The sequence below is a fragment of the Bos grunniens genome, chromosome 29, assembly GCF_055505025.1.
Source record: "Bos grunniens cultivar Pamir isolate PY7600 chromosome 29, Bosgru_T2T1.0, whole genome shotgun sequence".
Taxonomy (NCBI): domain Eukaryota; kingdom Metazoa; phylum Chordata; class Mammalia; order Artiodactyla; family Bovidae; genus Bos; species Bos grunniens.
Genome location: NC_141193.1, coordinates 21,826,794 through 21,969,275, shown reverse-complemented (window position 1 = coordinate 21,969,275; position 142,482 = coordinate 21,826,794). Strand labels below are relative to the sequence as shown.

At 43.2% G+C, this 142,482-nt stretch overlaps 7 protein-coding genes and 1 long non-coding RNA gene across 14 annotated transcripts; 5 read left to right on the top strand and 3 right to left on the bottom strand.

Annotated features, from left to right (window-relative positions):
- Positions 1 to 1,382: 1,382 nt before the first annotated feature.
- On the top strand, positions 1,383 to 4,360 carry PATE1 (prostate and testis expressed 1). Of its 2 annotated transcripts, XM_086385482.1 has the most exons (5): positions 1,573 to 1,630; positions 1,739 to 1,774; positions 2,711 to 2,746; positions 3,021 to 3,137; positions 4,131 to 4,360. In XM_086385482.1, exons 1-5 carry the CDS (start codon positions 1,573 to 1,575, stop codon positions 4,262 to 4,264), a joined length of 381 nt encoding a protein of 126 aa, XP_086241608.1. In that variant the 3' UTR covers positions 4,265 to 4,360. The 2 variants fall into 2 exon arrangements, with proteins under 2 accessions (XP_086241609.1, XP_086241608.1); XM_086385483.1 differs by lacking the exons at positions 1,573 to 1,630; positions 1,739 to 1,774; positions 2,711 to 2,746 and adding an exon at positions 1,383 to 1,434 and having other exon boundaries at positions 2,946 to 3,137.
- Positions 4,361 to 39,264: 34,904 nt separating this feature from the next.
- On the bottom strand, positions 39,265 to 41,708 carry PATE2 (prostate and testis expressed 2). The gene is made up of 4 exons (XM_086385480.1): positions 41,601 to 41,708; positions 41,435 to 41,458; positions 40,840 to 40,968; positions 39,265 to 40,494 (listed from the first exon to the last, which is right to left on the bottom strand). Exons 1-4 carry the CDS (start codon positions 41,704 to 41,706, stop codon positions 40,358 to 40,360), a joined length of 396 nt encoding a protein of 131 aa, XP_086241606.1. The 5' UTR covers positions 41,707 to 41,708; the 3' UTR covers positions 39,265 to 40,357.
- Positions 41,709 to 47,493: 5,785 nt separating this feature from the next.
- PATE3 (prostate and testis expressed 3) lies at positions 47,494 to 49,982 on the top strand. The gene is made up of 3 exons (XM_086385721.1): positions 47,494 to 47,542; positions 49,161 to 49,283; positions 49,701 to 49,982. Exons 1-3 carry the CDS (start codon positions 47,494 to 47,496, stop codon positions 49,841 to 49,843), a joined length of 315 nt encoding a protein of 104 aa, XP_086241847.1. The 3' UTR covers positions 49,844 to 49,982.
- A 20,318-nt stretch (positions 49,983 to 70,300) lies between these two features.
- On the bottom strand, positions 70,301 to 71,637 carry LOC147342250 (prostate and testis expressed protein 13-like). Its single transcript, XM_086385479.1, has 4 exons — positions 71,457 to 71,637; positions 71,300 to 71,326; positions 70,817 to 70,957; positions 70,301 to 70,500 (listed from the first exon to the last, which is right to left on the bottom strand). The coding sequence occupies exons 1-4, from the start codon at positions 71,518 to 71,520 to the stop codon at positions 70,334 to 70,336; spliced, it is 399 nt and encodes a 132-aa protein (XP_086241605.1). The 5' UTR covers positions 71,521 to 71,637; the 3' UTR covers positions 70,301 to 70,333.
- A 19,069-nt stretch (positions 71,638 to 90,706) lies between these two features.
- Positions 90,707 to 103,977, top strand: HYLS1 (HYLS1 centriolar and ciliogenesis associated). The gene is made up of 3 exons (XM_086385478.1): positions 90,707 to 90,792; positions 97,735 to 97,852; positions 102,655 to 103,977. The coding sequence occupies exons 2-3, from the start codon at positions 97,839 to 97,841 to the stop codon at positions 103,583 to 103,585; spliced, it is 945 nt and encodes a 314-aa protein (XP_086241604.1). The 5' UTR covers positions 90,707 to 90,792; positions 97,735 to 97,838; the 3' UTR covers positions 103,586 to 103,977.
- On the bottom strand, positions 94,437 to 105,896 carry PUS3 (pseudouridine synthase 3). Of its 5 annotated transcripts, none has more exons than XR_015158050.1 (6): positions 105,862 to 105,896; positions 103,954 to 104,077; positions 96,488 to 96,908; positions 95,810 to 96,375; positions 95,077 to 95,331; positions 94,437 to 94,960 (listed from the first exon to the last, which is right to left on the bottom strand). XR_015158050.1 is itself a non-coding variant. In XM_086385476.1 (6 exons), the coding sequence occupies exons 3-6, from the start codon at positions 96,863 to 96,865 to the stop codon at positions 94,650 to 94,652; spliced, it is 1,446 nt and encodes a 481-aa protein (XP_086241602.1). In that variant the 5' UTR covers positions 96,866 to 96,908; positions 103,954 to 104,077; positions 105,862 to 105,896; the 3' UTR covers positions 94,437 to 94,649. The 5 variants fall into 5 exon arrangements, 3 of the variants coding, with proteins under 3 accessions (XP_086241602.1, XP_086241601.1, XP_086241603.1); XM_086385476.1 differs by having other exon boundaries at positions 95,077 to 95,267; XR_015158049.1 differs by lacking the exon at positions 103,954 to 104,077.
- Positions 105,897 to 107,197: 1,301 nt separating this feature from the next.
- DDX25 (DEAD-box helicase 25) lies at positions 107,198 to 127,020 on the top strand. 2 transcript variants are annotated; one of them, XM_086385472.1, is made up of 12 exons: positions 107,198 to 107,285; positions 107,913 to 107,979; positions 108,228 to 108,272; positions 108,988 to 109,123; positions 110,531 to 110,623; positions 110,709 to 110,811; positions 111,833 to 111,947; positions 113,350 to 113,527; positions 120,645 to 120,882; positions 122,318 to 122,480; positions 125,480 to 125,668; positions 126,746 to 127,020. In XM_086385472.1, exons 1-12 carry the CDS (start codon positions 107,223 to 107,225, stop codon positions 126,805 to 126,807), a joined length of 1,452 nt encoding a protein of 483 aa, XP_086241598.1. In that variant the 5' UTR covers positions 107,198 to 107,222; the 3' UTR covers positions 126,808 to 127,020. The 2 variants fall into 2 exon arrangements, with proteins under 2 accessions (XP_086241598.1, XP_086241599.1); XM_086385473.1 differs by having other exon boundaries at positions 107,198 to 107,317.
- An 11,722-nt stretch (positions 127,021 to 138,742) lies between these two features.
- LOC147342246 (uncharacterized) lies at positions 138,743 to 141,312 on the top strand. The gene is made up of 2 exons (XR_015157730.1): positions 138,743 to 138,837; positions 140,954 to 141,312. It is a non-coding gene; the product is annotated as an uncharacterized LOC147342246 (long non-coding RNA).
- The last annotated feature ends 1,170 nt before the right edge of the window (positions 141,313 to 142,482 follow it).

Genomic DNA, 142,482 nt, shown 5'->3' with positions numbered 1-142,482 from the left:
TCAAATATAAACACGGAGTTCAGCTGGATTGGTAAAGCTGAGAAGGGAACATTTCTGCTTTAGGAGAAGGGGTATAATAATATCAACAGAGTATAATGAAGTGAGGAGACAGTTTCTGGTGGGGCAGAGGAAGAAAACCTTCCCTTCTTTTGTGTGGGCTGCCATTAGCCAAAGAATTAAATACAGGATTCCTAGAAGGAAAGGAGGGGAGATCTCAAAGGTCAAAGAAAGGAATGTGAGGAGGTAAGAGACGATGCTAAGTTTCCCGGCTTGAGAGCAGGAGAGAGACAGGTCTGCCAGTGGGAACACAGGGCTTCCCAAGTGGCTCGGAGGTAAACATCCTGCCTGTCCATGGCGCAGACTCAAGAGACGCGGGTTCGACCCCTGGGTCAGGAAGATCCCCTGGAGGAGGAAGTGGCAGCCCACTCCAGCATTCTTGCCTGGAGAATCCCATGGATTTTCTTACACAGTCTCAATCTCCTCCACAGGAATTCTACATTCAGTCACTGCCCCAGTTGGTTAACTTGTCACTCTCAGAGCTGAGGAAACTGCCCCTCCTCATACCTGGCTCGCTCGGCATCAAGTGGGAGGGACCAGCTGACCTCCCTCCAGGAGGAGTAATCTGATCTGTTTGTTTCATTCCAGTATGACGGAAAATGGGAAACTATTTCCCTCCCGAGTACCCTGTCACCTCATCTGCACTGAACCTCTCCATCTCTCGTCCCCATTTCCTATAGTACTGCCTTTTAAAGGCTCTTTGGTTACCCCTCTTTTGGACTTCCTACAGTCCAATTATTTACACTCATATTCTCTCAGATTTTTTTTTTGAAAATTTTTTTTTGATATGGGCCATTTGAAAGTCTTATTGAATTTGTCACAATATTGTTTCTGTTTTATGTTTGGGTTTTTTTGGCTGTGAGGCATGTAGGATCTTAGCTTCCTAACCAGGAATTGAACCTTCACCCCCCTGCCTTGGAAGGCAAAGTCTTAACCACTGGACAGGCAGGGAAGTCCCTTCTCTCAGCTTCAATGAGTGTCTCAGTGTAAATGTCTCCGAATCTAACTCCCCGTGCCCTGATTTATCCTGGTCTTCTCCCACAGTGTGCTCTAGTGAAGAGACCGCAGGACATGGCATCAAAGCTTCCTGAATGCTAGGACTGAAATGAATCAGACCCAGGACTTACCTAGGCAGTCCCTCTTCCTCACAATTTGCCAAAAAGAAACATTTTAGAGTTCTTGGCTTCCCTTGAAGCAGGAAACACCTTTGAAGGACTTCTGTAATGTCCCCACCCCTAGCCCTTCCTGGGGAGGCCCAACCTGGTAGATATATAAAGAGGCACCTTGCAGCTTCCTGCTCCAACCTGCTCTTTCCTCCCTCTGAGATGGACAAGTCCCTCCTGCTAGGGCTCCCTGTCCTCCTCTGCTGCTTTCGAGGTGAGAGTCCCTGTGGTTGACAGTTGGAGAGATGTGTCCAGGATGTTAGAATGGGTTGGGGTTCCCATGACAGAGGTTCTTTTATGAGAGTCATAGGTAACAGCAGCTGTCATTCTAACGCCATGACTTTCACACACGATGCATCCCATCCCTGGAACCTTCAGCAAAATCTTAGTCTGCTTGCAGAAGAAAATAGGTAGATTATAAGGGAACTGACAAGATTTTCATAAAAGCTGTGAGGTGAGTTTGTAAAATGAGATCTGCAGAGAGTATATCTTTTTGTATTTTTTTTTTTCCTTAACAGTACTGTGCGGGTCATTTGCAGACCAAGAACATGAAAGTGAGTAGAGACAGATGAGTCGTGTGGGAAGGCCAATTTGAGGGGAGGGGGAGATGAGAGGGAATGCATGAGCATTGAGGGTTGAAAGGAATCCGGAGACTAACCTTGGATTCCAGCACTCGGCCACTTCTTCCAGCAGGATGGGGCTGGGGTGGGAACTGACTTTGAGCCTGATGGAAAAACACAAGCAGCAGTTGCCAAGGCAAAGGATCCGTGTGTTAAAAGATGAGGGAACGGGAAAGGGGGAAGTGGAATGTTGATTTTTCAGGTGCTAGCTGGCTAAATCCACAGAGTAGCAATTTCATGAATTTCAGAGGCTTTGTCACCTTGCAGCTTTCAGCTACTTGTGGGTAAGAAAGTCAGAGAGGTCAGTTAAAGTGAAGGGAATGTGGGACTTTCTTGGGGGTCCAGTGGTTAAGAATCTGCCTGCCAAAGCAGGGGACACTGGCTAGATCCCTGGTCTGGGAAGATCCTACACACCCCAGGGCAATTACTGAGTCCGAGTTCTCTATCTAGCCCGTGAGCAGCAACAAGAGAAGCCGCTGCAATCAGAAGGCCGGGCCTTGCCACTAGAGAGTAACCCCGACTCGTTGCAACTAGAGAATGTTGGTGCGTAGCAAGGGAGACACACAGTTCAGCCAAAAATAAAGTAATTTAAAAAAAGAAGGCAATGAGGCACTCACACACACACAAAATGCTCATTTATCTTTCTCCTTCGAGTCCCTCTAGAGGTGAAGAGAGTTGAAATGAGGGAGAGATACAGAGATGCCCTGAGATGGGAACTAGGCTTTGGAGGGACAGAAGGGCCCAGAGTGGCTCCAGGTAAAGAGTTCAGAATGGACCTTGTGTATTTACACAAGGATTACAGCGATGTGCAGGCAAGAGCAAATCTTAGAGAAAATTGCTACTAAGTCTTATTTCTCTTTGCCAGCACAGTCAATGAACTATCTGTTAATGATCGCCATTTTCCTGGTGAGTATGGAGAGGATACGGTCTGATGCGCTCAACCTTGATTTTGTTCCTCTTTTCCTTATCTTCCCACCTGTTCTATGAGCTAAACTCCAGAGACCAGAAACTCTAGCCCTTCTCTCGGCTCAGCCTGTTTGATAGAGGTGGATGCCCTCCCTTTACGGGTCTTGGGAAAGCCCTCAGGGCTCCCAGAGGACTTCAGGTTTGAAAGGGCAGATGGGTCCTTTGGCAGCAGTGCTTTCACATCTACTTCCCTACTCTCTGGCCCAAATTATAGAAATTATTCAGTGTAGGATGTGCCACATCCAGTTTCCAAGACAGAAGTGTTCCAGAGGCAGAGGACTATGTATTGCAGTGAAAGAAGAGGCTTGCACGACTGGGAGGATTTTCAAATGTAAGTTGTGGGTGGGGGGCGGGAGGACGGGGTGGTGGAAGCAGACAGGGACACGCCGGCCACAGGAGAAAGGAGGGACCCTGCTTCAGACCAATCCTAGCGTCCCTAGTGTGAGTCACTCGGTTGTGTAGGACTCTGTAGGACCGCATGGATTGCAGCCCGCCAGACTCCTCTGTTTATGGACTTCTCCAGGCAAGAATACTGGAGTGGGTTGCTGTTTCCTACTCCAGGGGATCTTCCCAACCCAGGGATCAAACCGGAAGTCTCTTGCATTGCAGGCAGATTCTTTACTGTCTGAGCCACCAGGGAAGCCCTAGGATGACTGAATATTTCTACCCCATCACATGCCATGATGAAAAATAGATACAGGTGGTCTCTACGGAGTGGGGATCTATAGCTATGGAATCAGTATTTTGAGAAGCCTGAACAAAACAGAGGAGACTAAGTTGACGGAAAAGGAAGGGCCAGTGGAGAACAGAGCTAAGTGTTGAAGTGAGGCGGGCACTTTGTTTTTTCCCGGCCTGGCCGTTCCCTGTGGGAAGTTTTAAACCGTGAAAATAGAGGGGCCAGGGTCAGCAATAGATACAGGCTAAGTGGCCCTTCATAGGTAAGTCTGAACAGCATGATTTCTCGGTTTTCCTATCCTTTGTACTGAGCGATACCTTAGTATTTCTAACCCTTACTTATACCAGCGTCAAAATGCTCAGTGGAGACGCCCAGCTCTGGCAATCCTTGCGTTTCTGCTCTCATTACAGCCCCACATTCAGGGATTTTTTTTTTTTTTTTTTAATTTTTTTGCTTTAAACTGCTCTGCTATTGTCTCTCTTTTGGGAAGTACCCAGACTGCCACATCTTCCAGTTCTTCACGTTTAAACAACCGAGACTTGAATGACACGAGGTTGTGTTTTGTTCACTGGTGCAGGCTGGGAAGTTTTTTGTTTGGGTTTTGGTTTTAGAAACCTCTGTGCTGATAAGTTTCTCCTACTTCTGCAGATGATGGCACTCTCTGGTTAACCTTCAGGGGTTGCCTAAAGAACTGCGCCAATGTGAACAACATAAAGTGGAGTGTCTACCTGGTGAACTTCAGGTGTTGCAGGAGCCACGACTTGTGCAATGAAGACATCTAGAAATCACTGGTTCTTTTCTGGCTCCAGTCTCTGGGTAGGTGACATCTTTGGCTCCACCTCATCACAGTAATCTAAAAAATACATTTCAGATTGGAAATACACAACTCTGCCTTCTGCACATGTAAGAAGAAAGCCCTCTCTCTTTCCAGATTTTCTGCCATGGCCCCTGGGAGGGGGTGTATGGGGAACATCTTGAACACAAGATCAATACATCCTGCATGTTGGTATAGAATCCAGTGCATTCACTGAACACCCAAGCTGCTTCAGAAAGGAAGAAGGGGGGATGGAGAGGGTAGGATGAATTGAGAAAGTGGCATTGACGTATACACACTGCCAGGTGTGAAACAGATAGCTAGCTGTGTTAGTCACTCAGTCGTGTCTGACTCTTTGTGACCCCATGGACTGTAGCCTGCAAGGCTATTCTGTCCATGGGATTCTCCAGGCAAGAATACTGGAGTGGGTTGTCATGCCCTCCTCCAGGGGATCTTCCTAACCAAGGGATCAAACCTGTCTCCCATATTGCAGGCGGATTCTTTACCATCTGAGCCACCAGGGAAGCCCAGATAACTAGGGTAGCCACAGGGAACCCAGCCTAGTGCTGTGATGACCTAGAGGGGTGGGATGGGGGAGGTGAGAGGGAGGCTCAAGAGAGGATATATATATATACATACACACATAATTATGTCTGATTTGTGTTGTTGTATGGCAGAAACCAACACAGACTTGTAAAGCAATTATCCTCCAATTACAAAATCAATTTAGGAAAAGAAAAGGCAGAAGAGGATAAGTCAATTTTTTGTTCCTGCTCCTTCCCTTCTTTCTGAGGCAGAATATGTTCATTTTTTTCTCTTGGGATTTTTCTTCTTGTCTCACTCCAGTTAAAGCGCACAACCCTGGCCTCATGAGGAAGGAGGGGGTGACATGAAAAGATATGACTTGAGTTTTCTTGAATTTTGTTCGTGAATGTTATTCCCAGAGTGAGGAGAAGGGCAGAATGGAGAAAGAAATTCGTGCCTGAACCATGAAGAGTGAAAGATTTTCTGCCGTATAGAATGAGACTCTCTGGGGTTTGGGGTTGGAGAAGAAAGGAGGGTGTGTTTGGAATTCTAGAGATAGTTGGGGAGGAGTGGGATGCAGGCTCAAGAGGGACGAAATATGTGTATACATACAGCTGTTTGACCTTGTACGTCGGAATCTAACACAACATTGTAAAGCAATTATCCTCCAATAAATAAATATAGCATAAAAAGCATAAACAAATAAGGAATAAATGCCAGAGTCTTAACAAAGAGACTTAAAAGAGTGTATAAATTCAGAAAAAGTCATGTCTAAGTGTTGTTTCTGGCATAGCAGATGGCTAATTAAGATAGGTATTTTCATGGAAGACTCCAACATTCTTTGAAGTCAAAGTTCTTTAAAAAATCTTTTGGTAAGGGAAAAAACATTAACCAAAAAATGTTTTATAACTTCCTCCCCATGGATAAGAGAATAAGAATGATACTTTGTGGATGTTTTCAGTGTACTTCATCAGAACTTGCTTTATGACCAAAAATATTTTGTTTTATGCAACTATAGACTATTTTCTCATTCTTTCTTGGACTCTTTGGACTCTTTGGGATTAATCTAGTATTTGTCATTTTATCTTCTCTATTACCTTATGCATTCTTTAAAAATTCTTTTAATAGATATGCCTACCTGACTGTTTACATGCTACGTTAAGTTGGTACATTTGCCAATTTACTAGCAACTCAATAATATTATTGAATATAAGAATTTGATTCCACTTTCTCGTTTCTGCTGCTTATGCTACTATTGCCAGTGTGTTGGTGTTTATTGTAGTGAACTACACTTAACACAAAATTTGCCATTTTAATTATTTTAAATATACAGTTCAGTGGCATTAACTAATTCCACATTGTTATACAACCATCATCGCCATCCATCTCCACGTGGATCTTACATCCATCATTTTTTCATCCTACAAAACTGAAACTCTGTATCCATCAAACAATACTCCCAATCCCCTGGCAGTCACATTGTACTTTCTAAGTTTCGCTATATTAGATACTTCATATAAATGCAATTATCCAGTGTTTGTCCTTTTGTGACTAATTTCACTTGGCATAATGTCCTCAAAGTTCATCCATGTTGTAGAATGTGCCAGCATTTCTTTCATTTTTAATGCTAAATAATATCCCATAGTATGTACTTACGGCATTTTGTTTATCCAGTCATCCACGGATGGACATTTAGGTTACTTCTACCTTTCGGCTATTGCAAATAACATTGCAATGAACACAGGTATACACATGTCCATTCGAGACCCTGCTTTCAATTCCTTTGGATATATACATCCCGTCCAGTTCAGTTCAGTCGCTCAGTCGTGTGTGAAATGATTAAATTGGGTGGTGGTTCTGTGTTTAAACTTTTCAGGAACTGTCATGCGCTTGTCCACAGCGGCCGTGCTGGCTCACATTCCCACCAAGAGTGTCCTGGGCTCTAATTTCTCCACATGCTTACCTACACTTGTCATTTTGTTTTTGTTAGTAGCCATCGTTTTGAGTGTGAAGTGTTATTCATTATGGTTTTTATTTGCTTTTCCCTAATGATTAGTGATATTGAGCATCTTTCCACGTGCTTATTGGCCATTTGCATATCTTCTTTGGAAAAATTCGAGTCCTTTTGTCCACATTTTCATCAGATGACTGTTTTTTAGTTACTGTGTTGTAGGAGGGTTTTTTTTTTATACATTCCAAATATGACCGCTTATCAGGTGTACAATTTCCCATTCCATAAGCAGCCTTTTCACTGTGTTGATTCTTTCCTTTGATGCACAGAATTTTTAATTTTGATGTATTCCAATTTATTTTCTCTTTTGCCTCCTATACCTTTTAAAATATTGAAGTATAGTTGATGTACAATATTATATAAGTTACAGGTGTACAATATAATGGTTCACAATTTTTAAAGGTTATACTCCACTTATAGCTATTATAAAATATTGGCTATATTCCCTTTGATGTACAGTATATCCTTGTAGCTTATTTTATACATAATAGTTTGTACCTGTTAATCCTCTACCCCTATATTGCCCTTCCAACTTTTCCCCTCTCCACTGGTAACCATTAGATTGTCCTCTATATCTGTGAGCCTGCTTATTTTCTCATTATATTCACCAATTTGTTGTATTTTTTGAATTCCGCATGTAAGTAACGTCATACAGTTTATGTTTCTCTGTCTGACTTATTTCACTCAGCATAATACCCTCCAAGTTCATACATGTTGCTGCAAATGGCAAAATTTCATTCTTTTTTATGGCCAAGGAATATCACATTCTTTGGGTGTATATACACACACCAGATTTGAGCAGTTTGTAATGGCTCAGATGCTAAAGAATCTGCTCGCAATGCAGGAGACCCGGGTTCAATCCCTGGGTCAGGAAGATCCCCTGAAGAAGAAAAAGGCTACCCACTCCAGTATTCTAGCCTGGAGAATTCCATAGACAGAAGAGCCTGATGGGCTATACTCCATGGGGTCATAAACAGTTGACTGACTAACACTACTACTTTCACTATATACACCAGATTTTCTTTATCCATTCATCTGCTGATGGACCCTTCGGTTGTTTCCATATCTTGACTACTGTACATAATGTTTCTATGAATATTCGGCTGCATATCAATATCAGTATCAGTTCAGTCCCTCAGTCGTGTCCAACTCTTTGTGACCCCATGAACTGCAGCACCCCAGGCCTCCCTGTCCATCACCAACTCCCGGAGTCCACCCAAACCCATGTCCATCGAGTCAGTGATACCATCCAACCATCTCATCCTCTGTCGTCCCCTTCTCCTCCTGCCCTCAATCTTTCCCAGCATCAGGGTCTTTTCAAATGAGTTAGCTCTCTGCATCAGGTGGCCAAAGTATTGGAGTTTCAGCTTCAACATCAGTCCCTCCAATGAACACCCAGGACTAATCTCCTTCAGGATGGACTGGTTGGATCTCCTTGCAGTCCAAGGGACTCCCAAGAGTCTTCTCCAACATCACAGTTCAAAAGCATCAATTCTTCTGCGCTCAGCTTTCTTTATAGTCCAACTCTCACATCTATACATGACTACTGGAAAAACCATAGCCTTGACTAGATGAACCTTTGTTGGCAAAGTAATGTCTCTGCTTTTGAATATGCTGTCCAGGTTGGTCATAACTTTCCTTCCAAGGAGCAAGCGTCTTTTAATTTCATGGCTGCAACCACCATCCACAGTGATTTTGGATACCAGAAAAATAAAGTCAGCCACTGTTTCCACTGTTTCCCCATCTATTTCCCATGAAGTGATGGGACCAGATGCCATGATCTTCGTTTTCTGAATGTTGAGCTTTAAGCCAACTTTTTCACTCTCCACTTTCACGTTCATCAAGAGGCTCTTTAGTTCTTCTTCACTTTCTGCCATAATGGTGGTATCATCTGCATATCTGAGGTGATTGATATTTCTCCTGGCAATCTTGATTCCAGCTTGTGCTTCCTCCACCCCAACGTTTCTCATGATGTACTCTGCATATATGTTAAATAAGCAGGGTGACAATATACAGCCTTGATGTACTCCTTTTCCTATTTGGAACCAGTCTGTTGTTCCATGTCCAGTTCTAACTGTTGCTTCCTGATCTGTACACAGGTTTCTCAAGAGGCAAGTCAGGTGGTCTGGTATTTCCATCTCTTTCAGAATTTTCCACAGTTTATTGTGATCCACATGGTCAAAGGCTTTGGCATAGTCAATAAAGCAGAAATAGATGTTTTTCTGGAACTTTCTTGCTTTTTCCATGATCCAGCGGATGTTGGCAATTTGATCTCTGGTTCCTCTGCCTTTTGTAAAACCAGCTTGAACATCTGGAAGTTCACGGTTCATGTATTGCGAAAGCCTGGCTTGGAGAATTTTGAGCATTACTTTACTAGCGTGTGAGATGAGTGCAATTGTGTGGTAGTTTGGGCATTCTTTGGCATTACCTTTCTTAGGGATTGGAATGAAAACTGACTTTTTCCAGCCCTGTGGCCACTGCTGAGTTTTCCAAATTTGCTGACATATTGAGTGCAGCACTTTCACAACATTTGGGCTGCATGTATCTTTATAAATCAGTGTTTTTGCTTTTTTCAGATATGTACTCAGGAACGGAATTGCTGGGTCATATGGTAGTTCTGTGCTTCCCAGGTGGCGCTAGTGGTAAAGAACCTGCCTGCCAATGCAGGAAACACAGGAGACCTGGGTTGGGAAGATCCTTTGGAAGAGGGCATGGCAACTCACTCCAGTATTCTTGTCTGGAGAATCCCATGCACAGAAGAGCCGAGTGGGCTACAGTCCATAGGGTCTCACAGAGTCAGACATGACTGAAGTGAAGCAACAGCAGCGTAGTTCTGGTTCTAGTCTTCTGAGAAACCTCCATCGTGTTTTCCACGGTGGCTGCACCAATGTACATTCCCACCAGCAGTGGATGTGGGTTTCTCTACATCTCACCAGCATTTGTTATTTGTGCTCTTTTTGACAATAGCCGTTCTGACATGTGTGAGGTGATATCTCACTGTGGTTTTTTAATTTGCATTCTCTGATGGTTAATAATGTCGAGAATCTTTTCATGTGTCTGTTAGCTTAATCTGTATGTTTCTTCTTTGGAAAAATGCGTATTTAGGTCTTCTGCCCATTTTCAATCAGGTTGTTTGTTTTTTGATATTGAGTTGAATGAGCTGTTAGTATATTTTGAATATTAACCCACTGTCAGTCATGTCATTTGCAAATATATTTTCCCATTCCATAAATTGTCTTTTGCTTTGTCAACGGTTTCCTTTGCCTTGCAGAAGTGTTTTAGTTAAATTAGGTCCCATTTGTTTATTTTTGCTTTTATCTCTTTTAAGAGACAAAATTTTATTTTATTATTTATTTTATATTTACTTTATTCAAAATAATTGCATTACCATTTCTATTAGGATGTGTTCTGCCTATGTTCTCTTCTAGGAGCTTTATAGCTTCATGTCTTACACTTAGATTTTGAAACCATTTTATTTTTATATATGATATGAAAGAATGGTCTATCATTTGTGGCTGTCCAGTTTTTCCAGCACCCAGTGTTGAAGAGACTGTCTTTTCTCTGTTGTATGTTTTTGCCTCCTTTGTTGTAGGTAACTGATCATCAGTGCATGGGTTTATTTCTGGGCTCTATTCTGTTCCATTTATCTGTGTCTGTTTCTGCGCCAATACCACCTGTTTTGATTATTATGGCTTTGCAGTATAGTATGAAGTCTGGGAGGATTATATGTCCAGCTTTATTCTTTTTATTCAGGATCACATCTACATTCAAGTCTTTTGTGGTTCTATATAAATTTTAAATTATTTGTTCTAGTTCTGTGAAAAATGTCCTGGGTATAGACAGAGACTGCCTTAAATCTATTGATTGCTTTGGCCAGTATGGTCATTTTAATAATATTGATGCTTCTAATTCAAGAGCACAGGATATCTTTGCATTTATCTGTATCGTCTTCAACTTCCTCAATATTTTATAGTTTTCAGAGTAGAGGGTTTTTACCTCTTTCCTTAAGTTTGTTCCTAGGTATTTTATTCTCTTTGATGCAATTTTAAATGAGATTGTTTCTTTATTTTCTCATTTTGATATTTCATTATTAATGTATAGAAATGCAACAGATTCCTATTTATTAATCTTGTGTCCTGCAGTGCTGCTGAATTTATTTATTAGTTCTAATCATTTCCAGGTGGAGACTTTAGGATTCTTTATATGAAGTTATCATGTTGTTTGCAAATAGTGACACTTTTAAGTCTTCTCTTCCAATTTGGGTATCTCTTCTTTCATTTTCTTTTTGTCTGATTTCTCTGGCTAGGACTATCACTGCTACATTAAAAAGAAGTGGCAAAACTGGGCATCCTTGTCTTGTTTTTGGTATCCTTGTCTTGTTTCTGAATTTAGCTAGAAGTCCCAGCTTTTCACCATTGCGATATTGGCTGTGAGTTTGTCATAAGTGGCCTTTATTATGTTGAGATATGTTCCCTCTATACCAACTTTTAAAAGTTATTTCTTTACTTACGGCTTCACTGGGTCTTCGCTGCTGTGTGTGGGCTTTCTCAAGTCGTGGTGAGCAGGGACTCCTCTCTAGCTGCAGTGCTGGCTTCTCATGGTGGTGGTTTATCTTGCTGTGGAGCATGGGCCTTAGGGCGTGTCAGCTTAATAGTTGTGGCACACAGGCTTAGTTGCTCTTTGACACGTGGACTCTTCCCAGACCAGGGATTGAATTGGTGTCCCGAAGCCCTATACTAACTGTGATGGGAGTTATTATTATTATTTTTTTATCTTAAATGGATGCTGAACTTTGTCAGAAGCTTTTTCTGCATCTATTGAGATGACCGTATGGTTTTTATCCTTCCTTTCACTAATGTCATGTATCACATTGATTGATTTCTGAAAGTTGAATCATCCTTGTGACTGGAATAAATCCAACTTGGTCACAGTATATGACCCTTTTTATATATGGTTGGATTTGGTTTGCAAATATTTTGCTGAGAATTTTTGCATCTACAATCATCAAATACATTGGACTGTCATTTTCCTTTTTGATGTGTCTTTGCCTAGTTTTGCTATCAGGATAATGGCGGTATCATAAAATGAATTTGGCAGTGTCCCCTCCTCTTCAGTTTTTCTGGAATAGTTTGAGATGGGTAAGTAGAGTTCCCCTTTGAAGCCTCCTAGCCCTAGACTTTCATTTCCTTGCAGGTTTTTTATTATTATTATTATTATAAATTCAATTTCACTTCTAGTGATCTGACTGTTCAAATTGCCTCCTTCTCCTTGATTCTATCATGGCAGGCTGTGTATTTCTAGAAATTTATTCGTTTTTTTCTTGATTGTCCAATTTGTTGGCATGTAAATGTTCTTATGATCTCTTGTATTTCTATGGCATCGAGTATTATTTCACCTCTTTGGGTTTTTGTTGTTGTTGTTGTTCATTTGGGCCTTCTCTCTTATCTTCTTGGTGAGCCTGGATAAAGCTTTGTCAATTCTCTTAATCTTAAAAAAAAAACAAACACCACTTGGTTTCATTGACTTTGTTTTTGTCTCTTATTTAGAAACCCTGTTTCCTAATATTACTAAACCCTTCAGCTTGAAAGTTCCACACAATTGGTTTGTCTTATTTGATCCGTTTTGCCAGCTTAGGTTCACCACCCACCAAGGCACCATTGGCTGGAAGAGAACACTGGACCTGAATCTAGAGTAACTGCACTTGCTCAGGGACTGGCCTCCCTCCCTGTTCCCTCTACTTCCCATTTGTTTCTGTAAAATGTAAGGAGTGAGGCGGTACCACAACTGGACCCAGAAAATTAGGGGGGGGGGGCTGTAACATGGGGCAGTATGGGAGTCAGAATCTCATGGAAACCCAAGACAGGAAGCAGACAGGACAGACTCGGGAAGCCTGGACCTGGAGTCTTCCGGATGCGATGAGGAAAGCCGAGGGGCGTGGCCTCGGCGCTCCGCAGAATCCTGGCTTCCGCCTTGCTGTCGCCGTGGCGGAGGTCTCCATTTGTCACTCAGTGTGTGCCTGCTGCCCTCCCTGCGCCAGCTACTGTCCTCACGCTGCAGCTCGACTTGAGTGTGAAGCTGCCTCTTGGACCATTCTAGAAACTAATCACACGCCACAGTGAGTCCCCCGTGAATCATTTCATAATAGGAGCCTGCTGCTACTATCTCCATTCTGCTCTTATAAACCAATGGAAGACTCTACTGTATTTTCTACTTTGCAAGATGTTAAAGTATAATATTCATTCTGCTAAGTCCCTTCAGTCGTGTCTGACTCTGTACGACCCAGTAGACGGCAGCCCAAGAGGCTCCCCCGTCCCTGGGATTCTCCAGGCAAGAACACTGGAGTGGGTTGCCATTTCCTTCTCCAATGCATGAAAGAGAAAAGTGAAAGTGAAGTCGCTCAGTCCTGTCCGACTCTTCGCGACCCCATGGACCGCAGCCCACCAGGCTCCTCCGTCCATGGGATTTTCCAGGCAAAAGTACTGGAGTGGGGTGCCATCGCCTTCTCCAAATATTCGTTCTAACATAATACAATTTGGGGGAAATTCCACCAGACATAACTTGGAAATATTTTAAAATTAATTTCTGTATTAAAATTTTTTATTTGGGCAAATAAAATATGGTAGAAACTAATAGCTAATCAGAGGTCTGCATATGAGGAGGAATACGACAACATCTAGACTAATATATATGTGTATGTAAATACATAGCTAAAAAATATAATAGTAACATGTGTAGATTTTAGCATATAGAAAGGTTAATATGATAAAAGAAATTTTTTCACCAAAGGTGAGTGAATGATAACTTGGGAATTCATTATTTTCATTTCACAACTAATTGTTTGTAAAGAAAACTACAGTGAAGATCTGAAACTCTTATCTCTCTTTGACATTTTCTGTTGAGGGGCTGTGCTAAGAGCCAAAAATACCTCAGTCTTCTATCCATGAGCACACTGAATGCAAGGTAGTATTTAAATATTTTTGAGGACTGGGTGGTCGAGTACTGCTCACATGCCAGGAGACAGGGTAACTGACTACCATTCAGCTAAGTGCCCATCTGGATATACTTGGCTTTGAACATGAAAATTAGATAACATGATTAGAAACATAGTGACCCAGTGCTACACGGTCAGGAGTAGCCATGGTTGGTACGGTTTCCCCAAAATGATGGCTGGTGCATGAGTCTAGTATACTGACTATTCCTTTCATGGAAGTTAGTGTTTTCTAATTTCTCACTGACTTTCCCGAGCCCCTGTAGAATACCAGCCCTTTCTAGCCCTCACCAAATACCTCTTCTATGCTCATCCCAAATATTCCCACAATCTCTTGTGATTTCTTGTCCTTAATTTTATTCCCTCTGCTTTCTCCTGACCTTCTCTCAGAAGCTCTTTCAGAAAAATACTTTGCTCCTTTTTGCCAGAAACTTTAGAACTCTGAATTTAGCACCAAACCTAAGGGCAAGTAAAGATTGCCTGGAGATGTCAAGTAGTTAATAGATGAGAAATCCAACCAGAAGGCAGCATTGACTTTGGGGGAGTCTATGGCTTTGCACTTTCCTGTTAATGGATGCAATATGAGAGGAAAGACAGAGCTGCCATAGTAGATCTATTGGAATACAGTGGTGGGGTCTGGCTTCTGAGAAAATGTGAGATGATGGGAAAGACAGGACCAATGTGGAGGTGAATCCAGAGGCATGCCAATGGGTCTCCAGTTCTCTGACATGGAGGTAATGTAGAAACCATAATGTGTGGTTGACCGTAGGTATATGACCTGCTCCTGCTGCTGCTGCTAAGTCGTTTCAGTCGTGTCCGACTCTGTGCGACCCCATGGACGGAAGCCCACCAGGTTCCACTGTCCCTGGGATTCTCCAGGCAAGAACACTGGAGGGGGTTGCTATTTCCTTCTCCAATGCATGAAAGTAAAAAGTGAAAGGGAAGTCGCTTAGTCGTGTCCGACTCCTAGCGACCCCATGGACTACAGCCTACCAGGCTCCTCCATCCATGGGATTTTCCAGGCAAGAGTACTGGAGTGGGGTGCCATTGCCTTCTCCGGTACATGACCTGGAAGAGCTTGAATGAGAATCTAATACCAAGAGAAGTCAACTTTTAATTCAACAGCTTCTTTTCTGCAAGATCCTTTGCAGTAATGGGGGGAATTAAAGAGGAAATAAGCTGGCAAGAATGAATTCAACATTTCCAAGCAAGATTGCTCTTTTTCCTTCTTTTGTTTATTTTATCCAGATTCTAGCTGAAAAGATTCATTTCAAAGAATTTATATTCTTGGAGATGTTGGAAAAAGATTCTTAGGTCTTGGGAGATAATTGCCAGAAACATGCAATGGAGGAATAAAATTGAAGGATAGTTTTCTTAGAGAACACTATTGGATTTATAAACAATTCAAAGATTTATGTAATAAGCTAAAGGTAATCCTTTGTACCAATTCAACATGCATGAATATCAGTTTTCATAGTGTAGTTAAGCAACATCTGTCCCCCGACGAGGCTGGACTTTTAGCTGTCACAATATTAACCGTGAGCAATTGCATTAGTTTTGCTACTAGCCTTTATTTAAAAATCATTATGCAGATAAAAGATATGCATCATGAACAATTACATAACATTACATAACTTCTTTCAAAGTCTTAATGATTGGTCACTGAAGAGCTATTAGTTATACATAGATAGAGAAGTATGTAGTTGTGTTTCCTCCTTGTCTCCCAGTGATTAACTGATGTGGTGTTTTACAAAAATCGATAATCAAAAGAGGGAACTAGTCAACAAATATGACAGAACAAAGAAATGAAAAATGATGTACTGGAAGTGAAATTAGACTGGATTAGAAGATTGGAAAATGGCCACAGGAAAGCAAAGATAGAATGAGACCTAGGCCCACATGAAGCTGCAGTACAAGCCATATTTTGAAAATCTGATGAATATATAAGCAGGATAAAGTTGCTTCAACATCTTTTCATTTACTTAGCACTGGGAATAGAAAGTCACTTATGGTTGAAATGGAGCATTTACTTCTACTTTGGATTGAGGAGTGGAGTCAAAACCAAATCCCCAACCCTTTTGTTATTGAAGTTAGTTACTGTGCTGAAGGAAAATGGTAATTACAAGGACATCTATTTACTGCTGATAAAGGCTGGTTTCATTGTTTCAAAGTTGACATGAATTATGTTAAGCTATTCAGTGAAACTACAAGCGCAGATAAGGATGTTACTGTGAAATTTGCACCCAGATTTGCATTTGGTACAAATTTGCATTTGGGTGTACCCAAATTTGCACCAAGAATTACAGGTAGCCCTTGTTTTGCACAGCAGTGAGAGACTGTACTGTGTGAAAAACTATACAATTTGAATAGAATATAAATGGAGTTAGAAGATAAGGATGACTGGGTGAATGTGGACACTGTGGCCAGTCAAGAATAAGCTCTAGATGTGCAAGAGGAAGAACTTGGTGAAAGCGAACATAAAGTTTTACCTGAGGAAGACAGTTGTAAAGGATGAACCAGTCTCAGAGGAAGTGATGCTGTTGATCAATTTCACATTGAAGGAACTCCCAGAGGTGTTGCAATACATTGACAGCACAAAGGATAAAATTTTGGAAGCTGATTCAAACTTAAAAGGAATGTGACAATTTGCTAAAGTAGAGCTAAGATGCTTACTCCATATTATAAGTTATACAATGAGAAGAAAGCAAGCACTTTTCAGACTGCTCTTGATATATTTTTAAATGAAGAAATAAAACATTCTTAACAAGAAGAAAATGTAAGATGGTATTACCACTGGGTAAGGGAAGGGCAAAAATTACTGGGGGGGGATGGTTTCAAAATGTTAATCATTTTACTTGTAGACAACTGGTTCAAGATCATATATACTTTCCCTTCCCTCTAGTCCAAACTTTGACTTCTCTGGGAGGTTACCTCCATCATTGCACCTGTCATCATTTATACAGCAGTACGTTTCTCTTAGTAAGTCATGATGTAGGAGTTGCACTCCTTCACCATCCTTACAAGACAGTACTGAGTAATGGTAGAGCTGTCTGCCTAAAGAGAAGAGAAAAAAAGTTAGTCCCTCAGTCCTGTCCAACTCTTTGTGACCCCATGGACCATAGACCCCCGGGTTCCTCTGTCCATGGGATTTTCCAGGCAAGAACACTGGAGTGGGTTGCCATTTCCTTCTCCAATGCATGAAAGTGAAAATTGAAAGGGAAGTCACTCGGTCGTATCCGACTCTTAGCGATCCCAGGGACTGCAGCCTTCCAGGCTCCTCTGTCCATGGGATTTTCCAGGCAAGAATACTGGAGTGGGTTGCCATTTCCTTCTCTAGGAGACCTTTCCGACCTAGGAGTCAAACCGTGTCTTCTGCATTGCAGGCGCATTCTTTACCAGCAGAACCAAAAAGAAGAGAAGAGAAAAGCAAGTATGATCACCTTGCTTGATCTCACCATGTTCCAAGCAATGACATCTCCCCAGAACCTCAAAAGTCTCTTATACACAGGAAACTTGCCCCAAGGCTATGTCTGCATCTCATCTATGTCTTTCTCAACAGGACCAGGCAAAAGACATCTGCCTCCTAGACAGCCTCCATCCCAGGTCTGTGTACGGAGAATCCCACTTTCCCACCCGCCTATGGTCCCAGTCTCCCTACACATGTTGAATCCAGGGATCATGGCCACCACTGATAGTATCTTTTGTCTCTTTCTATTCCCGCTTACAGAGAAGGCAATGGCACCCCTCTCCTGTACTCTTGCCTGGAAAATCCCATGGACGGAGGAGCCTGGAAGGCTGCAGTCCCTGGGGTTGCTAAGAGTTGGACACGACCGAGTGACTTCCCTTTCAATTTTCACTTTCATGCATCGGAGAAGGGAATGGCAACCCACTCCAGTGTTCTTGCCTGGAGAATCCCAGGGATGGGGGAGCCTGGTGGGCTGCCGTCTATGGGGTCGCACAGAGTCGGACACGACTTAGCAGCAGCAGCATTCCCGCTTATCCATAACACAATTGTATAAGTGTTCTGTGGCACAATCCTGTTAGTGATCGGTATATTCAACTTCCAACAGTCTTTCTTAGGCTTGAGACACTGCAGTCCATTAAAATAGTCACAAGAATGGCAAAGTCGAAACCCTAAAGGAAAAGAGGAAGCTTTGATGCAGAATTCTAGGGACAGGGATTCTGTTCAGAAGCCCACCCCCACCTGGAAACCTTTACACTCGAGTGGTGTAACACACACAGGAGGGATGCGGACACCCTCCCAGCTTCTGTCAGGGGGTCGTTACTCCCCTCAAGAAGTTAAAGACCTCCCCCTCTCACCCAAGGCTGGGGGCTGAAAGAAGACACTAGAACAGTCAGTGGGGAAAGGGGAGTGTAGCCAGGGAGGGTAGAGAGATAATATGAAAAGAACTCAAAAATGTTCCCTCCCTTTGTGGCGTTATTTATCCAAGAACTGAAAATGAACTGCACCATACATTTGTTTGCACCCAGGACTCTGTCTCCTGTGAGAAGAAGAAAAATTCTCCTTGAACCACTTCACACCAGTCAAGTCACCAAGTCCCTCTCTTCCTCCCCATACATTCTCTGCCCGCCCATTTGCCCACCAAGTACCACCCTCACCAGGCTTACTCTCATTCATGAAGAGCACCGTGAACATGCTCATCAGAAGCAACCTGAACACCCGGGGGCCCATTCCTGCAGAGGTCCCAGGAGGAGGCCCCAGCCTCTTTTATCCCCACCACCTGCCCTCAGGCGTCCCACTAGAAGCGCAAAGGCATAAATTTCAGGTCAGTCGACTTGAATTCTCTCTCTCCAGTGTTCCCAGGAGACAGTACATCCTGTCTATTTCCACCTACTTAGAACTCAGGCCGAGCAGATGTCCTGTTTCACTTTATTAGATCTATCATAAAATGCTAATTAATGCTGATATCGAATCTCTCTCCCTAGTACCTCTTCACATGATTGTATTTCTGCCTGCTGGTCTACACAACAGGTGTTGTCCACATCCACGTGATGTCCACTCAGCTACAACAGGGCTGGGGCCCTGACCATCTGGGAGTGAGTTTCTCAGGTCCCTTAAGGTGCCACAACCCTCCCGGACACTCACCTCAGCCGATTCCCCAGATACAGTCTGACTGCCCGGTGGAGCATCCCTCTCTGAGATGGATGGGACAGCCCAGGAAAACAGGCGACGAGGTGAAAGTGATCCCCGCTTCCCTCCAGCTTTATTCATTAAAATTTTGAGTGGGGACAAAGACCAAGAATGATTACAATGGAGAGACAAACGCTCGGAGTGATGGGGAGAAAGAGGAAGAGATGCTTTGATTACTTGCTCGGAAGGGATGTGGCGGGATTAGAAAGTTAGAGCTAAGGATACACATGTGTACATGCGCACACCCCAAACTCCCTCACCACACTTCACAGGCGCCTTCCTATTTGGCATCTTCTCCAGAGTACTTGGGCTTCCCTGGTGGCTTAGATGGTAAAGCGTCTGCCTACAATGCGGGAGACCCGGATTCGATCCCTGGGTCAGGAAGATCCCCTGGAGAAGGAAGTGGCAACCCACTCCAGTACTTCCCTGGAAAATCCCATGGACGGAGGAGCCGGGTGGGCTACAGTCCATGGGGTCGCAAAGAATCGGACACGACTGAGCGACTTCACTTCACTTCCAGAGTACTTACCCACTTTGTCCTTCTCTAGCCTCTCCTTCCTTATTCTGTCTCTCTCCCCTCACAAGAACAGGAGTTCCACAAACACAAGAGTTTCGTGTGTTGCGCTGCTTTCTTCTCAGCAGCTAGAGTGATGCCTTGCACAGATCAGATAACCTGGATGGCACGATGAGTGCGGTTCACCGGAGAGGCACAGGGAATGGGGCCTCTGCTGTGACAGCCTGATTTCGAGTTCTGGCCTTCCCCTTGCGGTTAGCAGTCACAGCACAGAAGACAGGCAGTGGTGATGGCAGATCGCCCCTCTGGGGGAGGGAGCGGGTGGGGGCTGATTACCTGAACGAGCTCATCCCCAGAGCCACACACACAGTCTACCCAAGGGAGATCCCTCACGTAATCTTCATTCAGAGAGGACCCCATGCACACCTGGGGTGGGAGCCCAAGCGTGTTACCTGTCTGCTGTGTGACCTCAAACAGTTACTGAACGTCTCTGTGCCCCTGTGACTGCATAGTTGAGACAGGACCTCTCAGAGCTATATCTGATACCTTTGTTAGGACTTAATAGACTCACTCCTGGGTGATGGCAAAGGGGAGGAGCCAAACATGAAGACCTGCTGGGCGTCTCAAACAGTCTTTGGGCATGAGACCCACTTCATCTTTTGAATTCTCCGAACAACTTCGTAGGTTGGGAATAATTGACTCCATCTCACCACTGACCCAGGAGCACTGAGAGCTGCAGCATCTTTCTCTAGGTATCACAAGGTGCACATGCCTGATTCAGTGGGCTGTTATCCATCCACTCCATCATGGCATCTCCTTCTGTCTAGAATCTGGAGAATGGCTCCCAGGGCTCTAGCTCTAGAGTGACCTGCACCCTGAATCATCACATGGCAGTGAGAGATGGGGAGAATGGCTAAGAAAAATACCGTCTCATAAAAATATAAAATCTCTCTCTTGCTCACAGAGAAAACATTATTTATGGGCAAACTTTAACTGAAACACCTCCTTTCAAACACCTCTCAGCCCAGGATCTCAGTGTGGGCCACAGATGGACACGGGACAGCTAGGGAACCTCTCCCTGCCACTGATAGATGAGGACATGCTTTCCAACCTCTCTTTTCACCCTGCCTTTAAATGAGTCCCAAGAACTAGATTCGCAGCACCCCCCAGCTTCCTGACGCCCAGGGCCTGCTCCTGCTCCCTGAACCCCTGGCCTCCACTCAAGGGCGGACACTTGCTGCTCTTCCCTGGACGTGGGTGGAGGCGGTGCTGTGGGACATGGCGTCCTGCACTGTCCTCCTCAGAGCAGAAGCTGTACCCATCCGCTGGGACTACAGAAGGAGGGGAAAGGAATGACTTTGAGGCCAAATCAGGCTCCTTTGTAGTCAGCCCAAAGCTGGGTTTACTTTGCCCCTGTAGGAGGACAGTGAAAGGACATGGAGGGCAAAGGAAAATAACAATTCTCAGGGATTTCCCTGGTGGTTAAGACTTCGTGCTTTCAATGTAGAGGGTGTGGGTTCGATCCTTGGTTGGGAAAGGAAGATCTCTCGTGCTGCCAGGTGCAGCATAAAAGTAAAAAAAAAAAAAAAAAATCTGAAGTATTTCCTGCATTCAGCAATATCTTCAACTACTTCAGCAACCTCAAACAAGCACCGCTGCTGGCCTTGCTCAGCAGAGAGGAGGGCTGAGAGTGGATCACTTTGTCCCTGAGGAGTCAGAGGAGACAGACTTATTTTACTACTGGGTTCCATGAGAGCCCCTGGCCAAGCAGGAGAAGGAAAGCGTGGGTTAGGGAAACAGTTACGTTTCTTCCCTCTCTCCTGCCTCACTACCAGACCAGCTGATCTCCTGATGCTGAGACCCACCTCCAATCCCTGCTCCCTCAAGCTGCCTGGATCAACCTCAGGACATTGCCCTGCACGTCTGGATCTCACCCCAGAAACCACTGACCCACCCGCTCTTCCTCTATAGTCAACCCAAATCAGCCTCCTGACCTGGCCCCACTTACTCTCCTTTAACTGTCTTCTCAACTTTCTAGGCTTGGACAGTCTCGAAGGTTCGCTTTTACCAAACAGGTAAAATAGAGGAGCTGGGCATGGAAGCATCATTGCCCAACGCCTTGACTTTACACCTATGAAACAGGACTGGATTCAGATTTCAAGGCAGTGTAAAGGCAGAGGGAGATGCTGATTCATGTCCTCTCAGTCAGCAGGGCAGAGATCATGTCTGACTGGTAACAGAAGCAAGGAACGTGAACTTGGAGTCAGATATGGGTTTTGAGTCACCACTTTTCATCAGTTCAGCTCTTCTCCATGCTGGGTTTAGGAGATTAACTCCTGGAACACATGAAAAGGGAGGGGATCAGTTGTGGTAAGACCAGGAATAATAACTAGCTGCTTCACAAGGACTCCTCTGAAACGTTTCTCCATGACCCCCTCCTGAGACATTGCCAGGAATGAATTATCAGGGTCTCAGTCTCGAAGGTAGAGAAGGCTTTCCCTTGAGGCCATTCCCTCAAGCCCCACCCCTTCACCCAGTTGTCACCTTCCAGTCCCGTGCTCTGAGAGTAACCCACCAACTTTAGGAGTGATGAGTACAGATGGGAGGCTCCTGTAAGCCGCCCCAAACAACAGTCCCCAACCTATTGTCTAGGACTGCAGTCACAACAGATGCTCACCCAGTCCTTCCTACTGCACAGGCTTCTGGGACATTGACTTGCCAGGCTGGAGAAGAGGGAGTGGAGGTTATACTGCTCCCTAGTGGTGCATTTCTGCCAGTTCTTGCTTACCCCCTCTCCCGGAGCCCGCCCTGCTAAACCCAAGTACAATGTCCGCCAGGGTAATAACACTGACTTTGACGTCAAGGGTTCCTTGGGAAGTGGCTGGCAAACATGACACTGTGGGGTCCAATATCTCTATTTCCCCAAGCCAGGAGTGAATCAAGTGTGTGTTCACCAAGACTACCCAAATAAAAACCTGCATGATTGGGCTCTGGTAAGAACATGGATGCGGAGAAGGCAATGGCACCCCACTCCAGTACTCTTGCCTGGAAAATGCCATGGACAGAGGAGCCTGGTAGGCTGAAGTCCATGGGGTCGCTGAGTCGGACACGACTGAAGTGACTTAGCATAGCATAGCATAAGAATATGGATGAAAGTGAAAGAGGAGAGTGAAAAAGTTGGCTTAAAGCTCAACATTCAGAAAACGAATATCATGGCATCTGGTCCCATCACTTCATGGGAAATAGATGGGGAAACAGTTGAAACAGTGTCAGACTTTATTTTTTGGGCTCCAAGATCACGGCAGATGGTGACTGCAGCCATGAAATTAAAAGACACTTACTCCTTGGAAGGAAAGTTATGACCAACCTAGATAGCATATTCAAAAGCAGGGACATTACTTTGCCAACAAAGGTCCGTCTAGTCAAGGCTATGGTTTTTCCTGTGGTCATGTATGGATGTGAGAGTTGGACTGTGAAGAAAGCTGAGTACCAAAGAATTGATGCTTTTGAACTGTGGTGTTGGAGAAGACTCTTGAGAGTCCCATGAACTGCAAGGAGATCCAACCAGTCCATTCTAAAGGAGATCAGTCCTGGGTGTTCTTTGGAAGGAATGATGCTAAAGCTGAAACTCCAGTACTTTGGCCACCTCATGCGAAGAGTTGACTCCTTGGAAAAGACTCTGATGCTGGGAGGGATTGGGGGCAGGAGAAGAAGGGGACAACAGAGGATGAGATGGCTGGATGGCATCACCGACTCGATGGACATGAGTCTGAGTGAACTCTGGGAGTTGGTGATGGACAGGGAGGCCTGGCGTGCTGCAATTTATGGGGTGGCAAAGAGTCGGATACGACTGAGCGACTGAACTGAACTGAAGAACATGGAATGCTTTTAATAGTTTTCCATAGTAGTCTTGGGGGTTTCCCAGGAGGCATTAGTGGTAAAGAACACGCCTGTCAATGCAGGAGACATAAGAGATGCAGGTTCGATCCCTGAGTGGGGAAGATCCCCTGGAGGAGGGCACAGCAACTCACTCCAGTATTCTTGCCTGGAGAATCCCATGGACAGAGGAGCCTGGTGGGCTGCAGTCCATGAGGTTGCTAAGAGTCGGGCATGACTGAAGTGACTTAGCACGCACATATGCATCATAGCGTTGACCTCCTAGCCAGGACAGGTGTCAGAAACCTTAACCAGCAGGAACCACTCTCTGAAAAATGTCGTCTGCCCAGACAGTACAGTGGGCTAGGGGCCTGCAGCTAAAGCTCTGGCTTGGGATGAGGAAGAGCTTGGCAGTGGGGGTGGCTGCAAGAGTGGTCTGTTAAATTTTAACTGCCACCAAGGCTTAGATCTGACTTGCTTGTTCTGAGTGAACAGGAAGGTCAGGAACAGTTTCTTCTACAATGACCTTTGAAGATGGAGGCTCAGGTTCAGAGCAGACTGTCTGGTTTTCCTTGGTGGGTGGACATCAAAGATGTTCACTGAGCTCTGCTAGTGTATCTGGGCGAGACTGGACCCCACCTGACAATTCTGGATGGTCACAGTCTAGGAAACAGCCAGAGGATGCATAGAGGTCCCAAGAAGCTTGTGTTAAATGTCTAGAAAGCCTCTCTCTGTGTCTCCTCTTCATTTCTAGGGTTTCCAACTCCCGGAGAATACTGGCAACCCACCAGAGCCCTTCTAGATGTTCCAAACTTCTGGAAATTGGCAGTATTCCCTACGTTGCTTGGGAGGAGAAGAGGGGGTCGTTGGGTAAAAGGAAGGAGAGAGCCTGCAGGGAGGGTCAGGATTCTTGGGAGACAATCTATTTCCCAGCTAATTTTAGGTCAGGCAAAATTTCCCAAGCCTTAACACATCAGAGCAGGAACCTTATCAATTACTCAATGATTTTCTGATGGCTTCACAGATCCTGTGAACTCACATATTACCCTCAAGTAGATAGGAAGATCAAAAACTCCCTCACTCATACTACCATTCATGGCGAGAACCAAGAACTCAGCACGAGAGTAGTGGAGAGCTTCTGTCTCAGAGGCAGTGAAGAGCAGGCTGCTGCCCTCTAATCAGGAAGTTCTCTGATTTGTTATTGTTGTTCAGTAGCTCAGTCATGTCCAACTCTTTGACACCCCATGGACTGCAGCATGCCAGGCTTCCCTGTCCTTCACTGTCTTCTGAAGTTTGCTCAAACTCATGTCTGTTGAGTCGGTGGTGCCATCCAACCGTCTCATACTCTATTCCCCGACACTGCTCATAAGTCGCCATCAGACTCCCGCTGCTGGACTTTCCAGATTCTCACATGTGTGTGCCTTTGCTGTGACTGGCAGTCCCTCTACCTCCCTTCCTACTTACCCTATCTTCTTGGAAGGCCCTTTGCTTTCTCATTCAGTGACGTCACTCTTCCCAGCCAATTTGGGTAAGGGGAGTTCCTTTATCTCTGCATTGTAGCCCAGTGTGAAGGCTCCTATTTCTGCAAACAACATGTTTGTCCTGGATTAACTGGCTTCTCTCTTCACTCGCATAAAAGCCACTTAAGATCCACACAAGCATCTTATAATTTTGATAATATTTGTTATATGAATTTAAAGCAAAGACTTCTTGGGAAGTTTTGAATGCATCAAATTAAGAAATGACAGAGAAACTATTACACTGTTTCACAAAATTTATGCATCTAGATGAGCAACCTATTCTGATACCCCATCTCGCTGCACATATGCTAACACCTACACAACCACCTCTCTGACTCCTGATTCATTTGGGGATATAACACTATTTAATTCTCTTGCTATCTCTCTTCACACATAGAGAGCAATATAGTAATCCCCTGCCTACAACAGTGTTATTCCCAAAGTAGTAGATTCAAAACTTCAGCTCCGGGACTTCCTTGATGGTCCAGCAGTTAAGAGTCCATCTTTCAATGCAGGGGACATGAGTTCAGTCCCTGGTGAGGGAACTAAGGTCCCACGTGCTGCAGAGCAACTGCTAAGGCCCTGTGCCCTGGAGCCGGTACCACCTAGAGAGAAGCTCACGTGTTGCAGTGAAGACCCCATGTGTCACAGCTAAGACCCAATGCAGCCAAATGGATAAATAAAATATTTTAAAAAAAGAAAACCAGCTCAGACTTTTGCAGCCAGTCATGGGCTTTCAAATCACAGAATATTTGTTAAAAAGATAATGGTATTGGGCTTCCCTGGTGGTCCAATGGTTAAGACTTCCCACTTCCACTGTGGGGGCACGTGTTCAATTCCTGGTCCCCTGGTCAGGGAAGTTCCACATGCTGCAAGGTGTGGCCAAAAACAAACCAAAAAAGACAATGGTATTGATATCAGCATCATGGTGGATTGAGATGCACCCTTTGTCTCTCCCCCTCAATCAACAACCAGTTAAACATCCACAACTCAACAGAGCAGCTCTGCCCAACACACTCAGGACGCCGGAAAATCCACATATCGGTATATCTAAAGGTAGGTGGGCTGGAACACAAAGAAGAGCTGGAACCAGGACCACAGCACAGGTGGTGCCCACAGTCCCGGCCCCCAGCCACTCTGGTTGAGCCTGCAGCCCCAGAGAACCCAGTGGCAGCTGAAGAGATGGCCATATGCCCTGGGGCTCCCGCTGCTGCGGTGCCCACACACACAGGCCAGTGGGTATCAGCGACAGAGGAGCCTGGGACCCTGCCCTCCAGCCACAGAGGCATCCACAGTGCTGGTCTCCACCCACCACCCTTAGCAGCGGCTCCCACCAACCCAACGGTACCGCAGATGGCAGAGGTACCCTGATGTCAGCTCCCGCTCTTCCCCTAAGCAGCAGAGAGTGACATTCAGGAGACCGTAGCTGCTGTGGAAGTGCCTGCCGTCTCTGTGCCCCAGGAGGTGAGGCCAGAGACACAGCAGCGTTCAGGAGCACAGTGGGCTCCACCTGTGGCACAGTGCAGACTCACAGCCAGAGGCAGTGCCGGTATAAGAAACTGAAAACTTACCATAGTGCCACTCATTGGAAAAAGAGAGAGAAGCCTCTAATGTCTAACCTGCTGTATCATTGGAATCAAATTTAAAAAAATCTTTAAGGAAAAAAGGTGATTGCTACTTCAAATGTGCTGGCAAAGGAACCATCAAGCAGTATGAAGAACCACATAATACATAAAAAGTAAATGAAAACTTTCCAGAAATTAAAAAAGTCAACTGATAGAGACTAACTGATAGAGAATTCAAAATAGCTGTCATGAAATTCAATGCGCTACAGGCTAAGAAGGCAATTCAATGAGCTCAGGAATGAAAGTAATGAGCAGAAGGAGGACCTTACCAAAGAGATTGAAATTCTAAGGGAGAAGCAAGCAGAAATCATTCTGGAGCTGAGGAACTCAATTAATGAGATGGACAATGCGTTGGAATCCATTGGCAATAAAGCAGATCATATGAAAAAGAGGATTAGCAAGCTAGACAATGGAAATCCAGAAGTGGTACAGGTAAAAAAGGAATGAGAATTACGATCTAAAAAAAAAAAAAAATGAGGAAAATTTATGAGAGTTAACTAAATCTTTTAGGAAGGGCAACATTAGGGTAACAGTTATCCCAAAAGGAGAAGAGGAGAAGGAGAAGAGAGGAGACAGTTTACTTAAAGAAATAATATCTGAAACTTCCTGAACCTGACAAGGAACTGGACACACAAGTCTGTGAAACTAAGAGAACATCTAATTGCTTCAATGCAAAAAGACCATCTTCAAGACAGACGGTCAAAAGTCGAAGACAAAGAAAGAATGTGAAACACAGCCAAGGGAAAAAAAAGGATGGTAATCTGACGAATGGGAGAAGATATTTGTAAATAATACATTCAGTACAGTGTTAATATCCAAAATATAAAGAATTATACAACTCAGCAACTCATACAACTTAACAAAACTCAATTAAAAAATGGGCAGAGGATCTGAATAGACAGATTTGTTTATCTGAATAGACTTTTATTTCTTCAAAGACATACAGATGGCCAACAGGCACATGAAAAGATGTTCAGCATCACTCATCACTGCTGCTGCTGCTGAGTCGCTTCAGTCGTGTCCGACTCTGCTCGACCCTATAGACGTCAGCCCACCAGGCTCCCCCGTCCCTGGGATTCTCCAGGCAAGAACACTGGAGTGGGTTGCCATTTCCTTCTCCAATGCATGAAAGTGAAAAGTGAAAGTGAAGTCCCTCAGTCGTGTCCGACTCAGCGACCCCATGGACTGCAGCCCACCAGGCTCCTCCGTCCATGGGATTTTCCAGGCAAGAGTACTGGAGTGGGGTGCCATTGCCTTCTCCGCACTCATCACTAGGGAAATGCAAATCAAAACCACAGTGAGATATTATCTCACACCCATGGATGTGCTATTATCAAAATAGAATGATTATTACCAAAAAGGCAAGAAATCACAAGTGTTGGCAAGTACGTGGAGGAAACAGGACCCTCATAAAGTGTTGGAACATAAATTGGTGTAGCCGCAATGGAAAACAGTATGGATATTCCTCAGAAAGTTAAGAACTACCATATGATTCACTTATCCCACTTTCCCAGAACCCACTTCTGGGTATTTATCCAAAACATACAAAAACACTACTTTGAAAAGATATATGCACCCCAGCATTTATCTTAGTGTTGTTTATGTTAGCCAAGATATGGAAACAGCCTAAGTGCCCATCAATGAATGAGTAGATAAAGAAAATTCTTTATTCTATTATAAAGAATAGATAAAGAAAACTTTTGATTTGAGTTGCACGCGTGGTCAGTCGTGTCAGACTCTTTGTGACCCAATAGACTGCAGCCCGCTAGGCTCCTCTTCCCATGAGATTATCCAGGCAAGAATACTGGAGTGGGTTGCCATTTCCTACTACAGGGAATCTTCCTGACCCAGTGATATAACCCACGTGTCCTGCATTGCAGGCAGATTCTTTACAGTCTGAGCCACCATGGAAGCCCATTTATATATATGGACACTACACACACACACACACACACACATACATACATTATATATATTAATATATGTACAATGATATACTACTCAGCCTTTCAAAAAGATGAAATCTTGACATTTGTAACAACATGGATAGATCTTGAGAGTATTACACTGAGAGAAATATATGATAGAAAAAAACAAATACTGTATGATTTCACTCATAGATGGAATATAAAACAAAACAAAAATCAATGACAAACCTAACCAGAAACAAACACACAGATACAGAAAACAGAGTACAGTTGACCCTTGAACAACACAAGTTTGAATTGCGTGGGTCCACTTATTCCTAGATTTTTAAAATTAAATACATACCACAGCACTACACAGTCCTCTTTTGGCTGAATCTCTGGGTGTGGAATCTTCTATAAGGAAGCCTGACTGTAAAGTTATATGTGGATTTTTGACTGGTGGAGGGTTGACACCCCAATCCTGACATTGTTCAAGGGTCACCCCAGAGAGGAAGGGGTGGCTAGAAGATGAAATGAGTATAGGAACCAAGTGTGTGATGATGAATGGAAACTAAATTTTTGGTGTTGAGCATGCTTTAATGTATATAGAAGTAGAAATATAATGTTGTATACATGAAAATTATATAATTTAAAGCAACTAAGCACAAGCTTTGTTGCTGCATAGCACATGGAATCTTCCCGAACCAGGAATGAAACCCATGTCCCCTGCACTGGCAGAAATATTCTCAACTGCTGGACTGCCAGAGAAGTCCTAAATTCACCATGATTGAGGGGGTTTAGCCTCCCCTGGTATTGCTGGAAAGATCTCAAAGGCAATAGGGTTTGGGAAGCTGAAACTATTCATTGCACTTTGGGCTCAATTTGGAGACCGTCCTGAAATATACATGATCAAGCCCACAGCAATACGGTCCAATTCAGTGTTTTAGATTCAAAATTCTGTGGGTTGTCAAGTATTGCCATCAGACTGCTGGGGAGGGAGCAGGTCTAATAGAGTAATAATTAATAGTCGATTACTCAACCATCAACAAATATTAGTGGATGTTTGCCATCTGATAGATACTGGGAATTGTTTGAGGTGCTGGAGACACTACTATGAACAAAAGAGACAAGGAGAGGGGGAAACAGTGCTTTGAAGAAGGATTCAGAGGACTAGTTCAGTTCAGTCGCTCAGTCACATCCGACTTTTGCGACCCCATGAACTGCAGCACACCAGGCCTCCCTGTCCATCACCAACTCCCGGAGTCCACCCAAACCCATGTCCATTGAGTCGGTGATGCCATCCAACCATCTCATCCTCTGTCATCTCCTTCTCCTCCTGCCCTCAATCTTTCCCAGCATCAGGGTCTTTTCAAATGAGTTGAGGAAGGGATTTTGATCTAAAATGGAACCAGTTCTCCAAAGAAAACATACAGATAGCTAACAAACACATGAAAAGATGCTCAACATCGCTCATTATTAGAGAAATGCAAATCAAAACTACAATGAGGTATCACCTCACATCGGTCAAATGGCCGTCATCAAAAAACCTACAGACAATAAATTCTGGAAAGGATGTGGAGAAAAGGGAACCCTCTTGCACTGTTGGTGGGAACGCAAACTGATCCAGTCACTATGGAGAACAGTATGAAGATTCCTTTATAAAGTAGGAATAAAACTACCACTGCTGCTGCTGCTGCTAAGTCACTTCAGTCGTGTCCGACTCTGTGCGACCCCAGAGACAGCAGCCCACTAGGCTCCCCCGTCCCTGGGATTATCCAGGCAAGAACACTGGGGTAGATTGCCATTTCCTTCTCCAATGCATGAAAGTGAAAAGTGAAAGTGAAATCGCTCAGTCGTGTCCAACTCTTCGCGACCCCATGGACTGCAGCCTACCAGGCTCCTCCGTCCATGGGATTTTCCAGGCAAGAGTACTGGAATGGGGTGTCATCACCTTCTCTGAAAACTACCACATAACCCAACAATTCCACTCAGGTGTATAACCTGAATAGATCATAATTCAAAGAGACACCTGCACCCCAATGTTCATCACAGCACTATTTACAATAGCTAGAGCATGGAAGCCGCCTAGATGTCCATTGACAGATGAATGGATAAAGAAGTTGTGGTACACGTATACAATGGAATATTACTCAGCCATAAAAGGAACACATTTGAGTCAGTTCTAATAAGGTGGATGAACCTAGAGCCTATTATACAGAATGAAGTGAGTCAGAAAGAGAAAGACAAATATCATATATTAATGCCTATATTTGGAATCTAGAAAGATGGTGCTGAAGAACCCATATGCAGGGCAGCAATGGAGACGCAGGCAGAGGGAACAGAGTTGCGGGCACAGGGAGGGACGTGGGGCAGACTAGGAGAGTAGCCTTGAAGCATGCATTACCATATGGAAAATTAGATAGCCAGTGGAGACTCATTGTATGACTAAGGGAGCTTAAATCCAGGGCTCTGTGACAACCTAGAAGGGTGGGATTGTGAGAGAGGTGGGAGGAAGGTTGAAGAGCGAGGGAGGAGATATATGTATACCTACAGCTGATTCATGCTGATATATGGCAGAAACCAACACAATATTGTAAAGCAATTGTGCTAAGTCACTTCAGTCATTTTCGATTCTTTGTGACCCCATGGACTGCAGAGTGCCAGGCTCCTCTGTCCATGGGATTCCCCAGGCAAGAATACTGGAGTGGGGTGCCATTTCCTTCTCCAGGAGATCTTCCTGACCCAGGGATTGAACCCAGGTGTGCTGCAATGCAGGCAGATTCTTTACCCTCTGACCCACTAGGGAAGCCAATTGTAAAGCAATTATCCTCCAATTAAAAATAAACAAATTTTAAAGAATGGAACCAGAGGATATGTAACAAAGAATCTCATGTGTGCTCCCTGAGAAGTATAGAACTTAATAACTGAGAGATTGATTTTGCATACATGCCTGATTTACAGGAGATTGAGAATTATCTCCTGATCGATGAACATTCAGCAGAAATCTCTCCCCATCCTCAAGCCAATGAACTTACTGCTCAAACTCTGGCTGGACTTATCCCTCTTTGCACTTGTTGCCTGTAAATACAGCCCACCCCAAGCCCTCAACAGATACGTTTGTGTCTTGCGACAGCATGCCTTTCCCGAATTGCAATTCCCCTGCTATTCCTGAATAACCTCAAATTCTGGTCATTGAAACTTGCCCCGGTTTCCATCTTTATTTAGGTTGACAGAACAAAGCTAGGACCTGGGTCCTGTGTGTAGGAGGGCCTAGGATAAATTTCACTTTCCTTTTCTTTCTATTGGACTATGGAGATAGCTGGGCTTCCCTGGTGGCTCAGTGGTAAAGAATTCACCTGCAATGCAGGAGATGTGGGTAGGAGACGTGAGTCAGAAAGATCCCCTAGAGGAGGAAATGGTAACCCATTCCAGTATTTTTGTCTGGAATACCCCAATCCCTAGGGTCACAGAGGAGTTGGACGACTAAAGAACAACAAAATTCCACACTATGGATGTACCATAGATATGGAGATAGCCGTATTTAGCTTATATTGGGTTGGCCCAAAAGTTTGTTTGGGTTTTTCTGTAAGCTCATATGGAAAACCTGAATGAACTTTTTGACCAAACCAATAGTTTGCTTTTTTGTTCCACCTAGGCCAGTCACTCTATAAAGTCTGATATATTCATTCAGCCCTGCAAGATGGTATTGTTGAAATAAAGGAACTGAGCATTCATACATTAACTCCTTTATTGAGGTCCACTTTATGGAAGAAGTGTCATATCAGCTTAAAACAATGCTGGACTGGAAGAAACACAAGCTGGAATCAAGATTGCTGGAAGAAATATCAATAACCTCAGATATGCAGATGACACCACCCTTATGGCAGAAAGTGAAGAGGAACTAAAAAGCCTCTTGATGAAAGTGAAAGTGGAGAGTGAAAAAGTTGGCTTAAAGCTCAACATTTGGAAAACGAAGATCATGGCATCTGGTCCCATCACTTCATGGGAAATAGGTGGGGAAACAGTGGAAACAGTGTCAGACTTTATTTTTGGGGGCTCCAAAATCACTGCAGATGGTGACTGTAGCCATGAGATTAAAAGACGCTCACTCCTTGGAAGGAAAGTTATGACAGACCTAGATAGCATATTCAAAAGCAGAGACATTACTTTGCCAACAAAGGTCCGTCTAGTCAAAACTATGGTTTTTCCTGTGGTCATGTATGGATGTGAGAGTTGGACTGTGAAGAAGGCTGAGCGCAGAAGAATTGATGCTTTTGAAGTGTGGTGTTGGAGAAGACTGTTGAGAGTCCCTTGGACTGCAAGGAGATCCAACCAGTCCATTCTGAAGGAGATCAGCCCTGGGATTTCTTTGGAAGGAATGATGCTAAAGCTGAAACTTCAGTACTTTGGCCACCTCATGCAAAGAGCTGACTCATTGGAAAAGACTCTGACGCTGGGAGGGATTGGGGGCAGGAGGAGAAGGGGACGCCAGAGGATGAGATGGCTGGATGGCATCACTGACTCGATGGACATGAGTCTGAGTGAATCCAGGAGTTGGTGATGGACAGGGAGGCCTGGCGTGCTGCAATTCATGGGGTCGCAAAGAGTCGGACACGACTGAGCGACTGAACTGACTGACTGAATTGATAAATTGTGCCTTCAAATGGCAGCTCTGACTACACATGTAACCTTACCAAAGCATCTTAAATTCTGGTACTTCATAAGGTTGCAGTGAGAATAAAATGAGGTACTGTGTGTCAAGGGCTTAGAGCAACAATTGGCATGAGAAAATGCTCATTATATGCTGAATGCTAAAATTAAGCTTATAGTAAATTGTTACTATATCAAGAAGGATGGTGATGAAGGAGTCCCAGAGGGTGAACAGTATTCAGTGAACCGGGGCCTATTGTGGAAACAAGATTGCATTGAGAAGCAGTTATAGGATTAAACTAAATTAGGAGAGAGGATAAGACTAACTCTCCTTTGTTTTTGTTGTTTAGTCACTAAGTTGTGTCCTGCTCTTGTGACCCCATGGACTGTGGCCCACCAGGGCCCTCTGTCTATGGGACTTCCCAAACAAGAATACTGGATTGAGTTGCTACTTCCTTCTCCAGGGAATCTTCCCGACCCAGGGATCAAACCCTTGTCTCCTGCACTGGCAGGCAGATTCTTGATCACTGAGCCACCAGGGAAACCCCAAGTCTCCTTTATTCTCAAATATGTTTGCAAGAGGAGCCCTGTGAATACAGAGTTTGCAGAAAGTTCAGAAACAGAACTTGAAGAGGAGTACTTTGAATTGCTGCTGGATCAAACTGTTCAAATGTGGGAGCATGTCCTCTCTTGAGCTGGGGGGCAGCCAAGTGTGAGAAAGCCTCCGGGCCTGTGTTGCTCACTGCCTGTGGCTTCAAAGCAGTCAGTGCCTCAGCGTAGATGATGGCCAGTGTCCAACAGCCCTAGAATAGAAACTTGGTTTCATGGATAGTATCATAGAGAGTACATTTAGCTTATGGCCACCTATGGGAAAAAAAACTCAAAATATCTTTGCTTATATACTGCAGTTAGATAAACTATGGTGGAGGCCATGCAAACAGGAACATAGTTGGGAAATTTAGGACTCGAGAAGATTTCTGAGGCTTTTAACAGCAAAACATTACTGTATGACTCAGGGAACTCAAACCAGGGCCCTGTGACAACCTAGAGGGATGGGATGGGTTGGGAGGTTGGAGGGAGTCTCACAAGGGAGGGGACATATGTATACCTATGGCTGATCCATGTTGATGTATGGCAGAAACCAACACAATATTGTAATTATCCTTTAATTAAATAAATTAAAAAATAGTACTGTAGAAGCTTAGATTTCATAAGATATAAGAGGAGGTCCTAGAAAATTCTCACTGCTTACTATAGTTAATTAAAGAGGAAGAAGATAGAAGAAACACTGTGTTGGTTGGTAGGAGAAGCTTGAAGGCTCTCAAGTTGACATTCTGAACCCAAACCCAGCCTAGTTGAGAGGCACTGAAGCCCAGCAACCCAAGTCCCTCACGCAGTGGTAGAGGCTTCTGAGACTGGGAAAGGTGGTACCAGGCAAAGCTCTGTTGTATTTTATTTATTTATTTATTTTGGCCACGCAGCATGTGGGATCTTGGCTCTCAGACCAGGGATCTGACCCGCACCCCTTAGAGTAGAAGCATCGAGTCTTAACCACTGGACTGCCAGGGAAGTCCAGGTTTATCTTTTATGTGATTTTTCACTTTTGCCTCCCGCAGGAACCAACCTGACCCCAATGCATCCTGGGTAAGCCTCTGTCCAGGAATAAAACAAGATTTGGTATAAAACAGAAGAAAGCTAAAATAATGTAGTAATATGCAGTGTGTGTGTGTGTGTGTGAGAGAGAGAGAGAGAGAGAGAGAGAGAGAACACGGTGTTGTGTCCAAGTCTTTGGGACCCCAAGGACTGTAGCCTGCCAGGCTCCTCTGTCCATGGGATTTTCCAGACAAGAATACTGGAGTGGGTTGCGATTTTTTCCTCCAGGGGACCCAGGGATGGAAACTGCGTCTCCTGCATTAACAGGAGTGGTTTTTTTTTTTTCAAATTTCTTTTTTTTTTAATTTTATTTTATTTTTAAACTTTACATAATTGTATTAGTTTTGCCAAATATCAAAATGAATCCGCCACAGGTATACATGTGTTCCCCATCCTGAACCCTCCTCCCTCCTCCCTCCCCATACCATCCCTCTGGGTCGTCCCAGTGCACCAGCCCCAAGCATCCAGTATCGTGCATCGAACCTGGACTGGCATCTTGTTTCATACATGATATTTTACATGTTTCAATGTCATTCTCCCAAATCTTCCCACCCTCTCCCTCTCCCATAGAGTCCATAAGACTGTTCTATACATCAGTGTCTCTTTTGCTGTCTCGTACACCTGGGAAGCCCTGTAATATGCAGGGTTTTATATTTTTAAAACATATTTTGCAACAAGACAATAGCCTAGTAAGCCAGGGAATTACTCTGAGGAGTTCCCCAAATTCCTTTCCCTTTCGTTTATGGTGGAACCTGGGAGACACCCATGGGATGATTCTCTTTACGGTGTAAAGGGTATGCCCGGTCTCCCCAGTCCCCTGCATCAGCTTGACCCTAGGATAAGACAAAGGTGGGGGCAGGGGGAGGAGAGGGAGCAAAATATCAGAGTCTCACAGGCAGCGAAAAGAGGTAATTGATTTTGATTACAAGGGAATTTAGGTTGTTACTACACAATGATGGCATGAAGAACTTTTTTGAAAACCATAGGATATGCTGGAATATCTTTAGTACTCTCTTGTCCAGTAGTCTTGTTCAATAGTAACCTGTAATGATGCTATAAGGACAAAACCACCAAGAGTTCAGATCACACAGGATTGAAGGCTGGAATATGCCATCAGGTCAAGAGCCCTGTCCAGCTGAGACATGGGCGGAAGTGAGAAAAGGTGGAGCAGGCAGTGTGAATGCAGCTGTGACTGTCATCTTCGGCCTCATGTCCAGTTACAAAAGTGAGGACTGCATCAAAGATTTACACTGCTTGATCGTTTCAAGTCTCTCCCTTGACTCCCACTAGAAAAAGCCCTGAAAGTTGAACTTGAAAGTTGTTAGTCGCTTGGTTGTGTCCAACTCTTTTTGACCCCCATGGACTGTGGTCCACCAGGCTCCTCTGTCCAGGCAAGAATACTGGAGTGGGTAGCCATCCCTTCTCCAGAGGAGCTTCCTGACGCAGGGACTGAGCCTATGTCTCCTGCACAGATTGAACATGTGCATTGCAGGCAGATTTTTTTTTTTTTTTTAACCACTGAGCCACCTGGAAGTCCAGAAAGAACCCTGGGTGGTAGCTATTTCCTAGATTTTGGTGAAAATATGGCTGAATTGCTATCATCTCCCAAGGTTGCAATGGGAAGTTTTTCATTCCCTGTGCTGGGAATGTAGTTTCCACTTAAATGAAAGAAAACGGGTACAGAGATCAATTCTCTATCCTTTTCCACTCTGCTCTCTGACCCATTGGAGATTTTTTTTTCCTCTTGTTTCCACAATTCTTTCTTTGACAACAATAGACAATCATGGTAACAGGTCTTTTGTTGTTGTTGTTTATATTTATTATATAAAATTTTCACCTAGGTCTTATTCTGTTCATTTGTTCAAGTTGGAAAATGGAAATAGGAATAATATCCCAAGATGTGGTAAACCAAAAGAAAAGTCTCTCCAAGATTAGAGCAATGTTATCTGGCTGCTGCTGCTGCTAAGTCGCTTCAGTCGTGTCCGACTCTGTGCGACCCATAGACAGCAGCCCACCAGGCTCCCCCGTCCCTGGGATGCTCCATGCAAGGACACTGGAGTGGGTTGCCATTTCCTTCTCCAATGCATGAAAGTGAAAAGTGAAAGTGAAGTCGCTCAGTCGTGTCCAACTCTAGCGACCCCATGGACTGCAGCCTCCCAGGCTCCTCCGTCCATGGGATTTTCCAGGCAAAAGTACTGGAGTGGGTGCCATCGCTTTCTCTGTATCTGGCTGCAAGGAAGCCTAATAAGGGCAATTCACACACCACACGCACTATCACTCAGAGGTACCAAAATGTAACATTTGTAACTCAACCTCATCTTGTTTTATTTTAGTACTTATAAAATTTTTTGCTCTGGCCACATCACATGGCTTGTGGGATCTTAGTTCCCCAACCAGGGATCAAACCTGTGTCCTCAGCAGTGAAAGTGCAGAGTCCTAACCATGGGACCACTGGGCAATTCCCTCATCTTGTTTTAGCGCTCTGTGCCCTATGATGGTAGAAAACACTTGGCCTTCTCAACCTAAAATTTTCAGGGGAAGTCAAGAAAGCAAGGGAGGTCAGGGGAAATGTTAGCAATAACATGGTCTCAACTGGAGACTGGCTTTAGTCAGATCCCACAGCAAAGCTCTGGCACAAGAACTGCCACAGACTTAGTCCCAACTTGATGGGAGGAGTTGGCCATTTGTTGGCTGAGGTGTTTGCTCTAGTTGGGAGCTTAGTATCCAGGTGAGGCAGCTCCCATTTGGCAGAGGGCTATTCTCCAGAGAAGGAAATAGCTGTGAGTTGTCATAGACCAACACTCAGTGCAGCTGAGTGACAGGTACACTGATCAGGAAAAAGGATTCCAGCAGGGCACCAAGGTCAAATAAAAGTCATCCATGTATAATGTCATATTCAGTGCTTTAATGCTGAGAGTACCAATGCTTGTTCTTGAAAGATTAAGGAAAGTTTTTAAAAATTAGAAACTTCTTGTTCAACAAAGCCAAGTTTTGTCTAAACATTGATTCACAAATATTTTTTAAAGTCTATTTTGAAACCCAATAGAAAACAATGATCTCTCTCTTTCTTTTTTTCTTTTTCCTAGATTATGTCTCCCAGCCCCATAATTCAACAGGTGAGAGAGCCTATATAAAGTCAGAAATAAAGATATGCTGTTTCCCTTAATGTCCATCCACAGATGAATGGACAAAGAAGATGCAGTACATATGTACAATGGAATATTACTCAGCCATTAAAAGGAAGGAAAGAATGCCATTTGCAGCAACATGGATGTGCCTAGAGATTACCATACTAAGTGAAGTAAGTCAGACAGAAAAAGCAAGCACCGTATGATACCACTTGTACGTAGAATCTAAAATATGACACAGATGAACATATCTGTGAAACAGACTCACAGACATATGAAACAGGCTGTGATTAACAATGGGGGTGAGGTATAGGGGACGGAAGGGTTGAGCGTTTGGAGTCAGCAGAAGCAAACTATTATATTTAGGACGGATAAACAACAAGGACCTACTATATAGCAAAGGGAACTATATTCAATATCCTGTGATAAACATATGGAAAAGAATATATGTATATGTATAACTGAATCCCTTAGCTGTAATTTCTCACTGTAAATCAAATATACTTCAATAAAAATTTTTTAAAATATGTGTTTCCTTAACTCAAAATATCCCTGTTTGATTGACTTTTCCAACCTGCCTGCCTATTTTTAAAAAGTTATGTACACGTCTCTCTTTACCCCAGCTTTGTATGGATAAAATCCCAAATGAGAATATCTCAGGAAGGATTATATTTTCAGACACAGGCAAAGGCAGAGACTACACCAGACTATTCAAGTAGAGGGGTGATCGGTTTATTGTAAGAATCTCATGTGGCATAATAAGGGAGAAAATTGATCATGGAAATCCAGGACCAAGAACTGCAGTATGCGTCATTCACAGGGAGAGAAATGCTGGGGTTACTTTATACCCGAGGAGGTTTCGCCACCTTGGCCACAGGTGTGCAGTTCCACCACCAATGCTGTGTGGTCTCTCTCTGCCTATCTGTTTTATTATATTAGGGAGGGAGGGATGGAAAAATGGAGAGAGGTGGAGGGAGGGGGAGGGAGGGGGAGGTGGGGAGGGAAAGGGGAGGAGGCAGGGAGGGGGCGGGGGAGGGATCTGCATCTCTTCCCACCACTGTTGTTGTTGTTCAGTTGCTCAGTCATGTCCCACTCTTTGCGACCCCAAGGTCTGCAGCACTCCAGGCTTCCCTGTCCATCTCCAACTCCTGGAACATGCTCAGATTCATTTCCATCAAGTCAGCGATGCCATCCAATCATCTCACCCTCTGTCGCCCCCTTCTCCTCTTGCCCTCAATCTTTCCCAGCATCAGGGTCTTTTCCAATGAGTGGCTATTTATATCAGGCGGTCAAGTATTGGAGCTTCAGCTTCAGCCCCTCCAGTGAATATTGAGGGTTGATTTCCTGTAGGGCTGACTGTCTTGATCTCCCACCACCAGTAGCTTTCGCTGTATCACTCCTTCTGCTTACTCATAACTGCATCTTACATACGGCTCTCTGTAACTAGAACACTACTGCATGGAGTCGCTATACGTTCCATTATCTTCACCTGCTTTATTATCAACATTTTTGTCTCACATTTTTATGAGAAGAAACAGATTAGCCATTCTGGCACAAGGTCTCCATTTCCAATTCAATCACTTGGTTCAACCAAGTGGTCAGAGAGGGTGATGGCAGCTCCACCCACAACGAACTGTTTCTTGAATCTTAATTTCCACAAACTGAAATGCCCCTAAAATAGTTCTTGAAGCCTCATTCCTATGTTTGTCCAGTTTTTTCTTGGCCTGAGATTCCCCCTAAGAGGTCTACAAGAGAAAGATGTGGCTCATGTTGCCAGCAGATTAGAAAAGTCGAGTTAGTCTTCTCGTATTGCCATAACCCAGGGACACAAGGAGAGTGCCAGGGCTAATCCAGAGAATCCTAGCCCAGAGCAGTGAGTATGAATGAGGATAAAGTGTGGTTGCAGAATTCCCAGTACTGGTTTGGGATGATTTTGACACAAGTCTTTGCATTTCCATTCAGAATGGGATAAATAAAACAGACATTTATGTGATTAAAATAAGATTTGATACTACTACATTACCTAAAGTTGGCTTCTCAGGTGGCTCAGACTGTAAAGAATCTGCCTGCCAATGCAGGAGACCCAGGTTCGATCCTTGGGTTGAAAAGGTCCCCTGGAGAAGGGAATGTCAACCCAGTACAGTATTCTTGCCTGGAGAATTCCATGGACAGAGAAACCTGGTGAGCTACTGTCCATAGGGTCACAAAGAGGCAGACGTGACTGAGTGACTAACACTTTGCTTTTCCATATAGGACATAATGAATAACCAACTGAAATCTCAACAATATCCATGGCAGTACCATCATAAAAAACCCAAAACCTTGTAAATAGGGATTTGCAAAAATTCTGTCTGGGGCTCCATCATTAATGATGACTCCTCTTTTAACTACCTGCTGATTTTCTCACTCCCTGCCACTGGTTAGAAGAGGAGAACAAAATATAGGTTTGGCAAAAAAACATAAAGGGGATAGTGAGTTGAAGAATAATCAAAACTCCAGAAGAGATGCAGAACTAAACACCTTCGGGGAGATTGCAGTAGCTTTTATGTTTGCAACAGATGAGCTCTGTTCTCTTCTCAAAACTTAAGAAGTTGATGTCCTCACAGTTGGCCTTACACGACAGTTTTGAATAAAAATACATACTCCGCCCTGAGGATGTGAAAGAAAGGAAATACAACTATGATGACTCTGTTTTCTCCTACCATATTCCTAGGAATCACCTTTCTTCAGACCGTCACTGACTTTTCTCTAGACCCTAGTGAGCTAAGACGGAGTCTATTAATTACTGACCCAGAGAAGGGATTTTATTTTCTAACTTAGAGGGGGACATTCACCTCTCCTTCACTCAATACTGTCTTAAAGAAAAGTCCAGCTTTGCAGGACCATCCCATCCTTACCCATAGACTCACCCATGTGTCCTAATGATGAAAGGAGGCGACTGCCTCTAAGTGGGGGAGAGGCGGTTACTTCTCAGTTACTCTATGCCCACACTACCTTTTCTGGTAAGGATGTAGATGTTTTCAACAGCACATGTCTGTTTGTACTTCAGGCTGCAGGACCTCATGGCTTCATAGCATATCCCGAGATGATATTTTTTACATTTGTAACACATCATTGAAGGCTCTGCCAGACACAGAAAGAGGTGCTTATAGGATGTGGTTTTATGGTGAAGGTTCTCCAGGTGGGGGGCTTCCCAACAGGAACTTACCACCGCCCAGTGCTCCCCACCTTTTCTTGGGACCCTGACTCCTTTGATAATCTTGTGAAAGCAAACTTGTACAGACAGGTTTAAATCCAACCCTGAATGTAATCTCAAGAGGTCAGAGTTCCCCTAAAAATTTATCTCTGGTCCCCAAGTAATGAGCCCCTTATCTAGCCTGATGATTTTGCTCAGTAATGGAGAAAAGGAAGCAAAGACAGGGATTTTAGCTCCCTAACTTCACGAAATGGACTAAATTGGTAAGATCAAACTCCTAGGATTTTACAGGAAGAATGGATTACAGCTTTCTCGAAAGAGGGAGGGAGAGGTACTCCTAAAGTGTCACCAATAACCTTTTTACCGAGGACTTTAGACTAGCCATGGTCGTACCTTTCATGTGTTCATAAAATTCACCTGTGAAAAGAGAAGTTTTTCTTATCATAGCTGCATATGCATCTGCCAAAGCCCCAAGAGCCAATTCTGGAAGTTTCCCCTCCCCTAGCGCCTTCCTTTCTCTTAACCAGCAACCAGCCCTCCCTTTGCCTCCAGGACTCACCCTTACTCATGCAGACTACAATGACAATGCGCAGCAGAAACAGAACAGACATCCTGGGACTTTGGTCGTGTGCAGTTGCCTGTGGAAGGCCCTGGTTGATCTCCATCCGTGTTCTGTCCTTGGGCTATTCTTCTAAATCATATAATCATAAAATTAGTATCTCAGTGTTCCCAGAAAGAACCAAAGCACCAACTCCAGTCCAGTGCCCATAAACCATCTATTGTAAAATTCTCCTCTATAGCTAAGCCTTGTGCTCTGCAAGGGAAGACAAGTCTCTTTGCCACATTTTAACCTTTTAAGACAGGGTTTGGATACTTTTGTTCCTTTTAGCTCTTTTTGATAATCTCAGAATAATCAGATTTGTCATTGTCTCACTTAGACTGAGGCGTGTGCTTCAGTCATATCCAACTCTTTGTCGCCCTGTGGACTGTAGCCCACCAGGCTCCTCTGCCCATTGGATTCTCCAGGCAAGAATACTGGAGTGGGTCGCCGTGCCCTCCTCCAGGGGATCTTCCTGACATAGGGATCGAACCCCACGTCTCTTTTGTCTCCTGCATTGGCAGTCGGGTTCTTTACCACTAGTGCCACCTGGGAAGCCCTAGACTGAGGCACCAGGAATTAAATCCAGGATTTCAAGTATGGTCTGAATGTGAGGGAAACACCAAAGTGTCCCTGCTGTGGTGTAGCAAAGGGAAGTTTCAGGAGAAGGAGAGATGTGCCTACTTTGACTTCAGGTGTTATTAATTGATGTCTTTTTAAAAAGTAAATATTTTCTACACACATACCAAATGGCTGCTGCTGCTGCGAAGTCGCTTCAGTCGTGTCTGACTCTGTGCAACCCCATAGATGGCAGCCCACCAGGCTCCCCCGTCCCTGCGATTCTCCAGGCAAGAACACTGGAGTGGGTTGCCATTTCCTTCTCCGATGCATGAAAGTGAAAAGTAAAAGTGAAGTTGCTTAGTCGTGTCCGACTCTTAACGACCCCATGGACTGCAGCCTACCAGGCTCCTCCATCCATGGGATTTTCCAGGCAAAAGTACTGGAGTAGGGTGCCATTGCCTTCTCCGAATGGCAGTATTATAAAAAGAGAAGATACCAAGCAAATCAGGCCACAAATCTGCAGCATCACGAAGGTTAGTGCCTAGTTAAGGTGAACACAAGTACATCAGCCACAGTTGACCTGGAGACCTAGATAAAGGACATTCAAATTTGACTGCATGACCAGGGAAGGTGTCCCTGAAGAAAGGATACTTGTGCAGGACTCTGAAAGCTGCTGCTGCTGCTAAGTCACTTCAGTTGTGTCTGACTCTGTGCAACCCCATAGACGGCAGCCCACCAGGCTCCCCTGTCCCTGGGATTCTCCAGGCAGGAACACTGGAGTGGGTTGCCATTTCCTCCTCCAATGCATGAAAGTGAAAAGTGAAAGTGAAGTTGCTTAGTCATATCCAACTCTTAACGACCCCATGGACTGCAGCCTACCAGGCTCCTCCATCCATGGGATATTCCAGGCAAGAGTACTGGAGTGGGGTGCTATCTAGTGATGTGCTATTAATAGCTAGAATAAGTGAATAGGGTTGATGTTGTTGTTGTTCAGTCACTGGTCTTGTCTGACTCTTTATGACCCCATGAACTGCAGCACACCAGGCCTCCCTTCATTATCTCCCAGAATTTTCTCAAACTCATGTCCATTGAGTCAGTGATGCCATATACCCATCCCATCCTCTGTGGTCCCCTTCTCCTCCTGCCCTCAATCTTTCCCACCATCAGGGTCTTTTCCAATAAGTCAACTCTTTGCATCAAGTGGCCAAAGTATTGGAGCTTCAGCTTCAGCATCAGTCCTTCCAATGAATATTCAGGGTTGATTTCCTTTAGGATTGACTGATTTGATCTCCTTGCAGTCCAAGGGACTCTCAAGAGTCTTCTCCAGCACCACAATAGGGTGGTGAATAAGGACAGGCACCCAAAGGCACAGCAAATGTCAAAGTGCAGAGATATCAAGCAACCTGCCACATGGGGATGAGAGCTGGTCATGTGGTTCTAGAGACATGGGTGAGCAAGAAACTCAGAGAGATGCATCTTGCTGGAGGTGATGGCAGGTAAGTGGAGAGAGGGGCTGCAGGGGACGATGTTCAGTGCTTGCTACTGAGATTACTTAGTCCCATGCACATAAAGTGGGATTTCTTGCTCACTATTACAGTTGCAAGATGTCAATGAAAAGCATCATTTTTCCCAGGACTGGAAAAGACGTTAAAGTACCACTCTTCTGTACCGATACTGAATTCTAGAAAGGACATCTTCCTTTATCCCAGGCTCAAGTTTGGTACACATGTGGGTTCAGATCCTGGCTCTGCTGCTTGCCAGTATTGTGACTCTGGGTATGTTACCAACGTTGAGAATGAATTTTCATCATAAGATTGGTGTTAGTAGTATATTCAAGTCTGCGTGGAGGCCTTGGAAACTATCAAACATAAATCCCTTGTGCAGGGCTTAAAACTTCAGGAGCTGCCGAGGTCCAGCCCCGGCTGATCCAGGGTATTCCAAGGAGAGACGGCCTAGGCGACTATTTATATGTTAATTAGAGATATAAGAGTAATAGAGTAAGGATAGCTCAGTAGGAAAATTCAGTGGAGAAAAGAGGCTGAGTAGCTTGGTTTATGCGGGAGACCAATAAAACTTCAAGACAAGAAGTTTGCACCACTTACATAGGCCGCAGGCGTCCTTCCATTCTCCCGAAGGAGAGGAGACACTGAGGCCTCCCCGGTCGGATCTTAGAAGCCCAGGCATAATTAGTAAGCATGGTGGGTTCCGTGCTCCAGATGGAGACTCAGCTGGAAGTTAAAGGGAAGAATGACATGGGGAGACCAAGCTTTGGTGAGCAAGGCCCGTAGCTTTATTTTCAAAAGGGGCTTATATACCCTAAGTTACAGATAGAGGATAATAGGGGATGCAAAGTCAGCAGTTTTTGATCCTTATCAAAAACCAGGGTTTCTTTCCTGCAAATTTATTGTATACAAATGGTTTAGGTGATTTACATCATCTTCTGGCCAGAAGGCCTATTAACATTTTATGACTCTTGACAAGGACTTATCAACAAAGACTTATTTTCTCTAAGAGTAATTATTTTAAGGTTTGGCGCCATCTTCCGAAGACAAAATTGCATTCCTATAGGGCGGATGTGTAATGGGTTTACAACAAAGGAAAGAATTTATTACCTTAAGGGTCTAAAGTTACTAACACCAAGGCCACTACTTATTTTTTCTACATACCAACTATTAATTAATACATATTCAAGGATACAATTCAGGGGATGTGAAAACTTGGCAACAAACATTGGCTCATCAATGAAATCCCTTACTAGTCTTATTCTGACAGTTTCTAACTCTCTGAGAGGCTCTAAGCTATTTGAATATCTTAAGCTTCCCGTGCCTCTCGAGGCTGGGAGACTGTAAACAATCTGCATAGCTGTAGGAGTCCGGGTAAATTTGTCAGGCGAGTTAGAGAGCCATCTGAGGGGTTTGGATTTAAACACTCCTAATTGCCCAGGAACTTTATTAATCAGAGCTGTAAGTTAACTCTTTGACAGAGAGAGCGAGATGGTGGTGGGGGACAGCCCCCAGTAAAGTCAGAGGTGAGAGCACAAAGCAATAAAGTAGGCAGACTCTGGTTTTTTGGGGGGTAGATGCTCGAGAATATCTGGGGGGACTCCTGAGGCTCGATCCCACCTTTGCGTATGTTGAGGCTCCTTCCTCATGACCTTTGTCACGAGTGGAATGCCTCACCGGCTCCCGGCAAGGAGCAGTCTGGGTCCTTTTGCTAGGGTAGGTGTCAGAAACTTCAGTCAAAAGGAGCCACGTGTGGGAAAGGGCACCTGGCCAGGAAAGCTGGTGATGGAGTAGCTGTGGCTGTGGTTTTGGCATCCAAGGGTCAAGAGCTGTGAAGATGATAATTGGGAGCATCATGTCATATGTTGTTTCATCAAGGCTTCCCTTGGGCTTTGGGTGTTGGAAAAGATGGAAAGACTGACAGCTTCTTCTGGAATGAACTTTGGAGACACCATCAGTTTCAGAACAAACTGATTAATTTGCTTTGGGTGGGTTAGCAGCTGGGAACTAATTGAGTTCTGAGTCATTGAAGACTGCATGAGAACTGGGTCTGTTCTCACAGCTCGAGCTTGAGGTCACCCACGTGCTGATGATGCCCAGTTTTACATCTCTACCTCTGACCTCTATTTTGAGTTCCAGATTCACATCTACAAATATCCATTCTACTTTAGATACCACAGTACATTGTTTCCAAGAGAAAATTTGATGGGTGAGGGACGAGAAGTAAGATCAGAGAACCTAGTGCGTGGGTGGCATTGCAAAATTCTACAGTCCTAACTGGAAATAGGAAAGAGGTTCCAAACTCAGTGGGGCTTTCAGAAAATGTCTGCCAGAGGGCACCTTGAAGGCAGTAGCATAGAAATTGGGCAAGCCCTCTGTGGTTTAGCCTAGAATTTCTTCTTCCTTTGCTTTAATTCTAGAGTCACTCTCTTTAAAGACAGAGAAGAGGAAACAGGTGGCACACAAAGGCTCAGAAGCTTGCCTTCTTGATAAGCCTTTGGAAACTCTTGAAAAGTGCTATCCCAGTTTCTCACATCTTCTTCTGAAAGATAGAAGATAGAAAACCGGATTCATAGACTTCACAAAGTTGACTTCGATTCTAGAATCAATTGTTTTCAAAGGAACAGACTCATGTTAAAGGCCTATGGTTCTCTTAGGCAGAGATGGACTCAACACTGTGCTCATTTAAAAGAAACATCATAAATTTCATGGCACTTGAGCTAAGGCTTGATTTCACCCAGTTGTTACCTGTCCTCTAAAAATGTCATACTTGAGACATTTTGAAGGACATACCGTTCCTACAGCTAAAGAACATGTCATTAAATGAGTTCACGATAGCAGATTCCTATTATCTCTAGCCAAAGTACCATATGTTCACTGATGGGTCAGTGAACTGTCAGAGACTGACAGTGCCTGAACCAGTCATAGTTTTCAGTGGTTTACCCATGGTGAACCTCACCTGAGTTAATTTTTGTAGAGACAGATCCCTAAAGCATCTGGGCCAAACTGGCCAGATACACAATATAAATTCTCAAAAGATCAAGCCATGTGATAATCCTAGAGACGATTTCACAGCCCTACAAAGTAAATGTCTCCTGGCCTTGGGAAACAGATTTCTGGTAAAATGAGAGAGTTCTGGGCTGAGCATCAGAAGTTCTAATTGGAAGGCCCAGCTTAGTCATGGATGATCCCATCTTTTCACTTCCTTCACTCTTCTTTTGCTCACCCATAAGACGTGCAGCTAGGTGAGCTTTTTTTTGATCTTATTTGTTGCCCTGCTCTCATACACGAAACTGTGCTTGGCCTATAAAAGTGCTCAATGAATATTAGTCGAATGTATGAACAAACCTCCAAGAGGCATTCAATCAAAATGGTTAAAGGTATGGCTTCTGGAACTAGAAGACCTTGCTCTGAATCCTGGCACTATAAGTCACTAGATATGTGATCTTGGGAAAGATACTGGACCTCACCAGGCCTTAGCTTCCTTCTCTGTGAAATTAGAATAAGAATAATAACTACATTAATAATAATTACTGTGATGAATAGTATATATATATACAAAAAAAAAGTTAACTTCATGTAAATGCCAACATTTTTTAACTACTATCCTCTGTGATAGGCAGAGAAAGCAAGAAACTGCAGCGCCCAGAGATGACTGTGGGCCTGGTTCCCCTCAGGCATGAATAATCCCTGCCCTGTGATGAAGGGCAAGGTTTCCTCTTGTAGCCTACAGGCCTGTGTGTGCTGCCCCTGGCTTCTTTTCTTCCTGTGCGAGGGACTTCTCTGTCAAGATGGGCAGACACTTCTTGTTGCTTTTATTCCTCCTCGGCTGCCCCTTGGGTGAGTCAAGAGACTTGAGAATCGGGCTCCAGAGCCAGGATCGAGGGGGCTCCCTGGGACACTCCGTATGTGTGGGTGGTGTCCAGGCTGGGCTGAGTCTTGACTACATTTATATGGGAGGGGAAGCCAGCCTTTAGAGTGCTCCCTGGGCCTCTGTGCCAACTTGTCTGACCTTTATAACATTCTACCATTCCCCACCAAGGGCTCAAGCCTCTATGGCTGCCCCTCTAGTGCTCCCCTACCAATCTGTCCCTACCATTCCCCATAATCAAAACTCTTAGCAAGATATCCTTCAGTACATTCTTCCCATATATAAATCTGTGCCCTATTTGCTGATGGAGCTGGTCAGTCTGCAGTGAATAATTTCATAGTTGGCTTTAGTGACATCAAGGGTTTTGATACCCTTACCAGGGATTTTTATATTCAAACAAGTGATTGTAGTAAAGAAAATACTGGATGCACTGGGATCAGACAGGTTAAAAAATAATTCAGTCACTGTCTTAAATTCTCTGGTTGCTCATCTGGGAAATGGGGAAATACTTAGTTACAAGGCTTTTGTGAGCATTAAATCAGATAATAAGGAAAGAGAACATGGCCCAAACGAGATGCTCAAGAAATGATACTTTCTCTTATAGGTGTATTAAGGAGCATTTTTTAAAATTAAACTTTATTTCAATCAGTTCACCCCACAGTACCACATAAAGTGGCACTGACTACGGTATATGATTCAGGAGGCTTTCACATAGATTCAGTTTGAAGTTCAAAACAGACTATATCGCCTAACCATATCTAAGTGATGAATATCAGAAATCCCATCAGAGTAATGGGTCAAACACTTTAAAGCATTCAGCCTTATTATCCCACTCTATCTACATTGCTGCCAAGTAAGCCAGGTTAGCATTAACAGAATCATCTTTAAGCTGGAAAATCCATGCCACAGAGGCTAAATCTTTGCTCAAAGTTACCAGGTTAAAGGGGCTTCCCTGGTGGCTCAGATGGTAAAGAATCCGCCTTCAGTTCAATCCCAGGGTTGGGGAGATCCCCTGGAAAAGGGAATGGCTACCCACTCCAGTTTTCTTGCCTGGAGAATTCCATGGACAGAGGAGACTGGAGAGCAGTCCATGGGGTCACAAAAGAGTAGACACTTCACTTTTACCAGGTTAAAAGGGCTAAATTGGGGGTCAGAATCCTTTTGCTCTCACAATGACATTTTTCCGGATGTGGAGTTGGTGAGAGCTCAAACTGCTCACTCCCTGATCCCAAACACCCGCAAGCCCACTCCCAGGTCTAGATAGGTCTGCTGCTAGGCTGCTGCTAAATCGCTTCAGTCGTGTCTGACTCTGTATGACCCCATAGACGGCAGCCCACCAGGCTCACCTGTCCCTGCGATTCTCCAGGCACGAACACTGGAGTGGGTTGCCATTTCCTTCTCCAATGCATGAAAGTGAAAAATGAAAGTGAAGTCGCTCAGTCGTGTCCGACTCTTAGCGACCTCATGGACTGCAGCCCACCAGGCTCCTCCGTCCATGGGATTTTCCAGGCAAGAGTGCTGGAGTGGGGTGCCATTTCTTCTAAGTCTCTGCCTCCCCTGGCCTTACACCAGCTCTGTGCTCTCCAGCAGTGACACTACTGAGATGCATAACCTGCCACCTTCGTACACAGACGGATCGCTGTAGAAGAGGCTTTGGAGTCTGTGTTGCTAAGAATTATGAGAGCTGCATGATCTTAAAGATCTTCCAGGGTAAGTTAGAGGGTCCAGGGAGGTGCTGTGAGATTCCTAGAAAATTCTTAGGAGAGCAAATATCTATCTCAGGCTAAGGTCAATTCAAGAGAGGAACCAAAGTGCCACATACCCCAGGGTACGGGACCCTGTGCATGCAGACTGAAGAGGACTTGGGGAAACGAGCCAGGAGGAAGAAACTTGAGTACAGAGGGTTGAAGTTTTCCAGGGAACTTAGGCAAATAACTCCTGCAGGGGACCCGTGATGTCTTCCTCTCCCTGCCTGAGTTCCCTTGGGAAGTACAAGATGGGAAGCCAACCCCAGACCTACCCTGATGCCCTATTAAACGTTTACAGACAGGACTAGTGCCACATGTGACTTGTCTTTAAAGAACTTAGATCGCTGGCTGATTTTTCTATGATTCCTTCTTATTACAGGTGGCACCCTCCAGTTATCGTATCTGGTGTGTCAGAGATTCTGCAGAGATCTGACATACAGTTTCCAGGGTCGAATTTATGTTCACAAATGCTGCAACTACAATTATTGTAACTTCAAAACGCTAAAATACTTCTACTCCTGAGTTGTCCCTTTAAAATGTTACCAATACTTCTCTGCCTTCACAGTTGGCCTGCCCTGGCTTTTCTGCCCTGTCTGTTCTGGAGGGACCCCAGCCCTCTCTGTAACTCAGTGGTAGCCTTGCTATTGCCTAAGCTCGGTTTCTACCTCAGTCAGAGGATTACCACCCTGAACAACAGAATTCTCCCATTACAAGGACTGGCATTTCTGTACTTCGAGAAGCTTACCCTCAGAAGCACAGTAGAAAATTTTAAAATAAGACCATTCTAGATCCTGGTGGAGTATCTTAGCTAGTGGAGGTGGACTAGAAATTCTTCAGCTGAAAATTCACAAAAGTTTTTGTCTGAAACTCACATCATGATTGTAGTTAAGCAGAAATAGCAAAAAAGCAGATGCTGGACACTTGAGATTTTCCTCTGTGGACAAAAATTATTGTCCCCAGTGGGCAGTGTCCACCTCACACTCAGTCATGATTTTCTTGGCATTTACGAAGTGTCTGTATATACAATGTTAGTAGGGGGCAGCAAATAAAGGACTTCTTGCCTCTGTGGCATTCACAGCTCACATACAGCCACTTCTAGGCCTGGCAAGATGTGTGTTCAAGATATATGACGACTCTCATTTCTTCCTCTTCCTCTTCTAGTCTTTCTCAGTTCCTTTCCTCTTTTGCCACCGCTTCCACTCTGACTCACCAGTGACCCACACCATTGCTACACAAATTCTCCTTCCTCTGAATACCCAAGTCACTTTATAAGTACTTTTTTTCCCTCTTCCTCACAAAAAAGGAATCATTTCTGTTTGTCTAATTTGTTCTAGAATGTTATAAATCACAGCAAGAACACCTGTCTTACTCATCTCTAGTTGCCTTTAGCTGGCCAGTTAGACTTCACTGGGTTTAAAAGAGCTGCCAGTAAAGCTGATGGAATTGTTCTTGTCCATTTGTTTATCGTGGCTTGTTGGTTTTTTACTTATTTTGTTGAGTGTACTGAGAATGGTAACCACTACTCCCTAGCAGACATGAACGTTCACTCCAGTGCCAACATACCATGTGTCTTCCTCAAAGAAATTATGAAAAGGACATTTCTGATTATGGGACCCTCCAGTATTCAAATACATTAACTTAAAACAACTTTTTTTTGATGGGATTCTTCCAAAACTCATTACTTACTTCAATATTCAAAATTAAAACTATTATTATATCAAAGCCTTACAAAACAGGCCTGGAAGTTTAGAAAGGGTAATCTGGTCCAACACTTGGAAATATCTGAAGGCAGACATTTTCCTGGTTTTAACAATGTCAGGATTAATTATATAAGTTTTTTTGCCCTCAGATTTATCTATGCAATATTAAGTTTCCCTTCAATTGTGCATCTAACAGCTTTAGCTCCTACTGATTATTATTAGCGAGATCCTTCATTCATTATGAGATGAATAATAATCTTCTTTTTGTAATATTTATTTTTAACTGATTGATGATTGCTTTATAATATTAGTTTGATTTCTGTCACACATCAACATGAATTAACCATAGGTATGCATATGTCCCCTCCCTCTTGAATCTCCTTCCCATTTCTGGCAATTATCTTCTTAATTGAAGTATAATTCATGTATAATAAAATGCACATATTTTAAGTATAGAGTTTGATGTGATTTGATAAGCAGATAAACCTATATAACCACCATCCCAATTAAGACATAGAACATTTTCATCATTCCTGTAAGTTTCTTCAAATAACAATCTACTCCCAGAAGTATTATTCTAACTTCCATCACCATAGAACTAATTTCATCTGTTCTTGAACTTATTATAAAGACAGTTATACAGAAAGTACTGTCTTGAGTCTAGTTTCGATCACCCACCGTAATATTTTTAAGACTCCTGTGTTTTTCACTTATACCAAAGGTTTGTTGTTTTTCTTCCATTGTGTACATACACTGGGCTTCCCTGGTGGCTCAGGCAGTAAAGAATCCACCTGCAATGTGGGAGACCTGAGTTCAGTCCCTGGGTTGGGACGATCTCCTGGAAGAGGGCATGGCAACTCACTCCAGTATTCCTGCCTGGAGAATCCCCATGGACAGAGGAGCCTGGCAGGCTATAATCTAAGGAGTCGCAAAGAGTTGGACACAATTGAGCGACTAAGCACAGCATAGCACATACATATACTACAATTTATTAAGTCAATTCTCTTATGGATGGACATGAGTTGTTTTCAGCTTTGGGCTATTGTAAGGAAATCTGCTATGAACATTCTCAGATGAGCCGTTTTTAAAATTTGTATCACATAAGAATTTTGACAGTCATATACCCTCATCTCTCTTGGGTAGGTAATTAAAAGTAAAATGTATGAGTCACAGGGTAGACATATCCATAACTTAAAAAGAAACAACCAAAATAGTTTACCAAAGTGGTGATACTAATATAGAGTCCTACCAGTACTGTATGAGAGTTCCACTTACTTTGGGTAAGAAAATAATTCATTCATGTTTCCTGCTAATAGTTTCTTGGATTAAATTGACATTTTGTCTACTCATTTGGAATTTATCCTTGCAAGAAATTGATCCAAGTTACTATATTTCCACGTGACTAGCCAATTAACCCAATAATATTTATTTGAAAGTTTGTATTTTTCTCAGCTAATTTGATATGCCTCTTTTCATTAGCACTTAACACTCTGGGTTCTCTACTCAGTTAAATTTTTCTACGCATTACCTCTACCTCACAGTATACACAAAAAGCAAATTCAAACTTTTTGGATTGTAGGTCTAAAGTGAAAAGTAAAGCAATAAAACTTCCAGAAGAAAGCATAGCATGTATTAATAACTTTGGAATAAGCTAAAGGTTACTTAAACATCACCTAAACAGCAAAACTATTTTTTAAGAATTGATAAGTTAGATTTCACTAAAATGCACAATGTTGGTTCATCAAAATGTATCATTAAGAGAGTGAAAAGAAGTTAAAGACTTGGATAAGATATTTGCAATACTGATATCCTCTATAGAATTTGTATAAAGAACACACACACACAAAAAAAGAACACAAAAAATCTTATAGCTTTCCTAGTTAAAAAAATAAATGCTAAGGGAATTCATCATGACTAGATCTGACTTGCAAGAAACACAGAAAGGAGTTAGTTAATACAAGGTGAAATAAAAATACGCTAATTAAAGACATGAAGACATATGGAAACATATAACACATTGGTACAGGTAAATATACAGTCAGAAAACTCTAATAGCATGGTTTGTTAACCACTGAACTATACTACAAAGATCAAAGGAAAAAACATTAAAATAATTTAGCTACTATCATTTGTTAATGAATGTGTATGTGTGTGTGTGCTCAGTTGTGTCTGACTCTTTGCAACCACCTGGAGTGAGTCCATGCAATTTTCCAGACAAGAATACTGGAGTGGGTTGCCATTTCCTACTCCAGGGGATCTTCCCAACCCAGGGATCGAACCCAAGTCTCTTGTGTCTCCTGCATTGGCAGGCAGATTCTTTACCACTGTGCCACCTGGGAAGCAAAATATAAAAAGAGGAAAATAATGACTTCAAAATATAAAAGGACGAAGTAAAAGGGTGAAACTTTCATTGATACTCAAAATTAAGTTGTTATCAACTTGAACTAGGTTGCTTTACCTATGAGATGTCTTATGTAAGACTCCTGGTGGAGGGGAAGTTGGAAGAACGGAGTCAAAAGGTACAACCTTCCAGTTACAAGATGAATAGCTACTAGGGATGTAATGTAATACGGGTGAAAGAGGTGGCTTAAAACTAAATATTAAAAAGAACTAAGATTATGGCATCCGGCCCCATTACTTCATGGCAAATACGGGGGGGAAGGTGGAAGAAGTGAAAGACTTCCTCTTCTTGGGCTCTAAAATCACCGTGAACGGCGACTGCAGCCATGAATCAGAAGACGTTTGCCTTTTGGCAGGAAAACTATGACAAACCTAGACAGTGTGTTGAAAAGCAGAAACATTACTCTGCTGACAAAGGTCTGTATAGTCAAGGCTATGGTCTTCCCAGTGGTCACGTACAGATGTGAGAGCTGGACTGTAAAGAAGGCGGAGGGCCGAAGAATTGATGCCTTCTAACTGCGGTGCTGGAGAAGACTTCCTGAGAATCCCTTGGACAGCAAGGAGATCAAACCAGTCAATCTTAAGAGAAATCAATCCTGAATACTCGTTGGAAGGACTGATGCTGAAGCTGAAACTCCAGTATTTTGGTCACCTGATTCGAACAGCTGACTCATTGGAAAAGTCCCTGATGCTGGGAAAGATTGAGGGCAGGAGGAAAAGAGGGCATTAGAGAATGATGAGATGGCTGGATGGCATCTTCGATGCAATGGACATGAACTTGAGCAAACTTCCAGAGATGGTGAGGGACAGAGAGGCCTGGCATGCTGCAGTTCATGGGGTCACAAAGAGTTGGACACGACTGGGCAACTGAACAACAACAACTCTATATCTTCATGCTATCCCTTCACTGTTTATTGTACAGTTTCTTTTACAATTTTCTTTCTTTTGTAATCTATGCACTGGTTTTAGATTCTTTCTTCTTTTTCATTTAGAGGAAACATTTCTTTTAAGGGAAGTTTAGTATTGCTGAATTCTTTTAGGTTTTGCTTATCTGAGAAACAGCTTCTCTCTCATTCTCTCTTAAATAATAATCTTTCTGGGTAGAGCGTGCTAGGTTGCACATTCTCCTCCGTTTGTACTTTGAATATATTATGCTGCTCCTTTCTGACCTGCATAGATCCTGCAATTGGGTGATGCCTTGTAAGGATCCCCCTGTATATAACTCTTTCTCGTGTTGTCTTTAGGATTCTCTCTTCCACTTTTGCCCGTTTCATTATGGTATGTCTTGCTATGGGTCTGTTTGCATTCATTTTGCTTTGGGACCCTCTGGACTTCAGGTGATACAGTAATAAAGAATCTGCCTGCCAGTGCAGGAGATGCAGGTTCTATCATCAGGTCAGGAAGATCCACTGGAGTAGGAAATGGCAACCCATTTCAGCATTCTTGTCTGGGAAATTCCTGAACAGAGGGGGAGCCTGGCAGGCTATCATCCAGGGGGTTGCAAAGAGTCACACAGATGGAGCATGCATGCACATGCTTCCTGTACCTGGATATATTTCCTTCTTTGGGTTTGGAAAGGTTTCAGCCATAATGTTCTGAAGTACATTTTTTACTCCTTTTTCTCTCTTCTTCTGAAAAGCCTATAATGCATGTGGATGTTGGCACCTTGTATATTATCCCATCAATCTCATATGTTGCTTCATTTTTTTTTTTCATTAGTTTTTCTGTTGTTCTGATTGGGTGATTTCCACTATTCTGTCTTTCATATCACCACATTCATGTGTTCTTCTCTGTCATTTATTCAGCTATTGATTGTTTCTAAATGTTTTTTTTTTAATCTCAGAAATGGCATTATCTATTTCTGATTGTGTCTTTGTAGTTTATAGTTTTTTTGTTAAAACTATCTGTGTTTATATCACTACTCTTTCTTAATTCAGTTAGCATTTTTATTGCTAACATTTAAAAAAATATTTATTTTATACCAGAGGAGAGTTGATTAACAATGTTGGGTTTGTTTCTGGTGTACAGCAGAGTGATTCAGTTACACACGTATATGTACCTATTATTTTTCAAATTCTTTTCCCATTTAGATTGTCACAGAGTATTGAGCAAAGTATTCCCTGTGCTATACAGTAGGTCTTTGTTGGTTATCTGTTCTAAATATAGTGGTGTGTATATGTCAGTCCCAAACTCCCAATGTGTCCCTTTCTTCCCACCCTTTCCCCTTGGTAACCGTAAGTTTGTTCATTAAGACTGTGAGTCTGTTTCTATTTTGTAAATAAGTTTGCTTGTATCTTTTTTTTTTTTAGATTTCACATATAAGTGATACATATGGTATTTGTCTTTCTCTGGCTTATTTCATTCAGTATAACAATCTTCAGGTTCATATATGTTGCTATAAATGGCATTATATCATTCTTTCTAATGGCTGATCTAATATTCCATTGAATATATGTACCACATCTTTATCCATTCATCTGTCAATAGACATTTAGGCTGCTTTCATGTCTTAGCTATTGTAAATAGCTCTACAATAAACACTGGGGTGCATGTACCTTTTGAGCCATGCAGGAGTGGGATTGCAGGGTCACATGGTCGTGCTTCCCTGGAGGGTCAGAGGTTAAAGCATCTGCCTGCAATGCGGGAGACCTGGGTTTGATCCCTGGGTTGGGAAGATCCCCTGGAGAAGGAAATGGCAACCCACTTCAGTATTCTTGCCTGGAGAATCCCATGGACAGAAAAGCCTGGTGGGCTACAGTCCATGGGGTCGCAAAGAGTCGGACATGACTGAGCGACTTCACTTTCACTTTCATGGTCCCTCTATTTTAGTTTTTTAAGGAGTCTCCGTACTGTTCTCCAAGTACCAACTTACATTCCCACCAAAAGTGTAGGAGTGTTCCCTTTTCTCCACACCCTCTCCAGCATTTATTGTTTGTAGAGTTACTGATGAAGGCCATTCCTGCTGGTGTGAGGTGATACCTCATTGTAGTCTTGATTTGCATTTCTCTAGTAATTAGTGATGTTGAACATCTTTTCATGTGCCTCTTGGCCATCTGTATAACTTCTTTGGAGAAATGTCTATTTAGCTCTTCTGCCCATTTTTGAGATTGGGTTGTTTGTTTTTTTGATATTGAGAGCAGGAACTGTAAATTTTGAAAATTAATCCCCTGTCAGCCACATGATTTGCAAATATTTTCTCCCATTCTGTAGATTGTCTTTTCATTTTGCTTATGGTTTCCTTTGCTGTGAAAAACTTTTGAGTTCAATTAGGTCCCATTTGTTTATTTTTTAAAATTTCTATTACTCTAGGAGATGGACTAAAAAATATATTGCTGAGATTTATGTCAAAGAGTGGTCTGCCAACATTTTCCTCTAACAGTTTTATAGTATATTTAAGTCTTTAATTCATTTTGAGTTTATTTTTGTGTATGATATTGAAGAATGTTCTAAAAAATTTTATTTTTTACATGTAGCTGTTCAATTTTCCCAGCACTATTTTTTATACTTTAATTAAAAAAAACTTTTTATTTTGTACTGGGTATAGCCAAGTGTTCAAACTGTAGTGCTGGAGGAGACTCTTGAGGGTCCCTTGGACTGCAAGGAGATCAACCAGTCAGTCCTAAGAGAAATCAACCCTGAATATTCATTGCAAGGATTGATGCTGAAGCTGAAGCTCCAATACTTTAGCTACCTGATGCGAAGAGTTGACTCACTGGAAAAGACCCTGATGCTGGTCAAGATTGAAGGCAGTAGGAGAAGGGGATGAACAAGGATGAGATGGTTGGATGGCATCACCTACTCAATGGACATGAGTCTGAGCAAACTCTGGGAGATAGTGAAGGACAGGGAAGCCTGGCATGCTGCAGTCCGTGGGGTCGCAAAGAGTGGGACACGACTTAGGGACTGAACAACAGCAAACAATAGCCAATTAGGAAACAATGTTGTGATAGTTTTAGGTGAACAGTAAGGGGACTCAGCCACAGATATACACGTATCCATTCTCCCCAAAACTCTCCTCCCATCCAGGTTACCACACAACACTGAGCAGAGTTCCAAGTGCTATACAGTATGTCCTTGCTGGTTATCCATTTCAAACTAGCAGTGTGTACATGTCAATCCCAAACTCCCTAACTATCCTTTCCCCCCATCCTTCCCACCAGCAACCCTAAGTTCGTTCTCTAAGTCTGCCAGCAGCATTTTAAAAATTTTTTTATTTTTTATTGGAGTATAGTTAGTTTACAATGCTCTGTTAGTTTCAGGTATACAGCAAAGTAAATCAGTTATACATATATTCACTTTTTAAGATTCTTTTCTTATATCAGTCATTACAGAGGGTTGGGCTCAAGCTGGCTGTGTTCCCTTTAAGTATGTGTTTTTTCTTCTCCTTGTAGGGCTTTTGGCCCAAAGGAGGGGCTGTGCTGCAGTAAACGAGGCTCGTGTGCTGTGTTGCCTGTGTAGGCATCCACAGCTCTGCCTGGACACAGCCCAAGGTCACCCTTTTTTCTGTTTTGGTCATCCCAGACCCAGGGCAAAGTTGTGGCTTGGAGTGAAAAGGGCCAGAGCATTCAGTAGGCTGGAACCAGGGAAAGGGGTATTATGGTTGTGGGAATTGAAGTGACTGCGCTGCTGTCAGAGGTGTGAGCTGTTTTCCTGATGCTGTTTGAGTAAGTACCAACCATGGCCAGTAGCCCCACATAGACCACACCCCAGGCTCCTAGGGTGCCTCTGTATCCCTTGATTGAATCTTTCCCCAGCCTGGCAGTTCTAGATCTTGTGTCTGCCCTAGATCCTGTGCTCACCTGTGGCACGGAGCAAGCAGGACCAGTGGATTCACCCAACTCAGATTGGTATGCATGGCCAGGTGGCAGCCACTAAGGCAAACCTCTCTCAACACTGTCTGTCAGCAAGCCAGCACCTGCACACTCCCTGGGAGTGGAGTCTAGGCTTCTCCAGCCTTTCTCTCTGTCCTAATGTTCTCCCACCAGCCAAGGGGGCTGGTTTGTTTCTATGCAGGAGTTCTGGGACTGGAACACCCAGTCTGCCTCAATCTGCTCACTCCCCACGGACAGAGTCCTCTCGTGTGGTCTTTATTTCCCTCCTAGACCCTTCCTGGGGCACAGGTCCCAACTCAATGCTGTTTTCCCCCCAGCCTACTCAGTTACACGGAAATCTTTCTTGCAGCCTTGGTTGTATAAGGGATCTTCTTCCAGTTTCCGGCTGGTTTTTCATGAGAATTGTCTCACGTGTAGATGTATTTTTGATGTGTTTATGGGACAAGGTGAAATCCAAGTTCTTACTCTGCCATTGCAATCCCCCTCCAAAATATTCTTTATTTTGAAGGAACTTTATCTAACAGTAATGTGGCTGTAATTTTACCCTTCTTATGCTTAGTGTTTGCAGGTACCTCTTTTCCTTCCCTTTTACTTTTTTCTTTAAAAAATTATTTATTTTTTACAGTAGGTCCTTGTTGGTTATCTATTTATTTATTTAGGTGTAAATTATTTTGTATTTTATTTTATTTTTTAAAGAAAATGTGTACATATGTATATAATGGAATATTACTTGGCCATACAAGAGAATGAAATAATGCCATTTGCAGCAACATGGATGGGTCTAGAGAGTATCATACTAACTAAAGCAAATCAGACAGAGTTGGACAAATATTATATGATATCACTTACATGTGAACTCTACAATATTGTATTGGTTTTGCCATACATCAACCTGAATCCGCCACGGGTGTATACATGTTCCCAATCCTGAACCTCCCCTCCCACCTCCCTCCCCATACCATCCCTCTGAGTCATCCCAGTGCACCAGCCCCAAGCTTCCTGTATCATGCATTGAACCTGTACTGACGATTCGTTTCTTATATGATATTATACATGTTTCAATGCCATTCTCCCAAATCATCCCCCCCTCCCTCTCCCACAGAGTCCAAAAGACTGTTCTATACATCTGTGTCTCTTTTGCTGTCTCGTACACAGGGTTATTGTTACCATCTTTCTAAATTCCATATATATGAGTTAGTATACCGTATTGGTGTTTTTCTTTCTGGCTTACTTCACTCTGTATAATTGGCTCCAGTTTCATCCACCTCATTAGAACTGATTCAAATGTATTCTTTTTAATGGCTGAGTAATACTCCATTGTGTATATGTACCACAGCTTTCTTATCCATTCCTCTGCTGATGGACATCTAGGTTGCTTCCATGTCCTGGCTATTATAAATAGTGCTGTGACGAACACTGGGGTACACGTGTCTCTTTCAATTCTGGTTCCTTGGTGTGTGTGCCCAGCAGTGGGATTGCTGGATCGTATGGCAGTTCTATTTCCAGTTTTTTAAGGAATCTCCACACTGTTCTCCCTAGTGGCTGTACTAGTTTGCATTCCCACCAACAGTGTAAGAGGGTTCCCTTGTCTCTACACCCTCTCCAGCATTTATTGCTTGTGGACTTTTGGATTGCAGCCATCCTGACTGGTGTGAAATGGTACCTCATTGTGGTTTTGATTTGCATTTCTCTGATAATGAGTGATGTTGAGCATCTTTTCATGTGTTTGTTAGCCATCTGTATGTCTTCTTTGGAGAAATGTCTATTTAGTTCTTTGGCCCATTTTTTGATTGGGTCATTTATTTTTCGGGAATCGAGCTGTAGGAGTTCCTTGTATATTTTTGAGATTAGTTGTTTGTCAGTTGCTTCATTTGCTTTTATTTTCTCCCATCCCGAAGGCTGTCTTTTCACCTTGCTTATAGCTTCCTTTGTTGTGCAGAAGCTTTTAATTTTAATTAGATCCCATTTGTTTATTTTTGCTTTTATTTCCAATATTCTGGGAGGTGGGTCATACAGGATCCTGCTGTGATTTATGTTGGAGAGTGTTTTGCCTATGTTCTCCTCTAAAAGTTTTATAGTTTCTGGTCTTACATTTAGATCTTTAATCCATTTTGAGTTTATTTTTGTGTATGGTGTTAGAAAGTGTTTTAGTTTCATTCTTTTACAAGTGGTTGACCAGTTTTCCCAGCACCACTTGTTAAAGAGATTGTCTTTTCTCCACTGTATATTCTTGCCTCCTTTGTCAAAGATAAGGTGTCCATAGGTGCGTGGGTTTATCTCTGGGCTTTCTATTTTGTTCCATTGATTTATATTTCTGTCTTTGTGCCAGTACCATACTGTCTTGATGACTGTGGCTTTGTAGTAGAGCCTGAAGTCAGGCAGGTTGAGTCCTCCAGTTCCATTCTTCTTTTCGTAATTTTACCCTTCTTATGCTTACTGTTTACAGGTACCTCTTTTCCTTCCCTTTTACTTTTTTCTTTAAAAAATTATTTATTTTTTACAGTAGGTCCTTGTTGGTTATCTATTTATTTAGGTGTTAATTCTTTTGTATTTTAAAATTTTTAACTGGAGGATAATTGTTTTATAATATTGTGTTAGTTTCTGCTGTACAACAATGTGAATCAGCTATAAGTACACATATACCCTCTCCCTCTTGAGCTTCCCTCCCAACCCCCTTTTACTTTTAATATATCTATTAATATTATTTATAAGTCATATAATTTATAAGGCATTTCTCATAGACAACTAGTTGGATATTGCTTTTTATCTGTTGGGACAATACATACTTTTAACTGGAGTTGTTAGATCACCAATATTTTATTATCATGGTTGGATTTAGGTCAACCATTTTTCCACTTGTTTCCTATTTGTCCCCTCTGTTTTCTGTTCCTGTATTTCTTTTCCTTTGCTACCTTCTTTTGTTAAATATTAAAACAATTTCCTTTAATTATACATTGGCATTTTTATCAATACAAATGATACTTTTTTGTAAATTTGTAAATCAATACAAATTTATTTTTTAATATTTGCCTTTTATAAATTTAGGTACAAAATACATTGACATTTTTATCAATATAAATGATAATTTTTTGTAAATTTGTAAATCAATACAAATTTATTTTTTAATATTTGCCTTTTATAAATTTAGGTAGTGAGGGTTTAATTCTAACATTCTCTCAGTTGTCTGAAATGTTATTTCATCTCAATTGTTAGAGTATAAGAATTTGTAGGTAGAACATTTTTCTCTTTCAGCACTTCTAAAATGTCATTTCATTAATTCCTGGCTTTCATCGTTTCTAATAAAAGTTGTTCATTATTTTCACTGTTTCTTTTTTAAAGATAATGATTAGCCATTTATTTGGGCTACACTTAAATTTTATCATTGTGTTTGGGTTTATAGCAGGTGGACTATAATGTACCCTGGTGAGACTTTTGTTGTTATTGCTGTTTGCTTTATTATTATTAATCCTGTTTGAGACTGAGGTTCTTGATAGATACTCTACATTGATGACTTTTGATAATTTTAGAAAATTTGGGGTCACAGCCACTTCAAAACCTGTTTTGTTTTCTCTCTCTTCTTTCCCAATTGGAATCATTTATGAGTATGTTAAATTCATGTGTTGGGTATTGACCCATATATCTATCATGCTCAGTGTGTCTTCTAACATAATAATAATAATACGTGTGTTATTACCTTTAGTGGCAGTGGTAGCAGTGACATCTCTATGTTTCATTTTGGATAGTCTGTTGATCTACATTTCCGTTTATTTAGTATTTCATTTTCTGGATCTGGAATCCTCTCAAGCTAACCAAATGACTGCTTAATTCAATTTGAATATCCATTTGGTTCTTACATTCTATTTTTCTGTCAAAATTTCTCATTTCCCCCCATATTTTCTCTCATTTAATTTATCCATAATATATATGTAAAGTCCTCACTGATAATTCCAACATCTGGATCATCTATGAATCTGCTTCGATTGGCTATTTTTTCTCTAGCTTAGCATTCGTCACTCAGCCATGTCTGACTCTTTGCAACACCATAGACTGTAGTCTGCCAGGCTCCTCTGTCCATGGAATTCTCTGGGCAAAAATACTGGAGTGGGTAGGCATCCCTTCTCCAAAGGATCTTCCCAACCCAGGGATTCAACCTGTGTCTCCTGCTTTGCAGCCAATTCTTCACTGTCTGAGCCACCAGGGAAGCCCAAATATAATGTAAGTGTCATGTAAATAGTTGAAGATGAGTGGAAAACTCAAGTTTTGTTTTTTGGAATTTTATGAAAAATTTTTTTCAAATATTTTCCGTCCTTCAGTTGAATCCATGGATATGCAGATATAAAGGGCCGGCTGTATTTTCTTCAGACTGTATTTCTCTAGCTTAACGATTACATTTTCCTGCTTCTTCACTTTCCCATAAATTTTTATTATACTCCCAGCATACTAAACAGTGATATCTACTTCCCAGAGGGAGTAAACTCTCCTATATCCAATCAATATTTGAGCAAGGTCAGGACTATGTGGAAGAGTTGGTTTCAGTTCACCACTGACTTCACATGCCTTGAGGCAGTGGGAGCTAGATCTGTGTATGGCATAATCTCCTTCATCTAACATCAGGCAGAAATGTAAAAATTCCAAACCATCACATCTGCCCAAGAGGTTGTTAAAAGAACTATGCTGGTTTCTCCTATTCAGTCATTCTTTCTATGCCGAGCCTGTTTCTCTAGGCACTTTGAAAAGCCTTGGCAGTTGTTTCCAGGGAAGAAAGTTCCTGATGGTCTTTTACCTCAAAAGCACTCATTTCTTTCCGGAATTGAGTTTCTTTTTAATTTGAACCCAGAGATTTCCAATATCATTTTAAAGTATTTGTCTTTGTATTATTTTATCCATTTTTTCTATTTATCACAGAGGGAGACATTGTTTCTAATAACTCTCCACATTTTCAGTTCAGTTCAGTTCAGTCGCTCAGTCGTGTCTGACTCTTTGCGACCCCATGAATTGCAGCATACCAGGCCTCCCTGTCCATCACCGACTCCCAGAGTTCACTCAAACTCACGTCCATCAAGTTGGTGATGCCATCCAGCCATCTCATCCTCTGTTGTCTCCTTCTCCTCCTGCCCTCAATCTTTCCCAGCATCAGAGTCTTTTCCAATGAGTCAACTCTTCGCATGAGGTGGCCAAAGTACTGGAGTTTCAGCTTTAGCATCATTCCTTCCAAAGAAATCCCAGGGCTGATCTCCTTCAGGATGGACTGGTTGGATCTCCTTGCAGTCCAAGGGACTCTCAAGACTCTTCTCCAACACCACACTTCAAAAGCATCAATTCTTCGGCGCTCAGCTTTCTTCACAGTTCAACTCACACATCCATACATGACCACTGGAAAAACCATAGCCTTGACTAGATGGACCTTTGTTGGCAAAGTAATGTCTCTGCTTTTGAATATGCTATCTAGGTTGGTCATAACTTTCCTTCCAAGGAGTAAGCATCTTTTAATTTCATGGCTGCAGTCATCATCTGCAGACCAGAGCCAAAAGTGTCATATGCATTTTTGAAATGTCTTTTACAGGGATATCTTGAATGTCCCTCATTGTTAATTTTTTGTTTGCTAGCTGTCACACATCTAAGCTTTTCTATATGTTTTTTTTCTTTTCTCAAATTGTATTTAATAGGACCAAACTCTAAATCATATAATTTAGACTGATCTTAGTTTGGTTTAAGCTCTAATTTTTTTCATACCACAAGGATTTTTATTTTCCGAACCATTTGACAGTAAGTTGATGACATGATGCCTCATTATCCTTGAATTATTTAGTGTGTGTTTTCTGAAAACAAGGACATTTTCCTTTGTAGCCACTCCACAACCATCACATAGCATTGGTACATTATTCCATCATGAAATCATAGATCTCAATCTAGGTGTTACCAATTTCCCAATAATATCATATATCAGATCAGATCAGTCGCTCAGTCGTGTCTGACTCTTTGCGACCCCATGAATCGCAGCACGCCAGGCCTCACTGTCCATCACCAACTCCCAGAGTTCACTCAGACTCACGTCCATCGAGTCAGTGATGCCATCCAGCCATCTCATCCTCTGTCATCCCCTTCTACTCTTGCCCCCAATCCCTCCCAGCATCAGAGTCTTTTCCAATGAGTCAACCAACTCTTCGCATGAGGTGGCCAAAGTACTGGAGTTTCACCTTTAGCATCATTCCTTCCAAAGAACACCCAGGGCTGATCTCCTTCAGAATGGACTGGTTGGATCTCTTTGCAGTCCAAGGGACTCTCAAGAGTCTTCTTCAACACCACAGTTGATATATATCATCTATATATATAATATCATCTATATAATATAATATCATCTATATATAATATCATACATAGAAAACGAATTCAATCCAGGATAATAATATTGTATACAGTTGTCATGTCTCTGTAGTCTCCTCTAATCTGGAAAAGTTCCATAGTCATTTCTTTCTTTTCATGACCTTAAAAACTATATGCTAGTATTTTGTGCACTGTTCCTCAAACTAGGACTACCCAGTATTTATCATGATTAGATTTGGGTTAGGGATCTTTGGCAGGATTATCATAGAAGTGATGCTGTCTTTTCTTCATGTATCCTATCATGTAGTACATGATTTTGTTTCATCTCATTTCCAGAGATGCTAACTGATGGTAATTAAAATTATTTCTTTTCTATAAGGTCACTCATTTTTTGGTAATTAACAGCTATTGTAGGGAAATTCTTTGAGATTATGTGAACAATCCATTATTTTTCCACTTTCACTACCTAGCTTTATCATTCATTAGTATTTCTCACCTAAATTAATTCTTACCATGATTGTTGCCCAGCTGGTGACTTTTTCATTCAAACATTTCTTTTGTGTCTATTAGCTGACATTCTACTAAGGGAAGTCTTTCTCTTATCCCCATTTATGTATTTGATTATATAAATATAAACTCACAATTCTTATTCCGTTTAATGGATCCTATTTTGATACTATGATACATACCTTGATATTCAGATTTGGCCAAGAAGCATCCCTTCAGGTTTGATTCTGAGTTCTGTCAACATTCTCCAGCATTCTTAGAACATTTCCTTAATCTGCCACAGTGAAATAGTTCAAGATCCAAGAAGCCTGTTGTACTTTCCATCCAAGAAGTCCTACTCCTATTTAGTGGGAAAAGATATTTGGAAGCCAAAAATCAGGGTATTGGGTGTCACTGCTCCTAAGTCCTTTCCATAGTCAGAGAACAAACGTATATACACACATACACAAACACACACTTACATCTACGATTCATTCTAGTATTACCTCTTTCTGTGTTTATAAGTCCTTCAACATTAAGAATCTACAATAATGAGGAGACATCGTCTTCAATACATTTCGTATTTTGTCAGTCTCCACTGCACAAAAGCAGACTCCCACTGCTGCCACTTACCTGGGCTGCCACACTCCACTCCTGGCCACTGCCATTGCTAGCCTCTGTGCAGACACCCTCTTCACAACTCTCAGTCTCTGAATCCTTTTCTGGGGCTTTCCTCATAGCTCAGTCAGTAAAGAATTTGCCTGCAATGCAGGGGACCCAGCTTTGATTCCTGGGTTGGGAAGATCCCCTGGAGAAAGAAATGGCCACCCACTCCAGTGTTCTTGCCCGGAGAACTCCATGGACAGAGAAACCTTGAAGGCCACAGTCCATGAGGTCGCAAGAGTCGGACACAACTTAGTGACTAGACCACCATCACCACCACTCATCCACTTGAACTCTCTAATACTCTGCACGAGGCTGCCACTGATCTCTACGTAAGTCGGCCTTCTCACGTGGTGTGGACCCTAACAACCAACACTAGACCCAGTCTACTCAGTCACCAACTTCCCTTGCTCACATACTTGCACCACTACTCTGCTCTGCGTGGACGCCATCCTCACCAAAGTCCGACTCTGGCAATCTGTACCAAGATGCGTGGATGTTATCCTCAGCCAGTTTGGGCTTCCAGTACCCTATGTTGGGCCTAATCTCCTCCATGGAGACTTACCTTAATAACCCCAAGTGGCTTTTAGACCAAATTCTTAGAAAAGGAGCAATTCAATCCTTTTTGATTTATGATTTTTCAGAATTTCTATCATTTCTTTCACCTTAGTTCACTTTTCTATCATTTCCCTCATTTCTTTCAGTTAGTTTACTTTGAAATGTCGCATTGAGTTTCTGTTTTGGAGCTGTGTTTTTCGGGTATTGTTTTCTGTATGCATGGGATTTGTTTCATTTTTCTTCCAATATATACATAGGGTTCATTTGCAGCCCTTTTATGTCAAGTATATTTTTGTATTTTTTCCATAGGGAGAGTTTTACGTTGGAGATTGCAAAGGACCAGGTGACATTTTCTAGGTTCATTTTTTTTCTCAACTGAAGTATAGTTGATTTACAATGTTTTGGGTGTACAGCAAAATGATTCAGTCATATATCTATATATATTACATATACAACATATAAATTCTTTTTCAGATTCTTTTCCATTATAAGTTATTATAAGATATTGAATATGTTCCCCTGCAACATACAGTAGCTCCTTGTTGTTTATTTATTTTATATATAGCAGCATATATCTATTAATCCCAAATTAATCTGTCCCCATCCTTTCCCCATTGGTAACCATAAGTTTGTTTTCTATGCCTGTGAGTCTATTTCTGTTTGGTAAATAAATTCATTTGTACCATTTTTTAGTTTTACATATAAGTTATGTCATATATTTGTCTTTCTCTGACTTAATTTCACATAGTATGAAAATCTCTAGATCCATCCATGATAGTGCAAATTGCGATATTTCATTTTATATGGCAGAGTAATACTCCAGTGTGTATATATGTGTTTGTGTGTGTGTGTGTGTATCAATTTACCCTCTCATCTATTGGTGGACATTAAGGTTGCTTCCATGTCTTAGCCACTATAAACAGTGTTGCTATGAACTAGCTTCATCTCTTGAATGCACTGAAAGCAAAGTAAACTTTGCTTTTGTCTTTATAAAGCAATCTCTATAATAATATCCAAGATTTGCTATCTCTTGTTTCCTTCCCTACCAATATTTTAACTTTTACCTATTTCTTAATCTTTCCCCCCTGCTCAATTTCATTTCTACTGACAGTTCCTTTCTTCCTCAGAAGAAATTTTTTCAGAAAGAATGTGAGTAGCAGAATTCTATATTTCTCAGATCTTTGAAGGCTTACACTACTTTAGTAGACTCTGATTTTTTAGATGGAATTTTCTTTTTACTATCCTACTTGTTGTGGAGATTTATAAACCACACTGCTAGCCTCCAAGGTGTCCCAAATGGAAGCCATAATCCTGCCTAGACAGTCCTAAGCAAAGCTTTGCAATCAACCCAGGAACTCCACAGTAAACACCTCAGCTTCCTGACTCACAGCCTCTTCCCAGCTCCAGCTAGCTCATAGCATCCTTCCTGGTGGCCATTAGTTTGCCTAAGAGCCAGTGGGCAGGTTTCCCTGCCCCAGTGAATCTCTGACAGAACAAATAAATACCCACGTGGTTGAAAGAGTACAAATCATTTTTTTTGTTTTTCCAGTTTTTCTTTGTCCCCATTAGCAATACCTTACCAGCATAAATCAAGAAATCCACACACATTTGTGTATCAAATACTCATGAGGCACATTTTGAAATTCAGCAGTTGTTTTAGAGCCCAGTCCATGAAAACACGAGGTCAGATTGGAAGCCTCCATCATATAATGTCTCTGAAAAGTGTCTATTGAGCTTTTAGACCCAGGTTCCTGGATTCCAGTACAATTACGACTTGTATAAAGTTTGCAAACAAAGGTTGTGAGATGTGACTTTCTGACAATTTTCAATATGAACGCCTTTCTTTTGGAAATCTATGATTTGACACACATTTATACAAAAGAAATCCTATTTCTCCTAATATTACTAAACCCTTCAGTTTGAAAGTTACATACAATTGGTTTGTCTTATTTGATCCATTTTGCCAGCTTAGGTTCACCACCCACCAAGGCACCATTGACTGGAAGAGAACACTGGACCTGAATCTAGAGTAACTGCACTTGCTCAGGGACTGGCCTCCCTCCCTGTTCCCTCTACTTCCCATTTGTTTCTGTAAAATGTAAGGAGTGAGGCGGTACCACAACTGGACCTAGAAAATTAGGGGGTGGGGGGTGGGGCTGTAACATGGGGCAGTATGGGAGTCAGAATCTCATGGAAACCCAAGACAGGAAGCAGACAGGACAGACTCGGGAAGCCTGGACCTGGAGTCTTCCGGATGCGATGAGGAAACCCGAGGGGCGTGGCCTCGGCGCTCCGCAGAATCCTGGCTTCCGCCTTGCTGTCGCCGTGGCGGAGGTCTCCATTTGTCACTCAGTGTGTGCCTGCTGCCCTCCCTGCGCCAGCTACTGTCCTCACGCTGCAGCTCGACTTGAGTGTGAAGCTGCCTCTTGTACCATTCTAGAAACTAATCACACACCACAGTGAGTCCCCCGTGAATCATTTCATATTTGGAGCCTGCTGCTACTATCTCCCGGAGAAGGAAATGGCACCCCACTCCAGTACTCTTGCCTGGAAAATCCCATGGACGGAGGAGCCTGGAAGGCTGCGGTCCATGGGGTCGCTGAGGGTCGGACACGACTGAGCGACTTCACTTTCACTTTTCACTTTCATGCATTGGAGAAGGAAATGGCAACGTACTCCAGTGTTCTTGCCTGGAGAATCCCAGGGACGGGGGAGCCTGGTGGGCTGCCGTCTATGGGGTCACACAGAGTCAGACACGACTGAAGCGATTTAGCAGCAGCAGCTACTATCTCCATTCTACATAAAGCAATTAAACGACCCTGAATGGAAGACTCAACTGTATTTTCTACTTTGCAAGAAGTTAAAGTATAATATTCATTCTAACATGATACAATTTGAGGGAAATTCCAGCAAAAATTGAAAATATTTAGTTTGTATAATAAATAATAATTTGTATAATAAAATATTAAAAATATATTCTATTTATTAAAATAGAATATTTTCATATTTCATAAGCCCAATAATCAAGAGGAATATTACAAAGCATGATATATTTTACATATATGTATGTACATGTGTGTATAATTATACACCTAAAAAATAGTAGTGTTTATAGATTCTAGCACACAGAAAGGTTAATATGGTAAAAAAAAATTTTTTAACCAAAAGTGAGTAAATAATAACTTGGGAATTATTTTCATTTCACAGCTAATTATCTTCTAATAGAAACTATGGTGAAGATCTGAAACTTTTATCTCTCTTTGACATCTTCTGTTGCAGGACTGTGCCAGTAGATGAAAGACATTCAGTTTTCTATCCATGAGCACACTGAATGTAAGAAAATATTTAAATATTTTTGAGGAGTGGGTGGTCGAGTACTGCTCACATGCCAGGAGACAGGGTAGCTGACCACCACTCAGCCAAGTGCCCATCCTGATATACCTGGCTTTGAACATGAAAATAAGATAACATGATTGGAAACAAACAAAAATCCTAAGATTCTTGAGTTTAATGTACTGACTATTCCTTTCACGGAAGTTGGTGTTTTCTGATTTCACACTGACTTTCCCGAGCCCCTGTGGAATACCAGCCCTTTCCGGCCACCACCAAATACCTCTTCTATTCTCTTCCCAAATATTCCCACAATCTCTTGTGATTTCATGTCCCTAATTTAATACCCTCTGCTTTCTCCTGACTTTCTCTCAGAAGCTCCATCAGAAAAATACTCTTCTCCCTTAGCCAGAAACTTTAGAACTCTGAATTTAGCATCAGACCTAAGGGCAAGTAAAGCTTGCTAGGAGATATCAGGGAGTTAATAGATGAGAATCCATCCAGAAGGCAGAGTTGGCTTTGGGGGGCCTATGGCTTTGCACTTTCCTGTTAATGGAAGCAATATCAGAAGAAAGAGCATGCATAGTAGATCTACTGGAATACAGTAGCGGGGTCTGGGTTCTGAGAAAATATGAGATGATGTGGCCAGGCGGTAAGGAAAAGGAAAAAATAACTATGAGAGATGGTTTTTTAAAATCCTAATTATTTTATTTGTTGTTTTATGGATACGACATTGCTATCTTCGAAATGTCCATATTTTTCTCAGGATCGTTACAATTGTCTTCAGTGCAGCAAAACGTTTCTCTATATAAGTCATGAAATAGCATGAATGATCCCTCTTCACAAGTCCTACAAGACAGCACTGAGTATCTGTAGTTATATCTATCTAAAGAGAATGGAAAAGTAAATGTGATCATCTTGCTTGATCTCATCATCTTCCTAGCAATGACATCTCCCCAGAACCTCAAAAATCTCCTAAACACAGGAAACTTGCCCCAAAGCTATATCTGCATTTCATCTATGTCTCTCTAAACAGGACCAGGCAAAAGGTATCTGCCTCCCAGACAGCCTCCATCCCAGGTCTGTGTACAGAGAATCCTACTTTCCCACCTGGCAATGGTCCCAGTCTCCCTCCACGTGTTGAGTCCAGGGATCATGGCCACCACTGATAGTATCTTTTGTCTCTTTCTAACCCCACTTACCTGCAACACGATCATAATAGTAAAAGTTGTCTGTGACACAAGCTCTCTTCAGGTTAGCTATTTTAAATTTCCAGCAACTTCCAATCACGTGGTTGCAACTGTATCCATTGTGGAATTCACATCGACGGCAAAGCTGAAACCCTAAAGGAAGAGAGGAAGACTTTGATGCAGAATTCTAGGGACAGGGATTCTGTTCAGAAGCCCACCCCCACCTGGAAACCTTTACACTCGAGTGGTGTAACACACACAGGAGGGATGCGGACACCCTCCCAGCTTCTGTCAGGGGGTCGTTACTCCCCTCAAGAAGTTAAAGACCTCCCCCTCTCACCCAAGGCTGGGGGCTAAAAGAAGACACTAGAACAGTCAGTGGGGAAAGGGGAGTGTAGCCAGGGAGGGTAGAGAGATAATATGAAAAGAACTCAAAAATGTTCCCTCCCTTTGTGGCGTTATTTATCCAAGAACTGAAAATGAACTGCACCGTACATTTGTTTGCACCCAGGACTCTGTCTCCTGTAAAGAGAAGAAGAAAAATTCTCCTTGAACCACTTCACACCAGTCAAGTCACCAAGTCCCTCTCTTCCTCCCCATACATTCTCTGCCCGCCCATTTGCCCACCAAGTACCACCCTCACCAGGCTTACTCTCATTCACGAAGAGCACCATGAACATGCTCATCAGAAGCAACCTGAACACCCGGGGGCCCATTCCTGCAGAGGTCCCAGGAGGAGGCCCCAGCCTCTTTTATCCCCACCACCTGCCCTCAGGCATCCCACTAGAATCGCAAAGGCATAAATTTCAGGTCAGTCGACTTGAATTCTCTCTCTCCAGTGTTCCCAGGAGACAGTACATCCTGTCTATTTCCACCTACTTAGAACTCAGGCCGAGCAGATGTCCTGTTTCACTTTATTAGATCTATCATAAAATACTAATTAATGCTGGTATCGAATCTCTCTCCCTAGTACCTCTTCACATGATTGTATTTCTGCCTGTTGGTCTACACAACAGGTGTTGTCCACATCCATGTGATGTCCACTCAGCTACAACAGGGCTGGGGCCCTGAGCATCTGGGAGTGAGTTTCTCAGATCCCTTAGGTACCACAACCCTCCCGGACACTCACCTCAGCCGATTCCCCAGATACAGTCTGACTGCCCGGTGGAGCATCCCTCTCTGAGATGGATGGGACAGCCCAGGAAAACAGGCGACGAGGTGAAAGTGATCCCCACTTCCCTCCAGCTTTATTCATTAAAATTTTGAGTGGGGACAAAGACCAAGAATGATTACAATGGAGAGACAAACGCTCGGAGTGATGGGGAGAAAGAGGAAGAGATGCTTCGATTACTCGCTCGGAAGGGATGTGGTGGCATTAGAAAGTTAGAGCTAAGGATACACATGTGTACATGCGCACACCCCAAACTCCCTCACCACACTTCCCAGGCACCTTCCTATTTGGCATCTTCTCCAGAGTACTTGGGCTTCCCTGGTGGCTTAGATGGTAAAGTGTCTGCCTACAATGCGGGAGACCTGGGTTCGATCCCTGGGTCAGGAAGATCCCCTGGAGAAGGAAGTAGCAACCCACTCCAGTACTTCCCTGGAAAATCCCATGGACGGAGGAGCCGGGTGGGCTACAGTCCATGGGGTCGCAAAGAGTCGGACACGACTGAGCGACTTCACTTCACTTCCAGAGTACTTACCCACTTTGTCCTTCTCTAGCCTCTCCTTCCTTCCTTTGTCTCTCTCCCCTCACAAGAACAGGAGTTCCACAAACACAAGAGCTTCGTGTGTTGCGCTGCTTTCTTCTCAGCAGCTAGAGTGATGCCTTGCACAGATCAGATAACCTGGATGGCACGATGAGTGCGGTTCACCGGAGAGGCACAAGGAATGGGGCCTCTGCCATGACAGCCTGATTTCGAGTTCCTGGCCTTACCCTTGCAGTTAGCAGTCACAGCACAGAAGACAGGCAGTGGTGATGGCAGGTCGCCCCTCTGGGGGAGGGCGCGGGTGGGGGCTGATTACCTGAATGAGCTCATCCCCAGAGTCAAACACACAATCTACCCAAGGGAGATCCCTCACGTAATCTTCATCCAGAGAGGACCCCATGCACACCTGGGATGGGAGCCCAAGTGTGTTACCTGTCTGCTGTGTGACTTCAAACAGTTACTGAACATCTCTGTGCCCCTGTGACTGCATAGGTGAGACAGGACCTCTCAGAGCTGTATCTGATACCTTTGTTAGGACTTAATAGACTCACTCCTGGGTAATGGCAAAGGGGAGGAGCCAAACATGAAGACCTGCTGGGCGTCTCAAACAGTCTTTGGGCATGAGACCCACTTCATCTTTTGAATTCTCCGAACAACTTCGTAGGTTGGGAATAACTGACTCCATCTCACCACTGACCCAGAAGCACTGAGAGTTGCAGCATCTTTCTCCAGATGTCACAAGGCACACACCTGTCTGATTTAGTGGGCTGTTATTTGTCCACTCCACCGTGCTGTCTCCTTTTCTCTAGAATCTGGAGAACAGCTCCCAGGGCTCTAGCTCTAGAGTGACCTGCACCCTGAATCATCACATGGCAGTGAGAAATGAGGAGAACGGCTAAGAAAAATACCGTCTCCATGAAAAAATAAAAGCTTTCTCTTGCTAGCAGAGAAAACATTATTCATGGGCAAACTTCCACTGAACTCGGGTTCCCAGAAGCCTGGCTGGGATTTAAGACTTACCGGCCATTGTCAAGGAAGTAATTCACTTAGGGACCTCCTTTGCATGTCTTGCATTTGGAACATGTGAGACCCATGCAGAAATTCATGGCCAGAACTCCTTGGGAGTTTACACCTTTCTTGCTGTACTTCACTTCCCCTCCTAGAGGAGGCCCAGCATGGCAGGAGATTCTCTAACTTTGTGGGAGAACCCTTTCAAAAGGTTATTTTGTTATAAAGCTGTACAGTGGAAATGTGGTAGCCTTACCACTGTGCAACATGACTCTATGGGATTCATTATTTCTATTTCCCCAGGCAAAAGTGAACTGAATGTGCTCCCAATGCCAAGGCACAAGGATGTAACAGAGCTAAGAGTTTTAGCAGATGTTGGCATTTGGGAACTTCAGGAGCCACACAGTCCCACCAGCTGGAGTAGTATAGAGGCTTCAGTCAGCACAGAGTACCCTGAGAGGTCACCAGTCCAAAGACAGCCATGGTCTGCCACTGAGTTCTGGCTTGTCAAGGAGAAGAACCCAATGGTGGGGGTCGTGAGAGGAACGACATGCTAAAGGTTAGCTCTTAGTTGGTGGGGGCATGTCTTGTGTGTTGGAGTGGGCGGGAAGATCAAGAACAGGTTCCTTCAGAACATTCTTTGAAGTCAGGGACTCAGGTTCAGCACAGACTGGTTTCTCTCAGATGAGTGAGCTGCAAGGAAATTAACTAAGCTGTCATTCATTGAGACAGGGTGACATCAGGAGCGCTACTCCTCAGAACAATCAAAGACTGCAGAAATATCCAAAAGGCTTTTGATTTCTAAAAGGCACTCCGCTCAAGTGTCCTGGGAATCATCCCCTTGTATCTTTTCCCCCATCTCCAGACTTCCTTTCTCATTAGGATTTTCGGGGCGTCCCCAAGAGCCTTTCTAGATGCCAAACTCCTAGCTAAAAGTAGCTTTTCTCCAGGAGGAGGCAGAAGGGAGCCAGTTCAGGATCATTAGAAAAGACTCTATTCCCAGACCTAGTGCAGAGTCAGGCACAATTTCCTGAGTCCTGAATGCTGAGTTGACTCTCCTCTTCCTTATTTGCCTTCCCAAAGACCTGACCTGGAGTTCATTCATTTCCCCTTATCTTGGGAAAAAATCAAAACCCCAACTCTTCAACTATCTACAATGAGTGACTGAAAGACAGCCCCAAAGTTAGAGAATGATCATAAGGGGCCACAACTCTTCAATGCTGTGACCACAGCATCTGTAACTGTACCTGTGAAGTGCTCACTCTCTCAGGCCTCACTTTGTGATACTATTGCAATCTCTGTCTCTTTGCCTATATTTTCCTGAACTTTCTTTCTTCATAGGGCCCTTTATCTCTAATTAATAACGTGCTTCTTCCCACTGAAGCTAGGAGACCACAAGGGTGAGGTTAATGACGATCTTTTTTCTCCTTTGTTTACCTGGCAGGCAAGGGGAAGGACTTCTAGACCACAAATTGTTCCTGTCATTACACACAACAGGCTATATCTTAGGTCATACAGGTCATTTAAGATGCAAACTGTTAACTTTTTAGACAGCCAAATTCTATAAATGTAAAGCAACTGTTTTGGAAGGTTTTGGTTACATAAGAAAGGTGGGATGGTCTGATAACCACTGTGCTATAAGTCACAAATGTACCCAGAAGAACAGCTCTCATATCTGCTTTTTGATTTGTAATGTGAGAATAATGAAACATCTTGCTGCCTTCCTTCCCTCAAAGAGAATGGTGAACAACAGTCAGCCTTAAAGTGTGGTTCAAAAATAGCAGTTTCAGGATTTCAGCCAAGTCTTTGTGCAACTGTTGGTTGGCAATCAGGCACCAAAGACTCTATTGCTCATAAAAACGGGATCCAGCTTGTGGTTGCCAAGAGGGAAGGAGTATGGGGGAGGGAAGGATTGGGAGTTTGGGACTGGCAGATGCAAACTAGTATACGCAGAACGGATACACAACAAGGACCTACCATATAGCCCAGGGAACAGCATTCAGTGTTCTGTAAGAAACCATGATGGAGAATATGAAAAGGAATATACATATACAGCTAAATCACTTCGTTACACAGCAGAAATTAACACAACGTTGTAAATAAACTATCCTTCAATAAAATAAATGAAAAAAAAACTGGATCTATACCCCATATTTCTCTATATCTTCTATATCTCTCTATATGAGGCCACTGACGATGGTTTAGGAGAATAAATGAAGCAGGTCCTTTTATCATTCTGCCTAATAAGGTGAAACAATGTTCCTAGGGTTGGCATAAATTTTTGCAGATTACATTTAGGAGAGTATTTCTCTTGCTGATTTTGAACTAAACTGACTGTGTTGTCTCTGAGAATCAATTTTTCAGAGAATGATAAGCTTCTTTATATGCGTGGCTGTGTTCACATGTGTGAGCCTGTGTGTGTGTGTGTGTGTGTGTGTGTGTGTGTGCAGGTGCATGAATACCATTATTTTCCTGCTGAATGGCGAGCAAGATCAAGGAGGACATACACACCTTATGCTGATAAGTAATCTTAAGCAGGAGGGAACTTGGCCCAGCAACACCATCCAGGACTGTTTTATGGGTCCCAAGATTCAAAACCCTTTTGAATGGGCATGCCCGTGATGACGACCTTTGGACCACGGAGCATTCCTCCTGTTCTCCTCTAGGCTACTACGGTTCTTTTCCTTAAATACAACCCCAATGTCTGTCTGAATAATGCACTTTGGGTGAAAGAATCTGTGACTTATTGTACATCAGAACATATACTAGGGGGCAGGAAGTGGGTCTGTTCCTGAGGGTAGGACTTAGGGCATGTGAGGGTACCTTTTCAAAAGGATGGAGGGGATTTACACTACAGAGGATTTAAGAGGGCAGAGAGACAACCATAGCCAGTAGCTGGATTTTGTCCACCTGTGATGAGTTTTCTTTGGTTTTGGGGTTTATGTCCCTCAAACCATGAGAATAGGCATATTTTGTGTATAGTTTAAAATTTTTGCTTCTCTTGTTAAACCACACACTTTCAAGCATCGTAACAGTCTACAATTGCAAACATTTCTACAGCCTTTTATTGCAGTATTACTAGGAGTAAACAAGTGGGCAGGAGAAGCATGGCTTCCCCTCTTTTGTCCTTCTGCAGAACCCCAAACCGTGACAAGTGGCGTCTCAGCAGTTGGGCATTGTGCTCAGACTATCTGGCTTCAAATTCCAGACATGCCTCCCACTAGTGATGTAATCATGCACAAGTTAACTTCTCTGTGCTTTCCTTTCCTTATTAATTAAAAAAACAGACCAATTTTAGTGTATATATCTACTATTAATTAAGTTAATCTTTAAAAGTAATTTACTAACCTCATAGGTATTTTGTGACAATGAAATGTGATGACATATGCAAATGGTTTAGAAGAGTGTTTACTACAAGAAAATGTCCATTAGATGCTTATGAGTATGATTAGTATATTGGGAGGAAAACCAAAAAATTCTAAAACGTGCCTAAGATCAAATTCAACAAAGGTTCTCATGGAGCTAAAACTAACATGGATCATCAACTATATGTAACTAGTTCAGAAGTGAACATGATAATACAAATCCCCTTTACTCCCAAATAAACTTGCAAGAGAAGTCCTTTAAAGGGGACTGTATAAGAAGAACAGACACAGAGCCTGGAGAAAAGTGGTTTGAATTGCTCTTGGATCAACCACTGAAGTGTGTAAGGCAGTCAGCCCTTAGGCAGAGAGGCAGCCAAGAGTGAGAGACAGCCTTCAGAGATCCGGATTAGATACTGTTAGGACTTCAAAAGTAGCTGACGACAACCTGTTAATAGCCCTGGACCAAGTATTTGGCCTTACAGATAGTAGCCGAAATTAGCATGTTCAATTTCTGACGACATATCAGAGAGAGAGAAAAACTGCCTGCCAAGGTATTGGGGTTAGAGAAATGGTTTGAGAGGCAGAGGGAAGGGAGCAACATAACACAGGATTGGAGAAAGCAATGATTTTCACAGTAAGTTCAGTTCAATTCACAGTAAAATACTATGTAAACTTAGATTTCTGAAGAAGAGCTCTCTCACTGTTAATTAAAGAGGAAGAAGAGAGAAAAGACATTCCATTGGCCTAAAAGAGAACATGTAAGGTTTAGAGCTGACATTCCAGGTTGAAGCTTAGCCTTCTTATTAGAGACTAAGGTACATAGATACAGCCTGGCAACCAGGGTCCTGGACACAGATCCCGTGGCTTCCGAGACTGGAAGAAAGTATAAAAAATAACAGACTTTATTTTACTTTTTACTTTTGGCGTTTGCAGTAGCCAACTTTATTATCCAGGGATGAAATGGGATTTGTTTCACACCCAAAACAAAGGTGACATTATTCAAAGATAGACATTCAAAATCAGATTATGTAGAAGACAATAGCCTTGAAAGCCAGATAACTGTTTGTGGGGAAAAAATGGAAAGGGATTAGCCAACTCTCTTTAGCTCCTTCTCAAGTCAATAATTAAAACTGAGGTACTCAGAGAAAACTTCATGGTTGAGAATGAATGTGCCCAAAGACTATAATGCCTAGGTCTACTGTATCATAAAAAGATGTGTATGATTCAGAGGAAGGAAAAAAATCAGTGGACTAACAAACACATGAAAAGATGCTCAACATCACTCATTATCAGAGAAATGCAAATCAAAACCACTATGAGGTACCATTTCATGACAGTCAGAATGGCTGCGATCCAAAAGTCTACAAGCAATAAATGCTGGAGAGGGTGTGGAGAAAAGGGAACTCTCTTACACTGTTGGTAGGAATGCAAACTAGTACAGCCACTAGGGAGAACAGTGTGGAGATTCCTTAAAAAACTGGAAATAGAACTGCCTAACGATCCAGCAATCCCACTGCTGGGCATACACACTGAGGAAACCAGAAGGGAAAGAGACACGTGTACCCCAATGTTCATCGCAGCACTGTTTATAATAGCCAGGACATGGAAGCAACCTAGATGCCCATCAGCAGATGAATGGATAAGAAAGCTGTGGTACATATACACAATGGAGTATTACTCAGCCATTAAAAAGAATACATTTGAATCAGCTCTAATGAGATGGGTGAAACTGGAACCTATTATACAGAGTGAAGTAAGCCAGAAAGAAAAACACCAATACAGTATACTAACACATATATATGGAATTTAGAAAGATGGTAACAATAACCCTGTGTACGAGACAGCAAAAGAGACACTGATGTATAGATCAGTCTTATGGACTCTGTGGGAGATGGAGAGGGTGGGGAGATTTGGGAGAATGGCATTGAAACATGTATAATATCATGTATGAAACAAGTTGCCAGTCCAGGTTCAATGCACAATGCTGGATGCTTGGGGCTGGTGCACTGGGACCACCCAGAGGGAGGGTATGGGGAGGGAGGAGGGAGGAGGGAGGAGGGTTCCGGATGGGGAACACAGGTATACCTGTGGCGGATTCATTTTGATATTTGGCAAAACTAATACAATATTGTAAAGTTTAAAAAAAAAAAAAAATCAGTGTCCTCCACTTGTCCAGTTCCAGGAGAAAGCTGGGAGGGTTGGCAGAAAGAACAAGAAAGCAAACATCTCATTTATCCCTGGTGGGCTCTAGAAGTGGAATCTGACAGGTTGGCAGAGGAAAATCTTGCCCTATTTCCTGTCTGGGACATTGGGAGGGAGTTCCCCTTACATGATTGTCCTCTACTGATCTGGGGCAGAGGCTTCTCACAGTGACCATGGAGGAAAAGCATAGACAGCAAAAGGGGACCCCAAGGAGAGCTTTTCTAAACCACCCTTGTTCGTGTATGGAGTGGACACTGAGTTGAAAGCCAGTGGGCCTGCCTTGGGGTTTTCTGTGGGACACAAAGATGTTCTAAAGACATAGACTTGCGGGGAGCGGGGGCATTGGCAATGGGTTGGAGGAGAAACAAGCCAATGGGCTCAATCAAAGTCTCAGTCAGTCAGCAGAGGCTAAGAGGCCGTTTTCCCTTTCCATTCAGCAAAGGGAAAATGGCTTATGTTCCTTGGGAGTACTGCCTGAGGCATAAATAAAAAATAGACCGTGAGTTCACCAGGTGCAGAGTATGAGCACCAGAAAAATGCAGTGTGACTGTACATGGGGAATTAGCATGAGACAAATCCGTGGGTTCCTTGAGAATTAAAGTCAAGTCCCAGGGACTGTTTTTTCTGAGTTTAGTGATTGGAGACACAAATCAATACTATTCATGTATTCTGCTACCAAATGTGTTTTGTTTGGCCTTCACGGCACAGTATTGCTTTTTAAATTATGCAACACTAAATACCAGAGGAAGTCACACAAATATCCAGATCTGTGGATACTTTAAAATCCACATTAAAAAAGATTTTGAATATTTTGAATCAATGAAGTATTTGTCAGTGCTGAACCTGAAATACTGCATGGCTACCGTGAGCCCGAGTTCCACAGCTGCTGCCTTTTCGGTCAAGGGTTGTCCAATTTCTTACAGCCTCTATCGCTCTCTATTTTCTCCAGATGTAACCAATTTAACCTAATTTGTAACACCTGGTTGGCAGCTTTGCAATCAACATGCAAATATTAATTAGAATTCTACTGTTTGCAAGTATCAGTAATAGGACTCAAAGTAGCTTAAATAAAAAGGGGAATTTCTTCTAAGGATACTCTGGTGTCTCATGGTGTACAAGGAGAGACACAGGAACAAATTTTAATACAAACACACCAAATACCCCCATCTTTTCTGCTCCTTCCATGAATATACATTTTTCTTTTCTCTGGTGAGAGAGAGAAAAGAGGAGCTCTCTCCCGCCATTATTAAGAGCTTCAAATTTACATCTCCTCTGCCCTCGGATGGAGCCAGCCCACGTTGGAATCCAGTCCCTTTCTGAATTCTTTGGAAAGGACACTGAACAATGCAGCCTTAGGAAGTCGCCCACTGTGCATATCTGCTGAGCCACAGTGTCTCTAACCCTTCCCTCCCCCTCCCCACCTCCAGGCACAGGAGGCTCCTGGACACAGCCTCCGCTGTCAGGCAGTACAGGCGCTATTTCTGGCCACGGCTGTCTATGATGAACCGCTGAATAGAAAACCTTGGCAGGATGATGGTCTTTTTGCACAAATATTGTTTCCAGAATACTGCAAGATCATACCAGTTTAGAAAAAGTATGGAATCTTCCTCTAGTCTCCCTCCCTGGAGGGAAGATAAAGAACTGTGCTGAGCCACTACAGAAAACAGTATGGAAGTTCCTCAAAAAACTAAAAATAGAACTGCCATATGATCCCGAAATCACATCCCTCAACATGTATCTGGACAAAACTGTCATTCAAAAAGAGACATGAACCTCTGCATTCATAGCAGCCACCTAAATGTCCATTAATAGGTGAATGGATAAAGAAGTTGCGGTACACACACACACAGAGACACACACACACACACATACATGAATGAGTAAAAAAGAGGTGGTATATGCATGCAGTGCGTGGAGTACTCCTCAGCCATAAAAAAAAAGAATGAAGCAATGCCATTTGCAGCAATATGGATGGGCTGAGAGATGATCATACTAAGTGAAGAAAGTCAGAAAGACAAATACCATGTGGTATCACTTATATGTGGAATCTAAAATATGACACAAATGAACGTATCTATAAAACGGAAACAGACTCATAGGCATAGAGAAGAGACTTGTAGTTGCCAAGAGGGAGGGAGGCTGGAGGAGAAAAGAACTGGGAGTTTGGGATTAGCACATACAAACTATTACATATAGAATGGATAAATAACAAGGTCCTACTGTGTAACACAGGGAACTATATTCAAAATCCTGTGATAAACCATAATGGAAAAGAACATATATATGTATATACAAGGGAATCACTTTGCTGTAGAACAGAAATTAACACGTTATAAATCAACTATATTTCAATACAATAAATTTCAAAAAAAAAAGGAGAACTGCCCTGATTTTGAAAGAGCAGTGCCCTTCAGAATGCAAGTAAGAATTAGAAAAATCAAAACCAAAAGAAAATGAAGCTATAATGGCACAAGAAGTTCCTAGAAGTAGGAAGAAAAGCAAGTAAACAGCAAATAAAGACATCAGTCTGATTCAGTCTGACTCTGCTCAAAGAAATATTTTATGCTTGAAGCCAGGTTTCTTGGGACCAGTAAAAACCATTACAGAAATTAATCATGCAGCATTATTGTTTCCAAGCCAAATTATATTTCTTATTTTTAAACATTTTAACTTCATTTAATTTTCTAATTATAAAATAATAGATGGCTGTTATAATTCTAAACGATTTTAGGAATGTAAAAAGAAACTGATGTTTTTGCTTATTCCCCTCACACATAACATCCACTCTCAAATCACATACTTTCAAGGTAAGCCGTTTACAGTGTGATTACAACCAAATGGAATGAAATTCCTCAGTAAGAAAGTAACAATCGGAACAGAAAGCCTCCTCCACTAGTGGTGCTGCTGCCGCTGCTAAGTCGCTCCAGTCGTGTCCGACTCTGTGCGACCGCATAGATAGCAGCCCACCAGGCTCCCCCGTCCCTGGGATTCTCCAGGCAAGAACACTGGAGTGGGTTGCCATTTCCTTCTCCAATGCATGAAAGTGAAAAGTGAAAGTGAAGTTGCTCAGTCGTGTCCGACTCTTAGCAACCCCATGGACTGCAGCCCACCAGGCTCCTCCACCCACGGGATTTTCCAGGCAAGAGTACTGGAGTGGGGTGCCATTGCCTTCTGAGACTCTAAAGGAGACCTGACCCCACTTTCTCTCCCAGGCAGCACCCCCTGCTGGACAACGTTGTGATTGCCACAGGATTAGGCTGCTCTTCTTGAGGGTCCATTTCAAGGAGAAGCAGAGGCATTGTCTCAAGGCTTTCATTCCCTCAGCAAATATTCACTGATTCCACCTCTAGATACGAGGAACTGTCCCAGGAGCTGAGCAGACAACAATAAAGATCCTAGCCAGTGGTTCCTACTCTCATGAAATGTACATGCAAGTAATCACGTAAAAGAATGAAGGTTGATATGTGTTATTAACAATCCGAAGAAGGTCCTGGATGTAAAAAAAAAATGATTGGGTGGTCATGGAAGAGCTCTGGAGATGGTGCCATTGAGAGAAAGAAGGATGAATATTTGTTCAGTGTAGAATAGTGGATGGGAAGGATATGCAAAGATCCAAAGTCAAGTTAAAAGGGTATGTTTTATTCAAGGAAATCAAGGAAGAAGGCTGCAGATTAATGAGATGAGAAACAAGGGAGAGTGACTTCCTTTAGTTCCTGTGGGGAAAACAGTTTAGAGAAGAAGTGAAAACACTGATTAGGAGGTGCGTGGAGTATAGTGTTTAGTATTAGTTCCAATAGTAAAGACAGAAAAATGCAAGCATCTGAGATACATTTTGAGTGAAAATGTACTGACCTACTAGGAGGGAGAGAGGAATGAATATCAGAGACCCCCAAGTACCTGGTACATGCCACTGCATAGAAGTATCACTGCTCACTGAGGAATCCTCGAAGTGTGGCATGAAAAGGGGAGATGATTCAACTTACACATGTTACATCTGAGAGTTAAGTGAGCCATTCACGTAAAAATGGCAAAAAGGCAGTAATTATGTGACTATGTAGCTCAGGAGATAAGACTGAGAAGTAACATTAAAGCAGGGGGAGGGATGCATGTGGAAGATATGATGGTTTTCTGTGTCAATCTGACTAGGCCAAGGGGTGTCCAGCTAGCTGATAAAATGTTATTTCTGGGTGCATTTGTGAGGATGTTTTCAGGAAAGATTAGCGTTTGAGTCAGTAGACTGGGTAAAGAAGATCACTTTCACCAGTGAGGGTGGGCATCATCGAATCCACTGAACAGAAATGTGGAAGAAGGGCAAATGTGCTCCCTGCTTGAGCCAGGACAGGCGCCCAGAGTCCTGGTTCTCAGGCCTTTGGACTCAGACTTCATTATACCAGACTTTCCTGGTCCTCCAGCTTGCAGACTGTGGGACCTCTGGGTGTCCATAATCACGTTAACCAATTCAATCAGCCAGTCAATCAGTCAATCAATCCTATTGAATCTGTATCTCTAATGCAGATTTTGGTACTGAGAATGGTTCTGCTTAGTCTCTCAGTCGTGTCCCACTCTTTGTGATCTGCAGTCTGCCAGGTTCCTCTGTCTGTGGAGATTCTCCAGGCAAGAATACTAGAGTGGGTTGTCATGCCCTCCTAGAGGGCATATTTCCAATCCAGGAATCGAACCCAGGTCTCCCACACTGCAGGCAGATTCTTTACCAGCTGAGCTACGAGGGAAGCCCAAGAATGGTTCTAGAGGAACAGAATTTTACAGATGAGTTTTCTGAATCAGTTCTGGGGCTTCTGAATTGGCTCTCTAATTTGATTAGATTTAAAGATACTAATGACTATTTCTAGTAGTATAGAGAGCAGTGACAGTCCATGCCAAGATCTGGAAATAGAGATAAGCAATGTATCTCCACTGAATACTCCTAATCAGCCACTTACAAGAAACAAGAATCAGATGACTATGTCTTTATACTTTCAAACTTTTATGTGGAGATCTAACAATTAAGATTACCTAGTTACTCCCCATGTCAGACAATGTGGTAAAAGGATGACTTCGGGGATTTGAAATTTCCAGCTCAAGGACCACATAAATGACTGGAAGCTTCTACGTGTGCCATGCAGACCTTTAGCTCCTCCTGGAGCTAAGGGCTGAAATTGCTGAAAACCAAACACAGAACCTCATACTGTGTATCTACAATTAGAAAAGAATAGGACATTATAAGTTAGAATGATAAATGTAGGGATACAGAGCCTCTAAATTCTGAAGAGTCTCCTTTGCTGGTGGAAGATTCTTCCCATCCCCATAATAATTTAATTTGACCATACTTAATTTCTTTATACACACTGCTTTGATAGTTGTGGTAAATAATACCAAATATGAGACACGTATGCATATACTGCCCTTAAAGAGCTGAATCTTCTTGGGAGGATAAGAAATACATACTTGGAAAAGTAATAAGAATAAAAAGCAAGGTATGACTATCAGGGCTTAGGATATAAATAAGAATGATTGGGAATAACATACTTGAACTGCCCTTTTAAATAGATTTAAAATGAAAGGATTTTAGAACTGAAAGCAATTAACATAATATCTAATGTAACTCCATTTAATAACTGAGAAAACAAACAAAGAGAAACTTAACTTGTCCAAATTATGATAGCAACTTACTGGGAACAGAACTCTGGTCTCCTGATTTCTGACTCTTTGCTGTTTCCTTTGCAACCACTGCCTTTGTGACTGCTAAAAAAAAAAAAAAGGAGAGACAGAGAGGTGAGCAGAGAAGGCCCTGTATAAGCACTAGGAGAAATGTACATCCTTGTCATACATACGAATGGATGATGATATCATCCGTATCATCAGCATCCTTCACTGCTGATACGTGAATGTTCAGTGAGTAGACTGGTGAAGGGCTCCTGTTATGAAGTATCAAAAAGTAAGACTGGAATGGAATGAGCATCTTGGGATGAAAAGATAAGATTAAACTAAACAGAATATTAACAGTCTCAGTCTAGGTATTTTAGATGTTAAATAAGAAATAAAAGTAAGTGCTATATGAATTTCAAAAAGGGTCAGATTCCAAAGGCTGAAAGTAATCAGGGCTGGCTTAGTGGAAGGGATAAATTGGAGATGAACATTCAAGAGGTATAGGATTTGAGAAAAGAGGATAATTTGGATAAGGTAAGGAAATCCTAGGACCTGGGAAACGAGGCTGAAAAGGCATGATGGCTCAAGATGATGCAGAGTAAGGAAATCCAAAGTTAAATAAACCAAGTAGCTTTGAGGAGAGTGAAAAAACAAGACTAACCAGAATGGGAAGCTTGGGTAGAGGTGACCCGGGAAATGAGGCTGAAAAGGCATGATGGCTCAAGAAGGTGCAGAGTCCCAGGAAGGCTGAATTTACTCTGACAGAGACCACTGCAGGTGCTTAAGCAGAATAACGTGATTAACATTTTAGAAAGACTCATATGGCAATGACATATAGGATGGACTGAGCCAAGAGAGTAAAAGGGAAGGCAAAGAGCTATTTTTCTAATAATAATAAAGAATTTTATAGACTAAAGAAGACTATACAATATTTATAATACCATAAGCTATTATCTCATAGACACTATGCTAGCTTTTCTCATTTAATTCTCACAAAAACCATATGAAGGAAGTTGAATTATCATCTCCATTTTTAAAATGAGAAAACAGAATCTACATAACCTGCCCAGGTCACAAATCCAGGGAGTGGAGGAGTCAGAATTTGAGCCCAGATAACATATGCAGAGTACATCATGAGAAATGCTGGGCTGGAAGAAGCACAAGCTGGAATCAAGATTGCAGGGAGAAATATCAATAATCTCAGATATGCAGATGACACCACCCTTATGGCAGAAAGTGAAGAGAAACTAAAAAGCCTCTTGATGAAGGTGAAAGAGGAGAGTGAAAAAGTTGGCTTAAAATTCAGCATTCGGAAAACGAAGATCATGGCATCTGGTCCCATCACTTCATGGGAAATAGATGGGGAAACAGTGGAAACAGTGTCAGACTTTATTTTTTGGGGTTCCAAAATCACTGCAGATGGTGACTACAGCCATGAAATTAAAAGACGCTTACTCCTTGGAAGAAAAGTTATGACCAACCTAGATAGCATATTCAAAAGCAAAGACATTACTTTGCCAACAAAGGTCCGTCTAGTCAAGGCTATGGTTTTTCCAGTGGTCATGTATGGATATGAGAGTTGGACTGTGAAGAAAGCTGAGCACCAAAGAATTGATGCTTTTGAACTGTGGTGTTGGAGAAGACTCTTGAGAGTCCCTTGGACTCCAAGGAGATCCAACCAGTCCATTCTGAAGGAGATCAGCCCTGGGTGTTCTTTGGAAGGACTGATGCTAAAGCTGAAACTCCAGTACTTTGGCCACCTCATGTGAAGAACTGACTCATTGGAAAAGACTCTGATGCTAGGAGGGACAGGTGACAGGAGGAGAAGGGGACGACAGAGGATGAGATGGCTAGATGGCATCACTGACTCGATGGACGTGAGTCTGAGTGAACTCCGGGAGTTGGTGATGGACAGGGAGGCCTGGAGTGCTGCGATTCATGGGGTCGAAAACAGTCGGACACGACTGAGCGACTGAACTGAACATGACCCCACAGCCTACAGTCTTAGCGTCTATGCCATATCCTTCAGTATTATTAAAGATGTCTGAAAGAATCTAAGAACAAAGTAATTAGGGCTGAACTAGTGATTAGTAGGAAAAAGGAAATGTAAGGAAGAAATGAGACTTTCAGTTCAGTTCAGTCACTCAGTCGTGTCCAACTCCCTGGCAACATGCCAGGCCTCCCTGTCCATCACCATCTCACGGAGTTCACTCAGACTCACGTCCATCGAGTCGGTGATACCATTCAGCCATCTCATCCTCTGTCGTCCCCTTCTCCTTCTTCGGCACTCAGCTTTCTTCACAGTCCAACTCTCACATCCATACATGACCACAGGAAAAACCATAGCCTTGACTAGACGGACCTTTGTTGGCAAAGTAATGTCTCTTCTTTTGAATATGCTATCTAGGTTGGTCATAACTTTCCTTCCAAGGAGTAAGCGTCTTTTAATTTCATGGCTGCAGTCACCATCTGCAGTGATTCTGGAGCCCAAAAAATAAAGTCTGATACTGTTTCCATTATTTCCCCATCAATTTCCCATGAAGTGATGGGACCAGATGCCATGATCTTTGTTTTCTGAATGTTGAGCTTTAAGCCAACTTTTTCACTCTCCTCTTTAACTTTCATCAAGAGGCTCTTTAGTTCCTCTTCACTTTCTGCCATAAGGGTAGTGTCATCTGCATATCTGAGGTTATTGATATTGATATTGATGAGACTTTACAAGGGAACAAAATTACAGAACTTAGTATTTATGAGATACATGGGGATGAGAAAGAGTGAAAAATGATCATCCCTTCAGGAGTGAAAACACAGGGAAACGATAATACCATTCACCCTTGGAAATCACACGGGTGAATCCAGAGGGGAAAGATGAGTAGTATTTCAGATATGTTGCATTTGGAAAGATGAAAAGATGTCCATGTAGAAATCAGAGTATGCAGATAAGATACGTTTTAGAAACTCAGGAGAGAGGAAGGATTGAAATTATAGATTTTTGAAATTACCTCACATAAAATGAATAGAGGAAGCAACAAAACTATTTAAGCTCTTTAAGGGAGGGGGAAAAAAAAAGAACTACTCTCTGGGGACCAGCAGAGTTGAAAGGCAGGAGAGCAGCAGGAGCAGAAGCAGGATAGGGCAGTCTCCTAGAGTTCAACAGAAGAGACTGTCAAGAAGAGAGCAGCTGCCTTCTAATTCACTCTATATTCTCTCCTGGAAGATCTCATTCTCACTTATTCCTTACACTCTTATCAACACACATGCAAGTAAGAAGTAAGAGAGGGCTACAATTGAAGGAGTTTGAATATGTCAACAAAGGGCTGAGGTAAGCAAATATATCACAAAGCAGTGATTAACTTAAGCATGAGTATATAACTAGTTGAAAGCAATATTTGAATGTACAAAGACACAGATGGGTTAATTAAACCAGTTAGGCTGAATCAGGGAAAGCATCTGGAAAAGGGCTGCATTACTACCAAAAGGTAAGGAAGCTATGTTAATCTACATCACTCAGACGCAATCAGCAAAATTCAGATTAAGGGAAACACCACAGGACCAACAACCAGGCTCCTTCAAACGAAATGCAAGGGAGAAATATGGAGGTGGAACGTGTAGAATAAGAGAAGCTTGAAAGACCTATCAACTAATCACAATGTGTGAACTGGATAGGATCCTAGGTTAAACAAGCACAGTAAAGGGAAAAAAAAAAAAAAGCAAAACTATGTGACAAGTAAATAAGAAAACACATTAAATATTTTAGATGTGATAAGATTGTGGTTATGCTTTTTAAAAGTCCTTTATGTTTTTAGAAATCATACTGATATATTTATAGATTTTTGATGCTTGATATTTGCTTCATATAAATACAGGAGTTATGTGGATAGTGATATAGAAGTAGAGATTGCTATTCAGTCTCTCAGTTGTGTCCGACTCTTTGCGACCCTATGGACTGCAGCACGCCAGACTTCCCTGTCCTTCACCATTTCCGGAAGCTCGCTCAAACTCATGTCCATTGAGTCGTGAGGCCACTCAACCATCTCATCCTCAGTCGTCCCCTTCTCCTCCTGCCTTCAATCTTTCTCAGCATCAGGGTCTTTGCTAATGAGTCGGCTCTTCGCATCACGTAGCCAAAGTACTGGAGCTTTAGCTTCAGCATCAGTTCTTCCAATGAATATTCAGAAATGATTTCCTTTAGGATTGACTGATTTGATCTTGTTGCAGTTCAATGGACTCTCAAGAGTCTTCTCCAACACCACAGTTCAAAAGCATCAATTCTTTAGCGCTCAGCCTTCTTAATGGTCCAACTCTCACATCCATATGTAAAGAGATTGGCCAGAAGTTAATAATTGCTGGAGCCAGGCACTGAGTTCATGTAGCTTCATTTTTTCCATATGTTTGAAATTTTCCTCACTACATTTTTTTGAAGATGCAGTTTGCTTTGTAAGAATAGGATTTTGTTCCATTCACTGTAGTTTAGATGACCCTGGTTAAGTTTTCTTGACCTGGGTTACGGATTTCAAGGAATCATGGGCATTATCAAATCAGATCTAGACAAAGCTAGAAAATGAAGTGGTCCATCAAAAAACAAGGTCTTAGAACACAAGGTTCCATCTGAAATATGACAGGAGATAGATGCTTCAAGTTATTAAAGGGTTTCAAAGATAAAATTCTAACAGAAAGGACAAGAAATTAATAAGGGATGTGTGTAAGGAGTTCATTGAATGAGCAAAGCAATAGTTAAGAAAAATGATTCTGTCCACTGGTTTCTAAGACAAAGTAGAGATTCAATGCCAATGAAAAAGACATGCAGGGATGAGAAGACCAAACTACAACATGGAATATTTGTTCATGAGAAAAGAATGTGCACTGAAGGCGTGTTAAGACATTGGAGATCTAGGGGTAGGGTCATTCAAACCTTTGCAAAACGACTTCTGTCATCTTCTCTGTTTATTCCTTTTCCTCAACAAATCCAAAGTGCACAGGCCCGAGGAAAAAGGTGGTAAGAGTAAGGGATAACTGAAGTTTGGAGGAAAAGGTTAAAGATCATTGTCTCCCTCTCACTCAATCCTGAATTTAACAAATAGTGTTAATTAAATCTGTCACTTTTCTATTTGCATGGGGTGGGGTATAGAAAGCTCAGGATGTGGAAGGACAAGTTGCTTTACATAGGTTGCAGGGAGGTGACTAGGACCTTGAGCTGTGAAGACCTCTACCCTTTTTCTCTTCTAGGCCTCACCCTCAAGAATTCCCAACACCCTAGAACATTCTTTCCCAGGTATGTAAACAAAACAGCACTTAAGGGTTAAGATTATGGGAAGAAGGGAGCATTTAAGCTCAAGCGAGGGCTTCTTCTAGCAGAAGTCGGAGTGGCGGAATCAGTTTGAGTCACATTGGCAAGCGCTGGAGACACACAATGGGTTAAATCAGAGAGCCTCGGAAGCCAGGGAAAGGATTGCGCTTTACACGGGTCTTTATATGGAAACTGCGCTGCCGCGGAGCCGGGTGGGGTGGGGAGGAGGGGGCGGTGGAAGAGGCGGAATCGGGGGAGAGGGCTCCAAAAGAAGGAAGAGATTGATTTCCCTGAGGTAGACGGAACGTTTAGAATGCCCCTCCCCAAATCCAGGTATCTCGCCGTTAGGTAACCTAGAGAGTTAACCGAGCCTCAGAAGCCCGCCCCTCCCCTTCGGGTCACTTGCAGGCGACGCCGTGATGCTTCCGGGTTACGTGCTCAAGCTCGGCGGCGTGTGGACCTCGCCGAATCCGAGCCGCGAGTCCCCAGGGCTCCTCCCGCCCGTGGGGGAGGGCCAAGAGAAAATACTCACCAATCGGAATGTAGACTTGGAAGACGTTCACTCTCTGGGCCAATAAGAAGGCGGTGGGCGGGGCTTAGGGGGCCGTTCGCTCTTCGGGTTTAAACCTGGGCGGCCGGGCGGTTAACGGTAGCTTGGACGCGTTTGCGGTCCGTACGCCTGCGCGAGCTGTGGGAAGCTAACTGAAACCTGCGGTGGTGCGATAGCCGCGCCGCGGGACTCGGTGCGGCCGACGGACGTCGGCTGGGCGGGTAAGCGGGCAAAGGAGGGGAGAGGTGGTACACGGGCCTCCCGCCCGCCCACGGCTGTAGAGATGGGGCTCTAAGTAGCGAGCAATTGAAGTCTCCCTCCCCTGGTTACGGTCCCCCGGGCGATCGGTGCAGAGCCCAGGTGTGCGGCCTCCGGAGGCACGTGTGAGCGGCGCCTTGCGTGCCCCTGGCGCGCCCGAACCCCGAGGTCACGTTATGCTCCCACTGCCGGTCCACTGCCCGCCTGGCGGCTGCAGCGGCGAGTACCCCAGTGGTCCGTCCACCCGTCTCTGCGAGGTGACCGGGCTTTGGGGCGGCGGGACCCGTGCCCGCGGAGGAGTCCGCTTCCTCGGAGGCTGGCCGCGAGCGTGCGAGACGATGACCACGCCCCGGGCCAGCTGGTGCAGACTCTGTTGTCATTGTGAATGGAGAAACCTCTTCTCCCCTTCTAGTTGGTTTCACCTTTGTCAAATTCTGTATGTTACAGTGCGAGAAACTCTGCCTAGTGAGTTAGGATAGCGTGTAGAATTGAAGAACCCTATAGTCCTGCCGCAGAATGAAACAAAAAAAGTTTTTTTCCTGGTTATAAAAGTTATACAGTCTCATTATTTTTAGAAATCCCAGCACTGTTAAATACATACTAAAAAAGGAAGAAAATACTTGAGATTCTATCAGCCACAGATTAAAAAAATCAGTGTTCATATTTGGGTTTACTTCAGATATTTACATGACTGTAAAATGTATTTATTTTGAATATAACAAAGCATTTTCATTTAAAAAGTAGATCATGCCTCAGTCCCTAGTATTTTAGGAATAAGACATTTGATCCATATCGAATGTAGACATGCATTATCATTTTTAATGAGGGCATAATATTTCTTGCTGTGGCTCTACTATGCCATATTATTTAACCTGTCCCCTAATGGATGGACATTTTTCTAATTCTTCATCAGAAAATAGTATGGTAGTGTTTACTTGCACACATATATGTTTGCATTCTTGTCCAGTTTATCTCCTTAGAATAATTTCTTGGAAATGGATTGTGGCTTAGAAATAATGGTACAGTTTAAATTCCGATTCAGGGTGGGAGGGAGGCTACGGGAAGGGGATATACACACTTATGACTGATTCCAATACAGCATGGCAGAAACCAATACAGCATTGTAAAACAATTAAAAATAAATTCTGATTCATAATGCCAGAGTGCCCTCTAGAAAAACTGTCGGTTCCCCCTCCCCTCTCAACAGTACAGAGTGTAAGAGTAGATATTTCTCCACACTCTGCCCTGCATTAAAAAATCTTACCAATCTAAAAGGCTAGCTTAATGTTTTTATTTGCTAAGAGGAATGCGAATTAGTGATTTTGAACCTGTTATAAAATTTCCACTAGTCTGTTGTTTTTTTGGATTATGGTTATCTTTTTTTAAGGTATTTTGTTTTCTTTTGTTCTAATATTGCCACCTTGAAGCTACATGCTTCCCTTCCAAGAAGTAGAGGAATTTGTTCTAACTCAGCAAAGTTTAGAATCTTAACTAGTGACCCAGCCCCTCTTCCAATTTAAAACCCTTCCTTTCCACCCTTGAAATCCTTTCATTTGTAACTAACTCAACGTGAACACTTAATTGCTTCAAATTCTGACAAGATGCTGCTGGGTATTTTGGTACAGATAATATCTATTTATCTACAAAATATAAGCTGTTCTAGCTTCTGTGTGAAAGTTTCCCTATAGGTAAAGAGAAAGGATTATCGTTCTTTATATTAAAAAAGAAAGAGAAAAAACTGACAGCTACTTACAGATCTTGCTAAATTATATATTTTATTATTTGCAAACACCTATCTTCATACACTCAAGAAAAAGTGCAATAATTTAACTGCAAAGAAAACATGCTAATCATAGTATAGTACACATGCCATTAAAAAAAAAAATCACTTTGGGCTTTAGTGTTGGAAATCCACCCAGCCCAGTGTCCTGTTGCATTTCTGTCCCTACTTGCCTCTGTTCTGTGTTTCTCTCTTCAGTAGGTAGTTTTGTATTGCATGAACATTGAAATGGATGATATAATAGTTCTTGCAAAGCACCATTTATATATGTAACATATACTTACATGTTATGTATATAAAATCTTGTTTAAACTTCACAACCTATTGAAATAATTGTTTTCCAAAGTAAAAGCTAAGTCCTACTTTACGAAAGTGAAAGTGGAGAGTGAAAAAGTTGGCTTAAAGCTCAACATTCAGAAAACGAAGACCATGGCATCCAGTCCCATCACTGTATGGGAAATAGGTGGGGAAACAGTGGAAACAGTGTCAGACTTTATTTTTCTGGGCTCCAAAATCACTGCAGATGGTGACTGCAGCCATGAAATTAAAAGACGCTTACTCCTTGGAAGGAAAGTTATGACCAACCTAGATAGCATGTTCAAAAGCAGAGACATTAATTTGCCAACAAAGGTCCGTCTAGTCAAGGCTATGGTTTTTCCTGTGGTCATGTATGGATGTGAGAGTTGGACTGTGAAGAAGGCTGAGCACTGAAGAATTGATGCTTTTGAACTGCGGTGTTGGAGAAGACTGTTGAGAGTCCCTTGGACTGCAAGGAGATCCAACCAGTCCATTCTGAAGGAGATCAGCCCTGGGATTTCTTTGGAAGGAATGATGCTAAAGCTGAAACTCCAGTACTTTGGCCACCTCACGCATAGAGTTGACTCATTGGAAAAGACTCTGATGCTGGGAGGGATTGGGGGCAGGAGGCGTAGGGGAAGACAGAGGATGAGATGGCTGGATGGCATCACTGACTCGATGGACGTGAGTTTGAGTGAACTCCGGGAGTTGGTGTTGGACAGGGAGGCCTGGCGTGCTTTGATTCATGGGGTCACAAAGAGTTGGACACGACTGAGCATCTGATCTGATCTGATGGGTCAGACTTTGGAGTCTGTACATTGTATTATACAATACAGATAATTCTGCAAAGTTACATTTAGGGACTTCTGATTTGCTTCGTCTGTGATGACTGTCCTGAGTTTTTCTGTGGCAACTACCAAAAATAATGTCACTAAATCCTTATTCTTCTAGATTTGATAATACATCTTGTTAACTATGAAAGGATTTCACTTAAGATCAAAGACCCTGATCCTCTCTCTTTTGCTTCTACTATAGACTCTCCTAAACATGGCTTTTTAGTTAGTTGCTTTTTATCTCATGTATCATTTTTTAGAGTTGATTTTTTTTTGATTCCCTAAACTCTGTTCTTTTCCTAGGTTTTTTTTTTGTTTTTTACTTGAAAACTAATGCCAGTGAAAGTACATTGAAATAAGGTAGAAAATTGAAAAAAATAAAATGCTTTGGTTTGTTCTTATATGTTTAAGTGGGAATATTTTGCTACACTCCATGATTACGCTAAAAACAGAAGGATCTTTACCTCAAAATTAAAGGAGAAAGACCCTTTGTGGCTCACATAGAACTATTAATAGATTGATAAGCTTCGTAAAAGATGCTGTGTTTTATCTACTTAGGTCATTTTCACTAAACCAGTTTATCAAATATATAACTAAGTTTTGTGTTTTTAAGTTTTGACACTTGGGCAAAGCTCTTTATGAGAACTCAGATGAGTAGTATCATTTGCTTTTAAAAAGAACAGCACAACAAATCAGATACTTGTGGGTTCTGGTTTTAATGAATTTGAACACAAGGCAGAGGTTTCCAGGTGTATGTAAATATATGTCCATTTAAAAATATCTTCTTGCTTCTCCCACCTCTAGTTCTGGACAGGAATGAAGGAATGTTTAAACTTTTTCTTGTTCAAGAAAGACTTCTTTAGCCTAATGGTGTTTTGTTGCCTCCTAGATCTTGGTGAGTTTTCTGTGGTTAAATGATGCTTTTAAGTTCTGTATCAACACAAATTCTCTTCGTTGGTTTCTCAAAAACAGTATTTTCTTCCTCTAGTGTGTCACTACAGTCCCTTTTGGCTTTTGTTTCTTCCTCATGGAATAAATGTGGGTGTTCAATGCGTCCCCTACGTACAAAATGCTGGATCCGGGATTCTAATCCTTGGCATTTAGGACGATCCATTAGGGGCTTATAAGTGCGCATTTTCACTCCTTCTACAAAGGCACTGGTCTGCTTTGTGACAGAGGGCTTAACATTTCTCCATTCTATCATTCCATCCATCTTTGGTCCTGTAATATATGCAGTCAAGCATTACAGTGGATACTTTACCACAACAGAGTCATGTCCAATCTCTCTGTGAATCTCCCTCCCCCACAACCCTGTATAACTTTGGTTCTCATCATACCTGTTCCACAGGGTAGTGCAACAGAGTCCAGGCCTTGTAGCATACTATACAACATCTGAGTTTTCACAGCATGATTAGCCCATAGTTGCTGAAGGTGGGTAACATTGAATTCCTGAACTTCCCGGTCATAGATCCACTTAATATTTTCAAACTTACAGTCATATAAGACTAGAGGAAATTCCACAGCCATACTAGAGAAGAAATAGTATGAGAATACACAGCAGCCATCCAACAGTTCTTAAAAAACAGGATTAGCTGGGTTAAAAGGAGGGGGAAAATTTTGTCAATATTGAGTATCTAATAGTTGAGAAAATATGACACCATCCCTCATGTTGAAGTTTATAATTAAAAAAAGAAAAACGCAGAAAACCATGGATCACTGTTAGGCTTGATCTACATTAGAGTCAATTTCAATTGTAACAAGTCACCTAGAAGTGAGTTGACTTGGCCCCACCATAATGCTGTAAAACTATTTAAGGGGCCTGGTCCAGATACCTGCTACTTACTAAAGGGATAGAACAATGACAGAAGAAAATTAAAAGATAATCACTGTTAGATGTTCATAACATTCTACAAGTTAGAGTAAAAGCCTCATGAAGGGAGAATCAGAAACCTAGTTTTTTAGACAATGGTGGGGAAAGGAAGAATATTTTAAAATATATTCTAATATATCTACAGGCAATAGCTGTTTTTGGGGGGTGGGGGGCAGTCTGGGTTTGTGTTTTTAACTTACCTATATTGAGGCTTCTGGGGATTTTTCTCTATGTTCAACAGTTCATCAATAACCTCTGGCTTCTCCATTCCTTGGCCAATCAGAAAAAGAACAGCCATCATACAGCGGACTTGATGATAAAGGAATGCCTGGCCAGTCACTTCAAACTGGCATAACTGAAAGGGTTCTTGCCATCCCTCCTCTCCCAGGTTCTGGCCCACTCGCTGTACTTGAGCAGACAAGATAGTCCTCTGAAAATTAATCACCCCATTGGCTACATCCATTTTACATAAGTTCCTAAAATCATGTGTGCCAACATACTTCTGAGCTGCATAGTTCATGGTTACAATGTCTAAGTTAGCACGAGGGAAAAAATAGCGGTAGGTCCGCTCAAGACAGCTGAACCTAGCACTGAAGCTAGTTTCTACGGGAGCCCAGGCCAGCACACGGATGTCTGGAGGGAGTACCCGATTGAGAATGTGGGTATAACGGATCTCTGTAGCCACATCATTGACTTCGTTTTTTAAATTAAAATGCTCAGAATCCCTGCCCTTTGGAATGTGAGAACGTAGGTCAAGAGAAATCACCTGTGGAATTAAGAGAAAGATACTTAGAGACACAAGTAATCTGAATCTTCAGTATGTACACCTAGAATATATTACTGTTGCTTGCTTTGCAAAACAGTACAATGGCCCTTACCTGTCCAAAGGCACTGACTCCTTTGTCTGTTCGCCCACACCGGTGATAGTTGGATGTCTGCCTGTTTTCTACCAGTCGAGTCTTGGTTAGAGCCTCAAACAGTTTCTCTTCAATTGTATTGCTTGTGTTTTCCTGACTGGCAAAGCCCTGATATCCCCAGCCCAGGTAGGCGATCTTTAGAGCTACATGTCTTTGACCGTGAGCACTGAAATCAAAGGCACGCTTAGGTTTTCCCCCAGCTCCTGAAGAATTCTCTCTAATGTTTGAGTTCTTATTGTTGGCCTGTTCTTTTTTAAGTCGTTTTACCTCCTGCTCCAGTTCCTGTACTCTTTTTAGGAGTTTCTCAGTCTGGATTCTGTCTACGTCATTTTCAGCCATGATATGACAACTTCAGGAATAAATACAAAGAGATCCACCCTATCTGAAAAGAGAGTAAGAGAGAAAATTTTAGTGCTGATTGCCTTGGTGATGTCGGTATCATTCCATTATGTTCAAACAGTATCTAAGATTTAATTTGAGGCCTAAGGGATATATAGATGTTTGATTCTGCCCAGGGATACAAGCATTGGAGAAGGCAATGGCACCCCACTCCAGTACTCTTGCCTAGAAAATCCCATGGACAGAGGAGCCTGGTAGGCTGCAGTCCATGGGGTTGCTAAGGGTTGGACCTGACTGAGCGACTTCACTCTCACTTGTCACTTTCATGCATTGGAGAAGGAAATGGCAACGCACTCCAGTGTTCTTGCTTGGAGAATCCCAGGGACGGGGAAGCCTGGTGGGCTGCCGTCTATGGGGTCATACAGAGTCGGACACGACTGAAGCGACTTAGCAGTAGCAGTAGCAGGGATACAAGCATTAGCTTCATTAAAATGGGTCAATCATCTAGATATTATTCTTTTCCATCATGTCTGGTCAATTCATAGTGGAAAAGGAAGGTAGCATCAAAAAAAAAAAAAAAATCCAGCTAGCATTGTTAAGATTTAGTCAGGATTTACGGGAAATGTAGATTTCATTTCTCTATTCTTCATGAGCTGAGATGGTGGAAAACTGATGTTATTGATATTTTTCCCCTAAAACACTTCCTTTTGACTTCTCATTTATATTTGTGCTATCTTCCAATCATAAAATCTTCTTATATGGAGTATTTATGTCTACTCCAAGTTTCTGTTGCTTTCTAATACTGCAGATAAAATTAGTGCTTGTGGTGGGTGGTGTGTTCTGTCATCTAAAACAGTTCTGTCTTAAAGGTGGTGCAATAGAAGCTGGCCCAGTGGAAGAAACTTGTCAGTGATTGTACTTCATATTGGAAGTAGAATCTGGAATCAAGATTTTCCCCCTTTAAGCAGCTCTGATGGCACAAAGAAGGTAATTAAGCATTAAGATCTTTTAAAGTCAAATTTAATGCATGTTCTGATAAGAGATTTCTGTACCTCTAGTAGTTAAAATTGTCATGCTGGAAAATAATGTCACTCTGGATAATATAATTTAGATATCAGTGTTGAAATTCTTGACGTATTGCAGTAATTTGAGGACAACTATAACTACATCTATAAACTGGGACAGTACTAGACAATCTTTGATGGTTACTTTAAGTTTAGGTAACTCAATTTAGTTTTTTGCTCTTTGAGTTTCTATATCTATGATAGATTACAAATTTAAATGTAAAAAATGAAATTATATTAGGATAAAACATGACATAACCTTCTTACAATCTTGAAGTAGGAAAGGCATAAGTGAGGCGCTGCAGAAACCCAAAAAATGCGACCACCTAAGAATATGTTTCTAACAGCAAAAAGTCAGAAGTTAAATAACAAACTAGGAAGAAAAATGTAATGATGGTATGTATTTCATACATAATCAGCTTTAATATAAAGATCAATAAGGAAAAAACCAACAACCTGAGAGGTAAAGGGAAACATGCATATTTCATACAGAGGGAAAAAAAATCTTATAAATGTATGAAAAGATGCTCAAATTTACTCAGTTTAAATCAATGCCAGTATATAGGAGGACTGTTTTCTTTATCAAACTGACTGCAAAGAGGAGAGCGTTTGATAGTATACCAAGTTGAAGAGAGGAGAGGAATGAGAAACAAGCTCTGGAATACACACACACTCAGTACTTCTTTAGAGGGAATCGGGCAACAGCTATCAAAATTGAGTGCACACATGCCTTTGACCCACCTATTACATTTCTAGAAATTGAATGTACATATATGCTTAAACAAGTATGTAAAATTTACAAGATATTTGTTATAAGACTCGTTTTTAAGAACAAAAATAAAATCACTAAATTAAATCATTCAGGAAGAGGTTGAATAAATTATGGTACATCCATACCTTGGAATTCCATGTACCTTTAAACAATGAAGTCAGTCTATTACTTCTGACACTGACACAGCTGGATCACTAAGACTTTATGATTCGAAATAGTTTCTTTATGGTATAAAAATGTGCATATGAATATGGAAAATTATTGGAGAAATGATAAGCTGCCTTTGACAGTGAAACTTGCTTTGGGTGGGGGGGTGGGGAGTCCTTGCTTTAAACTACATGTATATGTATTAGTTTTTCAGCTTAAGAAAAGTATCAGAGATACAGGAAATAGTGGGCAGTAGATACCTATTCTAGATCCAGTCAGGAAACTGGCATTGGGTGTTTGGTTTGGGTACTTAAAGTACTTAAGCATAAGGAGTGTATGCATGTGATGGTCTTTTGGATTAAATCACTCTCGCAGTTAAAAGCATGGACTCTGAATCCAGACTGCCTGAGTTAGAATTCCAGCTCAACCACTTACTAGCGCTGTAACCTTGGGCTATTTAATCTGTCCATGCCTTAGGCTACTCATCTGTGAAAAGGAGCCTTTGACTGTGTGGATCACAATAAACTGTGGAAAATTCTGAAAGAGATGGGAATACCAGACCACCTGACCTGCCTCTTGAGAACCTATATGCAGGTCAGGAAACAACAGTTAGAACTGGACATGGAACAACAGACTGGTTCCAAATAGGAAAAGGAGTACGTCAAGGCTGTATATTGTCACCCTGCTTATTTAACTTATATGCAGAGTACACTGGGCTCTGAGAAACACTGGGCTGGAAGAAGCACAAGCTGGAATCAAGATTGCCGGGAGAAATATCAATAACCTCAGATATGCAGATGACACTACCCTTATGGCAGAAAGTGAAGAGGAACTAAAAAGCCTCTTGATGAAAGTGAAAGAGGACAGTGAAAAAGTTGGCTTAAAGCTCAACATTCAGAAAACTAAGATCATGGCATCTGGTCCCATCACTTGATGGGAAATAGATGTGGAAACAGTGTCAGACTTTATTTTTCTGGGCTCCAAAATCACTGCAGATGGTGACTGCAGCCATGAAATTAAAAGATGCTTACTCCTTGGAAGAAAAGTTATGACCAACCTAGATAGCATATTCAAAAGCAGAGACATTAATTTGCCAACAAAGGTCCGTCTAGTCAAGGCTGTGGTTTTTCCAGTAGTCATGTATGGATGTGAGAGTTGGACTGTGAAGAAAGCTGAGCACCAAAGAATTGATGCTTTTGAACTGTGGTGTTGGAGAAGACTCTTGAGAGTCCCATGAACTGCAAGGAGATCCAACCAGTCCATTCTAAAGGAAATTGACTCTAATGTAGATCAAGCCTAACAGTGATCCATGGTTTTCTGCGTTTTTCTTTTTTTAATTTTAAACTTCAACATGAGGGATGGTGTCATATTTTCTCAACTATTAGATACTCAATATTGACAAAATTTTCCCCCTCCTTTTAACCCAGCTAATCCTGTTTTTTAAGAACTGTTGGATGGCTGCTGTGTATTCTCATACTATTTCTTCTCTAGTATGGCTGTGGAATTTCCTCTAGTCTTATATGACTGTAAGTTTGAAAATATTAAGTGGATCTATGACCGGGAAGTTCAGGAATTCAATGTTACCCACCTTCAGCAACTATGGGCTAATCATGCTGTGAAAACTCAGATGTTGTATAGTATGCTACAAGGCCTGGACTCTGTTGCACTACCCTGTGGAACAGGTATGATGAGAACCAAAGTTATACAGGGTTGTGGGGGAGGGAGATTCACAGAGAGATTGGACATGACTCTGTTGTGGTAAAGTATCCACTGTAATGCTTGACTGCATATATTACAGGACCAAAGATGGATGGAATGATAGAATGGAGAAATGTTAAGCCCTCTGTCACAAAGCAGACCAGTGCCTTTGTAGAAGGAGTGAAAATGCGCACTTATAGGCCCCTAATTTCCTAAAGCTCAGGAAACTGTTAGGGTGTCACTTCTTTTGCACTGCAGCATATGAATTAGCATATTAATATTTACAAAATGTCTTTTTGAATGTAGCAATGATGTATTTAGTCTGAGTGGAATTTGTGTCAGCAGATATTAATAATTTATTGCCTCTTATACTGTAAAATGTTAAATTTCAGTTCCTATAACCCTGAATAGTGTTCATTAATAACAGTAAAAAAGAAGAACCTTAGGGTTAGTTTTAGGGCACTTTTATTTTGAGAGCATGAAGTGTAGAATGTGTTGATAAAGCTGAAGCCTCTTGCGAAATGATTTTTTAAATGAAATGCATAAAGTCTTTTTGAATAACATAGTATGCATTGCTATTTGCTTGATTATGTGATGTCAAAAGTTTAATTATATTCCAAGTACAAAAACAAATGGGATTACTTTGAGGATGTTCAATAGCATTAACAGTGGCTTTGTTTTGGTCTGGGGCAGATGCCACCAGCTAAAACAGTGTTATTAAAATCAGTTCAATAAAAAGGATTTAAAAATGTAAAAAAAAAAAATAAATAAAAAAATAAAGGAGATCAGTCCTGGGTGTTCTTTGGAAGGACTGATGCTAAAGCTGAAACTCCAATACTTTGGCCTCCTCATGTGAAGAGTTGACTCATTGGAAAAGACTCTGATGCTGGGAGGGATTGGGGGCAGGAGGAGAAGGGGATGACAGAGGATGAGATGGCTGGATGGCATCACCGACTTGATGGACGTGGGTTTGGGTGAACTCTGGGAGTTGGTGATGGACAGGGAGGCCTGGCATGCTGAGATTCATGGGGTCGCAAAGAGTCGGACACGACTGAGCGACTGAACTGAACTGAAGAGTACTCATCCCACAGCTGTGAGGATTAACATGAATAAATAAATGTAAAGCACAAAAAAATAGTGCTGGGTACATAAAGTGTCCCTTTTAAGTACAAGTTAGATAATGTACATGAAGCATTATGCCCCATATCATTAATCTCTTGAGCTTTTCTTATGCCAGAACCCACCTATCCTAGGAGCTACTAAAGGTAGCAAGACTTCCAGGCAATAAAATTGGGAGTGATTAAGAAGAGCCTGGAAATGGAAGCGGGTAATAAACCCTGAGATGAGTTAATACCTGCAAAATCACTGCAGATGGTGACTGCAGCCATGAAAGTAAAAGACGCTTGCTCCTTGGAAGAAAAGCTATGACCAACCTAGACAGCATATTCAAAAGCAGAGACTTTACTTTGCCAACAAAGGTCTGTCTAGTCAAAGCTGTGGTTTTTCCAGTAGTTATGTATGGATGTGAGAGTTGGACTGTGAAGAAAGCTGAGCGCCGAAGAATTGATGCTTTTGAACTGTGGTGGTGGAAAAGACTCTTGAGAGTCCATTGGACTGCAAGGAGATCAAACCAGTTAATCCTAAAGGGAACCAGTCCTTAATATTCTTTGGAAGGATTGATGCTGAAGCTGAAACTCCAATACTTTGGCCACCTGATGGGAAGAACTGACTCATTGGAAAAGACCCTGATGCTGGGAAAGATTGAAGGCAGGAGGAGAAGGGACAACAGAGGATGAGATGGTTGGAGGCATCACTGACTCGATGGACCTGAGTGAGCAAGCTCCAGGAATTGGTGATGGACAGGGAAGCCTGGTGTGCCACTGTCCATGGGGTTGCAGTCGGACGCGGCTGAACGACTGAACTGAACTGAGTTAATGCCCCTCCAAAGTGCTCCCTTACTGCCTGTACTAATCTGTATTTTACCATATACTTAACTGTTGTACTTATGACTGTTCTGTTTCATTGCTATAAAATAGTACATAGGAAGGGAATGGTTTTTGAGCTGGGAGTTTATTGTCAGGAAACTAATTGATGATTTTCTCTTACAGAAGGTCCTTCAGTATAGGGGAAGCAGTGGAGGAACTTGTGGGACCTGATGGACAAAAATGGGCTGATACGGATCCAGAAGAACGAATGTTAGTAGCCGCTAAAGCTTTCCCTCATATCTGTGCAGGCCACGGTGAGGGAGATGTCAGAAGAGAAGCCCAGTCCACCCTGTATGATCCCTACAGTAAAGCCTCAGTAACCTCAGGAAAGCAACCTGCTTTTCCTGCACAACTGCATCACCCACATACAGAAAGCAATGGCCCTTCAGAAGCAGTCTCAGAGACCTCCCAAAGACTCCGAAAGCCAGTTATGAAGAGAAAGGTGCTGCGTCGAAAGCCAGATGGGGAAGTATTAGTGACGGATGAGTCGATGATCAGTGAATCAGAGTCTGGTACAGAAAATGACATGGATGTCTGGGACTTAAGACAAAGGCTGATGAATCTGCACTTCCAGGAAGACAGGGAATCTCCAGTTGATGTTTCACAAAAATTTAGTCTACCACGTGAATACCAAGGAATTTCTCAAGATCAGCTCATTTGCTATCTACGAAGAGAAGAAATGGGCCCTCCAGCTTATGAACAAGACCTGATTGTTGCCAGCCGGCCCAAGTCCTTTATCCTCCCAAGGCTGGACCAGTTGAGCCGAAACCGGGGCAAGGTAGACCGGGTAGCCCGCTATTTTGAATATAAACGAGACTGGGACTCCATGCGGTTACCTGGTGAAGATCATAGGAAGGAATTACGCTGGGGTATCCGAGAGCAGATGCTTTGTCGTGCAGAAGCCCAGTCCAAGCCTCAGCATATATATGTTCCAAACAATTACCTAGTGCCAACTGAGAAGAAACGATCTGCCCTTCGCTGGGGTGTTCGTTGTGACCTTGCAAATGGTGTGATACCCAAGAAACTTACGTCCTTCCCTCTTTTTCCTTCTTAAGTCTTTTTTTTTTTTTTTTAACTTGTCTCTCCTTTCACAGGATTGTTTGCAATAACCTGGTTCTTAGTACCTCTCCTTTTATTTAAATAGAAACAACTAACTCAAAATACCATGGAACATAGAGTAAGGACTTCACCCATCACTGGTCTTTTCTAGGTATATGTCACATTGGTATCTACCACTTAACTTCCAAATGACCATCAAATCTAGCAACTGCAAGAGGAATCATGGCAGAAAAACAGACCTAGGCTTTCTGTTTTGTCTTAGTGAGCAAAGCCAGCCCTTGTTTCATGAACTTGTTACCTTTGGCCAATGTGAGTTGCTGTTTTTATCAGTGTGTTTTTAAAGTTGCTGGGCAGTAAGCTTACCTATTAAACACTTTTGGAAATTTGTGAACTTTACTTTATTTTCCCTTAAATATTTTCCAAAGGCAATCTCAGACGTAGGTTATGATTCTGCTTCCAATTATACTCTCCATCATACTCTCCGCACCTAAATGAGAGCCAAAGGGAATGGACAAAAACCTGCCCTTTACACATAATCCTACATGAAGGAACAGCAAGATAACCTTTGCTACTAAAGGAATACAGTAATTCCACTAACCATGTTAAATGTTTTTTAATAGATGCTCAATAATAGCACGATATCACATGCAAGGTTCTAACCCAAGTTTTGTTTCAGAATTATTTCAATAATATGTTGCCCTCCGTTTACTTCTGGAATGCCATACTTTTTATAATTTGCCTCTGAGAATTTCTTAGAAATCATGTCTGTCATTTGAAGGCTATTGCCACATTGCAACAGAGCTTCAAACTACTAGCAGCTGGAGCCAGATGCAGACATAATAACCAAAATGAATCTGGCCTGTTAGGGTCAAATCAATAACTGAGCTCATCTGAACTTAGATCTGTTTGTTCTTGATTTCTGGTTCAATAATACCTAAAACCTGGAGGCTGTCAGATTTAGCATTTAAGCCAGAAGAGTGACAGCAGAAATAGCTTGCTTGTTCAAGAGAAAAACAGCCATGTGACAAAAATGAATGACCTTGACCATTACTATCTGCTAAAATACATTTTCTCCGTAATATTTAAGTTACATCATTCATTCATTCACCCATTTCCATTGTTAAGCATTCATTAGGGAGAGAAATAATCAGTGGCTCAAAGATACATGTAAGGTAACATTCACTGCAAATAAGCAGAAACTGCCAACTGTCCAACAATAGTGAAGTAATTAGATGTTAGTCATTGGAAATATATGGGAAGCTAATAGAAAAATGAAAATTAGATGAAACAAATAGGCTGCACGCACTGTCTTGCTGCACACACAAAGCCCAAGGAAAGGTCAACACACCTAACTTCAGGTAGTGGGATTCAAGGTAAGTCTGTACCTCTGTTTTAAAAGTTAACAGCCACATTGCATTTTTTTTTTACATACAAATCAGTTAAAAAAAAAAAAATCCCGATGGTTTGCCTCTTCATCTATTTCTCAAAGCCCAATATTACCTACCTTATTAAACCAATTAACTAGTCCAAAGGTATTAAACCGGTAATAAGACATTTTTGGCAAAACAGAATTGACTCAGTACAGTTTTCCCCAGAACACCACTTCCCCTCCTCAGGGTGAAGTGCAGTGGTTCTCAAGCAGCCGTGTAATACCAGGAAGTGAAGTAAAAGTCACTCAGTCGTGTTTGACTGCGACCCCATGGACTATACGGTCCATGGAATTCTCAAACCCAGAATACTGGAGTGGGTAGCCTTTCTTCTTCTCCAGGGGATCTTCCCAACCCAGGAATCGAACCCAGGTCTCCCGCATTGTGAGCGGATTCTTTGTGCCAGCTGAGCCACAAGGGAAGCCCAGGAAAGGGGTCACCAAATTATCAAACCAATTTTCAAATTTTGGGGGAAAATGTTGCCACACCTCCACACTCCACATACTACCGGAATCTCCACTTATACTATTTGGTTTCATGAGCAAACGAATTCTGAGGCAGAAAAGACTACACTCCGCAGTCCCAGGGTCCTCAACAAATCGAAGAACAAGCTCCTAACTGCTGCACGTTCCTGACAACTGCTCCAAGAAGCACCAGACACAAAAACACAGGGTCTTTAGCGAGGTTCCACTTCCATACTCAAAAGAGTGCTTTCCGGGAAAGATCAAGGTACAGAAAAAGGAGCATAGGGGAAATGAGAGAAACGTCCATCTGTTTGCCCATCTGTTCGTTCCTCTTTGTAGAACCCAGAAAATAATTCACCCCCCAAAACCCGCACACTTACCTTCCGGTTGTCGGCCACGCAGCTTTCCTCGAGACAGGAAGCTGTCACTTTGCGTCTTCTACGTGCTCCTCCGGGACTTCATGGGAAATGTAGTCCACCTTTATGGGAAATGTAGTTCTAAGAGCCGGGAGTGCAGGTTTAACACTGAAGTGTGCCTACTGTTTTGTAGTCCGGCCACTGTCTATGCACCTCCAACAAGGCATGATCTGGGGCCTGCGCAAGGACAAGAATAAAAGATAGGATAATTTCTAGTCTGCTAAAATAATAGAACGTTAAATTTAAAGAACTTGACCCGATTTTATTCGTAGTTAAATTAGTAGAAAGCTGTCATTGAGAGTCAAAACCATTTACAATTAGACTCCACATGAAGGGCCGAAAAGGAATGTGATCATCTCATAACAAATGACCGAGATGTCTGAGTGACCGAACAAGGATAGGGAGTCTTGCTTCAGCACCACGGAGAGGTCATAACTAGGATTTTGCACGTTTTTCTAGAGATACTGATTGAAATCTCAAGATTCCGGTTAGAAAATTTGAAGAAAAAAATATTCTGCCTCTTTTGTCCAGATTTAGCAGTCATTTAGTAGAATCTATCCCTGATTGTGCAGGTGAAGGTGCGAGGTGAAGGCTGTACCAAAGGGGAAACAGTTTTCTCCGCGTTGTTTCAGCACGAGGCACGTATCAGAACTAAGATGAAAATAAGCCGGTATTTGGGAAAATGACAGGTATCGAGTAACAGGGACAGTAGTTAGAATTTGAATAACTTTACTTCCTCTCTGCATCTTTCCCATTTGTCCGGTGAACCTCACTCCGTCTGACTCCACTTTCCTATGCCATTCACTCTAGCCTTTCTGACATCTTGAAACGTAGCAGCAGAAGTTTCGGGGGAAGGCGAACATGCGAGTTTGAAGCGGGGTGCAGGGGTCCTGCCCCACCACCTGAAGAATAGTCTGGGGAGAGGGTGGTGGGGGAGAAGAGGTAGGACTCTCGAATCAGTGCGGAGATTCCTGCCGCTTAGTCTCCCACGCCGCTGCTGGCTCAGCAGAGGTTCGCCTAACATTCTAACATTCACCACAGAAGCGCCCGTGCCGGGTTTCTAACGCCTGGCGCGGACTTGCGGCCGGGTGGAGGACAGCTACCGCCCGCCCGCTCCTCCCCGGACCACGCCCTCCGCCCCTGACTCCTCCCACTTCCCCGCAGCTAGGGCGCCTGCGCGCTGCGGGTGGTGGCTCTCCCCCCCCCCCCCCCACCCCCACCCCCGCCCGGCTGGAGGAAAGCCCATTGGCCGCTGCGTGGAGCCGCGTGCTGCCTCGCGCCTGTGACTGTCGCACGTGCTGGGGCCGGAAGCAGCCGTCGCAGCGATGGCGTCGTTACTTTGGGGAGGCGACGCGGGGGCCGCGGAGAGCGAGCGGCTGAACGGCCACGTAACCGCCACCGAGCCGGGGAGGGCCAGCGGGTGGGAGCTAGAACAGCACTCCCTGAGGGAAATGTGCTGGGAAGGGGAAGGGGGAGCCCCGGTAGCGTTTGGAGTGGGGTGTCAGGTGGTCAGAGAGGAGATGTGACAAGGATTTGGAAGAGGGCCACCGGAAGGGAGACTCCGAGAAAAACAAGACCTTGGGTTGGAAAGGGCAAAATGAAGACACTTGCGCCGGGAGGGAACGCAGCTGGTGGCCCCAAGTAGACCCCGACTTTTCTATTCTCCCAATTTGACCACTAAGCCTCGGCTAGCGTTCATCTTCATCTTAGCTACCAACACGCTTTCCTGTCTACTCTCCTTTGCTTGTCCTGTGACCCCCAAGGACCGTCCCATTTAGACCAGAGACTTATAAAGAGGAATTTCACATGCAGGGGCAGCGGAAAGTCTCCTTCCAATTTAGGGTAATTCATACAGGAGATCAGTTCCTCAAAGGAATCCATTTATACATAACATTGCAAAAGAAACAGTATTGGGAGGGGGATCTTCCCTTTCTTCCTTCGTCTGTTAGGGGGCAGCACTGGGCTGCTTGATGGTTTGCTTCCTAATATTGATTGAATTTTGTATCTTTCAATAGTTTTCAAACCTCATCCACCCCCAGAAGAACCTTCTGGGTATCAAGAGTGCTACCATCCTAAACATAGGTGAGTGCTGTTAAAGGAGATTGGGCTCAGTTCCTTGAAAAAGTGTTGTTTTCCTCATATCCCAGCTTTAGCTCCCTTAACACTCAGGGCCCTCCACTCCTTCCCAGTCTTTTTACCCTCTTCTCCACTGCTTGACTCTTTTGTGCACACTGTAGAGTCAGCAAGAGAAACTGGGATAATACGCTAGATGTTTCTGCTTGGCATTTATCTTTACAGTTTTTTTTTTTTTCCCCCTCACATCCTTTTAGATGGTTCTGTTAATAGGATCGAAGAAGATGATGAAGATGATGTAGGTAGGAAATAAATCCATTTGTGGGTATTTACTAGCATTCTGTTTCATGTAGGGCTTCCCTGGTGGCTCAGAGGTTAAAGCGTCTGCCTGCAATGTGGGAGACCTGGGTTCAGTCCCTGGGTCGGGAAGATCCCCTGGAGAAGGAAATGGCAACCCACTCCAGTATTCTTGCCTGGAGAATCCCATGGATGGAGGAGCCTGGTGGGCTACAGTCCACGGGGTCGCAAAGAGTTGGACATGACTCAGTGACTTCTCTTCACTTCTGTTTCATGTAATCATGACTTCACAATGTGAATGAATAATATCTGAAGTGGAAAAGAACCATCTTTGCTTCTCTTTTCTTTATGAATAGTGAATGTCAGAAAAAACACTAACTTGGGAGTGGGGATTACCTCTTCAGAGGAAAATTGAAATAGAATATGTAGGAATGGGTTAAGAATTTTCAGCTGGCAAGGACAAAGTAGGACTGGTGGCAATGGATGTAGGCTTGCTTGAGGATAGAGTCTGGTGTAGGGCAGAGTCTAAGAAACAAAGAATTCTCAGTGCTGTGTCATTCTTTCTAGAACCTTCTAGAACTTTCTTTTAGAAGAAAAATGACAGCAGGAGCAGTTGCTTGATATACAGTCACTGAATGAAAGGAAGCAACTTGTTAAATGTCATTTGGGAGGCTTGACTTTTCCCCTGCAATATCCCCTTTTTTATCCTTGCTTTTCTAGTGGATTTGGCAGCTAATTCACTCTTAAACAAGTTAATCCGGCAGTCCTTAGTAGAATCCAGTCACCGGGTCGAAGTCTTACAAAAGGATCCCAGCTCTCCACTCTACTCAGTGAAAACATTTGAAGAGCTACGGCTGTGAGTATTTGTGCCTTAAGTGTGGGAAAATGCCAGAAAGTGTAGCACAGAACAAACTAATCTGCTAAAAATAAACCCATCAGATTCTCCTTCATGTTCTAATAATCAGCATTCAACTGAGATGTGGACGTTTTGCCTGGAAATAAAATACAACTCAAAGAGGAACACTAGGCTATCTGAGTTGTACAATGACTTGAGCACCTTTCTGATGGTAAAATTTTTAACCTTGCTGTGCTATGGGGGATAGCTAAGCCAGACACAGCCACATTGCTACTCTCTATACCAGAATACAGGGCTTCCCTGGTGGCTCAGTGGTGAAGAATCCACCTGTCAATGCGGGAGACACAGGTTTAATCCCTGGGCTGGGAAGATCCCCTGGAGAAGGAAATGGCAACCCACTCCAGTTTTCTTGCGTGGGAAATCCAATGGACAGAGGAGCCTGATGGGCTGCAGTCCAGTTCATGGGGCTGCAAAAGAGTTAAACATGGCTTAGCGACTAAACAGCAATAACAATACCAGAATACAGATAATGGGAAATTTGGTGGCCCAAATACTCCTTGAGATAAGTTACAAACTTTTACCTCTTTCCTTTTTGTCTCAAATGGTATGTAAATAACTTTCTCAAATTGGTTTGTATTTCCTAGGGATTTATCAGTTGGCATTAAGGAAATGTATTTTAACAGGGAGAGTTACTGATGTGGAGAAATCCAAAATCCTGATGTCCTCTTTCTAAATGGGGAGACGCTTACCTATGATCAACAGTTGGCTGCCAGTAATCTAGCAGTTCATCTACCAATTAAACACATCCAGACTGTGCATGTCACTGTAGTGGAAGTATTCCAGCCTACTTTACTTTATTCTCTTCTGAACACCTGTCTTGAGACCCCCGCCCCTGACCAGGAAAGAGGCATTTAAAATACCAGCTTAGAAGAATGAGCTAATATTGCATCTTCTTCTAGATAGAACTGATAATAGAATCACCTGAATGAAATTTTGTCTTCTCTGAAAATTGCAGTTAAAACATAGAAGTTTGTCATTGATTTAAAAGAAATAAATGATAAATATCACTTAGTTTTCTGCTTGTGTGGAAAGCAAAACTCTCCTGGAAAATTGTATTTCTCTCAGATGAGTTTTCCCATTTTTTTTTTTTCTTAGTTCAAGAGAGAGTTCACCTTTAGGCCCTTACTACTATGCTTGGTCTAAGCTAATAACATAACTTATTGCTTTACTGCTCTAAATGTACTGGCATGATTGTATATGTTTGAGAGTTGAGATTTAGATATATTATTAACACTTTTCATACTCAGTTGCAAAGTGGCCTAATTTAGAAATGTACTTTTCATGTTTGTATTTCTGAGGCTACTGATGCATCGTAGCCTTCAAGTATTTGATTTCTTTTTTTGACAGCAAGGAAGAGTTACTAAAAGGGATCTATGCAATGGGATTTAATAGACCATCCAAAATTCAAGAGATGGCTCTTCCAATGATGCTGGCACATCCGTGAGTTTCCAGGGAAATCGTGTTGCAACTTGGTTATTTTTGGTCTCATATTCAGTTGATGCCCAGCGTCTCCTCTTTCCTACAGACCCCAGAACCTCATAGCCCAGAGCCAGTCTGGAACAGGAAAGACAGCTGCTTTTGTATTGGCAATGCTCAGCAGAGTTAATGCCTTGAAATTGTTTCCACAGGTAAGGAAAGGCTGAGAGAGAGAGAGGAATGCTTGCAGCGCCAGTGGTATTTTAGTGATGGGCAGCAGTGCTGCCATGATGTGATGATATTTAGAATAGACATTCTTTCTTAAAATCATAGGATTATAGGCAGCAGTGTAGGGTAGTGACTGAGAGCACAGTCTTCATAGTTCGACTGGTTCCAATACCAGCCTCTCTACCTACCAGCTGAAAACCTTAGGAGAGTTAGTAAATCTTTTGGAGTACATTTTCTTGTTAATAAAAATAACATCTATAAAGGTGTGGATCACAGCTGTCCAGTTTGCCCTTGAACCCTGACACCAAGCACGGTGCTTGCCCTGTAGAAACCGCTCCTTAAACATTGAATGAATGGGTATCTGCCTCATAGGATTGTCATGCAGATTGAGTGAAATAATACACATTTTTAGCACTATGCTCAACATAAAGTGAGCATTCAGTAGTAATGGCTATAAGGCTGTAGCTCACCCAGTCCCTCTTACTTAACACAGAAGGAAACAGCCTTGGAGAGGGAGAGGTTGCCTTTGAGGTCACAGTTGTCAGAGAGTGGCTGAGCAGGGGCTGGAACTAGAGCCACAGGAGACACACGTTCAATCCCTGGGTCGAGAAGATCCCCTGGAGAAAGAAATGGCAGTCCATTCCAGGATTTTTGCCTGGGAAGTCCCATGGACAGAGGAGCCTGGTGGGCTCCAGTCCATGAGGCCAAAAAGAATCATTACCTGACTGAGCACACCCGACATGACTGAGCAGACACGAGTGTAGTTGCTTTACAGTTACTGTACAGCAAAGTGAATCAGCCACACGGATACATATATCCCCTCTCTTTTGGATTCCTTCCCTTTAGGTCTCCACAGAGCACTGAGTTCCTGAGCTATGTAGTGGCTTCTCATTAGTTATCTATTTTATACATAATGTCACTATACCTCCACAAATTTTAATTGTATTTCAGAATTGCATAATGGCTCTTATGAAGCTTTCTCCTCCCCCCTTGTCTCTCTGTCAGTGCCTCTGCTTGGCTCCTACTTATGAACTGGCTCTGCAAACTGGCCGTGTGGTCGAACGGATGGGGAAATTCTGTGTGGATGTTCAAGTGATGTATGCCATTCGAGGAAATCGAAGTATGTACCAGCGAGCCAGTCCTGGCTGATATATATATGTGTGTGTGTGTGTATTTAACTATCTTATTTATTTATTTTTAGCTGACTTTTAGGAGAAGGCAATGGCACCCCACTCCAGTACTCTTAACTGGAAAATCCCATGGACAGAGGAGCCTGGAAGGCTGCAGTCCATGGAGTCGCTAAGAGTCAGACATGACTGAGCGACTTCCCTTTCACTTTTCACTTTCATACATTGGAGAAGGAAATGGCAACAGTGTTCTTGCCTGGAGAATCCCAGGGACGGCGGCGCCTGGTGGGCTGCCGTCTATGGGGTCACACAGAGTCGGACACAACTGAAGCGACTTAGCGGCAGCAGCAGCCAACTTTTAAATTTCATCTTTTCTTTTGGCTGAGCCCTGTGACATGTGGGATCTTAGTTCTCTGGCAAGGGGTCACACCTGCACTGCCTGCGTTGAAGTCTTAATGACTGGACTGCCTGGGAAGTTTCCCTGGCTCATATTTTAGATCCTGACTCCACCAACAATCATGGTGTATTAATACCTTCTCTGCTTTCTCGCCTCTAAAGTGAGGACATCATGGCACCTGTATCATAGAGTTGTTAACCTGAATTTAATGAAATGATAGAGATGGAGCACTGCGTGCACCTCTAGCATGTGATAAAGATCCAGTGCACGTTAGCTTATCACTCCCACAGCTGGAACAACAGCTCAGTGCTTTTGCCTGTTCTCTTCTGTGAGGCTCAGTTGTTTTGTACAGAACAGCTTTTATTGTTTTACTTCTTCATGAAAGTGCTACATGCATATAGCTTTAAAAAATTCTTTAAAACCCAGAAAATTCAAAGGTAAAAGTATAAGTTGTTCCTTCTCATTTTTCAAAAACCTATTTCCAAAGACAACTATGGTTTTGTTATCAAATCTGTGGGGTTTTTTGTTTTTGAGTGTTGACCAAAAATGGGAACATTTTTTTTTTGTACTGTTCAAAAACTTACACATCTTAAACATCTTTTCGTGTCAGTGTGTATAGCCCCATGTCCTCCTTTTGACCAGCTGTATAATATTCCATCATTTTTTTTTCATGGGACCTCTTGATGGACATTGTGGTGGTTTTCCGTTTGGGGAGGGCCTGTAGGCTTTTCCCTGCTGTGCCACTTTCCTGTAGGACAGTGGAGATGTTGCAGGCCGGCTTTTTAAATGACTGTGAGGCAGAATCAGTTACTCAGGACTGTTACCGTTTCTGTAAACCAAGAAACTCAGAGACTTCTCCTAAAACTCTGTCAAAAACCACAATGACCCTCAGGGTTTGCCTTTGGGAAACCAATAGGAAATGTGTTGCGTGACTCAGAATTCCAGACGGTTAGAGTGGTTTCCAGCTAAAGAAGACCTTCCAACCCTTTTCTCCATAGTTCCCAGAGGCACGGATGTCACCAAACAGATTGTAATTGGCACTCCTGGGACCGTCCTGGATTGGTGTTTCAAGCGAAAATTAATTGATTTGACTAAGATTCGTGTGTTTGTCCTGGATGAAGCTGATGTGATGATCGACACGCAGGGATTTGCAGACCAAAGCATTCGTATTCAAAGGTAACTGTCACATCCATCCTTTTCTTCCTAGATCTTCTGTCCAGATAAGGGATTTCATTTGTCCACTGCTCTTCATTGTCTTTACTGCTTATTCCCCACTTCCTTCTCCTTTAAAGCAGATTGGGTTTTCATGATTTTTAGCAGCTCAGTGAGCCTTCGACCTGTAATTTCCCACTTCATCTTATAACTTTGCTTTATTCTTGTGCTACAGGCTCACAGATGAAATCCATATAGTGGGTCTGCACCAAATTTTGCCAATAATCTTATATTTGAGCAAAATTCTAAAGAGAATTTATTAAAACCCCATGGCGCTATTGTAAAGACGCAGTAACCTGGGGTCAGCAACCTAGTGGTCTAGTCCTGACCTTGCCCGTAAGTTGTTAAGTAAATCTTGTCATTTTGCTAAGCCTCTCTCCCAGGATCACCATGGGGCTTAAAATTTCAGATTATGAGGCCTAAGCTGAACCTTATGGAATCAGAATTTCTGGGAGTGGGCCTCTATGTATCACTTACTTTTAAAGCATTTATGGTGGTAGTCGTTTAGTCGCTAAGTCATGTCCGACTCTTGCAACCCCGTGGGTGGTAGCCCGCCAGGCTCCTCTGTCCATGAGATTTTCCAGGCAAGAATACTGGAGTGGGTTGCCATTTCCTTCTCCAGGGGATCTTCCCAACCCAGGAATTGAACCCGGGTCTCCTGCATTGCAGGCAGATTCTTTCCCAACTGAGCTACAAGGGACTGTGTTAAATTCAAATAGGATATTGAAAGACTTATAATGAAAACCAGTAATCCCCTGCCCCCAAACCCTAGAGAACACTGTCCGTTTTGGCATTAACTGTCATATCTTTAAATAACAAGTTCATTGCTGCTTCTCATTGTATATTGTCTCTTCCGAGGTGGCTCAGTGGTAAGAATCTGCCAGTGTAAGAGATGCAGGTCGAACCCTGGGTTGGGAAGATCCCCTGGAGAAGGAAATGGCAACCCGTTCCAGTATTCTCGCCTGGGAAATGCTATGGACAGAGGAGCCTGGCGGGCTACAGTGCATGGAGTTGCAAAGAGTTGGACATGCCTGAGCAGCTAAACAGCAGCTGGCTTCCCATTAGAGAAAGTGGGAATTTAGTCCTTCTGTACCACCCCCTTGGAGAAGGCAGTGGCACCCCACTCCAGTGCTCTTGCCTGGAAAATCCCATGGACAGAGGAGCCTGGTAGGCTGCAGTCCATGGGGTCGATAAGAGTCAGACACGACTGAGCGACTTCACTTTCACTTTTCACTTTCATGCATTGGAGAAGGAAATGGCACCCCACTCCAGTACTCTTGCCTGGAAAATCCCATGGACAGAGGAGCCTGGTGGGCTGCAGTCCATGGGGTCGCTGAGGGTCGGACACGACTGACCGACTTCGCTTTCACTTTTCACTTTCATGCATTGGAGAAGGAAATGGCACCCCCCTCCAGTACTCTTGCCTGGAAAATCCCACGGACAGAGGAGCCTGGTAGGCTGCCGTCTATGGGGTTGCACAGAGTCGGACACGACTGAAGCGACTTAGCAGCAGCAGCAGCATACCACCCCCACTCTCACTATCCTGTCCCCTCTATGGCTTCAGTGGTTGTATCATAAGAGTTTGGTTACATTAATGGTCAGTATTAATATTATTACCACAACACAAGTATTGTTCACTGTGGAGCATTGAACTATTATAATTATGTGGGTTGTTGTTGTTTATCTTGGCTGCACTGGGCCTTTATTGAATTTCATGGACTTTCTCTAGTTGCACTACGTCAGCCCCAGGGCTTGCAGGCTCAGTGCTTGTGGCTTGTGGGCATGTGGGATCTTAGTTCCCTGAACAGGGGTCGATCCCTTGTCCCTCACATTGCAAGGCAGATTCTTAACCAGTGGACCACAAGGGAGTCTCTAGTTATGTTTTTTTGTGTGTAACTTTTCCCCCTAAATTTGCCTGTTTTCCCTTTTTGGCTACTATCGTCATGTAGAGGTGTCATATGTCATTGATATCTCTAGACAGTCAAATGCGTCTTAAAGCGCCAGTGGTTTTTTTCCCAGGAGATCCTCCACACACACTGTCTCTGGTTTTAGCTGGGCTGGTTGCACTCCTGCAGCCACAGTCGTGTCAGTTTCCCCTGTCCTTGTTCCCAGTTTTGAATCTCCTGTCCTGTGGGTCCTTTTTCTTGGTTTACTGAATATCCTGGAACATACAGTCCAGTGACTTCCTGCAAAAGGAGGTGTAGGAAGTCCATTTTCTAGCCCCTGCATGTCTGAAAATGTTTTTACCGTGCCTGTAAATTCGATCTCTGAGTTGATTTTGCCTGGATGTGGAATCTTGTCCTAGAAAGCTTTCTCCCTATAAATTCAGAAACAGTGTTGAAAACAGAAAAATGGTGGTTGTTTTTTTGGTTTGGTTGGTTGTTTTTTTTTTTTTACTATAGTTAATACTCTGTTTCTGGTGTTGCTACTAGAAAGTTTAATGTCATCCCTATCCCCAGACTTTTGTCTGTGATGTTCTTTTTTCTCTAGAAGATTTTGGAATCTTTTTATCCACAGTATAATGAGACTTCTCAGCTTGGTTCAGATTTTTTTTTCTTCATTGTACTACACACGTGGCACATGCTTTTCATTTCCAGAATTTGTGTCCACCAGATCTGGGGAAATTTCTTACGTTACTTCTTTCCCTATGGTGACCAACTTTTTAGGAAGCCAACCCAGTCACAGCAGGGAAATGCACACACACATATATGTCATGTATGTATAATAATATATATAATACAGAAGAACTAATCATGCACATGTGTTATTACTTTAACATAAAAATATGTAAAATATGTGTTTATTTGAAATTATATATTATGTGCTTTTCTGTTTAAACAAAACAAACTGTCGAACTAAACTGTGGCAATAAGTAGTAATTCATAGGAGAATTAGGTAAATATGCATGAGAAAAATACAATAATGTTTTATCTCTGATACAGCAATTTAATCTTTTAAAACATTGGATGCTTAAATTTTGGAGGCTGTGCTGGTTTTTTTTTTTTTTTGACCGCACCACACAGCTTGTGGGAGTTTAGTTCCCTGACTGGGGATCGATCCTGGCCCTTGGCGGTGAGAGCACAGAGTCCTACCCCCTGGACCACCAGGGGAGTCCCTACTGTATATTCTTAGAATACAGAATTACGGAGCTTTTTACGAAGAGACTATAAGTCCATTAGAACTAATTACACATACTGCCTGTATTTAATGACAGAGATAGTCGTGACACTTTGCTTTGGGTCTCACAGTGCTATAGGATGTTTCTCTGCTCTAGTGTCCTTGGGACTCCTTGCAGCCTTCTCTCCTTGTATGTCGCAGTAAAACAGAATATAGTCAGATGTAAAATTCATTTTGATTTGGAGCTCTGCCATCAGTAAGCCCACACTGATTCTTTTTTAAAAAAAATTTTTGTAGTGTAGTACACACACACAGTTAACTTACAACATTGTGTTACTTTCTGCTGTACAACATAGTGACTTGGTTATACATATGGCCACTCTTTTCGATTCTTTTTCCATATATGTCATTACAGAGTTTTGAGTAGGGTTCCCTGTGCTATACAGTAGGTCCTTATTAGTTACCTGTTCTATACACACACACACACACATGTGTGTATGTGTGTATATATATATATGTATGAGAAGCCCACAGTGATGCTTGGTATCAGTCCAGTGAGATAGCCTCTGAACAAAAGTGTCCAAGCGTTGAATACTTAGGAGCTAGCAACAGTGGTTTTTAGACCTGTAAGAATTTCCAGCTCCCTCGGAATGTCCTCCCACTGCATCTGCACACTTGTTTTAGTAGACCAAGTGTTGGTCATTCAGATTCTTTGCATCCATAAATCCATCGTCTGGGTCATCCATACCTAAAATGTCCATCATTTTCAAACACCCCAAAGTCTATTAGATCTCATCATAAGTGAAACCTCTCCTCCTCAGGGAAAAAGATTATAAACCACAGAGATGACTTAAACTCGAGAAATTAAAAGATGGATTCCTTACAAATTTAGTAAAGAAATGAGAAAGTCCTCAACTTGGCTGGACTTCGGAAGTAGTTTTATTTCTAAAAAAGGAAAAACAAGTCATTTTTTCCTGCAAGTTTTTTTTTTTTTCCTTTTGAAGTATTTATTTTGTTTTGCAGTATGGCCAGTGAACAATATTGTGATAGTTTCAGGTGAACAGCCAAGGGACTCTGTTCAGTTCAGTTGCTCAGTCATGTCCAACTCTTTGTGACCCCATGGACTGCAGCACGCCAAGCTTCGTGTCTATCACCAACTCCCAGAGCTTACTCAGACTCATGTCCATAGAATTGGGGATGCCATCCAACCATCTCATCCTCTGTCGTCCCCTTCTCCTGCCTTCAGTCTTTCCCAGCATCAGAGTCTTCCAATGAGTGAGTTCTTCGCATCAGGTGGCCAAAGTATGAACTGGTTGGATCTCCTTGCAGTCCAAGGGACTCTCAAAAGTCTTCTCCAACACCACAGTTCAAAAGCATCAATTCTTCAGCACTCAGCTTTCTTTATGGTCCAACTCTCACATCCATACATGACTCCTGGAAAAACCATAGCTTTGACTAGACAGACCTTGGTTGGCAAAGTAATGTCTCTGCTTTATAATATATATGTATTCATTCTTCTCCAAACCTCTCTTCCATCCAGGCTGCCACATAACATTGAGCAGAGTTCCATGTGCTGTACAGTAGGTCCCTGTTAGTTTCCCATTTTAAATGTTTGCTGTGAGTTTTTGTTGCAGCCTTTACAGAACACCAGACAACTCGGGTGCAGTCAGTATACGGCATCTTCATTGGTCATCAGACCGTTTTGGAGATATAGTGTGTTAATTCTGTTTTACTGTAATCTCTTTCTCATCCTTAATTTATTTCTAAATTAGAGATGGACATTGTTTTTCTCGCAGGCTTTGAAAATAGACTAATATTTTAAATCCTTTCGCTGGCCAGCTACAATGCCTGGCATCTTGTAAACACATGTCTGCTTCCATTTCTCCACAGAAAGAAATCTTGTAAGGCTTCTGCAAGTTTGACCTAACAAAGAGCCCCAAAACTTTGGTAGTGAACAGTTCAGTATCACAGGGAAGCAGATCGTATGCCTTTTTAGTAGTGTTGTGTACAAAGATGCAGACATTGAGCTGGTAAGAGCTGTTTGTGTTCTTTGGTAAGGAGTTCATAGGTTGAATGGAATCTGCCAGAGTTTATATTTGCTCTGTCTGCTGCTCCTGCTGGGGTTGAACAGAGGCTGGTTTGTGTTTGGAAACAACGTCTAGCAGCCTTTTGTTTTATATTTTCTGTGTTGTATAAAAACTTCATAGAAGTCAAGATGTTTTTAAGACTTCAGTTTTTAGTTTTTCCTTCCTTTTGTTTAAAATACATTAAGCCACAGCACTGTCCAATAAAAATACAATGCAGGCCACATGTGTAATTTAAAATTTTCTAATAGCCACATTAAAAAAAGAAACAGGTGAAATTAATGTTATGAAAAAAATCATTTTATTTAATTTGATATCAAAATAAGTGTCTTAACAAGTAACCAATATTTTATCAGTATAAAAATTATTAATAGTCTGCATTTTTTTGCATACTAAGTCTTTAAAATCCAGTGTTCTGCAGAACAACCCATGTTTCTTTCCCTTGGATAATTTGTATAAATTTACTTTTTGGAAGGAAATGGCCCCAGCCTTGGGGTACCAGTCCTGGGGCCGTCTTTTCAGATGAAAGATTGTAGTAGAACAGATGGCCAATGCAGATTGTCCTCCAGTCTCTTCAGAGGCCCCCAACCCCTGCCAGTCCTTCCTCTGAATTCTCTGGTGTCGCAGGTCTTAGACCTCCCAGGGTTCTGAGACATCCACTGCCTTTCCAGCAGCATTTCCCTCTGTAGCACACGTATCTTAGCGTCATGCACCTTCTCCATTATCATGCTTTTCCATCTTGCAAAACTATATTGAAATGTCTCTTCCACCCATTTCTCTTCTTGGATTCTTCACGTTTTGTGAGTTCATAGCTTCATCCTTTTATAATCACATGAGTGTGATGTGGGACTCTGAGAAGGTAACACATGTAGTCAGTCTCCCACAGTCAACCCAAAATCCGTCCAGTTGTGTGAAAAGCTCCTGGGGATTCAGGTCCCAGGCTTGGTATAATGTTTGGAATCGCTGAATTGTATGAACTCTCCTGTTCCCTTTTAGCAGTAAGGACTTTTCCTCTTAAGTGCTCTGTTGTCTTCTCAAAGGCAGTGATTTCTCTCTGGTCTCTTCTGTTTTTTTGAAAACTAACTTTTTAATTGATGTTTAACATATGTACAGAGAAATCCTAAGTGTACACTGGGTGAATTATCACAGAGAGGCTATGCTCATGGAACAGTGGATCCGTCAAGACTGAGATCTTTCTCAGAGTGCTCCAGAAAGTGCCCTGCAGGCCGTCTCCTGTCACCAGCCCTCTCTCCTCCTCAGACTTAGCTCTGTCCTAACTGCTGACTCTGTGGGTTCATCTTACCTATTTTTGAACTGGGGTATCAATTGTCCTGTGTTCAGTGTGGGTTTAGCTTGCATTTTCCATGCAGCAGCATCTTCCCCTTCTGCACCCTTTTATTTATATCCGGGTCTTCCCATTCCACATAGACTTCACGTGACTGTCCTTTCCTACTCAGTAGATAGAACACCTGCCTTTGAGTGATGAGCCTCTGTGCCCTTCATCTGCATGGAGCTCATGTGAGATGATTCCCATAAACAGCCCCAGGACTGACACCCTAGGCTCCATAAGCCGTCTCTCCTAAGGAGGTGACTGGCTTGGAAACCCCCAAGCCCTCCAGATCTCTTAGCTGACCTTCACTCTGGAGCCCCGTGTTCAGTTTATGCATTCCCCAAACCCTGGGTGGGAGGGAGGGGCTGACACGTGGCCCTCTGCAGCAGGTGTAGTTCTTGTGTCCACAGCGCCCTTCACGGTGACCCTGGGGCGGGAGCAGGGGCGTGGGGGGCAGCTGATGGCCGTGGGCAGCCAGTGCTGGGAGCTGCGCCCTGGAGTGGGACAGGCCTGGCAGTTGGGTGATGCCCTTTTCCCTTCTCTCTCCCAGAGCTTTACCCTCCGAGTGCCAGATGCTCTTGTTTTCGGCGACCTTTGAAGACTCTGTGTGGCAGTTTGCCGAGCGAATCATTCCTGACCCCAATGTTATCAAGTTACGAAAAGAGGAGCTGACCCTGAACAACATCCGACAGTACTACGTGTTGTGCGGGAACAGGAAAGACAAGTACCAGGCTCTCTGCAACATTTACGGTGGCATCACCATAGGCCAGGCCATCATCTTCTGCCAGGTAGCTCCACCTGCCAGGGACTCGCCTTCCTTGTGCCCAGACTTCCGTGCAGATGGGGGCAGGGGACAGTCAGATGAGTGAGAGCCAGGGAGCCGGGCACTGTGTTCCACACTGTTTATTCGTGATGTCGTTCAATTTTCAGAGCAACTTTGAATAGAGATTACTTGTATTTTATGGGTGACACTGAAGTGATGAAATAGGACTTCAATATGACGTGAAACAGGGCATCCTCCTTTTATGTTGATTTAATTTTTTTTTCTTTTTTGGTTATGCCATGCAACTTGGTCAGTTCCCTGACCAGGGATTGAACCTGGGTCATGGCAGTGAAAGCCCAGAATCCTAACCACTGGAATTAGGATTAGGGCCCCAGGGAACTCCCCAGGCATGCTTCTTTTAGAGGGACTGCTTCTAACATGTCCCCGTTCAAGTTGATGTTACTGTGACTGTTTTCACAGATACCCTTTATCAGGTTAAAAATGTTCTCTTCATTTCCAAACTTACTATGAGCAAGGCAGCCACTCAGTTACTCGCTGTTGATAGCCCTTTATTTTTCTTTTCATACTTACTTTTCTCTCTGACATTGTTCGTGTTCCTGTTCTGGATTGTATTTTTTCACCACCACGTGAACACTGTCAGCTCCATGAGAGCAAAGTCTGTTCCACATACCTCCTTGCCCCCATCCTGGAAGAGCCCTGCCCAGCAGTGGATGGCCTTGGAAACACACCTGTAGAGTACGGGAAAGTGTCGCCCTGCCACAGAGTAGCCATGTAACCCTGGGCAGAGCACTTAATGGTTTTATGCTTTAGGTTAATTTTTTAGTTTTTTCAAATGAGCTTAGACACCTGCTTCATCAGATCATTACGGAAGTAGATGAGCGTGATGTAAGTAAAGGTTTTTGCAAGGTGCCTGGCACACACAACAACTTAATCCTTGTTCAGTCACTAAGTCGCATCTCAGTCTTTGGAGACCCATGACTGTAGCCTGCCAGGCTCCTTTATCCATGAAATTTCTCAGGCAAGAATAGTGGAATGGATTGCCATTTCTTTCTCCAGGGGTCTTTCTGACCAAGGGATCAAACCCACATCTCCTGCTCTCTTGCATTGACAGGTGGATCCTTTACCATTAAGCCTATCATCATTGTTAGGTTACCTCATTTTGTCATCTGACCACCACAAGAGGTGGACGGAGCATTTTATTCTGTTTCAGGGCTGAGAAGCAGAGCTGTGACAGGTTGAGAGGGTGTGCCCCTTAGAGGCCTGGGGGCAGGAGAACTCCCTGCCACATTCACAGGTCTCTCTAGGCCTGAAAGGAAGGGGGAGCAAAACCCCTCTACAACCCCTGTACCCCCAGCTCCCATGCCCTGCAGACATGAGCGCTGCACACACAGTGAGGCTGCTTCAACTTGGGTGTGGTGCTGGGCTTTGATTTCCTGCAGACTCGTCGAAATGCTAAATGGTTGACTGTGGAGATGATGCAGGATGGCCACCAGGTGTCTCTGCTGAGTGGAGAGCTGACTGTGGATCAGCGAGCTTCCATCATCCAGAGGTTTCGGGACGGAAAGGAGAAAGTCCTTATAACCACCAATGTCTGCGCTCGAGGTATGTATGTGTGTATTTAAAGTCAGGTTTATTGAGTTTATCATTTACATGTGATAAAATTCACTCTTTTTAAGGATGTGGTTCAGTGAGTTTTGACAAACATATGTAGTCATGTACCCATCACTGTAATCAAAATGCAGAACAATTCCATCTCCCTTCAAAATTTCTCTGTGCTTACTTGCAATCAGTCTCTGAAACTAATGGCCCCTGACCACTACTGAGCCAGATCTCTGCTTCTGTATTTTTGTCTCTTCCAGAATGCCATGTAAGTTAAATCATGCAGTTGGTAACCTCAGTGTCTGATTTATTCCACTTGACATCATACTTTGGAATTCATCAGTGTTGTTACATGTATCAATAGGTCATTCCTTTTTATTGCTGAGTAGTATTCCATTGAATGCGTGTACCAAATTAGTTCATCTGTTCACCCATTGATGGACATTTGGATTGCTTACAGCTCAGGGCTATTTTGACTGAAGCTGTAATAAACATTCATGTATAGGGCTCATGCAGACATACATTTTCTTTTCTCTTAGGTAAATACCTAGGAGTAAGATTTTTCAGTCATAGGGTCAATGTATATTTAGCTTTAGAGGCAACTGCAGAACTGTTTTCCAGAGTAGCCATGCCATTTTGCACTTCTACCAGCAGTACCAGAGGGTTCTAGTTGTTCTCCATCCCTGTCAGTAATTGGTATTGACACTTTTTCATCTTAACTTTTCCAGTAGATGTATGTGGTGTCTTGTGTTTTTTACTTGTATTCCCTAATGACTAACGATGTTGGTCATCTTTGAGGTGTTTTTAATTTTAAAACTATTGACTGCTGGGGAAAAAATCTTTTTTTCAAGCAAAGGGTCTTCCTACTTTCCTCACTTCCCCATTGTATCCTTGCCTATGCCACATACTCAAACCCTGTTTCCTAGTTTATTACTGGTTCACCGGACAGAACTGAGGACCTGCCGTAAGGGCTAAGCCTGGAGGAGGAGCAGCCTGAAAAAGGGCCTTCCCTTCGGGAGCACACCACCTCTGAGCCTCTAGACCGGCGCTGTCCAATAGAAATGCTTGCACTGAGAGAAATCTCCTATTCTCTGTTGTCCAAGCCATAGATAGTAGCTTTTGAGCACTGGGAGTGTGGCTAGTGTAGCTGAGGAACTGGATTTTTAATGTGAATTAATTTAAATAGCCTCGTGAGGCTAATGGTTACCATACTATACCGCGCATCTGCAGAACCCCAGAGGAAAGAGGGCACAGATAGCTCGAGTCGAAGCACAGTACAGGGAGGACAAGGATCACGAGCCAGACAGCATGTTAGTGTTGGGCGTGGAGGCCCCAGGCGAGCCCAGAAGTCTTCCTGGAAACATTAGGTGTGAGAGGTATGGATGGAAGGGGAGAACCCTTGGAAGTCTTGAGTTGTTTGTACTTTATCCTGTACGGTTTGGGCAGCCAGGTTCTAAACACAAGTGCTCTGGACATCGCTGTGGCATCCATGGTGAGGATTAGAGGAGTAGGACATGAGGGACTGGGGAGCCAGTCCAGAAATTATTATGACAGTTGAGGCCATGATAAAATTGATGAGAACAGTGGCTGTGGAATGGGGCGGAGCTGGGCCCTGATGGGGAAGAGAACCTGCAGGGGACTCAGCACAGCGGGAGCAGAGAGAGGGGCTCTTTGGCTTGGTGAGAGCCCCCACCCCCTGCCACACACACACACACACACACACACACACACACACTTTGTACATAGTTAGACTCCTGTAGAGTTCACTTCTACTGACACTCTTACCTAGCATAGTAGACATACATCAGATCAGATCAGATCAGTCGCTCAGTCGTGTCCAACTCTTTGCAACCCCATGAATTGCAGCACGCCAGGCCTCCCTGTCCATCACCAACTCCCAGAGTTCACTCAGACTCACGTCCATTGAGTCAATGATGCCATCCAGCCATCTCATCCTCTGTCGTCCCCTTCTCCTCCTGCCCCCAGTCCCTCCCAGCATCAGAGTCTTTTCCAATGAGTCAACTCTTCGCATGAGGTGGCCAAAGCACTGGAGTTTCCGCTTTAGCATCATTCCTTCCAAAGAAATCCCAGGGCTGATCTCCTTCAGAATGGACTGGTTGGATCTCCTTGCAGTCCAAGGGACTCTCAAGAGTCTTCTCCAACACCACAGTTCAAAAGCATCAGTTCTTCAGCGCTCAGCCTTCTTCACAGTCCAACTCTCACATCCATACATGACCACAGGAAAAACCATAGCCTTGACCAGACAAACCTTTGTTGGCAAAGTAATGTCTCTGCTTTTGAATATGCTATCTAGGTTGGTCATAACTTTCCTTCCAAGGAGTAAGCATCTTTTAATTTCATGGCTGCAGTCACCATCTGCAGTGATTTTGGAGCCCAGAAAAATAAAGTCTGACACTGTTTCCCCTGTTTCCCCATCTATTTTCCATGAAGTGATGGGACCGGATGCCATGATCTTCGTTTTCTGAATGTTGAGCTTTAAGCCAACTTTTTCACTCTCCACTTTCACTTTCATCAAGAGACTTTTGAGTTCCTCTTCACTTTCTGCCATAAGGGTGGTGTCATCTGCATATCTGAGGTTATTGATATTTCTCCCGGCAATCTTGATTCCAGCTTGTGTTTCTTCCAGTCCAGTGTTTCTCATGATGTACTCTGCATATAAGTTAAATAAGCAGGGTGACAATACACAGCCTTGACGAACTCCTTTTCCTATTTGGAACCAGTCTGTTGTTCCATGTTCAGTTCTAACTGTTGCTTCCTGACCTGCATACAAATTTCTCAAGAGGCAGATCAGGTGGTCTGGTATTTCCATCTCTTGAAGAATTTTCCACAGTTTACACATACTTACAAACAAATATGTGTCAAAGCAAGCTTGATTCTAGACTGTGTCTGTCAAGTGAGAATTCCCTCAGCAAATGTGATTCTTGGATAGCTGGGTCCTGAGGTGGAAGCTGCAGGGCCCTGTGGTGTCCTTCCTCTTCCAGGGATTGATGTGAAGCAGGTCACGATCGTTGTGAACTTTGACCTCCCTGTGAACCAAGCAGAGGAGCCAGACTACGAGACCTACCTCCACCGCATCGGGCGCACGGGCCGCTTCGGGAAAAAGGGCCTTGCCTTCAACATGATCGAGGTGGATAAGCTGCCTCTACTGATGAAGATCCAGGACCACTTCAGTGAGTGGCACCCTTCACAGTCAGCGCTGTGAACCTGCCCACGTTGACAGTGGCCGTGTGTCGTGGGCCTCGAGCTTGGGGTTCATGATGTGATAGGATGGGGGCGGGAACCAGACAGTAGGAGGCGTCCACTCTTCAGTGTCAGAGCTCCTAACCTGAGACGGGGGTAGAGAGAGACCCGAAAACCAAGTGGGATTCATGTGAGCTCAGATTTCTATCTTATTGCTCATTCTGGGATCTAAACCAGATTTTACATCATAAAGAACCACCGTGAGTAATGAGATCCTGGAAGATTATATTGTGTCCCCAACTTCCTTTTTTGTCTACATTTTCCTCTTCCCTGTTGTCCCAGCGACCAACTTGGGCAATCCTAAATCCTGAGTCTGGCTGCTTTCCTCCAGCCCTCCTTCCCCTCATCTAAACAAGACAGGCTCTGATAACCTGCTGGGAAGATGGCTGGGGAGCAGGGGAAGAGGAACCCTTGCAGGACTCCAAACGTTATCTTTTACCTTTAGGACAGTGGTACTTATCCTCTGTGGGAAACAAAGAATACTGTCCCTGGGGGAGTGCACATAGGCACAGAGGTGGAATTTGAAATTTAATTTTAACAGGTTTGCTTGCTAACTGTGGACCCTTCAGGGAAGTTGGTTAAGCACTCCTGTGTTAGGATAGCAGAGCAGGGATGGGTGTGGAGAAAGACCCATTAAGATTGCCGTTGCTGTGGTGATCAATGCTCCCTGTTGCCATGCAGCAACGTCCCCCTCCCATGTATGTCCACACCCACTTCACTCCCCATGAACTCAGCCAGGCCCCTTCCCAGGCCCTCACTGCACTTTGGCCTTTTTTTGCCCCAAGGTATATGGACATGCATGTTCTCTTGTCTGGTGCATTTGATGCTGTTGTGGTTGGTGTGAATTGGTTGTTTGGACACCTGCCCATCCTCACCTAATCTAGAGAATATTCCTATCTTGAGGATTTCCATACGAGGTGTCATTGTCTTCAGAAATGTAGTTGGATGGAATGAAATTTCATTTGGGCCCTGGGATAAGACTGTTCCATTCTCTTTTGCTCTTTTAGACAGCAGTATTAAGCAACTCGACCCTGAAGACATGGATGAAATTGAAAAGATTGAATATTGAAGAAATAACTTTATCACTTAGATGTATTTTGGTTTATGTGAGAATGTAGGTTTTAAAGGTAATTTTTTATGTTGAGCCTTTTTCAACATGAAGCTGTTACGTATGGCAAAATAAATGTCATGGTAGCCTTAGTTTTAAGACCTGAGATTTTTTTGAACCAAATTGATGTGAAGCAGTTGATTCTTTTGAATAAAAAAGTGAGATAATTTCTTACTCCAGTCTCTTCACAGATAAACATCTTTGCAGGGCTACTGGGATGTTGTGGGATTTAGTTCATATAAAGCACCTGAGTCGGTCATGCCACCTGTGAACAGCTCAGAGCGCCACGAGATGGCAGTAGAACGTCACTGTTTTGGAATTTGAGTGGTTGACAAGCTCTGCGCCTCCCACCCCAGGGTCTGGACCCGCCCCAGGGTCGCAACCCCACCCCCACCCCCTACATGCACATGCCCCCCACGCACAGACACACACTCTTCTTCCCTGTGAGTACAGGGTAAAGTCTCTACAAAGTAAAACAGTTTGAAAGAGAGAACATTTTGCTTCTTTTTTAACGTTTCAACTGACATAGAGAATTTCAAAATATTTTTCTATTTTAGTTCTTAATGTCTTCAAATGAGAGAAGATCTAATCCATCCTCAGTTATTTTATAGTCTATGAAAATGTGATTTTATTATAGGCATTTCTTTAAGACAGGCAGTGGGGGTTGGGGGAACCCACTTGCCTTATTAAGGAGGTGACATTTCAGGGAGCAGTCAGGTTTGCTTTTCAGAATCTCAAGGTGGATGTGAGAATCCTAGACATTTTCCTACAAGTCCCGATGACATGCTTCTCATTTCTCACATTTACTTCTAGAAAAATGAAACAGTGGGCTTGAGTAAGCAGGGTGGCGGCAGGAAATCAATACTCTCCCAGAAAGCCCGAGCAGGCTTTGCAATCCACGGCCAGAGTCAGGCTGCAGTTCTGTCCCACCAGGCGGCCACCAGCGCCCGTGGGGAGTGTGCCTGTCATCCCAGGTTGGAGGGTGGTTCCCGGCCTACCTCTTCTGGTATTCCACGCGCATGTTGCCTGCCAATGTTTTATTCCCGTGGGCAGGGCTCAGACACAGATGAAATTTACCCGACATCCTCATCCTCCAACAGGTATTTATTGTGCATCCTGTAGGCTACACACCGAGGAGGAGAGATGAGTCAGATGTACCAGTCATTTCCGAATTCAGAGCCTCACGGCTGAGACTCCGAATTAGCAAGCTTTGTTTTAATAATGGTGTTTGCTTAAATAAGGGGCACAGAGGAGGGACCCCCAGTACCATGGGGCCAGCTTCCCAGAGGAGCAGACACTGCATTTCCTTTTACCGAGAGGACATGGGCTGCAAGATGCCTCAGGTACTTGGTACCACCTTGCTGTTACCTGACAGGTCCAGATCCAGTTCATCATGAGAATTACCTGGAGAACTTGGGAGAAAAATACAGATTTCTTCCCCATACTGTACACAGAAGTCCAGACTGTCTTAGGGTAGAGCCCAGAAACACAGTTACCTGTCGTAGCCGAGAACAGGTAAAGCCACAGGTCCTTAAGACCACCGTGTTAGGGAGGAGATGGCAAGGCAAAGACAAGTCCCAGGGACAGAATCTGTAAAACGTGGAGCTTCTGCCTCTGAAGGTCCATGCGTGTTCCCCGTTTACATGTCTGCCTTCCTCTCTGGGACAAATCAGCTTGTCTACGCGGTACCCAGCCCCCAGAGCCTAATACGTACTCTGTGAATACTTGTTCTGTTGCGTAAATATTCTCTTGCCATTTCTTCATTCACTAACGTCCTTCCCTGATGTTTGCCATCTTAGTTTTGAACCCCAGTCCTGTAGCACAAGATGAAAAACCATAGGAAGTGTATCAGGATCCCTAGACCTCTCTCACTATTTGAGAATTGAATTGGATTTTGCATCACAGTCAGCTGAGCACTGGGGTCTCCTAAACAAGACTCTACCACTTGCTCTTCCGGATCCGATCTCTAATGGAATCTCTACCAGTTACCCTGGCAAACATCTTCCATTTGGCAGCTGTTCCCATGGCGTCTGCACATAGGGTGCATCCTTCTCCTCCCCCTTTGCCCCTCTCCGCACTTCCCTTTGTCTCGCTACCGAGGAGGAACAAAGCCATCCCCGTTCTGTGTACATCTCAGCTGTCTGCACACTGATTGTCCGGTTTGGCAAGTCAACATTCCCAAGGCTTGTCTCGGGGGAGCAGCACCCTGCTCAGAACTGCCAGCAGTCTCCGCGTCCTCGTGCCTGGCCGGGCCAGATCGTCTCCCTCCGTGGATGCCTGCCTGAGAGAAAGAGTCCATGGAGAAGCTGGGAATGGCCAGATGATTCCAGCGCATCTGGGAGCTGGGTTAATCAGCTGTGTATTACTTGGCACCAGATACTAAACCAGACCCATTTGGTTTATCTTGGCCAGCTTCAGACCATGAGCATATTGAAATTCCCGATTACGTACAGCAGGGTTATGATTTCCAGTGGGAGCCGTGAGTGAACACCTCGCCGCGGGGGGCACAGGTCCTGGACGTTAGGTGCTGGATCAGAGGCGACCATGAGTGACAGGAAAGGCGAATGCGTGGGTCCTGGTCTGGTAGGATGTCTGACAGCCCTTCCCAGGAGATGCGATGGCTTTTGCCCTTGAGAAAGTGTTGATGCTCCCAGCAGAGCTCAGGCCCCAGGAGAGCTCTGGCCACCTCCACACATGTCGTCAATGGTGGAAAGTCTGGAGTGTTGCTGGGGAGATGTATGGTACCTTTCCAGACAAGATCCTGGGAGAGGAGCCAGTGTCCAGCCTCGTCTCGGCTTTTGGTTCCCTGAGAGGCTCAGCCTCCTTCCCCTGGACTCAAGGCGTGGGGTGAGGGGGGGACGGGGACAGGTCAGCTAGAGGACCCAGATTTAGAACAACTGCAGGCACAGATGCTACAGTGGGGTCCAGGGCAAGGGGCTCCCCATGGGCCTGCTCGTCTTCACCCTCTGAGCTCAGGGCCCTTGCTGCTACCAAACAGACAGCCCTGCAGACTGGTCCAGAGGCCACAGTAGTTGCCCCCAGGAACAACAGAAGAGTTGGGTCCTCTTAGCTCCTCCCCCTATTCCACCCTCCACCACTTCAGGGAGTCAGCTTGTATACTGAAGACCCTCATGACATGCTAACCCGCAGACGAAGAAAAACCCCAGCCTTGCACTATGCAGTGGGGAGCACCAGCTCTCACCCTTGGGAAGGACTCCTACAAAACTCAGCCCAGCCTTTTACTCACAGGCTGAGAGAAGACTTGGGGCTCCCACTCCTCCCTCCCCTCCGCTGACTGCTCCTCCCCCGTGGTGCGGCTCCCTCCTCAGGCCAACATTCTCCTTTTTGTTCTCCCGGGCTCTCTAAGGAGGGATGGGGCAGCCGGACCACTGTCAGAGACACCGCCCTCTTCACCCATTTCCCTTCCTGCTTCGTGTCTCAGTGAGCTCGGGCTGCTGTGACAGAATGCCACACAGAGTGAACCAAGTCAGAAAAAGGAAGACAAACGTCATACATTAACACATACATAGGGAATCTAGAAAGATGATGCGATCCTACGTGCGGGGCAGCAAAGGAGATACAGACAGAACAGACTTTGGGACTCAGTGGGAGGAAAGGGTGGGATGATTTGAGAGACTAGCATTCAAACATATACATTACCATATGGAAAATAGATAGCCAGCGGGAGTTTGATGTAGGAGGTAGGGCGTCCAAAGCCAGCGTTCTTTGTCAACCTGGAGGGATGGGGTGGGGAGGGAAATGGGGGGGTTCAGGAGGGAGGGGACGCATGTATATCTATGGTCGGTTAATGTTGCTGTATGACAAAAGCCATCACAATGTTGTAATTATCCTCCAATTAAAAGAATTTTTTTTAAACGAGCTATTAAAAAAAAAAAAAACAAGAAACACCACATAGACTGGGGGGCTTAACAACAGAAATGTATTTCCTTATATTTCTGGAGGCCGGGAAATTTGAGATCAAGGTCTGGCAGGGTTGGCTTCTGGTGAAGTGCAGACTGGTCTGGCTTCTCACAGTGTCCTCACGTGGCCGAGAGAAAGGGACATGGCTTCTACCTGGCATCTCTAATCCCACTGTCCCACCATAGGGGCCCCCTTCATTACCTAATTACCTCCCCAAAGCCTCACCTGCAAACACCATCACATGGTGGGGCAAGAGGCAGGCAAAGTTTCAACACATGAATTTGGGGTGGAGGACGGTAGGCTTTCCTGGTGGCTCAGATGGTAAAGAATCTGCCTACCGTTCAGGAGACATGGGTTCAATCTCTAGGTCAGGAAGATCCCCTGGAGGAGGAAGTGGCTACCCACTCCAGTATTCTTGCCTGGAAAATTCCACAGTCAGAGGAGCCTGGTGGGCTACAGTCCATGGAGTTGCACAAAGTCAGACACAACTGAGCGACTGACACACACAGAGGCATCATTATCTCTTTCTAATGTGGTCTTCCACCCCGCCTTTAAACATGAAACTTCTGAACTCTTCTCACAAAATACATGTGAAGTGGGACGATTCCTGGTTAAGAGAAGCACTCGTGTGTCTGCAAACCCAGGGCAGAGCTCCACTGCCCACGTGGGGCTGCCAGCCCTCCCTCTCCGCTCATCAGCCTTGTGCTTCTGGTGCTGAGCTTAGACTCAACCAGAAGCACTAGGATAATGCAAAAGACGAGCACGGAAAAGATGGCCTTCCCCGTCTGGTATTCAGAACAACTGAAAGGATTTTCTAAATGAGAGTCTTTATAGATCTGAAAGTCTTTTGTTTCAGGACCTCCCTGGCTGTCTGGTGGTTAAGACTCCGCTGAGCTTCCATTGCAGGGGGCACAAGTTTGATCCCTGGTCGGGGAACTAAGATCCCACATGCTGCACAGCACGACCAAAACAAAGAAAGAAAAAAAAATGTCTTAATTTTTAGGGAGAAGCATAGGCAACTATCTGCTGCACTTTAGGGATTCATTTCTTTCTAATAACTTTTTTTTTCTCTTCAGTAGAATAGCCGTGGGTTTCTACATTCCCATTTCTACTATACATTTGACATGAATGGGGATCGTCTCTTATTTTGTGTTGGTTTTCCTTTTGTTAGGAAGGTGATGCAGTCTCACTCAGTCCCTTAGTTTGTGATTTGTGACTTGAAATCTCAGTGGAAGGAAGCGATTGACAAGGGAGCCCCGCATTGTGTGAGGATTGGAGGTGTGTTTCTGCACAGCAGCCTTGGGTGTGGCTGAGAAGGCAAAGCCTAATCAGGCTGCTCTGCGAGGTGGTGAGCTCCCCACTTGAGGGAATATTCAATCATTCAGAAGCATCCATTACACTTATTTGCAATGGACACTGTAGTTCTGGTTCTTGAATTAGCTGGGACTCAGAAATAAAATGATCTCTGAGACTCCACCCATTTAAAAAAACGCTAAGTTTCCATGACCCCACACAGCAGACCTACACACACACACACACACACACACACACACACACACACACACACAGGAGAGTATGAGCTATGGGAGCTTCGTACAGAGGAAGATTGTTTCCCACAAGCGAAAAGAAAACGGAGTGGCTAACTTTTCCTTTTAAAATGCATTTACTTATTTGGCTGCACCAGGTCTTAGCTGTGGCACACAAGATCTTTAGTTGCTACATATGGGATCGAGTTCCCCCACCAGGGGTTGAACCTGGGCCCCCTGGGCATTGGGATCATGGAGTCTTAGTCTCTGGACCACCAGGGAAGTCCCTGGAGTGAATAACTCTTATCTGCCTTAATTATCAGATGTGCCAACTTCCCTGTGTAACCATCTTCCCTGTGTAACCATTATACCTATTTTCATCAGTTTATGCAGAATGTGAGGACTTCCCTGGTGGCTCAGATGGTAAAGCGTCTGTCTACAATGCAGGATACCTGGGTTCAATCCCTGGGTTGGGAATATCCCCTGGAGAAGGAAATGGCAATCCACTCTAGTACTATTGCCTGGAAAATCCCATGGACAGAGGAGCCTGGTAGGCTACTGTCCATGGGGTCGCAAAGAGTTGGACATGACTGAGCAACTTCACTTCACATGCAGAATGTGGATGATTTTTATTTAATATTTACATTATAAAAGCAAACAGAGAAGGAAATGGCAACCCACTCCAGTATTCTTGCCTGGAGAATTCCATGGACAGAGAAGCCTGGCAGTCTGCAGTCCATGGGGTCGCAAGAGTTGAACACAACTGAGTGACTAACACAATAAAAGCAATAAAACAGCAAACAAAAGTGATGGGGATAATTATCAAAATTATTACAACACCTACTGTCTGGAAATGGTCCTTTTCATCTTACTATGACTCCGGTTGATTGTAGTGCATAGATGGTATTGTGTCCTTTTATTTGAAACATTCATTGGAATGACTGATATTGAAGATGAAACTCCAATACTTTCGCCACCTGATGCGAAGAGCTGACTCATTGGGAAAGACCCTGACGCTGGGAAAGATTGAAGGCAGGAGGAGAAGGGGACGACAGAGGATGAGATGGTTGGATGGCATCACTGACTCAATGGACATGGGTTTGGGTGGACTCTGGGAGTTGGTGATGGACAGGGAGGCCTGGCGTACTGCGGTTCATGGGGTCACAAAGAGTCGGATGCGACTGAACGACTGAACTGAACTGATTTGAAACATTAAAGTGTTTTTTTCATGTTACTACATAGTCTTTGAATTATTATAATAACACTGATTGATTAGATTATCCTATCAGGTAAATATAACACAATGCATACTACTATCCTGGTTGAACATTTATGTGGTTGTCCAGTTTTTCAACATTATAAATAATGCCAGAAATCCCCTGGTGGTCCAGTGGTTAGGATTCCAACTTTCACTGATGAGAGCTCAGGTTTGATCCCTGGTTGGGAAACTAACTCCCCAGGTCAGTAAGTGCCCAATATCCTACTGGAGATCAGTGGAGAAATAACTACAGAAAGAATGAAGGGATGGAGCCAAAGCAAAAACAACACCCAGTTGTGAATGGGACTGGTGATGGAAGCAATATTCAATGCTGTAAAGAGCAATATTGCATAGGAACCTGGAATGTTAGGTCCATGAATCAAGGCAAATTGGAAGTGGTCAAACAGGAGATGGCAAGAGTGAACGTCAACTTTCTAGGAATCAGTGAACTAAAGTGGACTGGAATGGGTGAATTTAACTCAGATGACCATTATATCTACTACTGTGGGCAGGAATCCCTTAGAAGAAATGGAGTAGCCATCATGGTCAACAAAAGAGTCCAAAATGCAGTACTTGGATGCAATCTCAAAAATTACAGAATGATCTCTGTTTGTTTCCAAGGCAAACCATTCAATATCACAGTAATCCAACTCTACGCCCCAACCAGTAATGCTGAAGAAGCTGAAGTTGAACACTTCTATGAAGACCTACAAGACCTTCTAGAACTAACACCCAAAAAAGATATCCTTTTCATTATAGGGGACTGGAATGCAAAAGTAGGAAGTCAAGAAACACCTGGAGTAACAGACAAATTTGGCCTTAGAGTACAGGCCTTAGAATGAAGCAGGGCAGAGGCTAACAGAGTTTTGTCAAGAGAACAAACTGGTCATAGCAAACACCCTCTTCCAACAACACAAGAGAAGACTCTACTCATGGACATCACCAGATGGTCGACACTGAAATCAGATTGATTATATTCTTTGCAGCCAAAGATGGAGAAGCTCTATACAGTCAGCAAAAACAAGACCGGGAGCTGACTGTGGCTCGGATCATGAACTCCTTATTGCCAAATTCAGACTGAAATTGAAGAAAGTGGAGAAAACCACTAGACCATTCAGGTATGACCTAAATCAAATCCCTTATGACTATACAGTGGAAGTGAGAAATAGATTTAAGGGACTAGATCTGATAGACAGAGTGCCTGATGAACTATGGATGGAGGTTCATGACATTGTACAGGAGACAGGAATTAAGACCATCCCCAAGAAAAAGAAATGCAAAAAAGTAAAACGGCTGTCTGAGGAGGCCTTACAAATAGCTGTGAAAATAAGGGAAGCGAAAAGCAAAGGAGAAAAGGAAAGATATACCCCTTTGAATGAAGAGTTCCAAAGAATAGCAAGGAGAGATAAGAAAGCCTTCCTCAGCGATCAATGCAAAGAAATAGAGGAAAACAATAGAATGGGAAAGACTAGAGATCTCTTTAAGAAAATTAGAGATACCAAGGGAATATTTCATGCAAAGATGGGCTCATTAAAGGACAGAAATGGTAGGGACCTAACAAAAGCAGAAGATATTAAGAAGAGGTGGCAAGAATACACAGAAGAACTGTACAAAAAAGAGCTTCACAACCCAGATAATCACGATGGTGTGATCACTGACCTAGAGCCAGACATCCTGGAATGTGAAGTCAAGTGGGCCTTAGAAAGCATCACTATGAACAAAGCTAAAGGAGGTGATGAAATTCCAGTTGAACTCTTTCAAATCCTGAAAGATGATGCTATGAAAGTGCTGCACTCAATATGCCAGCAAATTTGGAAAACTCAGCAGTGGCCACAGGACTGGAAAAGGTCAGTTTTCATTCCAATCCCAAAGAAAGGCAATGCCAAGGAATGCTCAAACTACCGCACAATTGCACTCATCTCACAAGCTAGTAAAGTAATGCTCAAAATTCTCCAAGCCAGGCTTCAGCAATACGTGAACCGTGAACTTCCAGATGTTCAAGCTGGTTTTAGAAAAGGCAGAGGAACCAGAGATAAAATTGCCAACATCCTCTGGATCATGGAAAAAGCAAGAGAGTTCCAGAAAAACATCTATTTCTGCTTTATTGACTATGCCAAAGCCTTTGACTGTGTGGATCACAATAAACTGGAAAATTCTGAAAGAGATGGGCATAGCAGACCACCTGACCTACCTCTTGAGAAACCTGTATACAGGTCAGGAAGCAACAGTTGGAACTGGACATGGAACAACAGACTGGTTCCAAATAGGAAAAGGAGTACGTCAAGGCTGTATATTGTCACCCGGCTTATTTAACTTACATGCAGAGTACATCATAAGAAACACTGGGCTGGAAGAAGCACAAGCTGGAATCAAGATTTCTGGGAGAAATATCAATAACCTTAGATATGCAGATGACACCACCCTTATGGCAGAAAGTGAAGAAGAACTAAAGAGCCTCTTGATGAAAGTGAAAGAGGAGAATGAAAAAGTTGGCTTAAAGCTCAACATTCAGAAAACAAAGATCATGGCATCTGCATTACTTCATGGCAGACAGATGGGAAAACAATGGAAACAGTGTCAGACTTTATTTTTCTGGGCTCCAAAATCACTGCAGATGGTGATTGCAGCAATGAAATTAAAAGACACTTACTCCTTAGAAGGAAAGTTATGACTAACCTAGATAGCATATTCAAAAGCAGAGACAGTACTTTGCCAACAAAGGTCTGTCTAGTCAAGGCTATGGTTTTTCCAGTGGTCATGTATGGATGTGAGTGTTGGAGTATAAAGAAAGCTGAGTGCCGAAGAATTGATGCTTTTGAACTGTGGTGTTGGAGAAGACTCTTGAGAGTCCCTGGGACTGCAAGGAGATCCAACCAGTCCATCCTAAAGGAGATCAGTCCTGGGTATTCATTGGAAGGACTGTTGTTGAAGCTGAAACTCCAATCTTTGGCCACCTGATATGAAGAGCTGACTCATTGGAAAAGACCTTGATGCTGGGAAAGATTGAGGGCAGGAGGAGATGGGGATGACAGAGGATGAGATGATTGGATGGTATCATCGCCTCGATGGACATGGGTTTGGGTGGACTCCGGGAGTTGGTGATGGACAGGGAGGCCTGGTGTGCTGCGGTTCATGGGGTGACAAAGAGTTGGACACAACTGAGCGACTGAACTGAACTGAACTGGGAAACTAAGATCCTGCAAGCCATGCACAAGGCCAAAAAAAAAAAAAAGCTGCAGCAAATCTTCTTGCCCATTATTTTGAATTATTTCTTAGAATTAGAGATGTTTATATTAGTCTCACTCACTTCACCTTACCTACCCATTTTCATTTCAAAATTGCTTGGTAACTTTTTCTGGTTTACATTTCTTTTAATACAAAATTCCTTTTTAAAAAAAATTTTTTTTGGCATGCGGTTCACTGTTTGAAAAACATCTCTGATGTCCTTTGCCCATTTAGCTTATGAGATCTTAATGTTGTCCTTATTAAGTCTGTGAAATACCTGGGTGACTTGGTTTTTCCAAATAAAGAGGTTAACTTTTTACTGAACATATGCTTTTCTAGTTTGCCCTTTTTATTTGTACTATGGCTTTTACATACAGAACTATCTCATTTTCGTAGTGAAATAATTCAATAGTTGTATGGATTTTGTCTGCTGGTTCTAGAATGTTGACCCTGCTCTAGGACTTGTTCCTCCTTTTGCTATCTTAATTCTCATCTTTTTTAAAAAAAAATATCATTACCAGTTTTATTCTTCATGAGTAATTTTAGATCCATGTCCTCAACTTTCAAAAACCCTCTTAATTTTTATCTGTACCCACTTGGCAGTAATAATTTATTTACTCAATCATACATTAATTGGTGGAGAACTGATTTCTTTACAATATTGAACTGTAAGGTAGATCTTTCCTGTCTCAAAAAGGTCAGGAAGCACACCTGGAGCCAAGACACAAGGGGATGGACAAGCATCGGCTGCCCAGGAGGCTGTGACCACCAAGGGTGGGGAAGTGAGGAGTCTTTTGAGTGTTCCCAGGTTGGGCCGGGCACGCCCACCTGCTGACTTGTCTGCCTGAGGGAGTCCAGGTGAGAGACAGTGACATGTCTGGAGGGGTCAAGAGACCTGGTTTCTAGTCCCATCCCCCAAGGTCCCCTCCAGCTCTGAAATCCTTCTCATCTCTGCTTCATGAGGGGTAAGACATGGTGGGGCTAGAAGGTACCCTTTTAACCCATCCTGCACCATGCTGCACCAGACCAGTGCCTGCTGCTCACTCGTGCCCCATTCCTACAGGAAGAGCAGGGAAGGAAGGAATGGCATCGTCCCAGTTTATAGAAGAGTTTAGACCATGCCTATGTGTTCAGAGTCCCCTGTCCCAGCCATGAGTGTAAGCGAAACCACCAAGGGGCATGTTAAGCTGGGGCCCTGAGATCCCAGGTCTGGGTGGCTATGATGCCCTTTGTCTGCAGAGCACATTCTGAATAGTGAAATTCTAGAACACCGATCTAGGTGAGACTTCTTTGCTAAAAAAGGAGAGGTAGTGGAGAAGGAAATGGCACCCCACTCCAGTACTCTTGCCTTGAAAATCCCATGGACGGAGGAGCCTGGAAGGCTGCAGTCCATGGGGTCGCTGAAGATCGAACACGACTGAGCTACTTCACTTTCACTTTTCACTTTCATGCACTGGAGAAGGAAATGGCAACCCACTCCAGTGTTCTTGTCTGGAGAATCCCAGGGACAGGGGAGCCTGGTGGGCTGCCGTCTATGGGGTCACACAGAGTCAGACACGACTGAAGTGACAGCAGCAGCAGCAGTGGACAGGAGGTTTGCCTGGAGTCTTAGTCACAATGATGCTTTAAAAGTTAGTGTGTAGACAAGAAATGTGGAAACAAAACAGTTGGATACATTATAGCAGGGGTCCCCAGCCTCTGGGATCTAATGCCTGATGATCTGAATTGGAGCTGATGTAATAATAATAGGAATAAAGAGCAAATAAATGTAATGCACTTGAATCATCCTGAAACTATCCCCTCCACTGTGGAAAAACTGTCTTCTCACAAAACAAGTCCTTGGTGCCAAAAAGGTTGAGGACACCTGCATCATAGGGCTGGTGAGGTTGTGGGTGACTTTCAATTATGTGTTTGTTGCTTTAAGTGTTTGCAAAGACTACAAACTCTAAGGACCTCTCTCGGTGCAGGAAAAGCAGAAGCAGTGGTTGGTTGCGAGGCGACTGGGGCTTGGCCAGGCCACATCACTCATTGTCCTCTCCCTGAGTGACTACACCCCTGGAGGTAAGGTTGCTCTCTGGTTGGGGAGTTTTCAAAATGTTTTCCAACAGCCTGCCTGACTTTGCTCTAGTTTAGAAACATTTGAGGCTGTACCCACAGCACTGAGGGTGAAGCGTGACCAGCCGCCCACCTCTGGCGCAGACACAGCCTTGAAGGATGTAAGAAAACCCCTGCTTCCCCCTTTAGGGTTAACCCGTTCCCCAGCCAGATGACCAGCAACACCTTCCACCCTACTCCCCACCCCCGAAAGCCCGCTCAGGAAAATCTCTGAGTTAAAAGTTTGCTTTTGTGACTGGAAGAATTTTTATTAGGCAAAAGCGTTGACAAGTTTGTCATTCCCAGAATCTGCTAACACCCTCCTCCGACTCCCTTCGATTTTTAGTACTTTTTCCCTCCTCATTTCTAAAAGGGGGGAAAACTGTCTCAAACAGGCAGAGAGTTTTATCCAAGGTGTTTGGCAGTGACTCCGTGAGCCAGGAGAGATTTATGTCTCCTCCGTTCTCTGGCACTGCCTGGTGTGAGCTCACTTAAAACAACCGAATAAATGAGTTCACTTTATCCCGTCAAAATGGAGCCAAGGGCGGCATGGTACCCAGCTGGGGTCCTGGGGGACCCTGAGGCAACGTTCCTGTCTCAGTCGCCTGTGCTGAGCTCAGCTGTTTTTATGTCTGTCTGAGATCATTAAAACAAGGAGGGCAGAGAGCAGAAAGCCCCGTGGAATTGGGGGCAGGACGGGAACCCCACTTGGAGTCTGGAGGCCTCAGCCAAAAGCATGAACCCAGGGGGTTGGCTTAAAAGACCACCTCTCCCCAGTTGGATTTGGTCTGAGTTCCTTGAAGTGCCCCCCCCGCAACAGCCCTCCGCCCCCCATTGTGGTTTCTTCTTGCAGATAGTCCCAAGAATATTGGGTTTCCTGTCTCATGAAGTCATATTTTTTTCTTTCCTGCTGCCCTACTAGCACTGACAGCAGGCTCATGAAGTCAGCCTTGTTGCTCTAAAAAAATGAATGTGGATTCTGTCCTGGGTGAATTTTCTGGGCCAGGCCTGGGTCCTGCCCTCTCACGTGGGTTTGGGCTCAGAAGTCACCAAGCAGCTGTGTTATTAACCTGAAGCAGTGTGATTAGGAACAGAACGGCTGCCCCAAAGGGAAGGACTGTGGAGCAGAGGGAGGCTGGTCTGCCTATCCAGGAGGGGATGCCCGTGTGGCCCTCCACTCGCCCCCTAGGCTGGGCTTATTGCTCCTTCCAGAGTCCTGGGCTGCAGCCAGAGGGAGGGAGGGCTTTGGCTTTTGTCTTAGGATGGGGAATCAGGACTGTAACAATTTCTACGATCTTTAAGCTTTTAAAGATGACAGACAGAGTGTGTCTCGTAGACTGTTAGCAGCCTAAAGGTGGGAGTTGTGTCTGCCTCCTTAGGAAGGATGGGAAGGAGAGAGGGAGGGAGTAACTCCATCCTCACTAGTCCTGGGAAACCTAAAGATGCCATTTGACTATCAATAGATCAATGGAAAGGGCTTCCCAAGTGGCTCAGTGGTAAAACAAATCCACCTGCCATTGCAGGATTGAACATGGGTTCAATCCCTGGATCGGGAGAGATCCCCAGGAGAAGGAAATGGCAACCCACACCAGTATTCTTGCCTGGGAAATCCCATGGACAGAGGAGCCTGGTGGGCTACAGTGTATGGTCTATGAAGTTGCAATGAGTCAGAAACAACTTAGCGACCAAACACCACCAAGATCAATGGAAAAGGAGGTGTAGTGTATATAAATGAAATGAAATGTATCATTAAACCTTGAGAAAGAAGGAATACCTGTCATTAGTAACAACATGGATGAACCTGGAGAACATTATGCTAAGTAAAATAAACCAGACAGAAAAAGAAATAAGAAAAGATCCCTTTTGATAAATGCAGCGGCTGAGAGGTTGTGGTTTCCATCCTGCAGCAGATCTGGCGTTGGACTGCAGGCCTGTCTGAATCCTTGTTCTCTGCCCTTCCCTGCATCAGTATTGCCCAGACTTCAACCACTCTTTGTTTTCACCTTCTTTGCCAATCTTCATATGACATAGATGTATAAATATATCCTTAAATCAATTTATTTTTACTTAAAAATATAACTAGGTAGGACCTACCTGGTGATTCAGTGGTAAAGAATCTGACTGCCAACGCAGGAGACACAGGTGTAATCTCTGATCCAGGAAGATCCCACATGCCTCGGAGCAACAAATCCTGTCATAACTATTGAGCCTGAGCTCTAGAACCTGGGACCCGCAACTACTGAGCCCACGAGCCTCAGCTACTGAAGCCCACATGCCCTAGAGTCCGTGCTCCGCAGCAAGAGGAGCCACTGCGATGAGAAGCTGAGCACCACAACTAGAACGTAGGGCCTGCTCCCTGAAACTAGAGAAAAAGCCTGTCCAGTGACAAAGACCCTGAACAGCCAATAAATAAATAAATAAATAAAAGTTATTAAAAATATAGCTAGTTTGACATGCTGGTTATATTTTTCTAACACTCATTAACGTACAAATAACTTTAAGATAATAATCATCATCCGTGCATCACCTTACAAGCAGCTCAGAGTGCTCCCATGGTTCCAGAGCCGTGGTTCTCAGTGTGGTCCCCAGGTTGGCAGCATCAGCACCGCCTGAGAACTTCTTAGAAATCTTAATTCTCAGGTCCTACCACAGACCTCCTGCATCACAGATTCGTGGGTGGGGCTCAGGAAGGTCTTTTTTCACACCCTCCAGGTGATTCTGATGCTGCTAAAGTTCAGGAACTGTTGCAGGAAGGGGGACCCCTTCCAGGGCCCGAAACCGGACTTTTGTCTAACACTCGGAAATGAATTGTCCGAGGAGACACATGTGCTGACAAAGCAAGAGATTTTATTGGGAAAGGGCACCCGGGTGGAGACAGTAGGGCAAGGGAACCCAGGAGAACTGCTCTGTCAAGTGGCTTGCAGTCTTGGATTTTATGGTGATGGGATTAGCTTCCGGGTTGTCCTTAGCCAATCATTCTGACTCAGAGTCCTTCCTGGAGCTGCATGCCTTGTTCAGCTAAGATGAATTCCAGAGAGGATTCTGGGAGGTGGTTGGACAGGTGGGGACTCCTTTTGACCTTTCCCGAACTCTTCTGGTTGGTGGAGGCTTATCAGTTCCCTATTCCTTACCAGGACCTCCTGTCATAAAACAACTCATGCAAATGGTTACTATGGTGCTTGGCCAGGGTGGGCGGTTTCAATCAGTGTGCTTCCCCTAACAGAACCATTGCACTGGAGTGTTGGACCCCTCAGGGATGTCCTGGTTGAGTCCCCTTTGCCCCCTGGATCCTCATGGTGTCCCCAGGACCACAGAGCATAGGAAAGCCCTGGGTGAAGCACCATATAGATGTTAACTCATTAGTTAGGAAAGACAGGAAGTGGGGTATGAAAGAACATCTGCGTCAAGGAAAACACCTTACCTTGAAACTTATACGTAAGGATACAAAGAGCCAATGCTGGCTCACTTCCCAGTGCCCGCTCGGGTCAGAACTCAGAAGTGATCGGGAACTCCCGGCAAAGCAGCTAGCTCCCCATTGCTTAGAGTTCTGTCCAACAGAACTCTCTGCAGTGATGGAAATGTTCACTATCCACTGTAGGCTGGGAGACAGTT

Coding starts and splice junctions, on each gene's coding strand:
- PATE2 (XM_086385480.1), bottom strand. CDS start 41,706: ATGGAGATCAACCAGGGCCTTCCACAGGCAACTGCACACGACCAAAGT. Junction 41,459..41,600: donor TGTAGTCTGCATGAGTAAGG/GTGAGTCCTGGA, acceptor CTCTTTTCACAG/GTGAATTTTATGAACACATG. Junction 40,969..41,434: donor ATTTTATGAACACATGAAAG/GTACGACCATGG, acceptor TGTGTCTGGCAG/AGCCTTCAATGATGTGTTAC.
- LOC147342250 (XM_086385479.1), bottom strand. CDS start 71,520: ATGGGCCCCCGGGTGTTCAGGTTGCTTCTGATGAGCATGTTCATGGTG. Junction 70,958..71,299: donor AGTCCTGGGTGCAAACAAAT/GTACGGTGCAGT, acceptor CTCTTCCTTTAG/GGTTTCAGCTTTGCCGTCGA. Junction 70,501..70,816: donor CTATTATGATCGTGTTGCAG/GTAAGTGGGGTT, acceptor CATTCTCTTTAG/ATAGATATAACTACAGATAC.
- DDX25 (XM_086385472.1), top strand. CDS start 107,223: ATGGCGTCGTTACTTTGGGGAGGCGACGCGGGGGCCGCGGAGAGCGAG. Junction 110,812..111,832: donor CCTTGAAATTGTTTCCACAG/GTAAGGAAAGGC, acceptor TCTCTCTGTCAG/TGCCTCTGCTTGGCTCCTAC. Junction 122,481..125,479: donor CACCAATGTCTGCGCTCGAG/GTATGTATGTGT, acceptor TTCCTCTTCCAG/GGATTGATGTGAAGCAGGTC.
- PATE3 (XM_086385721.1), top strand. CDS start 47,494: ATGGGCAGACACTTCTTGTTGCTTTTATTCCTCCTCGGCTGCCCCTTG. Junction 47,543..49,160: donor CCTCCTCGGCTGCCCCTTGG/GTGAGTCAAGAG, acceptor TGTGCTCTCCAG/CAGTGACACTACTGAGATGC. Junction 49,284..49,700: donor GATCTTAAAGATCTTCCAGG/GTAAGTTAGAGG, acceptor TTCTTATTACAG/GTGGCACCCTCCAGTTATCG.
- PUS3 (XM_086385476.1), bottom strand. CDS start 96,865: ATGGCTGAAAATGACGTAGACAGAATCCAGACTGAGAAACTCCTAAAA. Junction 96,376..96,487: donor GAGTCAGTGCCTTTGGACAG/GTAAGGGCCATT, acceptor TTAATTCCACAG/GTGATTTCTCTTGACCTACG. Junction 94,961..95,076: donor TGCACTACCCTGTGGAACAG/GTATGATGAGAA, acceptor CATATATTACAG/GACCAAAGATGGATGGAATG.
- PATE1 (XM_086385482.1), top strand. CDS start 1,573: ATGCATCCCATCCCTGGAACCTTCAGCAAAATCTTAGTCTGCTTGCAG. Junction 1,631..1,738: donor CTGCTTGCAGAAGAAAATAG/GTAGATTATAAG, acceptor TTTCCTTAACAG/TACTGTGCGGGTCATTTGCA. Junction 3,138..4,130: donor GACTGGGAGGATTTTCAAAT/GTAAGTTGTGGG, acceptor CTACTTCTGCAG/ATGATGGCACTCTCTGGTTA.